Below are 143825 nucleotides of genomic sequence, written 5' to 3' on the forward strand. Positions count from 1 at the left end.
AAAATATTCTTTTTAAAAAAGGTGTAAGTTCATTTATTCTGTATACAACTATGATGTTCAATGAGTCCGACTCGACTCGAACTTGCTCCATAAACTTGACTAAAAGTCAACTCGTTTATTAAACGAGTTGAGTTTGAGTTAAAAAAAAAATGAACTCTACAATCTAAACAAATCGAGGTAGAGTTAAGTGGGCTCGGCTCGAGTAAACTCATTTAAACTTGACAAAGAAAATATATAAACACATCTCATAATGTTATAAAAAAAAGCACATTGTTCAAATGGGTATGTCCATGTTCAAGTCTACATATTGCCTCTTCCTTTAAAAACATTAATTTTTTAATGAAATACTTGGCTCGGCTCAAGCTTAATTGAGCCGAGTTCGAGTTTTAAGAACTCAAGCCGAGTCGAGCTGGAGCTGGCTCAACTCGGCTCGAACTCACTCATGAACAACCCTATGTATACAAGATCACATGGGACCTATTCTGTGTTGAATTTATCTTAATCAGATTCTTTGTTATCGAATTTCAAATTAGGATTCTGGTTTGGACTTTATCTTTTAAAACGAAATTCAGCTTTCTCAAGCATAAGATTGGACATTTATATGTAATTGTATCGGTTTTTCATGCGATCCAATTCTAATATCGGACTTAAATTTGTATTGAGTCATGAACATGCATGCCAAATCCGAATACGATTAGTAATCTGACATGAATTTCTTTACTACATCTGCTTGAAGGAGGTTTGGGCTATAGGTGAAGAGGTTTCATGAGAGATTAATTACCAGACTCCATTTAAGTATATTTCCTAATTACTGTAAGGCTAAACTTAGATTTAGTTCATGTTTTTTTAGTTATGAATTATATATATATATATATATATATATATATATATATATATATATATATATATATATATATATATATATATATATATATATATATATATATATATATATATATATATATATATATATGGTGATTTGGTTTTCAAGAGTCACTCAACCATCTAACCAGAACTGTTTCACTATGCTCTGGCCTTATCTGACCTTATTTACCTAAATGAAAAAAATGTCAAGCTATTAAAACATAGTTGAACATTGTTTTGAATCAATAGTATACTCAGATTTGGAAAGGGTGGGTCTTTGATCATAGTGATCTTACCTTCCGGTGAGGGGTTTTCCACCGTCTCGCAGAAAGCCTAAGCCTCCACCCAGCCGCTCATCCCATAAAGTACAAGACTTGCTTCCAGTGCCTTGAAGTGCCACTCCAGCCACTCTTTGACTTTTGTGTTAGTAGCCTTCTTTTTTTCTTTTTGCAATACAGAGAGTTGATACCCTGAAGATTTAAAACGGATACTAATACCTAGGAGACCCCACCTTATCTACCGTGCCTACCCTCTCGGGGATTTGATCATCTTAGTTCAAGCGGATTCCAAGCTGCACATGATCATTTTGGATGAAGAATTTTGATTTGTAACAACGAAAAATGTGTTGCTCTGTTTGCAAGGACATAAGGTAGAAACAGAGTTGATAGCGTGGTGCTTTGTTATAATATTCTCTTATGTTTTGTTATTGTGGAGAGGATTAACAATTAATCCAGCCATTGCTCCAAAAAAATTCAAACAGAAACATTAAATCTCTATCCAATAAAATAACATCAACTGTTTGCCAAGTGAACGCCCCTGAATCATGCCCGAACTAATTTCCTCGTAAAAATCTTTTCTTTTCTTTCCATTTCAAACTCAAAGCTTCCCTGCAACTTGGTTTTTCTTTAGACATGAACAACCAAGGCCGGATAGATTCAGCAGTCGTTACGCCATCCTTCAAGTTCTATAATCTGTACGAGGGCGGAGTCAGAAAATTTTCATGAGAAGGGCCAAATTAAGTTTTTAAATTTTGAGATGGGTCAAAATATCATTTTTCAAAATATTGATATAATATAAGTGAATTTTTTAAAATTTACATGTAATTTTTTTTTGATGGATCTGCCCTTGATCTGCACTAGCATTAACCATGCATAAATATGTGAACTATATCATATGGCGGGTACGGATATTAGTATTATGGTACAACGATTTTAGAAAATCAGGGTATGAGGTAAGAGTGTATGTGTCACTATATATATATATATATATATATATATATATATATATATATATATATATATATATAAAATGATTTAGAAAAAAATTCTCAAAATTAAATAAAAATAAGGAATCTAAGCATAAGGAAAATACAAAAAAGGGAAAACCAAAATTAAAGCAAAAAAATATAATCATACCCACATAACCATTTTGTACTTGGGTAGATGGCACCTGCCCATGTAACAGAGCCCCAATTTTCACCGGAGAACCTTATTAATCACCATCTCCAATTTGTCATGACAGCATCCCCACATAATCTACTTGGAAAACCACAATACACCGGACTTCAATTTACATGTCCTACGGTGACTTGGACATCATGGCATTCAATATATGACGGTGAAATGCTATAATCACATGGTGGAATGCCGTAATAAACAACATGTTTTGTATATGTCCTTTTGCTCGTCAAAATATTTCTTCTGGTGGGCTCAATAAAGTTTTTAAATATTTTTTATTAATTTATATATATATATATATAATATTTTATTGTGATAAAATATATTTATATTTTATATTTTATTAAAAATATTTTTTTTTAATTTAATAGGACAAGACCTGAGCCGTGCTCGGGCTCCAGTTTTAATGGTCGGAATGAGCCTGGGCCCAAGTTTTGGATGTCAGGCCGGCTGCATAGCCCAACTTAGACATAAGGCTGCCCCATGAACTTGCTGCATTCCTCGGCCTAACAGCCAAGAATATCATGCATGCTCTAATACAGGATGTGAACTCTTTTAACTTCCCACCACTTTCACTCACCAGGAAACATAATACTTTCCAGCCAGAAGTGGAGCCAAAAGTTTTTTCATGAGGCGGACCAAATTAAAGTTTTCAAATTTTGACTAAGGCCGAAATATTATTTTTTAAAATTTTTATATAAAACAATTGAAATTTTTCAAATTTACATATAAATTTTTTTTTTTTTAGGTGATGCCAGAGCACATGCAGGCACCTTGGCTGCGCCCCTGTTAAGAGGCTATATAATGATATTTCCTTTAACTCGTCGTCATCTTTTCAAAAAGATAAAGGACCATGCGTTCTTTCTCAATGGATGTGAAGAGCATCAACTATTTCTTTACTTGAATAATCTTTCCCACACTCTCTGGCATGAATTTTGATGTAAGATGCCTCCAATTTTCTTCCAAAATAGGAGGCAATCCCGGATATGTCAAAGGTTAGTTTTGAGGAGTGTAACATAGTTGGTCGATTTAAGAGATGCGCAGGAGATGTGTCCTCAGCTTGATTCTCCTGAATACTATTCTTTTAGACTACAAAATGTAGTATGCGAAAGTTGTTTCTCTGGAGCCCACCCCTGACGCCTATCATCATACATATGATCTTAGACATCTAGTAAATGTTTCATGCATAGTTTGGTTAATGACAAAAGTACCTTTCATTCACACAAAAAACAAAAAAAAAAGACAAGATAAAAATGTAAATAAAAAAAAAAGAAATGACTACAAAAAACATGTTATTTTTTTTAAATTACAAAAACATCTCCCTTCTTTTACTGCTTTAACAATACATAAAAAACGATGCATGCAACCTTTACTAGACGTTTCCACCCTACTCAAAAAGCACTCATCTGCTGCATGAATTTATATACAAAATTTAAAAAATTAATATTTCGTTCCCTGTCAAAATTATTGGCTCTTGAAAAAAAATTCCAAGGTCCGCCCCTTTCTATACGTTGGGAAGAGATATTTTTTCAAAGGCTAAAAATTTAAAAGTTTAATAAAAATTAATATTTTATTAAACATAATGATCGTCTTTGGAGGAAATTTAAGCATGCCACTTCAAGATTTAAATTTGAATAAGAGATTTAAATTCACAACCAAATCCGAGCCACAATATGATATGTTAAAAAAACTCAACTTCCGAAATGTATGGATATTGAATATAGAAAATTTTAACTGATCATATTAATGCTTGTCGTCCAATTGAATATTTATTTAAAACCTAATCCGAGTTAGAAGCGAACCAGATGTCATTTGATGTCATTTCCTAAGCATGAACCTGATCAGATTTATTAACCAGATGTTAATTATTTCTCATGTTGGATATTTTCTTAGCAATTCGGTTGGATATCAAATCCGAATATGACCTTAGACATGTCTAGACAGCTGCAAACACGACCCATCCATTTTCAATTGAGACCGGTTATGTTGTGGTGTCCTTAAGTTAGACTAGGCACATCGGTACCTGGAATTTGGAAGTATCAGAAAATACATTTAATGTTTCTATATTGTAAAAAATGCACCTTAGTTTCTTCATGGTTAAAGAAAATCATATGGAATTTTCTTCCGTCAAGTTTGTGGCTAATCGTGGTAGAAAAACATTTCCGGTCTTCGTGAAAGAGAAAAAAAAGTGATAAGCTTCATAATTTTTATACTTTGATTATTGAAAGAGACTATGATCAAGGCAGAACTACAGAGTTATAAGGCTGCAAAAGTTGAAGGGATGAAGAAAATAAGAATCCACTAATCAGCACAAAAAATTAATCAAGAAACCTCAATGCACTTAATTTGGGTCCAAAATAACTAAATATTAGATTATTATGATAACAGGATCTGAACTAGAACAAGTTTGTAGCTGCCGACAATATATATGTGGATTGGATTTGGGTCGAACGACAAACCCAGCCAAACAAACCTGCCCTCTTCTTACAGCTTGAGGGTTCGCGGGCATCTGATGTTGGATGTAGCGTTGGTGTCCGCTCCACCAATTAAACTATGATATTGTCCCTGTTATAGGCTGACTTCTTCAGCTCGTGCGGCACGACAAGAACGTAATTGCCGTAAGCCTTCAAACCACCGAAAAAGAACGCAAAGAGCGTTTTTGGAAAGCAGTCCCAATTCATCATGTTTCATTCCTTAGAAAATACAACGGCCCCAAATCCAATTGACTGAATATATATATATATAACAAAATCATGTCATTTTCGAAAGGGACCGCCTGCAATTATCAATTGAACATGCTGTCAAACACTTTCTATTGCATTGCTTGATATCAGGGAATTAAAAATAATACAGATTTGGGAGTAGATTCCCAGAAAAAATGAAAAATTGGGTATGAACAAAACCCAAAACCTGACTAGAATCCAACTGAAGCTAGCGTAAGGCTGCGTTTGGTAGGTGATTATCAGGGGATCTGCGTTTGGCACTGATCTCGTGATGAAGTCAGATCCAAACACTGACCTGAACTGGGTTCGACCTTGCACCATCCCTACCTGCTTCCTTGTTACTTATCGTGTAAGCAAAATACAGGCTAATTTCCTGGCTTGCCGTGTGGGAGACTAGGAGTTGTGCTGATATTTGGAACATGGCTTAAAGTTATTGGTAGGGATGTCGATATATTCGATTTGAATCGGATATCCGATCGATCCGATCGATCCGATCCGAAAAAAATGAGTATGGATTAAAATTTAATATTTGATTAAGAGATCGGATCGGATTCGGATTTAATAAATATCATTCGATCGGATTCGGATTCGGAGTCAGATATACATGAATATCGGATACGGATTCAGATCGGATTCATTTTTAGACAAATATCCTCTATCTAATACTTATAAAATGGCAAAATCCGATTCAAAATTCGGATTCGGATATAAATATAAAAATCGGATTCAGATTGTAAAATCGGGAATTCGAATCTGAATCCGAATCCGAATATATGAATATCCGAAAAAGCGGATATGATTAAAGATGTATCCGATCCGAATCCGATCCGTTGACATCCCTAGTTATTGATTGGCCTTGTCTTTCAAAAACTAATCTCACCGTCAATATGAAGGCCGAAGCATTTGGCGACACACTAATCACTATATTCCCTCACAGCAAAAACGTAGATGGCAGCAACTCTGGCCGCGAGAGAGCTGAGAGAGGGAGATGATGGCAGCGTCAGTCATGGACAGAGAGATTAAGACAGCAAGAGAAAAATGGTCACCTCTGTTCGGGGTCAGCCATGGAAAGAAAGAAAGAGACTCAAAGAAGAACATATCAGCGATGGAGAATGGAGAGAAAGAGATTTAAGGAAAGAGACTTATAGTTGCAATGGATTTCTGACGTTAGTAGCAGCTCCAGCCTCTAGCAATCTCACAGGCGTGCAGCGATGGTTGAATTTCGCATGACCATTTTTATTTAATTTTAATTTTTTTAATTAAAGAAACTAAACAGATTTTGTCCTTGAAGCATACACCTTAAGCATTGAACGTGCCATAGATGGAGGCGTACACCTCTCTACCAAATGAGGCACACCCTTCAGGGATGCGTGTGCCTCACAACCATGCTTCAAGGCATTTTTTTTTTAAATGCTTTGAATCTTTTTTTTGTGTGAAGCATACACTTTTCACAACGATTGGTTATCCCACTCGAGAGCGGAGTCAGAAATTTTTCATGAGGCGGACAAATTAAAGTATATAAATTTTGACTGGGGCTAAAATATCATTTTCCAATACTTTTATATAGAACAAGCGATTTTTTTTTAAATTTACATGTAAATTTAAAAAAAAATTGAGGTGGGACCACGGTCCATGCAAGCCCTACCTTGGGGCCGCCCCTAATCCCACTACCCACTCAGGTTCTGAAGCAGTAATGCATGCCGGGGTCATATATATATTAATTTGAAGTGAAGTATTCAATTCAAATGGACGAGTTCTTGAATTTCCTCAACAACTTGTTCAATGTAAGTCATCATGCAACTCTTTTCTTTCTTTTGATTCTCCAAAAAAAAACTAGAACCTAATATTCCCACGTGAGGTATTTATAATTGAATTGCTTAAGAAAATCAGATAATTAAAAAAACATCTTATCAAGAAATCTGATTATATTCAGATTTAAGAAATGACATTCAATTGGATCCTGATTGTAATTTGGTTCTAAATAAGTATTTGAAAAAATTGTATTTGGTTGTAAATTCAGGTTTAAACAACTATTCTATATACAATATCCATATATTTTGGAAGTTAGTTTTTCAATAGCATCATTTTGCAGTTCGGGATCTGGTTTCATATTTAAAAGTTTGATTATGAATTTAAAAATAGGATAAAGTTCAGATTATGAACCTAAAGACTTTTGATCAAAACGGTTTTAAAATTTTTAATCATCTCGCAACATCTGACAATCTTTTGATTTTAAAGATCTACCAAATTGAGTTGAGTTGCTAAAGCTTATAGCATTAAGAATCATTGTGAAATGAGTAATGATTTTTTTTGAAAAATTCAACATGTTTATCGTTGATATCTTGATTAGAGAACATGCATTAAAACAAATATTTGAAATAGCAACCCATGTTTTTCAAAGGGGTAAAAGTTTAACGTCTCAAATTGCTACTTTTTTTAATTACAATTTGAACCTATTTTTTTGGGAATGTTTTTTTTTTAATTTAATTTGATTATCTTAGATGGGAAATTCCTGCCAATGAATTTTCCTTTTTATTACCTTGCCGAAGCTAACTGAGCTTGGCATATAGCGTGAATTGAGGGATCCGGTTGGGCCTCTCTTGATCCGAATGGGCCGGTGGACATGGCGTCTGAACTCAGATCCAGGAGCTCGTAAAGTGCCCGAACCGACCCATCCCGACTCTGCTCTTGCATGGTAATGGGCCACGTCATCAAAGTATCTGAAATGGATACGATTCTGGCGTCCTGATCCGATTTAATTTTCCATGGTTTGGAATGTTGAAATAGACAGTGCCCTTTCTCTAGTTTGCATATTTGGGTTCAATGAATTGGGAAGCTAGTAATTTATCCGTATGGATCTACTTGGATTTGGGTTGGATTTAGGACTAAAAAGCCATTTGAACCTGAATCGGATATGGTCCAACTAATTTAAAATCAAGTCTGGGCATCAGGCCGGCCCGGCCTGGCCCAGCTCGGCTCGACTCGGCTCGATAAGTAATCGGACTTGGGACAGCATGACACCCAAAACCTGGGCCCGGGTCCAGCCCGATAAGGAGTCAGGCTTAGGCCAGCCCGACACTTGAAACCCGGGCCCAGGCCCAGCTTGACACATAAAACCTAAGCCCAAGCCTGGTTCGGGACTGGTCTGATTAAATTAAAAAATATATATTTTTAATATAAAATACTATATATATATATGAAATTAATCATAATAAAATATTACAATTATATATACAAATCAATAAACTTTACATTAAAAGAATATTATCGGGCCAAACCTGTCTTATCGGGACCACTTGGGCCGGCCCGAAGCCCTTTTTTCCGGGCTCGAGCCCAAGCACGAGTCTGGCCGGGTACCGAACAACTACTACAAGGCAAAACTGAATACCTAATCTCATTATGATTATTAGTCAGATTTCGTTTTCTTGCTTAATTCATTAATTTGTCAAAATATATTCAAGTTATTGACCATTGTGAGGAGGCAAGGATGTAAATCACACTTGGAAGGGATGACAAAGAGTTGGGTTATCTGGATTCATTTAATTGTATTTGAAAAGAAAAATGAGATTGCATTAGCAACACTAGATTCAGATTTAGAATGAAGACTCTAATTAAATCCAAATGGAAGTCCCTGACCCGTCAAAAGTTCGAACCCAGACCGTAAGCAAATGTCAGATCTTATGCAGGATCCAGATCTGGCTTTAAATCAGGTCAGAATCCCAAGATCCTTCTTGTGTCTTCGTACCATCAAATAACTTCTCAGAGACTCTTCGGTTAAAGGAACAATGTGGTCTTAGAAGAGATGGTAAAGAAACATACTTTATCTTCTTGTCCTGGGAAAGCATGGTGTGATAATGCCCAATCATTAGTTAATGAATTTAAAAAATTTATTAGAAATTAGACTAAGTTTTTGCCTCAAGGAACATAGGATAGGAGGGCATTTAAAAAAACATATCTCTAGTTCGATTCTCATGGTGGGATGCCTCCACATCTTACCATGGTGGAGTATGATGCATAGGTTGAAGGGTATACCATTGCGATCGCTGATGTCTATGATGCTCAGGACCTTGAAGGTATGGAAACACAGAGGAAAACAAGTGGAAGGATGCTTTGGGCCTTTTTTCCATGTCATGGGTTGTTAAACTCTTGCTCACCAAAAATTAGACTATGTTTCTTACCAACTTCACTTACCGCTCTAAGGGGCTCACTCCCGGCTGGACTAAGATACAACACATGACTCTACAAAGGGGTTACAAGTGGATAAAGATCTGTGGATACATCGAGGGGAGAGGCAGTGTTAGGGGTGGGCATCGGGCCGGGTCGGCCCGTCGGGCCCGAAACCCGGGCCCAACCCAGCCTGATGGGGGAAAGCGGCGAGCGAGATGGGGAGCGGAGAGGGAGAGGGAGACGGGAAGGGACTCAGGGAGAGGGAGAGCCGGAGCGGAGAGGGGGAGAGGGAGACGGGGAGTGGAGAGGGAGACGGAGAGGGGGAGGGGGAGCGGAGTGAGAGCGGGAGCGGAGACGAGAAGGAGGGGGAGTGGGAGATGGACTCACGGAGGGCGGGAGTCGGGCCGCCGCTGGGCCGGCCTATCGGGCCCGGGCCCGGCCCGATGCCCAAGCTTAGGCGGTGCAGTTTGGGTCAACAAAAATGTGTTAGTTTTTATAAGGGCTTTTTGGCAATAAGAACATTTTGTAACAGTTTCATTTTGGGGCAGATTCATATTCTCTTGGCCAAACAAACTCATATTGTAACATATGTTCAAGAACATGTATATGAAATCAGCTGAACAAAGTAACACAATTTCTTCTATCTTGGTGTAAGATATAAGGAACTGTTGGCGATCCAAGCTAACTTGGGCGATTTCCGAGACACTGGTGAGTTTGCCAACTATGATCCCAACTGTTAAAAATCAAACGCGAAACATAACGGACAGAACAGACACATGTTCTGTGGGAATCAAAAGTCGGATAGAACTGATACTGCATTCCCTTCCTTAAAAACTGTCAAACAGTGAACAGAGAACTGGTGTGTGCATTTTTTCTGGAGTACAGAACGTCCTATTCGTTTTGTCCCATGAATTACGAAAAAAAAAATCTTTTACCGAGTGATTGGTAACATGAACACTATGTTCTTGAAGGACGTAATGTTTCATTGATCAGTCTCAATCTTTGTAGCATATGTCTTACGTTGCAAAGAATGAAGTGTTCTTGTTAAGTCAATGAGTCGAGCTAACTCGAGCTTGATTCGAACTCACTCGATGAACTTGACTCGAACTCGACAACCTAAACGAGTCGAGCTTGAGTTAAGGGGGCTCGGTTCGGTTAAGCTCAACAAAGAAAATATATATAATACGTCCCATAAAATTATCAAAAAATGTAGATTGTTCAGATGGGTATGCACTAGCATATGGGAGGTTCTATGTTCAAATTTATATGCTGCCTTTTTGTTTTAAAAAATAATTTTTTTAACACAATGTTTGGCTGGGTGGGCTCAAACCAATCTTTTGGCTTGAGCTTAATCGAGCCGAGTTCAATTTTTCGACACTCAAGCCGAGTCGAGCTGGAGCTAATAAAATCGAACTTGGGCTGGCTCAACTCGTGTCGAACTGGCTCATGTACAGCCCTAGCCCCACATCCCTTCTGCTGCTTATAACTTTTAAAATTTTTAATTTAGCCAATACAAATTTATATCTTGGCCCTTACAAAAAATTTTTGCAAATATAGTCGCCTCCCAACAAAAAAAAAAAATCGTAGCTCTGCCTGGCTTAGGTGTAATTTGTATTCATTTTAATTAATTTAAGTCTGAGTAGTTAAACACTCCTTTTAAGTTACATTCGTTGGATTAGTTAGTAACGCACTTGAGTTCGCATGATACTCGTTTCTAAATTAAACCCTGCATGTACCAAATTCAGCTTAATTTGGATTCTCCACAACGAAATCTAATTCGAATTCAGATTGACAACTTACTTTTTTTAAATTATATTCAGATCTGAGTAGCACAAAAGCTTACATTTATATCCAATCGGGTCACATTTTTATAAGGTCATACTTATATTTAGATTTGGTTATGAACATATATATATATATATATATATATAGTTAAAATTAGACACAACTACTAATCAAATAACATTTTTAGATCTAGATAAAAAATTTTCAATTCGAATAAATAATTAAATATATTTGATCTACCTACATCCCTAATATATGTCTTATCAATATTGTAAGAGTGTTTTCTAAGAAAAGAACAAGATACAACAAAAGTAAGGTTTTTTTTAGTATAACGTTGATAGTATCATGAGGGGACTGAGACGTGTGACTATTCATCAGATTTGAATAGTTTACAGAAAATTCATTAAATCGGACCTAGTTGGTCAAGAGTCGCATTTTGCGCTACAAAAGTTTCGCCAGATCCAAATAAATACCAGATCCAGATCTGATTACTTAAAAGAACTAACTTTTACATACTACATCTGCTATGTAGTTACTAGATTGTCTGAAATTATTTATCCAATCTTGAGTTAGGAATTGAGTTTTTTTTTTTTTTTGGGTATCTCAATCGGATCTGGATCCAGTTAGTAAAGTGAAGTTCCCCAGTTGATATACTCAAAGTTGTTCGGTTCGGGTAACCAACAAAAGTCCGACCCATTTGATCATGGTGTGTAAAAGCAAATAATGAAAGTGTTAAGGACAAAACCGGAACTCCACCCAACCAGTGATTCCTTGATTTCCTGGTTTTCGGAGGTCTTGGAAATTCCTGTCCTTCTCGTCTTGACTTCTTCAAATTCCTTTCTTCTCGACTCTTCACAGGCTACAGCCTTCTCTCTCTCTCTCTCTCTCTCTCTCTCTCTCTCTCTCTATCTGAGGACTTTTCTTGATTGCGGATTCATACAGGTTAGAAAATATCACGATTCTCACGGATTTCCTCATGTTTTTAGTTTGTTCGTTTGTTTGGCAATCCCTCCCCATTATTTTTCTCCTTTTGCAAGAAATTTAGTCGCTGAATTGGTAGATTTTTTGGGTGCTTAGTAATGTTAAATGATGAATCTACTAAATAAGCGTATTTTGTCTCTTGGTTTAGTTGTTGAATCAACGTGTAGATTTGCGACTAGATGATTTTCTCTGTTTCTCTGTTTTGATGGATTTGGTTTGAAAATTAATGGAAGGTTTTGGTTTTTTAAAGTTTCCGATGACGGGTTTTGATAGTTTGGTGTTGGCAAAATTTGTGTTTTCGCGATGAATTCTACATGCGAGAAAACTCCAATGGCGGTGGTGATGATCTGTGTCGCACATCTTTGGATAATTCATAATTGTTATTGGATTTAGTTACTTGCTGGATTGTTCTACTCATTAGCTGATGGAAGTGTCCTACATCTCTGGTTTTGTGATAAACAGTTTTATATTTCTTCACCTATTTTTAGTTTTTGTTATTAATCATGTTGATTTATTATGGTTTTGATTTAATTCTGATGTACTATCAATTGCACACAGCTTATCTTTTCTACTTGTTGTTTTTCTTGAAGACTACGAGGTGAATTTTGAGACATTGGTTTAATCAGGACCGTACTTGCCTGCAGTCATCGACTATTCACTGTGATTCTTCAGGGTTGGATTTAATGGACATCTCTCCATCTCCACCGGAGTTCGACTACTTATTTAAATTACTGCTTATTGGAGATTCAGGTGTTGGGAAAAGCAGTCTCTTGTTGAGTTTCACTTCAGATACATTTGAAGACCTTTCACCAACAATAGGTAAAGCATCAAATGTTGCTGAAGAGCCTTTTGTATTACTGCTCCCCAATTAGTTATTCATCTATTGGTGCAATTTGTTCCTCCAAACCAGTATAGAGATGGATCATCAAACAGAGCAACTATCTTTTGATGTCGTGAAGTTGCTTTCGTTTATCGTAGGTCATGCATTATGATTGTACAGTTTCTTTTGAGGAAAATGTGTAATCTCTTAAAAGAAGTCACAAATCAATTACTTTTAAGTCTTAATAAACAAAACATCAACTTTTCATGCAGTATCCAGAGTGTCTTTTCTGGTAAACTGCCATTCATAAACATGTTTTCAGGTTTGATTTAATTTAAATAAAGGTGACAACATCGGAAACTGCTTGATCTGTTGAGGGTTGCAGGCAAGGGAGTGTGGATATGGATCCACTTCTCATGCTTATCCTCCAAATTTTCCAAGTTGCGTATTTCTTTATTTCTATTCCTAGAACTGCTGGATAAGCTATCCTGTAAAATGCTATTTTCTTAATGATCAGCTAAGAAAGTTTATCAGTTGCAATTTCAACAGAACCTAGGAACAACTGGAATCCATTCATCTTTCGGAAAGCATTAATTTCAGAAAAAATAGTAGTCTTTCTCTTATTCCCAAAATGTCAATTTATCCTTCTCGCTTTATGATGGAGAGTGGTGCATCTCCAGGTGTTGACTTTAAGGTGAAGATGGTGACTGTTGGTGGGAAAAGGTTGAAGCTTGCAATCTGGGATACAGGTATGTTTTTGATGCATATGATATATAGTTGATGAATGGAACTTGATTTATGATATTAACTTTAGGGGAAGCCTCACATAGCTATATACCTGTGTTACAGCAAGAAAAGAGATCTTATTCACTTTGCCAAGAAATTGATTGCTTTCGTATGTTATTGCTAGACTATCTTGATTAGTATCATTCTTTTCATATTTGCAGTTTTTGTACTATATAGAGATGAAAAGTGTCACCAAATGTATAGTTTTCTGTGTCTTTGTGGAACTTTGTGATATATGGGAAACTTGAAATGTGCTAATTCCATAAAGAATATTTTGTGCTGTTTTGTTGCAGCTGGACAGGAAAGGTTCAGAACATTAACCAGTTCATACTATAGAGGAGCACAAGGCATAATTATGGGTATGTTGCGTCTTTGTGCTGCCTTGTCATTTTCAAATGTTATATGTGCTTCATAAATATGTGATGTTGAGTTTCACTAGGAAGATACTTGCTGTATTTTCATGTAAATGTTGATTGCTTCAGCTGGAAGGGGATTTCTATGGATGTAGATGCATGGTCATGGTGGTTTCAGAGGGTGATGAGAAGCTGTCAAGACACTCCATTGGATGGAGGAGGAATACCAAAAGTTCATGAAACTCCATAAGAAAATTAAGAACTTAATACATCTAATTATAGAGGATATCACTATAACTTCTAACTAATCTTTCTGCTTCTAGATATTGGGTTCTCTCTTGTGATATAATTTCTAGTAAGAAAAATCAATTTTGAAAATGGATTCTACCATTAGATGCCTGATATAGAATGAATGAGTTCAGAGATGATGTTAGAAATCGAGGTGTTTAAACCAGTGTTATGTTTAGGATATTTGGCAGCTGTTGCTTTGAGCATCAACATGATGATTTTGCAACTTTTATTGAAATGCTTACTCTTATAATTTCAATGCTCCTGTATCAACATCCTTGTGTGGAAACTGGTAATTGCTTATTGCAGAAACTTTTTCAGTAGATTCAGTTCTTCTTGTATAAGGTTGTTTTTCTTAATGTGTATTCTTTATTGACTTGTGACTAGTGTTTCCTTTATATTTTTTTCAGTTTATGATGTGACAAGGCGTGAAACATTTACAAACCTTTCCGAAATATGGGCTAAAGAAATTGATCTATATTCTACTAATCAAGACTGCATCAAAATGCTTGTTGGAAATAAAGTTGACAAGGTAATTTATGGTACCAAGTGCAGCATATATTCTTTGTAATAAAAGGTTCTTTTGTTGCCATGCTTCTGAGGTTTCAAATTTTTCCATGTTTCTTATAGAGCTGATCACTGACTAGACTTTTCCAGATGTTATCTTTTTTGTGACATATAGACTGTGATTGCATACATGTTATATATTTTCTCCAGTAGACTGGCATTGGGTGAATGTGTTGTAACTGATCTAAATTTCAGTTAGACTCTCATACCGTTTAGCACACCGTAGCTATTGCACGCCGATACTATAAATAATCTGATTGTGAAAGTGAAAACTTGAGAAAATTGTTCTACTATGTAAAATTAAATTTAATTGTAAAATGAAGTATAGTTCTGTTCAATCTAATCTGGTTATTTACGATATATGCTTGAGGTTCTTTGTCCATTTCTTCCTCATGTATTTTATGCACGTGCTTTTATTACGATAATCCCTTGAAGGTGCTGGAAACAACATTCTAGTTTCAGAGGTATTCAATAATTTACCAAGGAACAGAAGAATACTTGTTCCTGTTGGCTGCTCCTATAGTTAGAGTTGGCTGCATCTTTTCCCTGAAGACACTTGTATCCATCCTGCTTACTTTATGTCGTGGAAAAAGATGAAAGTTGGAAGTCTGATATACTTAGTTGGACTTCAAAGATGCGTTTAGCATTGCTAAATAGAAAAACATGGATCCATATTAGGTACGATTTCTTTTTCCTTTTTTCCCTTTCAAATTTGTTCATGGATTTGTTCTGAAACCTGTCAAACTCATCAAGTTCACCTATCTTACTTGTTCATTTCTAAGTATAGTATGGACATGCTAATTTACAAAAATTTGAAATACAGTATCCTGTGCGTAGCATGAAACATTAAATGTGTTTGTGTGCACATGCAGACATAGTGGTTTTCATGGTTGTGTTGCCTTTTGCTTGGATAGGACGGTAAACCTTAGTGTGATTTTATAGAATGTTATTCATGAGGTTTTACATTTGGAAGTCATTTTTAAACTATTGAAACTAGAAAATTCCTCATGGACGGTCTGCTGATCTTGGAAATTTCTTGTTTGCCAGGAAAGTGAAAGGGTTGTAACTAAGAAGGAAGGAATTGAGTTTGCAAGGGAAGCTGGATGCCTTTTCCTTGAATGTAGTGCAAAAACACGAGTTAACGTTGAGCAATGCTTTGAGGAGCTTGTTCTAAAGGTGGGAAGTGCTTTCCTTTTGACTTCTGTTTCTGCTTTTGCTTTTCTTTCTGAACTGAACAACGGTCTGTGGTTTGGTCTATAATTTGTTGACCTAAATTAGTTACCATACCCACATACACACATAGGCAGATTCATACATGCACAACTAGTAAATCAGAAGTAATTGAAAGGAAAAAAAAGCATGGATAAACAGCATTTCTTTAAGATAAATGTACTTTTTACTTATTAATCCATGAGGGAGTTTCCTTCACATTCAGCAGTGATAAAATTATCTGAAATGAGCCTGTAATTGTTCATTCAGATATTGGACACCCCAAGCCTCTTAGCAGAAGGTTCATCAGGTGTAAAGCGGAATATTTTCAAGCAGAAACCCCAACCTGAGGCTGCCACAAGCGGCTGCTGCTGAGATGTACTGTCCACCTGCTTCCAGTTGATTTGTTTGTTGATGTTGGTGATGCGGATGTCAGGTCTTCCCTCTCATATTTGTTGCTGAAACAGTAAATTTAAAATTCTTCAGTTGTTCTCCCTTTAATCACTGTTTCTTCAGAATGCATCTGTTCAATGCTGTATACGGTTTAGAATGCCTCTCTCTCTCTCATGCGTAAGTTGAATCTTCACTCAGGCCGATCAAGCAGCCATTGGGCAACCTTGTGCCAAGAACCACAATGCTTTTTTTCTCCTTTGTTCTTTCAAATGGTAGAAAGGACTTTCCAGGGCATATAAAAGAAAGATTGTGAAAGAACCAGCTACTAAGCAAGCATTGTGAAAAATCGATCTTATTATGAACAATCCCACTGTGAAAATGTCCTGTAATATTATACTTTGTTTTCAATTTTTTTCTTGAACCATATCAAAGAGATGTCTAAAGGCTAGTGTAGGTTGAAATGCAGTAAAAGCAGAGAAAGCTGCTTATGTCAGAATTATTTACAGTAAGACGTAATATTTTCAAGATGATGCTTTCGAAAGTATTGTGTTATCCTCGCCTGTGTGTGTGCGTAGGTTGCACACATAATAGTCCTTCCGAAAACCCTTTAATACACACACATACACACACAAAGTGAGGGCTTTTGAACAGATAACTTAGTAGAGATGTTGTCTACATGCTCTTGAACATGTAAATGGAATTTTACAACTCTGAGAATTCATACAATGGTTTTGAAAATCTGATGAAAGCTTATACATACATTTTGGAAAGTATCATTTTTTTTTTTGAGTCGCCGAGCCTACTGCAAAATTGACTGACAGTTTTGGCAATGCACATTGCATCATCGAGCCTACCACCTCTTTCATTGATCGTACTGGCTAGGCATTTTTCAGCCAAAGATGAGCATGCGTCGAAAAAGACAATGGCTGAAAAAGTATAAGCCTCTCCAGTAACGCCGAACAGAAGTATAAACCTCTCCAGCAACGTCGAAAAAGACAATGGCTGAAAAAGGAACTGACCCGTCTGTTCTTAATGAAGTTAGATCCTCATGAAGAGGGTATTCACAGCTTGGTGAAACTTTGGTTAGAATGATTGCCATTGGAAGGAGTGATCTCCTAACAGCTTGAAAACCAAATTGGACTAAATTCATGATGAACTAAGTTTACATCCTAGAACTAAACTTCGGAAGATTTACTTCAAAAGCCATTAAAGTTGAGCTAAATGCATTATGAAGAACTTTGATCAAGCTTTAGATAGTCATCCTGTCATGCAAAACTTGGTTTTTGGTCTTCATGAGTGCAGAAGGGCCAATCGAAAAGAACATGCAGCCGGCATGCATGGCAGTTCAGGCGACCTGTTTCCGTCCACAAAGACGAAATCCCTTCGAGAAGAACATAAAGTATCTCGACAATAACATGGGAGGTTTTTCTGATTTCTAGCTATAGATCAGCAGCATGTAGCAAATGAAGATCATCCATTGGCTACTTCAGTCATCTGACAAAATCCCTTAAGGTAGTGTTTGATTCAGATCGGTGGTCAGATCCCTAAAATCTCAAGTTCATGAATTTGAGATCGAACCCTCCCCCATCAAATCTTAAATTCATGGTTTTTAACAAGTACCATGGGTTTGAAATCCATGCTACTGAGATCGACATCTACAAACACACCTTTTAATGCAACCTCGGATCTAAGATATGAAGCATCAAACACAACCTTAAAGACTACATGCTTCTACAACTCAGATATGTTGTGTGCAGCGCACCTATTTCTGAATTGTGGAGCCCTAAACCGCAAGGGGACTGTGCTGACTGCATCAGCAATCTCTTTTATATATCTAAACAACACACACACACACACACACACATATATATATATATATATATATAACCTCCCGTGGACGTATCTCACGAGTGGTCGATCGACGACCGTCTGGTTAAACTATTAATCGGATGGTCGAGATGTAGTACATAATACGACCGCATGAAGGGGGATTGGGATTCTGACAGCAGCCTTGAGTTTATCATTTGACTAAGGATTGCATACTTGAAGGCATTTGGCGAGAAGAACAATGTGTTCCTGCAATATATTTTCTTTAAACGTGTTTTAAGAATCCTATGTTCAATGTTCAACTGTTGGATCCGAAGGCAACAGTTTATAGACTGCTTACGAGGGCATCGGTAATAGGAACATTAATATAGTGTTTTAAGAATCTGTCACAAAGATTGAGATATAGATTTATATAATATTAGTTTAATCTTTGTGACCAATTCATGAAACATTGTATTGGTGTTATTACTGTAAAATACACCGCCTAACGTTCAACGGTAAGCTACCAATAATGCATTGATGTTCATGTTGCTTTGGAAATATCACAATTATATCATGCTTCCTAACAAAATGCAACATATCAATCGAAACATCACACTCTTCAAAACATCATACATGTTTGAAACTAATATCACTCTACAATCACATTATGATGACCTCCAATTTAGTTTTTCCCTTACACAACTATTAGTTTTCTTTTCTTGTAATAGTTAAGTTTGCATGCATGATTTTGTATATGCTTAAATATTTCCTAGACAAAAACAACTTCCAAAAAATTCCGTGAAATATTATCAGCGAAAGTTAGGATCTTGATCTTAACCATGCGCTAAACCATGTTCTAGGGTTTTAGAAACCATGGGAAACAAATTACCAAAGCATTTATTTGAATGAAACAAGCAAGACCAACCATGCATTTGCTGTTAGCCATTAAATTTAGTTTTGGATTTTACCTGCATGTGTCAGTAAAGCTTCGACTTCCTCCAAACACCTTGTGGGCAGAAGAAAAAGTTGCTACCACAAGAGTGACCATGTTCTTCAACAAAATCACAGCCACGACCACGACCAGGACCTATTTGTGATAAGCATTTCATTAATGACCATGGTAATTGGTGGATCCAGTTGGCAAAATTTCCGGAGCATAATTTCTTGAAAAGGGCACCAAAATACAAGTCTAGGTTTTTTATTTTTCCGGTAAGAATAGTATCCTTCCGACCATTAATGCTGAAAACCAGTTAGGTCTTTAACCAGTACGCAGTTTATTTAACTGGTCAGACATCAAGCTAAACCCTAATGCCCAAAACAGTAACTTACTTATAATTAGGGGTGAACAACTAGTCGAGCTACTCGAAGTCGACTCATTAAAGCTCGGCTCGTGAATGAGTTCGAGCCGAGTCATTTGCTTAACGAGTCGAGCTCGAGTTCATGAGTTGAGTTGTCCAAGTAATCGAGTTGAGTTTGAGCTCAATAAGTAACTGCCAAGTCAAGTTCAAACCTTAGTTGAGTTTGTCGAGCCTTGATCAAGTGGATATATTCAAACGAGTTTACGAATTTGTCGAGCCTTAATCGACTTGAGCTCAAACTCAACGCGTAAAGATGAATATCAATTCTACTCAAACAAGTTTGCCGAGCCTTAACCGAGTTGAACTCATGTTCAACACGTAACGATGAATATCAATTCTATTCAAACAAGTTTGTCGAGCTTTAATCAAGTCGAACTCGAGCTCAACACGTAACTATCGAGTCAAGCTGCTTCCATCGAGCTATTCTTGATCTCGAACTAAGTCAAGCTCAAGGTTTCATTAGCCGAGCCAAGCTCAAGTTGACTAAACTCGGGCTTGACTCGGCTTGTGTTCACCTCTACCTATAATTTTGTTTCACGTTTGTTCTCACATTAAGGGTCCGTTTGAATGCACGTAACTTTCTAATCAAGCTGAAACTGTAGTTCAAATTTAGTGAAAAGTTGCAGCAAGAAAAATGCAGAACTTTAGTGCCCGGATTTTTTGACGCCAGTATAGAACTTTAGTACCAGAATTAATGTTCCACCTGTTTAAATGGAACTTACTGTTTAAATGTAACAAAAGTTCTATGAATTCAAACAAATGACATAAATGAATTGTGAAACAAAAGTTTCACTGAAAAAGGTACCAGGTATTAAATACCCAATAGTTTTAATCTCGGGTATTTACTTCTCTGTATTCAAACGGCCCCTGAGAAAACTTTTGAGCTGAAGGCATTCTGGTCAAAAACTAACAATATCTGAAAAACTAAGCATTTTTGGAGAGAGGTACATGATCAAGAAGCGACAATATTGTAATTTTCAATTTGTTTGAGGGCTAAAGTAAACCTTCCATTTCCACCAACCTGGTATATATATATATATATATGAGAGAGAGAGAAAAAAAAGAAAAAAGAAAAATGCTTAATCTTAAAACATTTGAATCTGGCCTTTTCTGCCACCAATGTACCTTTTTTTTTCAGAACTTAAAGAAAAATCAATTAAATGTCTAATAATGCAGATTCTTTTTCCCTTCTCAGAAATTGGCAAAAATCTAAAGATCCCCCATACTAGAAGGGGGGGAAATGTTTTCTTTCTTAAAATGCAACATATCTAGGCCTCACGCCACCATTTTCTATATATTTCCTTCAACACAAAAATCAGAGTTAATATTGATAATTCTTGATAATTCATAAAAGAAAAGATTAGATATCTGAGGAAAAAGATTACCTCCAAGAGCTGAAAAATCCCACAAGCCGCTAGTTGCACATGGTTCCCTAGCACAAAACCCTAATTAAGCAAACACCAAATCTAGCGGCACTATAATCTTTATGTTGCACGCGCGCAGGCAACATACACACACACACATAAGAAAACACCAAATTTGAGGGCACCGTTTTCTTCATATTGCATGCACGTGCACAACACAAGCATACACATGAAGGCAAATGTAACACAAAATTCGAAGGCAGCATTTTCTTTGTATACCTTGCATGCACGCAGGCAATACACACACACACACAAACAAAGGCATATATGTATATATACATAAGGGAACACCACCATTTTCCTTATGTTGCATACATGTAGTGAACACACACAGAGACTCATATATATTGAGAAAAGGCCAATGTTGACGGAATCAAATCATTTACGTTGCATGCACACAGGCAACACACACACACACACACACACACAGAGGCAGAGGAACATATATCAGAAACGGCCAGGTTTCATGGCGGGTATAAGAAAAAACTTGGCTATAGAACTTGAAGAGAGATCCGTAGATAGGATCATCTGGAGGTGGCAGAGAAGAGAACCATGAAGGGCGAGCAGGCTGTGGTCATTGTGGGTGCTGGACCAGCGGGGCTGGCAGTCTCTGCCTGCCTGACCAGGCTCTCCATTTCCAACCTCATCCTAGAGAGAGAAACCTGCTCCGTCTCCCTCTGGAGGAACCGCGCCTACGACAGGCTCTGCCTGCACCTGGGCAAGATCTTCTGCCAGCTCCCCCACATGCCATATCCCGAGCCCACGCCCACCTTCCCCTCCAAGGCCCAGTTCATATCCTACGTCGACGACTACATGGCCCGGTTCGGGCTGCAGCCCAGCTACGGCCGCTGGGTCCGACGGGCTGCGTATGACGCGACCGCCGGAACTTGGCGCCTGGAGGTGAGCAACAACCAGTCCGGGGAGGCCGAGGAGTACACTGCAAGGTTCCTCGTTGTCGCCACCGGGGAGAACGGGGAGGGGTTCGTGCCGGAGATTGGCGGGCTGGATGGGTTTCCGGGTGATGTGCTGCATTCTAGCGAGTATAAGTCCGGCGGGGCTTACTGGGGTAGAGAGGTTTTGGTTGTGGGCTGTGGGAATTCCGGCATGGAGATTGCCTTCGACCTCTGTGAGCATGGGGCCCGGACGTCCGTCGTCGTCCGGAATCCGGTAAAACATCCGGCCGTCTGCCGTGTTTTTTTTTTTTTTCTTTTTTTTCCTTCTCTTCCTTCGTTTTTTCCATTTCATGCAGTGCTTACCTTTGGTCATGCACCACGTTCATGATTTTCTACCATTTTCATGGCTTCCCTCGCCCTTTCTTTCTCATTTCGCCTGTTTTGCGTGTGCGCATGCTACTCTAGCAACGCATTTTCACTACTTTTCTTGTTTTTCATAAAACAAGCAAAAGTTTTTGTCACTATGACACCCGTCATGTCTTCCATGATGTCTTATGTTCAAACGGTTTTCCATTCTCTCTCACCCTTATATATATATATATATATATATATATATATATATATATATATATATATATATATATATATATATATATAATTTTTATCCGAGAGAGAGAGAGAGAGAGAGAGAGATTTCTTTCACATGATTCATGATTGTGATGCAAATTACATATGATCCCTTCCTACCTCAGTTCGGAGCCTTTCTTCCTTTGAACTTATATTTTTTATTGTTTTTAGGTTCATAAGATTAAATTAATTTACCTTTTTGTGAAAAGATAATAGAAACTCAAACATTTGAAATTTGTATCATTTTAAAATTTTAATTTCCAAGCTTCCTAGCATTTTCAATTTTTCATATATATCTATATATATATATATATATATATATATATATATATATATATATATATATATATATATATATATATATATATATATATATATATATATATATATATATATATATATATATATATATATATATATATATATATATATATATATATATATATATACAGGATAATGCAGATTATATATGTTAATTCCTTCCCGCATCAATTATGAACTTTTCTTCGTTTTAACTTCTGTTTTTAAGTTCTTTACGTTCCTTAAACAATGTAATAATAATTTGGAATTCATAGTTTTATAAAAGAAAAATCAACACAATACTCAAGATTTCACAAAATTCTATTATTTTATATATTCAATTTTTTTCTGAGTTTCCAAACATCTTTCCGAGTTTTTTTTTATAAAGCAAACTTCCAAATTAAATCAATATTCTCAAAAAACTTTGGCTGAAAAAAAAACGTGGTCTCAGTCGAATTTGTGACAAAGGTTTCAACATTGTAAAAGTCTCAAAAATACTTTTTTTTTTTTTTTGAAAAATCTCTAAAACCCCATCCACCCCCATCTGTTTTTTTTACTATGCATACCTGGTGCGTCCACCACTTTGATGCACACAACTCACTCTCTCATGGTAAGAGTTTTCTACCTCTAAAATTTATTTTCAATTTGGTTTCTCATATACTCTTACTTTTTTGCAGGTTCATGTCCTCACAAAGGAGATCGTGTACATGGGCATGCAGCTCCTCAACTGCCTTCCAGTCTCATCCGTCGATCCCTTGGCTATTGCTCTTGGCAAGAACATGTTTGGGAACTTGGAGAAGTATGGGATCTCTGAGCCCCAAGAGGGACCCTTCTTCCTCAAGGCCGCCACCGGTCGGTCGCCGGTACTCGACGTCGGCACCATTGACAAGATCAAATCCGGAGAGATCAAGGTCTTCTTTCTTGCCCCTCACCTTAAAATATCTTATACAAGTTCAGAAAATCCAACCCAGATAAGTACAATAGAAGGTGTTTGATAAGAAGAACATTATGTTTTTGGAACACATGCTTCAGGTGCATTGTGTGTTCTTGTTTCATAAATGTTAGATAGATCTAAGCATGCCATATAATGTTTCGAGACATATTTTGTAATAAAATGGCATGGCCATAAGAAGTAATACTCATAAAAAATCAAGGGACTCTGCTCTGTAATGTAAAATGTTTAGATTTGGGTCCAGACCAACCAGTGGTATGATACAGGGACGGAGCCAAAGCAGGGTCTGCATGGGCCCTAACCTCATCTTAAAAGAAAAATTACATGTAACTTTTAGAAAATTTCACTAGTTCTATATAAAAAATTCGAAAAATGATATATCGGCCCTAGTCAAAATTTTAAAACTTTAATTTGGCCCTTCTCATGAAAAATTTCTGGATTTGTGAAGCTATACTTATGTTTGGGCCTAGTTCCACAAAAGTCCCTCGAATTTAAGGCGTGCATGAACACAAGCAGTGAAAAATTTTTCATGTCACAGGTGCGGCATAGTATCAAACACATAAGAGGCGACAATGTGGAGTTTGAAGATGGAAAAGTTCACCAGTTTGACGCAATAGTGTTTGCAACTGGATACAAGAGCACTGTCAGGACATGGCTCCAGGTACCTTACAATCTCATTACTCCAGTGCAAGATGTCTGATAATGGATATTGATTGCGATCCAAAGCTAGCTTGGCTCTGTCCTAGGTCCAAATAGTCAAGGAGTTCAATAGGGATGCCAACATATCCAATTTGGATTGGATATCCAACCAACCATTCCGAGAAAACCGATATGAAAAAAGATTGAATATTGATTAAGAAATTGGATTGGATTTGGATATACATAAATATCCAATGGATTGAGGTTCAGATTCATTGTAATTTAGAATTAAATCAATATCTTATATTAATGCTCTTACATTTTGAAAATCAGCCAATTTTGGTTCAAAATTTAGATTCAGATTCAGATGTCAATATAAAAATTGGATTCGAACCAGATTCTTACGAAATCAGATTTTGGACTCCGATTCAAATAATATTTTTTTTTCGTTCATTTTAGAATCTGAATATGTAAATACCTGGAAAAGAAAAGATAAAGTTAATGGTATAACTGATTCAAACCTGATCCGCTGATATCCATACAGCTCAAACCTAGCACTGGTATATGAACAGACTAACCAGCTAGGGCAGGTCCAAACTAATCCACCTCAAGATTGAATTCAGTCCGAGTCGTTTATGTAAGCTACTAAATGGATGAATCCAGTCCGGCTAGTTTATGAAGCTACTAATGGATCCAGCAGTGTAACGACTAGATTTGATCCAATTGACCCAGACTAAAACATATGCAGTTGCATGAACTACTGTAGTTGGTGGCTCCGGTGTTCACGGTTCTGATTCGGGTTGGATTTGGCCAGCTTTACTAATTCATTTCGGACCTCAATTTCGAAAACTGAAATCTGATCTGACTAGCATAAGATCCAACATCTATATTTATATAGGAGACAGATCCAGAGATGGGTATATATGAAGCAATGTATGGATCCGATCACTGATCGGATTCAAATTTTTCCCAGATCCTACAAAAAGATTCGGAGTCAAGTCAGTAAACCATTGATACCCTGCCCTTAGGATGAATGGATCTTACCGTGAATTTGGATCACACAAATCAAATCAAGCCCATTTGTAACCCTAACTAACTATATATAATCCCTCATAGATTTAGAATACGACTATAAACACTTTGGACTTGGTTTTGGTCGAATTGTCGCCCACTTCAAGCCCCTCTCCCTTTTCCCTGTCCTTGAGGTTCAAGGCTACTTCAGGACATAAACGAGTAGCACTCACAAAAATCGAACTAATGACGGTACTTTCACTAGCCTACCAATCCAACCAGCTACACTACGCGCACTTGTAGCACATACTGCAAGTTGGTCTTTCAATTTTTCATCCAATTATCCTACTAATGACGTTCGGATTCGGGTTTGGTAAGAGGTCAAGCAAGCGCCAGAGCCGTCTGCATCCGAGATCCAGATAATATGGGATATAGAGACATTGATAAAATTGTCTTGTTTCTTGTGGTGTGGCATGCAGGAGGGTGATGGATTATTCAACAAAGACGGATTTCCTGAAGCCGGGTATCCTGATCACTGGAAGGGAAAGAACGGGCTCTACTGTGCTGGCTTCTCAAGGAGAGGGCTCTTCGGCATATCAGAGGATGCTCGGAAGATTGCCGATGATATAAGCAATCATCTGTTGAATAGGCATAAATAATAGCATTACATCATATCTAAAGTCATATATACTGTTAAACTGGTTCCCTTGTTATGATTGGCAATGTCATATAATATGCGAGCCCATAGTAAGCAGAGTAACGTATGTGTGTGTGTGTGCGGGCACATACAATTCGAGCTAGTCATATAAATTGACCAAAGGTGTGGATGGTAAATGTTTATCGTCTGTCAGGTGAGATTGAATGAATTAATTTTTTTAAGATGAGCAAGAGATTAACAACCCATTGCCGGAAAAAGATGCTCAAAGGTTCCTCCATTTCTCCTATTAATTTTTTTAATATGAGCAAGATATTAACAACCCATTGACGGAAAAAGATTTTCAAAGGTTCCTCCGTTTCTCCTACCTCCAAGATCCTGAAAAAAAGTGAGAGAGAGAAAAATTATTGGTGTTTTGAATTTATAGCATGCTCAAAGCCTCAAACTGCTTATCTTTTTTTTTATATATATATATGTTTTACTCATCAGATGAAGTGTAGTTCGGACATAATATAAATTCAAACATTCATATTTATTCCATCAAATCTGGTGTGAAAAATTATCAACACATTTCTTTATATATATATATATATATATATAGATGGCCGACTGTGTGTGTATAGTAGTTGACGTTTACAGAACTCAGCGATGGAAAAGAAGGGCATATATGACGACACTCGATTGAACCTTTTCATCAGATTCATGAGGTTAGACAACAGGTTCCCATTAGCTAGCAATTAAGAGCTCATTTTATTTGTGCAGCAGCAGTACTTGGATGGCACCATGAGGCTTGTTAAGAGCCATATTTATACGATTATTTGACAAGATAAGGCAACGCTGACATAGTAAATCATTTTTATTAGAAAAAAAAAAACAGGAGAACAAGGCATTAAAGTCAAACATTGTCAAAATGACATTCTTCTTATATAGTTTCCTGTGCCGTGTACCACATGTGAATGGATTATTGTTCGTGATCCAGTAAAAAAAAACAAAAAATTGAAACATATTATTGTTCATGTTCAAATCCAAATATGAATTTGAATCCGAAAGATCCAAATTTGAGTTTAAAAACATATTTTTTTAATTTAATCGAGCCGGGTCTGGATTTCAGGTGTCAAATCGATGCCTAGGCTTAGTATAACCTAGCTGGTTGGTTTAAAATTTTAAACTACAAATAGTTAATGTGCGGCACTTTAGTTGACCGTATATGCCCCAGAGCAGAAGGAAAGAGAAAAGATTTTCAAGTCTTTGAAGTATCTTGCCCACAACAATTCTCAGTGCCAACTTAATTAATAAAATATGTGGTTCATTCTCAGTGCCAACTTAATTAATAAAATATGTGGTTCATTTTTGTCACAATTTTTACATAATATATTTTATTTCTTATGGTGAGCTTTTCTTTTCAAATTTCTCAACTGCTAACAAAGAAGTAAACTTAGGCAGGCTGGAACATTCTTCTAGACTTTATTGGGTGGATGGTAGCATAGAAAATTCTTATTTGGTGGGGGCCTTGTTTAGGGATGTGAAGATGATAGATAGACCCGTTACCAGATCCAACTACTAATTGGATAGTGACTGATAGAAGACGGGTTCGGACTAGGGCTTAGAGACAAACTTAAAATTCCATCATACATTTGACAAATCACCTCATATTTACATTCACAAATCTAATTGATTTTTTTATTCCGGACCATAAATCTTAAAAAGTAAGTGGTTTCGAGAATTATAAATCTGATTATACAAAATAGTTGGTGCCGATTATATATATATATATATATAGCCTTTGAGAATCACCAACATTGTTTAATCGATTAAAAGAAAACATTGACAAAAATGTGATGAATATTTTTGACATAGTTCGCACATTTAGTCATGAACAATTATGAGGCCAAGTATTAAACGCGCGCCTTTTGTCTTCTAGCTTTAAGTTTAGTAAAGGATTTTTTTGTTTGGAGGATCATTTTCTGGTAAAAATTCAAAAATAATACTCATGTTTCCGACTTTTGGCAAGAAGCCTCACTTTTGTCTATGACCGAAAAAGAATGGTTTCATGTTAAATCATCTTATGAAGAAAAGATGTGAAGCTTTGGATACTTTCACTTATTTTTTCAACTTGAAAACTGGGTAGGAAAAGAAATGCTTCAATGTGGTTTAACCCAAATTTGGCCTGTATTCTACAAAAACTGCCAACAGCAAGCCCTTATTTGGCAGTTGTGTGAAAGATGAAGCATCTATAAGAAAATGAAAAAAAAAAAGTGGAAATGGAGTCAAATGCAAACAAAGGAAGCCCTTTGATCCCTTTTTCAAATAATTCTCAACCTGAGCCGCTTTCAGTAATTCGTATTCAAAGGGAAGTTTATTGAGAAAATAGTGATGTGTTAGTTGGATTTAATAGAGGAGACCTTTCTCAAACCGTGTGCTTGACTTCGCAATAATGGGAACTACACCTTTGGACTGGTTCAAAATTCTGCGTTAGTCGGACCCACGTTTTCTGGATCTGGATCCTGGGTCTCTCATGGCCACATATGCGTGGTGGATTCAAGATCAAGAACATATTTGTCAAATCCAGCTCATTTAGACTTAACACACAGTTGATTTCCAATTTGGGTGCTATAATTTGAAATTATGCTCCAATCCGATACGGTAAACCAGATCCAACCTGATTTGAGCCAGATCCAGAGCCTTGTGGTGTATCCCTATAAAGATATCGAATTTGGTAGGGACGAAAAATCAATACAGATACAATTACGAGTTATTCGAAAGCAGAGACGCTTTGAGAATGTCTTATGAATATGCTTCAAATTTGAAATAGATTCATGAGACATTAGTTTGCGATTCAAAAGACAATGCCAAACAAACTCTTGAGAATCCAATTGTTTATCAGATCCGATTATATTAATTTGGGTCAATTGTATATGGGACCCAAACACAATCCATCAACATCTTTTTAGAGAGATAGAAGGAGAGAGAGAGTGTGTGTGTGAGAGATTTGAAGAAGGTTCAGAAGAGCTACATTCTCTTCCTAAAAATCTGCAACTCAATGATTGATGTGCTGTAAGGTTAATGGCACAAACTTTGAAGCCTTCTTTCTTTCTCTCTCAAGATCCAAACAGAACTGAATTTGATTTAATACTGCAAAAAAGAAGAAGCTATGTATATTTGGTGCATCCCCAAAATGAAAAAAAAGACAATATATTCATCAAACATGGAACTGCTCTAATTGAACAGCACTGTCCTTGAGAGGAACATACTCCCCAAGATACACCTCCAAGTGATCAGACAGGCAGGACTTGTCAATGTTCTCATGGTGGTAGGACTTGCAGACAAAGTAGACCACCGTCTGGATCACCAGCCCCAACAAGATCCACATGCAGAGAACCACCACCAGGGCGAGCCCGGACGCCACCGCCGCGCCCACCCCGCCGCTCCACTCCCGGCGAACGACCAGCTTCCCGAACAGAAACTGGATTCCGGCGTACAACAACGAAAGCTGGATGAACACGGCGACGGCGACGGCCAGCTTCCCCTTGATCAGGTCCTTGCTCTTCTCCATCGCCGACAGGCCGTACCGGTCCTCGAGCACCGAGATGACGCTCGCCAAGTGCCAAATTACGCTTATGTAGACGAGGCCGACGAAGAACAGTATTGTCACCATGATCATCACTATCAAGCTCGCTATCCCATATCCGAGGATGATGAATATCATCACGATTATCAGTATGGATATGAAATTGTACCCCAGAATAATGGCAAACATCCACAGAAACGTCACCATAAGTCGCTTCCAGACCTTGGGTACGACTGACATGATCCTCCTGTAAGTCATGTCCTTGCCGGAATATATGCAGGCGATTGCGTACACGACGGCAGATGTCGATAGGAGAGAGAAGATGAGCACCATGACCAGGTAGGCGGCCTTGAAGAGGAGGAAGGTGGTCCATTCAGAGGAGAGGTTCTTGAGGATCTGGTCGTGGGCGGCGCCGGCGGCGGGTTGGTCGTCGAGGGCCTCCTCGTTGCGGTCGATCTTGGCGAATATGGCGTCGGAGATCTGGACGTGGGCGAGGAAGATGAAGGAGAGGGGGAGGACGAGGGTGAGGGCGATCTTGGTGAAGAGCTTCCTCCGTAAATTGATGATCTTGAAGGCTTCATGGTAGATGCCAAAGAAACCCAAGAATTGGAGTTCCTCTGGTTCTCTGTCCATCTCCACCACCAGAGTCTCTCTCTCAACTCTCAAGTCTCCCTTTCGAAGGAGATGGAGATGACTTTCCTTCTTGTTGATTTTCTATCTCCCGGGAAAGGATGCGGTATGATATAGGAAGCGTATTGAAAATGAGGTACGAGAGTAGCCACGGTTGTCCACTGATTAACAAAACTGCCATCGAGATCGGAACTACTTTGAGGTTAACGATGAAGACAATTACCGGGCAAAAAAATTTATTGCAAAAATTTCAAAGAAAATTTCAGTACCATTAATTCTTTAAATTTTGAGCAGCAAGAGTCTTTGTTTCTCTAAGTTTTAGTTTTATTTTTTATTTTTTTTAGCAAAGGAAAGTAGTGGGGAGTTCGGATCTTTTGATAGAGGCCACTAGAGTCACTGCATTAGGTATGATGTGGGTGTTTCACTTAATTTTTAAGTAATCACAGAGTCATTTTTTATTTTTATTTTTTTTTTCCCTAGAATTTGCGAGTTTACATGAATGTCACAAAAACGTGTATAAGTATTCTATGCTGAGGAATTTCTCATATACATGTAGAGAATAAAATGGAAAAATCTCCGTAAATTTTTTAAAAATTTAAAACACTTAATATATCTTGAAAATTATAAAAAATACGAAAAAACGCAAAAAAAACGTGTATAATATGCATATAATAAGCGTTTTTTTCACTTTTTTTTATTTTTTGGCATTTTTTTTAAAAAGGCACATTTTGTAGACTGACTATGTTTTTGCGCATTATTCAAGACGACGAGTTTTTTATGACAGTGACCCATACTAAATGCATGGGTCCTAAATCATCTGGTTTTGACCCGAACCATGGTGAAGAACCAATAATAAATGGTTGGGGACAGAATGAGATGAGTAAGATTTATGGGTCGCAATTTTGGATAAATAAGCTAGTAAGAAACGGGATGTCTCTTCTCAGTGAACTTAATATGGTGAAGATGCAGATTTGACAACCTTTTAGTTAAGAAGAGTTTAGAGCAATGTGGATATGGATTTGTATCAGATTGAGCTTTAACCAATGCATTCTATTTTGGTTTAGCAGATTTTTCCTCTTACCATATGCTGGGTTGGAGCAAATTCGATGTCCTAATTTGAAACCGTACTGGGTTTATAATCAATCGGATCAGGTGCGGTGGCCTCCGAGATCCTAAAGTGGGAATCTATGTCCGTTCTCAAATCAGATCCAAAATTTATATCCAATTTGAAACATTTAGGCCCTAAACTCAGATTCGTTTCGAGTCTTTTGTTGGATTTACTTGTGGAATCTCATCGGATCCACATAACACATTCGTTTCGAGAGAGAAAGGGAACGATGAAAACAGGTCGGATTCAGATTAGGGCAAATTTTATTGGATTGGACCTAACCAGTTTTTATGGAATTGGGTTTAGATTCAAACTCCCATCCAGACTTCAATTTTCAAAATTGAATTCAGATGTGATCCGCATAAGATCCAAAAAGTCACAAATAATCAGGTTGGATCTTTATCGGATCCCGGCCGAATGTTGGACTCGGATCTAGATTTCACTGTGAAAACGCGTACATATCCAAATCCGAATATAATTAGCAAATACGATTTACCTCATGCTAAAAATCCAGACCCATGAGGGAGGGAGAGAGAGAGAGACATTGACCATCTCTGTAATATGAAGAGAAACTCAGGGCACTTGCATTGAGGGAAGCTTCCATGGTGGTCTATAACTATAAGACGTCGCCGTGTGAGCTGGGTTGCCCAACTCAGTCAAAGTCAACGAGCCTCGGCTTGGAGACTACGGAAAGCGGCCGGACTCTCTCTCCTAACCGCAATTACCGAAGCGTACTGAAGACAAATAGAAAAGGCCAGATATGTCCTCGTGTCTGGTAAAAAGGAAACTGCGTTTTTATGTCACCAGCTTCCAATATTGAACTTCTTATCTTCCTTCCACTGATGCCCCATTCGGTTGCAACATCGAAAGCCTTTCTTCGTTCTTAAGCGATGTCCCTATCTTATGATGACGGGGGTAAAATTGTCAAGTCAATTACGTCGTGTTTGTAACGCTCGATTTCAGTAACTGCGACACTTTATCAAAAGACAAAGTGTCGCAGATTTCACCTTCTCTGTTTCGCTTGTTGAGCTCAATGATGCGTAGTGTAATTGGGCGGGTAGGTTGGCACACTTTGGTCAGGTCTTCGGTTCAATTCTCAAAAGCATTCCATTTTAGGTTGAAGGGTGCCATTGAAAAATAAGTGGACCGGACTTGAGTGTACACCTAATAATCATGGTATGATTTGTGGTTTATCATATTTTGTGGCTTGTGAAAACAATTTTTGTGTCTGTGGAGAAATGAATTCAATTTTATTTTGGATCTTGGATTTAAATGTCAAGTATTTTGCATAAACGAGAATGAGATATGGTAAGTTTGGATTTAAATCAGATTCTTTTGTCATAGATCCATTCAGGAATCGGGTCTTCTCTATAGGCGTAGGTTTATCGAGGATTCATAATGATCAAAATCCATTGATAATCCAGATCAATTTGTAACCTTCATCCATCAGGCATATAGCAAATCACCCAAGTGCTCAACTTTTTGTGAGATAAATACCCAAAGAGCATCTATTAACCAAAAAAAAAAATTTTTTTTTTCACATAAAACCATATGATTTTTTGGATATTGTTTAAATTTAGAAGCAGAACAACATATTGAATCTAAAACAGTGAAGGCATTTGATAGCCTTGGATTTGAAATCCGTGAACGTGATGTGACATGGTTTTTGCTTTGTTGATATAGCAAAAAGTTCACAACAAAATCCATGATTCATCAAACTAAGGATCTTAGATCTGAACCCATATCTACGCTGAACATCCTTACTTTACTTATCTACATGAGGGAAATGTTGGATTTAAGATTGGAGCGGGGAAGGTCCAATTTTAAATTTATGATTATCAAATCTCAAATTCAAATCTATCAAATACTCCTTTAGTAATTATGCGCGCTATTTTTTTCTAGAACTAACTAATAGATCTGAGCCTAGATGCAGTTAGATGCACTTTGTCTATATATAGAGCATAGCTACTTCTTAGTTCTGGAAGGCTTAATTTATGAGCAATTTGGCACCAGTAATGATATGTTAGTGTTCCTTGCATTTGCCCTAAATATGAAAGCAGATTGATGAAATGTTGCAGCACAATGTTTCATGAATCTATTCAAAGAACATTTTATTCATATTTTATGAATTTACCTCAATTTTTGAAGTAAATTCATAATAATGAAGTAGTTTGTCATTAAATTTTGAGGCGGCCCCCTGCCTCCGGCCCTGCAGTCTCCTGGCTGTTGTCCCACTGTTCTCACCTAATTCGAGTAGCCGTCTTCCAGGAAAACACCTGCGTGGTCTTCGACTTGGAATCTCGACACCGAAGCTCTAATTATCAAGGCAGAGTTCCTTCTCCTCCTGTTCTGTTTCTCGCATTTCTGATGAGGCGCTCCCTGACTTGGAGCAATCAGGAATCACGATTTTTTTTTTTTTTTTTTTTTCTTTTTGTTCCCACGGATACAAATCTTCCCAATCAATCAAGAATAATATATCATTTATTTTGTTCTGGTGTACATAATAATCTGGATTGATTCATATATTACTCTTTTTTCTATCAAACAAATCAAAATGAAATTTGCCGGCTACTTGTTTCATGGTCTGGAGACGGAAATACTCACATTAATTGCAGCACGGATTCCAGCATTGAATAAATCGCCTCCATTCGTTTCCTTTGCCATCAACAGGTGGCAGTCTATCTGTGTGTGAGTTGCATTAGAGACCTGTTATCACTTCTTACTGTCAAACATTTTTCTTTCTTCCCGACAGAGTAAAGAATGAGGTTTTATTACCTTAAGGCTGATTCCAGTCGTTGTTTTGATTCTCACCATGCCACTTCCGAAAGCAACTAGTGGCTTTTTGCTGCAACTGGCACCATGCAGCATACCACCTTCGGCTTTCAGTATTGCTGGAGGCAGGTAGGCTGAACATGTTAGGTACAGTTTTCTAGCTTAGAGGATAATAATGAATAGCATGCAAAAAATTTCATGAACCTTCAAATAAGAGCACTAAAAGCGCCTATAATAGCCTTCAGTAATGGTATTTGCAGTAGCACCAATCAGTTTTACTTTGCTTACTCTTCCACAGTTTTGGAATGTTTGCCTTATAATTTTTTGTGTCCCTGAAAAGATGGAAGGCATACAGCATATGGATGAAGATTCTGAGAGGAAAATTTCAGGTGTGGCAAATTGGTAAATTGCTAGCGAGTGCTACAACTGGTATTAGTGGCTGTTTCATATAGGCATGTTCTGTGTTATAAGATTTTATAAAAGATACATGGTTTCCTTCTTTTTGTTCTGGTGATATCTACCTAAAGCAAAATAGTTTGATGAAGTAATTTGGTTCAAATCCTTTTTTTGAGTTCTTTTTGTATTAAAAAGTGCATCCCTTGTTGCTTTGTACAGGCAAAACATGATAGTAGTTCTTCAAATATGAATCACTATTATGCTAATGCCTAGGCGAGCCGAGGTAAAAGTGGCAACTTTTTTTTTTTAGTACACAACAGTAACAGTACATATAATTACACAATAGTAACATAACCATTCTAAACTATACATATAACAGGTATTTCACAATACTACGTATTATATAACAGGCTAACAGTATATACATACAATAAGTTGATGCAATACTATATAACAGGTATAACAGACTGTACATAATAGTATATACATAACATGTATTGCAATACATATAGCAGGAATAACAAATTGTATTCAATGCATAGAACAGGTATAATAGCAGGTATTATATATAACAAAACAGACTAACAGTACATAACAGGTATAACAGAAGGTACAGATATTACAATGCATGTAACATGTATAACAGCCTGTTAACCAAACAGGCTAACAGTACATAATGGTATATACATACAAGTTTATAACACTTATAACAAATTGTATTCAATGCATAGAACAGGTATAATAGCAGGTATTATATATAACAAAACAGACTAACAGTACATAACAGGTATAACAGAAGGTACAGATATTACAATACATGTAACACGTATAACAGCATGTTAACCAAACAGGCTAACAGTACATAATAGTATATACATATAAGTTTATAACACTTATAACAAATTAACAATACATATAACTTTATCATACAAGTACGTAACATAACCATACTAATATATACATATAACATGTTTGAGGTATCATAATAATATATAACAGACTAAGTTACTAACAGCATATAACAGCATAATCAACATAACAATACATAAATCTAGTCAATACAAAATAAAATACATAACAATATGTACTCAATTAAGAAACTTTAATTGGAAGGGGAGGTGACTTTTCACTTTCCCATGGACTAAGCGTGTTGGCACCTAGGTGAGCCTAGGCACCAGTTTAGGCACCAATACATATCCTGTCGCCTAAGTGGTGGACTTATGCGATGGGTGTGGACTCACATTTAGTCCATGCCTAGGCGAGTCTTTAACAACATAGCTATTATGTAGGCAAAGTCCTACTGGCATGTGGAATTCAGTAGGCCTCATCACCTACCCGTATCGTTTATCCTTTTCTTGTGTACCATAGTTGAGCAGATCTCAACTTTTGATGGGCAGTCCTAGTTTGAGTATAGAAAATCACTTCTTTCTCTGTAAGTGCAAACATAGAATCACATTAACTGTTCAAAAGATCACATCTCTGAAAGTTGTCTTGCAAATATAGCTTGTACTGGCATTGATTTTGGTTAGGCGACCCTGATGGACCTTGAACTACAGACTGGAACCTACCAGCTTTTCAAGCTGCATGGCAGGGTTGTTCAAACACTAACGCTGCTTTTGTCATATCAAAACTAGGTTTTCTGTGAGCAGGAGCGTCTAGCAGTGGTGTTCTGTCCATTGCGTGGGATTGAAGTGGAAATGAAGGTGTTTGTTGCAGGTAATCCCCCTTTTCACTTCAATACCCCTTTTCTGTGCTAGTGAGGGATGTCGTTCCACAACTGATTTCTATCCCCCTGTCTCAACTCGGTAGCATGATGTTGCTGCTGGGTCTAATGCCTCCATATGGTATTAATTTTTTTTGCTTTATATTGTCATGTCTTGTCTGTTTTATGCATTTCAGTGCCTTTTATGAGAAGCCTTTGCTATGGTTCCATGATGATGAGCATCGACTGTGGCTTAAGGAAGAATACCCAATTTTCCGGCCCACCATTTTATACAACACCACTAGCTGGTCCTCAAAATTTAGTTGAATGAAAGGAGACATTTGCCGAATCTGTAATTAATATTAGTAATGTGTGTAATAGTTGAATTAGTGGGCAGTTTACTTAGTTATGTATATGCTCAAATACTAAACCCAGTTGCCTTCCACTTGGATGGCTGCCAAATGAGTGCCCGTAGAGGTATAGAGAAACTGATGATGATTATGCATTAAGTCATGCTTTTAAAAAATGAAAGTAATTACAGAAGATAATAATCTGTAGTGTTGAAACTGGTGGCTTGCACTTGTTGCCAAATCTGGAGTTAACTCCTTCTGATGCTCTATGTTCTTTGTACTTTCCAGTATGTGTTTTTTGTGTTTTCTGATACATTTACGGCTTGCTTATGTTCCTGAGCATGAATCCGTGTCTTGGCCTTCTTCTACTGGATGGAGGATAAAATGATTCTTAGGTGGTATTTAAATCAGCAACTTATGTGGTCACATTTACTGGGGGAGAAATAGGTTCTTCTGTACTCCTAATACTAGAAAGCATGGGAAACTTATTTTGTTAGTTATATCAAGCCTCAAAACCTAACTTACATTTCAGCCATTCTTTACAAAGAAAAAAGATTAAATGACCTTCAGCTTTGTGGAGATGATAGCATGGTTTGCTTCTTCAGTATGTTCTTTGACTAGTTCAAAATGAACTAGTGCAACAGAAACTTTCATGTTGCAACCAATGTTGTAAAACCCAAGAAGAAATCTGTATTGGTGGAGTGTAAAAAAAATTGCCTGTTAAAAATTTTAATATAAAAAAAATCACAAAAATAAAACCAATAAATAAGCACAAAAATAGAAACAAATAGGAAAAAAATTCTCTATAGAAAACATGAATTGAATAAATGTAACAGAATAACAAGTATATGCTGCCTACAACATGCACACATTCATTAGAAATAATAAAAAAACTACTTAAATTAGTCTCCTTACTTAAATGAGTAGAAAAAATAAATAGCTTTTGTTTGTGCGTAAGTTACTCCTTACTTATTGGGCCGTAAAACATGACATTCTTAATTTTGAAGGGCGGACATAGACTATTATTGGGAAACCCTGAAAGATCCATTTCTTTGCATGATGTCTACCCTAATTTTTATTTTTGTTTAAATGTGTGAGAATGGATTTCATGATGAATAAGAAATTTAAAAACACAAAAGGATTTGTTTTTTGGGCCACCGTTTTGTAGAGGTTTATATATATATCTCTCTCTCTCTATATATATATATATATATATATATATATATATATATATATATATATATATATATATATATATATATATATATATATATATATATATATATATATTTTTTTTTTTTTTTTTTTTTTTTGAGGGGGGGGGGGGGGTGCTGGGTGGGGGAATGGTGGTGTTATAGCCTAAATTACACTTCATATGGTGCACTTACCCTTAAAACTAGTTTTAGACGTGGACTTCATCGTTTTTCTTCACAATTATGTTACTTAGGATTTAGGAATGATGCATCGTACTATATAGTATGTTAAGTAGAACTGTGGTCTCGACTATCACACTTGAGGCATCCATTCTGCACCCAACTGCACTTATAATGTTGCTTTCTGTGCCTTGAATGTGCTCTGTAATTACTCTCTCTTTCTCCTTCCTTTGTTTTCCCAGTCTGTGTCTTTTGTAGTACAGTTTGTTTATCTCAGGGACAATCTCTTATCATCATTTGAGGGTATTTTGATTTTAAAGCAGGTGAAGGTATGTACATACAACCTACATGCAACAACATATTTGCCATGTTCCAGTGGCTGTCCCCTTTTGAATTGCATGTAGCGAATGCTATGCATTCTGTTAGCAATTTGAAATCCTGTTTCAGCGTACTGGAATTACTTGAGATTTTCTTAAGTTGAATTTGACGTATGAAAATAAATTTGGTTTTGTAGGTACTATATTTAAGTTTTAATGAGTTCAAGGGTCTTGCATTTGAGCCTCTTGAAAATTGCAAATTTCTGCAGGTACTTTCGCATAATTCAAGGTGAATTAAACATCTTTCAATCGCATGTTTTGATAGATATTCTAATATGGTGCCTTTCCAAGTATTCCAGAATTATACATCAATCTAAGGGTTAAATGATCAACAATTAACTAAGATGGAGAAGCTGAAATTAAGCCTTTCATCTGATAAGATCTACCTAGAGATTAAAGTGAGTTTCTCTTGCTTGCTCGTTGGAGTAAATTATTATTGTGTTATTGTGTTCTAAGGTTCCTATCTTATCTTTTTGACAGGATTTGCAGGTTGAGTGCCATATTCTGGATTTGATTAGACCCTGTTATCATTCTTTGGAAAATGTATGTTCACATTGTTGCATTTTGTTAATTAAGTTGATCAAATAACTTATAAGTTATAACCAGTTCGTTCCTCAGATTTACTTAGCCTATTGGGCTTCGACTTGGAGTGTCAGTTATGTAGTTTGAGAATGAAATACTTGTTTTTTTTTTGTTCATGGATAAAGTGGGTGTACGAATCAAGCTGAGCAGCTTGTGGGTCTGCTTGTTCTAGATCGTAAAATGATCTCATCATGCTGAATATGGATTATATGTGCTTAGTGTGTCTCAATGCATCAGCCAGTCATTAATAGTTTCTGAATATGTTACATCTGGACTTCATTCGAAGAAACTTCTTGTAGTTTTTTTTGGTAATTAAATGCTTGGCTTGAAGAGAGGATTCAAATTGTTAATGTTGCCCGTGGAGGTGTAATTGTTTATGTCTGGACTTTACACATGCCTTATTCTAAATGTGGAACAGGTTCACGGTAAAATCATTGCATATGCATTCTTGTAGCTGGTTTTCTTCATTGATATATTAGTCTCTTTCATTAATCTCAAGTCCTTCCTCGCCACGCAATTCTTTTGCAACTAATCTCAACGAGTTAGATTGGAAGATTCAAGAAGAAAGTTTAATTTCCTAATAATAAGTTACTTATGATCTTTTCTCATTTGCTGGTATATAATTGTTTGTTTAGGCTTCATAATTGATCACAAATGATTCATGTGAACCTTCGGTGTTGCTGGGATTAGGCAATGGGTGATAGACTGGTGTTGCATGAAAATGTAGTAGTGACTCCACATCTGGGAGCAAGCACTGATGATGCTCAGGTGTTTAGATTCTAAAATAGGTTTTTTTTTTTATTTATCCAATAAGTTTATATTTTGTGCTCAAGTCATTTGAACATACAATTTTCAGGAAAAAGTATCCATTGAAGTAGCAGAAGCTGTTATTGGGCCATTGGAAGGAGAACTCTTTTCCACCATTGTAAATGCTCCAATGGTTCTTCCTGACTCCCTGAGGTTCGTCTTTCACATGCCACCCTGATGCAAACTTTGAAATTGAGCAAGCATCTCAATAACTATCTACGAATCCATTTTCAACAGTAATTATGCATAATGGAAGCATCCAAATGCAGATATGACCTCTGAAAACTGACCAAATCCAAATGTATACATTGCAGTTCATTGTCGGCAACAAATACATCAACTACAAAAAGCCATTTTCTGCACACCATTTCATCAAATACAGATCGACCACAAGACCATATAGTAAGGAGGAAAGGACACCTCTTGATGTTTCCACTTTATACCAGCTAGTATATCCTTTAAATCATCGCAGACCCTCCATTCGAGACCACTCAGATTCAAATTGGCATGATGCATAGTAGAATTTCTTTGTTTTGTATGTTCCAAAAAAGTACAAGCATAAACACCGCCGATTGTAACCCATTTATTTGAAAAACCATTTGAACCACATGAGACAACTTCTTGAATAGGGCTTCTTATTTGGTGTTAAAAAGTTTTGCCACAAATCTCCATATACACTTAACCTAAGCCCATGTAATAAAAATATGATTTATATTTTTTTCCTCATATAGGCCCAAATAACACATGCTTAGAAGGATGATTCCAAATTTTTGGAGTCTTTCATGAGTAAAAAATTTACATTTTGAAGCAAAATTATAACACCAGTTCACTTTAGGAATAGAGCTTTTTGCCAAATAATAATCTTATTGTAAAGAGCTAGGCTAGGGTAGGAGCATTGTCACATATATTGTGTACGAGTATTATACGACGAGGAATTTCTTGAGTATAGTACAACAAAGTTGCATATATCGGGAATGTCTCGAGAAAATCTTAGCAAATTTTTAAAAAATCTAAAACATTTAATAAATCCTGAAAATTATAAAAAATAAAAATTAACAAAAAAAGAAAAAATGAGAAAAATGCATACAATATGTGTTTTTTTTTCACTTTTTCATTTTCTGGTGTTTTTTAAAGATGCCTCTAATTGCTGTTTTATACTACTGATTTATTTCTCCGGTATTCTACGTGTTTTCTTTAATAATACATGTTTTATGTGACAATGGGCAGAAGGAGGGGGGTTGACCTGAGCCATGGCCCCTCCCCCCCCCCCCATATTTTCAAGAAAAAAATTGATACTTACATTTTTGAAAATTTTTAATTTGGCCTATGTAAAAATTTTGAACAATATTGTTTGACCCTTGTATAATTTTTGCAAATACAATTCAGCCATCCTAAAGAATATTGCTGGCTTCGCCCCTGGATCTAGGGTCTTCTGTTTTTCATTTCATATCCATTTCATCTCAAGTTAATGAACAATCAGTAAGAGAAGAAGAATGTAGACTGACATAGAAGGGATGTCAACGGATCGGATTCGGATCGGATACATCTTCAATTATATCCGTTTTTTCGGATATTCATATATTCGGATTCGGATTCGAATTCGAATTCGGACAAAGGAAAGTCATATCCGAATCCGAAATCCGATTTTACAATCCGAATCCGATCCGAATCCGATTTTTATACTTATATCCGAATCCGAATCTGAATTTTGAACCGAATTTTGCCATTTTTCAAGTATTAGATAGAGGATATTTGTCTAAAACTGAATCCAATCCGAATCCGTATCCGAATCCGAATCCGATCGGATGTCATTTATTAAATCCGAATCCGATCCGATTTCTTAATCGGATATTAAATTTTTATCCATATCCGTTTTTTTCGGATCGGATCGGTCGGATATCCGATTCAAATCGGATATATTGACATCTTAGAAGATATATCTCTAGCAAGAAACTCTTGCTTGTGGGTAAGAACTGCCTCAACTGTAGCTTGCAAGTGACTCTGTAATTTCATAAGATCATCTTGCTTGAGTAGCTGTTCTAGAATCCCCTATCCCCAATCCTCATACCAAATTTTCACCTTCTTACCGTTACCCAAACACCGCTATTTTTCCATATTCATGAGAAATGAACTTTACTTTACAATGTTCACAAGCTCCTATTCAAGTGTCTGACCAAAAGAGACCACGATGAGTTGGACATTCTACAATGAAAATTTAACTAGACCGTCAGGGCTTTATTGTAGTTGGTGATGCCAAGAAGGCCAAGACCACCTTCTTGTATCGGAGCAAGCAGACTTCCAACTAAGTGACATTTCCTACTATGATCAGAATCCCAAATAAGAAAGCCCAAAGTGCAGCAAAGACCATCTCACTTTGTAATAAACTTTTGAAATATCTAATTTGAGGACAAAAAATTGTTCTACATACCTTATCCAAGCTGTTGTGCTTCAAGAGCAAGGTGCATGGATGGAATCTATTGGGGAGATCAAATGCCATTGTTCTGGGCCAACAATTGTGCTAAAACAATCTCCATTCTCTCAATCGTCAACTTAACAACTAGTTTATAGATCACATTGCATAATGATATAGGTCAAGCTTTTATATGCATAATGACAAGGAATTAAAAATCAATATCATATGTGTTCCATAGAAATTTCTCACCATTAGAGCCACATTGTTTGCATCTCAAAATTTCTTTTGGTTCACCAATGAAAATTTGTCTTGCAAAGTGGAAAAGGGTCCACCAGCCATCAGTATGAGGCTTAGTTTTTCTCGCGCATTGCTCATTCTTGGTGCATTTCCACATTCATTCAAGCATGATCCTCAATTTAAATGCAGTATGGTGCATGGTTGAGATTTTAAAGTGTTTTAGAAATTTTAAATGTTATAAAGCAAAAAAAGATGTAAGAGTCAATCCTTATAATAAGAAAATTGTTCGTAAGGCACTGGAGAAAAGAGTTCTATAATTTTTTTTTTATAAAATGGAAGGAGATATGTTTTAAAAGAAATAATCTTAATTAGTAAATCATTTGATTTGGAAAAATCATTTAAAGTAAAAAAATTAAGTCAATTTTTGAAAGAAGAATTTTGATAAAATTTTATAAAAATGGTTCAATGCAATGATCATTTCTAAAAAATTAATAGCAATCTTTTGAAACACAAGTTAATCTCAAGGTTTAAGCCCAACTCAGTTACCACATTATTACGTCTCTTATCTTGTTTTGCTTAGGTTTCTTAAAATCTTGTTTTGCTTAGGTTTCTTAAAGGAGTGGTTGTGGGTATCCATGAATCCTATAAATGCAAAGTGAATATGAATATGCATGTTAAATGAAAAGAAAAAGAATTCTCAATGCTTGAAAAGAAAATTAGATAAGTCATCATACCACAACATAGATATGAACAAAGAGTGTAGAGAGAGGAGAGGGGAGAAGAGTGTGGACAAGAACCGGTCCACTTGACATCATAATAGCATCCCTAATATTCAGATCAACACTACTCCTAGAGATGTCAATGGATCAGATTCAGATCGGATATCCATCCGAATCACTTGTAAAAATTCGAATATAGTAAACAATTTAACATCCGATTGAGAAGATCGGATTGAATTCAGATTTAAGAAATAACATCCAATCGGATACAGTTTTATATAAATATCCGATCGGATACTAACTATCTTAACAAGTATATCCAAACCCAAACTATAACCTGATATCCGAATCCGAACCGTGAAATTATATCCGAATCCGAACCTCGAAAAATGATATCTGAAGCAAAAAGTCTAGCCAAACACACTAACTTAACATCATGACAAAAGGAGAACATGAATATTATATGCATGTAATCTAAGTAAGAGCTAATGATTTTCATTGAGTTGCATATAATAATATCCACCATTCAACTTAAAGTATTTAAAACTATATCATATAAAATTAATGAATTAATAATTAATAATACTTGTAATTAAACGTTTTTGTGTAAACAAGCATACTGTTATAGTTAAGATATCAACTAAGCATGATATCTTAAATAATATATTTATTTTAATTAGAAATAATAAAGAAAACTTCAAATTTTCAATCAAGAAATTTTAACAAAATGGGTATTTTTAAAAATATGAAAATTAATCACAAATAAATATATTTAATATGAAAAAACTGTTGAACTCATAAAAAGTTTTATTTATCAAATTATCAATTAATTATTTAATCAATCAAGTAATTATTTTGTATAATCATACAATTTGTCCAAAAGTCTTAGGTGTTTGATATATGACACATAATTCACAAATTTAAAAACAAAAACCTTTAACTAGTAAAACACAACAAATTGTTTGATTTAATAAATTATCTGATATATGATTTGATTAAAAAATCTATACTTTGTAATCATACAATTTGTCCAAAAGTCTTAAGTGTTTGATATATGACACATAATTCACAAATTTAAAAACAAAAACCTTTAACTAGTAAAACACAACAAATTGTTTGATTTAATAAAATATCTTATATATGATTTGATTAAAAAACCTATGCTTTGGCTTTTTTTTTTTTTAAAAAAAACACTGCTAATTAACATCTTTGGAGGCTTGGATTATCTCGCTAGCCAGCCAGTCTTCAGTGGAACAAATGACAAGTTATTTTTAGATGCTTAATGTATTCTTGGACTAGATTATATCATTGACTCATTGGGGCATATGGTTTTCAATTTCGGTTATGGGATGTTTTTCTCAAATACATGATGCTTTGTTAGGCAACATGTGTAGCTATTGTAGAGACAATGTCTTAGGTTTTGCATAGTGGGCCCTTTCTTGAGTTGTGAGAAACAAGAAGTGGTGGAATTTGTTTAGCAATTTAAAAGTTAATTTTGGATGTCAAATTTGAAAGTCTTTAGATCAGAATGGATTTTTTAAATATAAAATTTGAATTCGGATTGAAATCAGATATTGAAATAAAAAGTCGGATTCAGATTATAAAATGAAAATAATTGAGTTTTACTATAGACAAATAAAGATGAAACATATGAATATGTCTCTGCAATTAAGAACTACCTTTGTAATATTTATGATCAATATAAAACTACTCATACATATAGAAGATGCTCTCTATTGGTATTGGTTATATTATTGATGTTGAGAAGAATAGTGATGCATCTATCTTTACTTCTTTAATTGATTTTTTTCTTTTAAAAAGAAGCCTAAAACAAGTGCAATAAATGACTTTTCTGAATAATTATCACAAAATCAACACACAAAATCAATTTAGAGTTGTATTTAGAAAAGTCTATTTATCCAAAAAAACAATTCAATTGACATTTTGACATGGTGGAAGGTCAATGCACCTAAATACCTTGTGCTATTTAGTTATTTCTATATCAACTGTTGTATCATAGTCAACATTTAGTACAGATGGACATATTCTTGATTTATAAAAAAGTAGATTAGGTATAATGACCGTGGAGACTTTGATTTGTGCACAAGATTGGTTGCGAGATCAGACTTAAGGTAATTTACTTATTATTAAAGCTTTTAAGTATATTTTTGTGCTACTTATTTTATTTTTTTGTTAGATGATTCCGATTTGCCTACACCTTTGCTTGAAGAGGAAACACCAATAGCATCTGCATACATTGAACTAAATTATAAATTATGCATTGAAGTATATATCCAAATAAAAAGATCATATCCATTGTGCCAAATGGAGGCACTTTAAGAAAAATGGTGCAAACTTGTACTATATGGTAAAATGTTCTTTTTTATTGAAGTTGTCAAGAATGACTCGTCTAGTTTCTTATTGCATCGACGAACAACAACCAAGTACAATTTTTAAAAATTTAAATTTGCACGCTCTAGAAAATGGTTTGATGATGTAGTGTGTGTGTGTGTGTGTGTATATATATATATATATATATCACACACTTGGTCTCTCTCTCTCTTATTAAGCTTGACAATTATCACCAATCAAGTTTGAGCTAGTGGGATGTTAACATTGGGTTTGATAGTTCATTTGGTGTTTATGATATATTTGTCATCCATAAGTCGGATTTGGATCAGATTTACATATGGCTTAAAGGTCATAAATTGGATTCAGATGGATTTGGATATAACTTAAAGATCGGATTCATATATAACTTAAAAGTTGGATTCGAATCAGATTCATATATAACTTAAACTTCAGATCGGATTCAATGATAACTTAAAAATTAGATTCAGATTAGATTCAGATGTGGATTTTAAAGTCGGATTCAGATAAGACATAAATTTTTATTTGTCCAAATTCGAATCCAAGTCCAAATCAAACTATATGGTTATCCAAAAAATCAGATATGGTAAAAGGAATATATGATCCGAATCCGATCTGTTGACATCCTTAGGCAGAAGCGATGCGACGGAGGCTGCAAAAATGGGCTATGCCTCATCCATTCTTATCAGTGCCTGGTACCCGGCCCGTCCTGACCTGTTAATAGTCCGGTGGGGTAGCAGGCCGGCAGGGCCCAAGCGCAGGTAGTTACAGGCACAAAATTACCGAGCCGCGTTGGCATGGCCCGATGCCCAAGCCTAATCGAGCATTCAGTTAGTGTTTCTCTTTTTATATGAAAAAACAAGAATGTGGGCACCTAGGTGGATGGCTGGTCTTTATGCAATATATATATATATATATATATATATATATATATATATATATATATATATATATAAAAGCTAATAATACATGACAAAAGTGCTTTATAACTTTTTTCTCTTTATTGTTCTCTCAACCACCCACATGAAAATGATCAATTTCTATTCTGTTGGAGGCCGCAACCAGTTTTTTGGAACTAGTTTTTTCTGCAATCTAAACTTATAAACATGATTTTAAGAGTGATTTGGTAAGAAAAACACACACACACAGATATATATATATATATATATATATATATATATATATATATAAAGTTAATTGTATTTTGAGTTATAATAATGTTTTTAATAATCCAAAAATGAATGCTCTTATAACATCAAAATTTGAATATTGTAGAAAAGAACAATTTTTCAAGACAATAACTTGAACCAAAACATGATTTATATAAATTTGGGTTTAATTATAAACATATTAGGCTGTTCACATTTTATCTAAAATATTTTTTAATATAAATTTAAGAGGTATGGTTTTTATCCCTTAGCCAAGCGGTATGGTGTGTGTGAGTGTGCATTAATGACATTAAGGGTGGGGATAAAGGTTTCAGACTTATAATTTTGATCTCAACTATTAACTTCTAAAATACTCTTAAGATAATATCAAAACGGCTAGATTGTTAAAAAAATGTGCTGAACATTGCATTTGGACATAAATAATTGTCCGCTTGGTTCAAACCATCATTTTCTGGTAATGTTGTACGTCTCTCTCTCTCTGTCTCGTATATTACTTTATGCGAATCTTAACATTATGATAAAGGTTAAGATAAGGCTGTTGGATTCAGTATGTATTTTTGCAACCGAGTCCAATATGCACTTCATGCGAAAAAAATTTGGATTGCAGATCATATATGTAAATTATGTTTACATAATAAAATCAGTAAAATAAAAGATTAACAAGCAATCTGACAATTCAGAAAGGGGGAACTCTAGGGGATGTAGAAGGCTTGGCTTTGAGGACCTTTCTACTAGATTTATTTAGGAGCAAGTAAAGTAAGAAATTGAATTTCTTTTTTAACACAACCTATAAAAAATTGTACCATCTAATATTTTTCTCATGTATTTTAGTATTATAAACATGTTTCACTAGATTGAAGAGAAAACAGATCACGCCACGACTGATGGGAATTAAAGTTCACATGAATGAAGAAAACATATTGAATTGGAGAGAGGAAAGAAGCAGCAATATGAACATAGCTAGTCTGAACGAGAAGAAAAATACTATGTATGGAATTGATGAAACCGCGTGAAAGGACTGAAGCCAACGAATAATAACTGACCGAATTGAGGGCCGAATTTCTTCACCCGACAAGGGTGTGTGAAGATTGGCTCTATGTCTTTTTCACAATAAAGTATACTCTCTACCACTCCCAAGACGATAATGTGGTGGTGGTGGTAATAAAAAACGGACCCACCTGCTCAGCTTGATTTTTATGAGAAGAGGACCGATGGGAGGTAGGAATCTACAAGTCAACAGTAGTTGTCAGCAGCCTGGTCTATAGGCATAGTTTTTTGCCTTTTTTTTCCGCATCCATTTGAAAATTGCTTCTCTTCCTCTGCTCTTCAATCTACCTCAGAAACTGAGAGTGGGGTTGGAGGAGATGGAGGTAGTAATAGACGCTCTTGCGCAAACAGCCATTTCCAATCTGTGGGGTGCTGTAACCAACTTGTTGAACGAGACCAAAGACTACATCTTGAATGCCAAAGGCGATCTGGAGAAGCTCCAAACGAAGCTGGCAAACTTCCAAAAGGACATCAAAGCTGAAGAACGTGACAGAGTTCCAGCAAGAGGGATCAGGTACGAAAGCTGTCTTGGACCACTGCATTCACTTCTTTTTACGAAGATGCTTCTTTTCACTTCCAACTTGGTAACAAAATCAACAAAATCAATGAAAGGCTTGATGAAATAAAGAAAGATTGAGACATGGTGTATAGGCTCAAAACAACACCAACAGGGGGTGGAGAGAACCCTGTTCATGGTGAACATGACAACCTCAGAGAGACAACCCATCACATGGGTGTACAACCATCCACGGGTAGGGGGGATGATAAAAAGGAGATAGTGAAAAGGCTCTTGTCAAATGACTCTACAGAAAGTAGTAAGACACAAAGGGGTGGTGTTTCTATTATTTCTATTGTAGGAAAAGGAGGAATCGGCAAAACAACTCTTGCAAAAATGGTCTTTAAAGAAACAGAAGAATATTTTGGGAAACGTAGATGGTGGGTTTGTGTTTCGGAAAGACCAAACCGTAAGGATTTGTTACGGAAAATATTGAAGGAAGTGCGCAAGAAATATAAAGAAGACGTTGATAGTTCCTTGAGTGAGTTGTGCACACAATTACGGAACAAGCTCTCAAAGAAAAAAATTTTGTTGGTCCTAGATGATGTGTGGGAAACGAAATGGTGGGAGGAAGAGGTAGAGGGAACATTGATGACGGGTGTAATGGGGAGCAATATTTTGATTACCAGTAGAAACAAAAATGTATCAGATGAGTTGCATGCTTCTTATATGCATGAATTACGAGAATTTAATTTTCAGCAAAGTTGGGACCTGTTTCTGAACGTGGCATTAAGAGAAGGCCAAACAGAACAAGATTTGGTGATGCATAATATCAAAGAAGTTGGAGTGAGCATAGTCAAGAAGTGTGGTGGGTTGCCACTTGTGATTAAGACAGTAGGGTCCATGATGCTTACGAAGCAAATGAGTAGGGAGGACTGGAAGTCCGTCGATGATAGTAAGATATGGGAATGGAAGAGGCCTGCAGCCTCATCATCGACGTCTGAAATAGGCGGCGATATTCTTCCTGGTCTCATACTAAGCTACGATGACTTGCCATATTATTTGAAGAGTTGTTTTGTGTATTGCTGCATTTATCCAAAGGATTATGAGATTGAAAGGGAGAGATTGATCATGCAATGGGTGGCACACGGATTGATTGAGGAAAAGAAACACATAGATGTGGAAGCGACAGCAAACCAGTACATTCAAGATTTGATAAGGCGGTGTTTGATTGAAGAAAATAATCATCGTTTTCATGGCTCCCAACTTAAATTGCATGACATTTTGCATGACCTTGCCTCATACATAGGTGGAGAGGAATATAGCCATGCCTCTATTTCTCAACGCACACGCCATATGTCATTACTTGCTATAGACGATGTAGAAGAGGCCATGCATAATGCCACAGCCACAACACATAAGCTGCGTACGTTGTTGATTAAGTCATTGCCTTCCGAGCACTTGACCAATTTCAAGTGGCTGAGGGTGTTGTCATTGAGGGGATGTGAAATGGATGAGTTGCCAAATTGCATTCAATGCCTTGCACTTGTAAAATATCTTGATCTAAGCAAGTCTAAAGTGAGACGGTTGCCCAGTTCAATCGGCAGACTCTGTAACTTGTAAACATTGGATTTAAGTCATGGTGCCATTCAAGAGTTGCCCAAGGAAATGGGCGAACTGTGCAACTTGAGGTATCTTGGGCTGAAAGATACAAAGGAATTAAAATTTGTAGCTGAAGGTCTGGAGATGCTTACTGATTTACGGACCTTGCATAGGTTTATGGTATGCGATGACAAAGGGAAGACAAGAGGCTGCAATATTAATGAACTAAAAGACTTGAAGAAACTAAAGGGAGAATTGTCAATTGAAGGTCTGCGTGGGGGAATGGTGAAAGTGATCGATCCAAAGAAAGTGGAGCTTAATTTGAAGCATGAGCTAATTGGGGTGAAATTTATTTTCGAGGAGCAAGGGGATGACAAAGTGGATAGCGCTTCTGAAGAGAGGGGTTTGCTGGAGACTTTGGAACCTCCACATGGCATAGAGAGGTTGGTAATTGGTGGTTATAAAGGAGACACTAGGCCTGAGTGGTATTTGGACACCAATTACGAGGAGCTGCGCCTAGAACGTTGTCCATCATGGGCAGCAGTGATAGGAATTAAATCATTGAAAAAATTGGAGGTCAGCAACTGCCCAACATTGGGTGCATTGCCGAGCATGCCCTTGTTGAAGTCCTTGATGATTTCGCACTGTCATGGGCTCAACACGATTGGTGACTCGTTCGCTGTGAACTATTGTGGTAGGCTGAAAACTCTCGCTAGAATGCCTGCATTGGAGTCATTGTACATTAGGGACTGTGATGGGCTCAACACGATTGGTGACATGCCGGCTGTAAAGACGTTGATTCTGATTGATTTGCCCAACTGGGAACCAACATTTACTTCTATGCCATGCTTAAGAAAGGGGATATTTGAAAAATGTCCAAAGATGGAGACATAAGGCTTGAGTGATGAGTTGGCAGGGCTCCAAAGCTGTCATTGTTCATTTGCCCAAGTGCAAGATTGGGATGGAAATTGCTTGAGCAGCTGCCTAACCTCATTCAGTTGTGGTTGGATTCAAAATCAACAGTACTAGTGCCATCGCCATTGCCATCACAGGTATCCACAGTTCTACCCTCCCTTACAGAAGACCCTCCCTTAAACTTCTGTATTTGAGAGACAACACGAATGTTGAGGAGGTCAAATGGGGAAGGGTGCCTCAGTGGGTGTGGGGTCTCTCCCAATTGGAGATATTGCGCCTATACTCTTTCTCTGAGGACATCAGCTTGGGAGGCCACTAGCAATGCCTCCCCAAACTGAGATACCTATGGCTTGAAGACTTCCCCAATCTGAAGTCTGTGGTGGAGGTGAATAATAATATTACTGCCCAACAACAACCAAATGGAACAACATGTTCCTCGGATGCACAGCAACAACAGATCGCCTGCCTCTCCAACCTTCAAAGGTTGTGGATTCGCTCATGTCCAGCACTCCATCTGCCGCAGGAGTTAAGGGACCGTCTTGGGAAAAGATTACACATATATTAATTATTTTGGTTAAATAAGTGTGTTTCCATTTCGTTACGTCTCTTCTTTCTCTCTCCCTCTTGTTTGATTTGGGTCCAGTAAAGTAAATTGAACTAAACTGGTGAGTTTTGTAATTGAAAACATATGTGAATACCAGCAGCTAACATAACATGTATAGATGATAAATGTGGTGCTGTTTGGCTCAAATAGAACCGTCGGCTTTGAATCGGTACAACAGATACTATTAAATTACCTTTTTCCTTTAAGAAGCTTTTAAAAAACCATTTTTAAATATTATTTTGTTTTACATCCATTAATTGATGCACAAAGGCCCCGATTAATTAGCCGACGATAAAATCCCAAGCTGGCCATTATTTGAGCGACCTTCAAAGTTTGGTTTTCTCATATAATAATATAAATAATTGCTTCTTTTTTTTACTTCAAAATAATTTTTTTGCAGTTTTATCTTTTTTTTTTCATGATTTTTGTTTTAACGTTTAAAACATAAGCTAAACTACTTATATTCATTTCTGTCATTACTATAAGATTATTTTTATTATTTTATCAAGTTATTTTTTATGTTTTCTTGCTAATTTTTTTATTTATTTTACTTTTTCATAACTTGTAAGGTTTTCACTTTTTTAAAAAAATGCCAAATTTTTTTAAATTTTCAACTTCACCCAAAAATACTCAAAACGACCTCACCGTTTAATACCGATTAAGATATTTATGACCATCATTGAAGTGAGATTCTCTGATCTGTCATTTCATTTGAGTTTTGTAAATTATTTTTGTGAGGAAAGGTATTCACCATTTTGGGTTAGGGCCTTAGGATTTATATTAATTCAGGATACCATGTACTGCACTATTAAGGAGTTGTTAGCCGATCAGAAAACCTATGCTCATATGTATAACATATAAAATATATATTTAACCTATCTCCACACACACACATCTTTGTATATATTTACTTATTTGGCAATACTCAACCGAGAAATCTCTAAATAAGAAAATCATTTTTCTTTATTGTCTTGAACAACCAATACTTTTGCTATACTAGGAGTTGACCTCCTCTTCATGCAAATGAAACATTAGTTAGCATCTTAACTGAATATCTTTCTCTGATTGTTCTGTCTCTAGAATTTAAAGAGATCTATTTCGTTTATGGTACGAAACAAATATTTTTCCGTTTATGAAACACTCACAAAGTGTTTGATTTGCCAAACAACCTCTAAAGAATACGACTGATTTGAATCCGATCAGTTGGCATCCCAACTTATTAAAATTAAAGTTATAGAAACATAATTCTACCTTCCAATTCTAGTTTCCATTTGATAGTATGGAATTTTGATTTTTAGAATTGAAAAATTATGTGTTTGATAAAGAAAAGTTAAATATTTTATCGCATTACAAGAAACCCTAATATCAAGTCCAGGCACCTCGCTAATGGGATCTGGATTTTCTCACCAGATCCAATTACTTTGGATCAAATTAAATTGCATCTGAAGCATTGACATCCCAGATCTTGAAATCTTGGAGGTTCAAGATCAAGCTTTTGGATCTCCACATTGGCCGTAGGATTGTCTACATATATATATATATATATATATGCACCGATTACATCACAAACTTTGTAATTGATACATCTCCAATATGTTGATGTCAAGTCAGAACTGAGACTGAGGCCCTCAAGCCTTGCTATTTTTATTAGAGATCCACTCATTTAGAGGGTGCTTGGTAACAGGAATGCTATTGAAACCCACTGTTCCATTTATCCTTTTTTTTTGTTTGTTTTTACAACACATTAATTTCGGGAACAGTATGGTCCAAAGAAAGAAGCAATCCTATTACCAAACATAAAATGTTTATCAACATAAAAGGATTTGCTAACATAAAAAGATTTCCTATAACCACAGATAAAACTTTGTAGGATAATACCGGGTCCAACTAATTAACTCGGATCCGATCTGTTTGTGCATGGGCCCATGCTTGGACGTGGGTCCAACAAAATGCTCGACATATTGCATTTTTGCCATTTTCTGGGAGATTAATTTTTTTTAGTCTGCCTAAATTTTTTTTTAATGTACTTTGTGGTTGAGGGGCCAAAATGCTTCTGTAAATTATTCGTGGACATAAGGAAATAGTTTCGAAATTAATGTCATCTCAGATTCTCAAAAAATCTCTGGGGAGATAATTTTAATAATGCATAAACTATATATTTAAATAATATATAACCATTAACTTGTCCAGCAACATTTTCTTAAAAAAAAACACATATCACGTATAGTTGACTTGTAAATGGCAACAAATCAACCTAAACTTTGTTTAATTAATTAATTTATTTAAAAGAGAGGAAATAGTTTCGTTGTATATTGTAATTTACAATATGTTCTTTGTCCAAATGAGTACGCGTTCCAGAAGTTTCCTATATATTCATGTGAATTGTTGAAATTCCTTATATAAGGAAAAAAGAAAATATATGTAGTTAGAAACAAATTTTAAAATTAAGGTAAAAGAAAAGAAGATGGAAGTTTTAAAAAGGCCAAACCTATTTAACGTGACCGTATTTAAAAGCTACAAGCCGTCAATTCCTTCACCTCATGACCACTAAATCAGACCACCTATCAAAGAAAATGGATGGCTGAGATGAAACCGATACTTGGTTCAGCCCACCTTCGCCCTTTTTTGTTGCACATAAAAAAAACCATTGGGTTTGCAAATAGGTGCAAGTCCATGGGTCAGGTTTTGGGCTGAATACGTGTCTCTTCCGTTCTTAACTTAATCGGATCTAATTTACCTAATTTTGTTTGGGTTCAAGCTTGATTTTAATTGAAGTTTACTCCCAGCTTAAGTTTCTAAATTTTACTTTTAATCAAGTTTTGTAACACCCCAAAAGTTGTATATTTAAAATTTGGATTTGGATTCTGATGCAAGAATAAAACAATACAACAGTCATTAGATTTAGTAGCGCAGAAAATTTAACAGTTTCTTCAGTTGTGTTCAAATATCAATTCAAATCCAAATATGTGAACGTCCCATGAATTAGTTAGGGTTAGAACACCTCCAGCTCAAATTTAATTGTTGGTATCCCAAAATTTGAATTAATTTCCAAATCTACCCGTTTGGGGCCCTAATTACAAACAGAAGCTTTTGAACCAATCTCGAACGCTATATGCATTCAGTCATTGATTGCTTCGGACTACGAGCAATTGACTCATTAAAGACAAGCCCAAAAAGCATTATGTTTCGCTTGATTTAGAAAAAGTAATCACCAAATATAATTGATTTAATTATTAATGTCTTCTTCATTAACATATGCATTTGAGAGGTTATAGTTGGGACAAGTAGAACCGTCCTGACCACACCTTGAATAAATAAGGGATGGGAATTGGGGTGAAGCCGGCAATTTATGGATAATAGTAAATTTTTAACAATTCATTTCTCTCGCTCTCTTTCTCTCTCTAACACGTTGAAAGAAAAACATCTGAACCGAAATTCACTACCCTCTCTGGCCACTGACGTAGAGAAGCCATTGTTCTACTCTTCACTTCATTAAACCTAATATCCAGATATATTTGAATTTTGGAAAATAAATAACATTGTACCAAATCTTAGAATGTTAATGAAGTGTTTGTTTCACAAAATTTGATAGATGAAGGCTATAGAATTAAACCAAAAAAATCTGACATAATTACCAATTAATTATGTGAATATTGGAAAATAACGATACCATAGCCTTAAGGGGCATAGCGTAGCTGGTCGGGCTAGAGGCTTGCAGGTCTCTATTTTGATTCCCATGGGTGTTATGTTTCTATGTCTTAAGGCGGTAGGGCGCGACATCCAAGTTGAAGGGTGTCCCGTTCTCACTGACACCAACGCAGCTCAGGACCCCGGAGGCAGGGGGAATGGGGGGGGGGGGCCTTCGGGCGTCGCTTCTGGCGGTGGGATTGACACTCTCGCTCACTCGAAAACTTTTGGCATCGCTTGTTTTATAAGGAAGCAGGTCACAAATACCAAAACACATAATGATCAATTGTAAAATCAAAATTCAAGACTATCAAACACAAAGGGTAACTAGAATTGGAAATTTCATTCCAATTCTAGTTGGAGGTGGACTTTCTTTTCCAGAATTTTAGTTCTAATATCAAAATTCAAGGTCCTCAAATGCCCCCTAAGGTTAGTCCTCTAAGGATTTCCAAAAAGTGTTTATGGCATCATTGAAGGTGGTTGGGAAGAGGTGGCGATTCAGTTCTTTCTAAGCAGGGCCAAATTGTTGAAAAATTCTTCCATGCACACTTGATAAGGGTGCATTCTAAGAGGTCGTTTGATGGCCATGGAATGCGTGGAACAGAACATATGCATTCCGTTTACATGATTTTCAAATCAAACACTGCATCAACGGATCAGATTCAAATTGGATATACGGTCAGTTATATCTACTTTTTTAGATAATCATATATTCGGATTCAAATGGGAATAAAGAAAAGTCATATCCGAATAAATCTAATTTGATCGTCTAATTGACAACAAACCACAGCAAATCTTAATTTTGAATCTAAGTGTTTGAACTTCTAATAAATCGAATATGATAATACTGTAAATTTGGTTTGAATTTGATGCAACAGAGTGTCTTTTGTCTCAAATCAGAAAGCCCAAAGTGCAGGAAAGACCATCTCACTTTGCCATAAGCTTTTGAAATATCTAATTTGAGGAGAAAAAATTGTTCTATATGCCCTTATCCAAGCTGTTGTCGCTTCAAGAGCAAGGTGCTTGGATGAAATATATTGGGGAGATAAGATGCCATTGTTCTCGGCCAATAATTGTGCTAAAACAATCTTCATTCTCTCAGCCGTGAACTTAGCAACTACCTCACAAGCTTGTTTGTGATGAAGAAATTTCTCACCACTCGAGCCGCATTGTTTGCATCCCAAAATTTCTTTTGGTTCACCAATGAGAACTTGCTTTGCAAAGTGGAAAAGGGTCTATTGGCCGTCAGTGTGAGACCTAGTTTTTCTGGTGCTTTGTTCATTCTTGGTGCATTTTCACATTCATTTAAGTATTATCCACCATCTAAAAAGAAAATTAGATAAGTCATTCATACCACAACATACATATAAAATAAAAAATGAGTATGCTATCAAGCCAAGTATAGTTTGATAACCATCATGTGTACTGCACTGTAATATTGGCCTTCGTGAAGTCAAGAGATTTTAGGTCAAGCAAAATTGGAGTTTATATATATATATATATATATATATATATATATATATAGAGAGAGAGAGAGAGAGAGAGAGAGAGAGGGAGAGAGAAGTCTAAAGGGGAAGAGAAAGGAGAGCGGAGAAGAGGGTGGACAAGAGCGGGTCCATTTGACCTCATAATGGCACCTCTAATGTGAAGATCAACACTGATCCTAAATACCTTCAGAATAACACCCTCTAAAAATCAAACTGAAGCCGTTGCTATAGCACGCCACCTAATCCGAACGTTGCTCTACACATCACTTGGTAAACCGGAGTGGGGGGGTAGGGAGAGAAAGAAAGAGAAATCAAAGAGAAAAAAAATAAAAGAAAAAGAGAGAGATAGAAAGAGAAATCGAAGAGAGAACAATTTCATAGGAGGGAAAGAAAGAGAAATCAAAGAGAAAATTATTAAAAGGAAAAAGAGAGAGATAGAAAGAGAAATCGAAGAGAGAACAGTTTCATAGGAGAGAAAGAAAGAGAAATCAAAGAGAAAACAATAAAAGAAAAAAGAGAGAGATAGAAAGAGAAATCTAAGAGAGAACAATTTCATCAGGACATAACTATTATTTCAAAAAACTCCATATGTACATTGGAATGCCTTTGACTGATAAAAAGTTTCTCATCAGTTTCACTTTCACTTTGTTGTGTTTGTGAATCTCAGTAGTTATAAGGTGATCCGATTTAGATCTGACTCGTCACATGTTGTTCAATTTGATTCTGAATTGTCAGATTTCTATTCGAACACAGAAAGTAGATAACTATGCAGAAACTTTAACATGTTATTGGAAAATCAAATATTTATCGGACTAAAAGAAACCCAAATATCAAGTGTACGTACTTGCTAATGGGATTTGGATTTTCTTACCAGATCCAATTACTTAGGATCCAATTAAATTGCATGTCAACCATTGACATCCCAGATCTTGAAATATCGGAGGTTCAACATCAAGTCTGTGGATCTCCACATTGACCTTAGGATTGTCTACAAAGAAAAAAAAAAAAAAAGTGTGGATTATGTCACAAAATGTGTAGTTGATACATCACAAGTCAGAACTCAGACCCCTGCCCTCAAGCCTTGCTTTTTATTGGAGATCCACTTATTGAGAGGGTTTTTTTTTTTTTTTTTTTTTGCACAAGCAAGTAAATAGAAAAATTAATTAAAAATGTTTAAAAGTCATTAACAGTACATATGCAGTGAAAATAGGTAATTGTTTATTCTTAATAATGTATACAACACGTTTAATTTTACAATAATATAATTATACAATTTTATGACGTTATCTGCATTTAATTATTAGTAAAAATGCAATAGAATCAAATTAAAAATTAAACATTATCATCTTTAATTCAGAGGGGAAGGGGCGTCCAGTTTTTTTGACTTGGCTATACTGTACTAATGACACAAGCAACGTATCTTGTTTTTCTTCTCATTAGCTCAAAGCACCCTATTCTTTAAGGACAACGAATCTCTTCTCGAGTAAAAGAAGAACATCAAAGTATCTAGCAAATCTTTAGTAAAGAAGAACTTTATTTTTTTTTTTAGTATGAAGAATCTTTATTTAGGGGTAGAGCTAAGGATGTCGATGGATCCAATATCCGACTTAATTTGGCATGCAAAGAAAAAAAATTGACATCCGATTAAGAAATTGGATGTATTTGGATTTAAAAAATGCAACTATATCAGATTTGGATTTGAATTTATATGCAAATGTAAAGAACTTTTAAAACTTTCAAAATTTATATGTAAATGTAAAAAATTAAGTTTAATATATATATATATATATATATATATATATATATATATATATATATATATAATTTGAAAATTTTTATTTTGTTCCCTGCTAAAATTTTGAAACTATAGTTTGACCCCTACAACAAAAAAATTTCTGGCTTTGCCCCTGCTTTCACATATGAAAATATAGTATGCATTTCATTGTATAATTAAAAGTTGGATTCAGACTTGGATCATGTTAAAATGAAAATCAGATATCGGACCGGATCTGGACTGTAAATTTTAAAATTGGATTCACATTTATTTTTTCTTTCATTGATATTCAAATCTAAATACGTGAACCTCTGATAATCGAATAGGGTAATGCCATACATTCAGTTCGAATCTGATCTGATGGGGTATCTTTCTTTTGCCGGCCATACGCCACGCAAGGTCGGGGAGAGAATGGGACTGCCTTTTAGAAAGATACAAAAGACAGCACATCTTCCCTTCCGTTTGTCGCGTTGACGATTTGTCCTTGTGAAGAGAGATTTTGTCTGAGATCAAGAAAGAGCAGTAGTTGTGAGGAGCTTCAGCCTGCTCATCCGGTAAGAGAAAGTATTTCTTCTTCTTGCTTCTCTTACCTTGTTTCATTAATCGATTGCCATTCTCCCCGTCTCTTGATTAGTCTAATTCCAAATTCATATTTTTGGAGGCCAATTGATAAACAAATTGATCCAAACCTTGTGTCTGTAAACATCATTTTTTTTCATCAAAATTAATAAATTTAATAACCATATGATTAAAGCAAATCGATTAATCATATCTCATTAGTTTATCTTACAAGAACATTTATTTACTTAATGTATAGAAAGAAAACAGAGGGCTTCAAAAGTCAGCTATTTATAGTATATCAGTATCCATTGAGCTAAAAATAGTTTTATGTTTCAGAAAAATTGAATTATATTAACGCATGATATTGAGATCATGCAGTGGCCAGGTCCGATATTTCTTGCTAAGGGGCAGTAATACTTCACTTGAAACTTCTAACAGGCAACCAATTAGGGATGTCAATGGATCTAATACTTCACTTGGAACTGGAATTTGACATTCCAATTCTAATGTGGGAAGGACATTTTTCATTAATTTATTAAAACATAAGCAAGACATTTTTCCAATTAGTAAATTTGTCCCCATAGCAATTTAGTGTCTCATTTATAGAAAATATATGTTAAAGTAATTTTCATGAAATAAAAATTATTTTGTCAATTTATTGTTCTTTTAGAAAATGTAAGTGCATTTTATACTCTTCAAAATATTAGTCACAATATACAAAGAACTTAAAGTAAACTCATCATTTTCTCTCTCACTATATGTACGCACTATAAATTTAGCTACTATATCTAACATTTTTATTCTTTTTTCATTTGTCAAATCAAGTTAAACTATTCAAGAACATTACCTAAAGCTTTTCAATATCAACAATATTGGGATACGTTTCTATTTTTCGTTTTTCTTATAAATTACATTTTCCCACATGTTTAATAATCTAAATGGCCCTTCTAAGAATTTTCAAACTATTAGAACATTGATTAGGAAATATGTGTTTCTCTTCAATTGCTGTGGGAACAAATTTATTAACTGAAAAATGTCATTCTCATATCTTAATAAATACTGAATAAGTGAGCATGAACATTTTGCCCTTTTTAAGGGGTAGTTTGGCTGCAGGGACACATTGTGAATGTTCCATGAATCTGCCCAAAAAAATGAAAAAAGGTTCACTGAACAATATTTCTCCTGTCCAATGAACATTCTATTATGATGGGCAGTGAATGATTTCGTTTCATAAACTAATTGGATATGTTCATTAATCCATTTGCATCCTACCTCGCTATATAGTTGTAAAGGAGGCCCTGAGAAACCAGCAAGAAATCTTAGCATGCATGTCCACTGGAATCTGGTATCCATCGGATCCAGTTACCGAACTGTACCAAATCTGAATTGGATTACCAATAAGATTTGTTTTGCTTATTCTTCTTTTGGAGTTTTTTTTTTTTAAGAACTCTCTTCTGTTTTCGACATCTCATTCTAACAGGAAAATTTGGGTTCCAAAGAACACAGTGTTCCTATTATCAAACACACTGTGTTCTTGTTGCTATTCCTTCTTGTACACTTCCAGGCCTAAAAGTTAGAACACTTAAGGCTGTACCATAGAATTTGTTCTTATTGATGTGCAGCTTTGTGATTAAGTGGAAAAGTTTAAGTTGTTTGCTCACTTAACTTAAAACACTAAAAAGAATATCTCGGTTCTACAGGACAATCATACCCCACTTTGTATCGCAAGAAAAACCAATCTTCCTTTTGACTTGAACTGTAGTAATTTTACAGTTGTACTCTTTCTTGTTTTTCCACTCCTCTTGAAAATTTCTGTTCCTCTTGCTCTTGCATCTACTGAAAAAGCAGGGAAGATGGCAATAGTAATCGACGCACTTGCAGAAAAAGCTATTTCTAGTCTATTGGACGCTGTAACCAGTTTGTTGAGAGAAGAGGTGGACCTCATCTTGAATGCCAAAGATGAACTCAAGAAGCTCCAGAGGAAGCTGGAACACTTGGAGGTGTCCCTTAAGGATGTAGATCACAAGCCCTTTTTCAGCAGCGAGCGCGACAGGTATCTGGAGGGAGAGTTGAAGGACGTTTTTTACGATGCTCAGGACATCATCGAAAAATACCAAACCGAAATTAAGCTCAGCAAAAGGGAGAACGATTCTTTAACTTCATGGAACAAGGTAAGAAAGCCCTGGATCACTCTATCCTCTTGCTTTAAGGAACATGTGCGTGCTTCCTACAAATTTTCTAATGAAACTAAGAAAATCAATGAAAGGCTTGATGCAATAAAAAAAGATTGGGAAATGGTGGATCTACTCAAAACAACACTCAATAGAAGGTTTGAGGACCCTGTTCATGGTGAACATGACAACTCCCGAGAGACAACCCATCACATGGGTGCACAACCACCCACAGGCAGGAAGGATGATAAAAGGGAGATAGTGAAGAGGCTCTTGTCTGACGAATCTGCACATAGTAGTATGACTAAGAAGGGAAGTGTTTCCATTATCTCTATTGTAGGAAAGGGTGGCATCGGCAAAACGACTCTTGCAAAAATGGTTTTTAGTGAAATCGAACAACAGCTTGGGGAACGTAGGTGGTGGGTTTGTGTTTCAGAAAGGCCAAACCGTAAGGATTTATTGCAGAAAATACTAAAGGAAGTGCACAAGAAATCCAAAGAAGACATTAACGGCTCCTTGAGTGAGTTGTGCACACAATTACGGAACGAGGTCTCAAAGGAAAAATTTTTGTTGGTCCTAGATGATGTGTGGGAACTAAACTGGTGGGAAGAAGAGGTAGGGGGAACATTGATGGGGGGTGCAATGGGGAGCAAAATTTTGATTACCAGTAGAAAGAAAGATGTATCAAGGGGATGGGTGCTTATTATATGCATCCATTACCAGAACTTAGTTTCCACCAAAGTTGGGAGTTGTTTATAAAAGAGGCATTAGGAGAAGGTCAAGCCGAACGGAATTTGGAGATCCATAATGTAAGAGATGTTGGAGAGAGCATAGTCGAGAAGTGTGGTGGGTTGCCGCTTGTGATTAAGACGGTAGGGTCCATGATGCGTACCAAGCAAATAAGTAGGGAGGACTGGCAGTTCGTTGAGGATTGTAAGATATGGGAATGGAAGATGCCTGCAGCCTCAACGTCGTCGTCTGAAATAGGGGGCCATATTCTTCCTGGTCTCATACTAAGCTACGATGACTTGCCATATTATTTGAAGAGTTGTTTTGTGTATTGCTGCATTTTTCCAAAGGATTATGAGATTGAAAGGGAGAGACTGATCATACAATGGGTGCACGGATTGATTGAGGAAAAGGAAGGCAGAGATGTGGAAGCGACAGCAAGCCAATGCATTAAAGATTTGATAAAACGATGCTTGATTGAAGAAATTGATTTAAAGAAAATCAAATTGCATGACATTTTGCATTACCTTGCCTCATATATCGGTGGAAGGGAATATAGCCATGCGTCTACTTCTCAACACACACGCCATATGTCGTTACTTGCTGCAGACAATGTAAAAGAGACCATGCATAATGCCACAGCCACAACACATAAGTTGCGCACGTTGTTGGGTGCATCCTCGTGCCACATGACCAATTTCAATTGGTTGAGGGTGCTGTCATTGAGGGGATATAGGATGTATGAGTTGCCAAATTCCATTCAATGCCTTGCACTTCTAAAATATCTCCATCTAAGCTGGTCTAAGGTGAGAAGATTGCCCAGTTCAATCAGCAGACTCTATAACTTGCAAACATTAGATTTAAGTTATAGTAGAATTGAAGAGTTGCCCAAGGAAATAGGCGAACTGTGCAACCTGAGGTATCTTGGGCTGGAAGTTACACAGGAATTGAAATTTATAGCAGAAGGCTTGAGGAAGCTTACCAATTTACGGACCTTGCATAGGTTCGTGGTATGCGATGACAAAAGGGGCACAAAGGGATGCAATATTAGGGAACTAAAAGACTTGAACAAACTGAAGGGAGAATTGTCAATAGAAGGTTTGGGAGGGAGTAGAAAAGCAATTGATCATGTAGGAAATGCTCAATTGCTAAAGGAGAAGCATGGCATAATCAGTTTGCTATTAAACTTTGGGTTTGCGACATGTAATGACAAACAGAGCAGTGCTTCTGAACAGAGTGGTGTGCTGGAGGCATTGGAACCTCCACTTGGGCTGGAGTGCTTGAAGATAAGTGATTACAAAGGAAAGATTCCAGCTTGGCATTTGAAGACTGAGTATTATACCATGCTACATTCACTAAAGCTGGACAGTTGCTATTTATGGGAAAAACTAATATGCATTACTTCATTGAAAGCAGTATATGTCAACAATTGCCCAGCACTATGTGAAATAGCTAGCATGCCTGCCTTGGAGTCGCTGGAGGTGAAAGATTGCAGCAGCCTAGAGCAATTACCTCGTCACATGCCGTCTCTCAAGTCGTTGAAGGTGGACGATTTGCCCAACTGGGAGGGTTGGCCAGCAGGTGGATCAGGGGAAACAACACTTACTTCTATGCCTTGCTTAAGAGAGGCAGATTTTGCGAATTGTCCAAAGATGCAGACACAAGGCTTGATTTATGCGCTATCGCAACTGGCAGGGCATGAGGGTCAAGCGACTCAGCTCCAAAAGCTGTCAGTGCAGAATTGCCCAAGTGCAAGATTGGGATGGAAGTTGCTTGAGCAACTGCCTAACCTCATTGAGTTGGAGTTGGATTCAAAATCAGCAGTACTAGTGCCATCGCCATTGCCATCACAGGTATCCACATTTCTACCTTCCCTCAAGACTCTGGAATTGAGAGACAACACGAATGTTGATGAGGAGGTCAAATGGGGAAGGTTGCCTCAGTGGGTGTGGGGTCTCTCTCAACTGGAGTACTTGAGCCTAGATTCTTTCTCTGAGGAGATCAGCTTGGGAGGCCACTGGCAATGCCTCCCCAAACTGAGAAGGCTATGGCTTCATGACTTCCCCAATCTGAAGTCTGTGGTGGAGGTGAATAATAATATTACTGCCCAACAACAACAAAATGGAACAACATGTCCCTCCGATGCACAGCAACAACAGATCGCCTGCCTCTCCAACCTTCAATCGTTGTGGATTGTTAATTGTCCAGCACTCGATCTGCCGCAGGAGTTAAGGGACCGTCTTGGAGGAAGAATGATAAAAGTTCTCTAAAATGTTTTAGTGTTTAAAATTGATGACGATCTGAAACTATTTTTTTTGGTTAAATATGTATCTTTTTTCATTTTGTCGGCTATTTTCTTTCTCTCCCTTGTTTGATTTAGGTCTTGTAAATATTTTATGTTATGTTTTTTATCTCCAAAAGTAAAGATCCCATGTATGGAAGTGCAAATTAAAATTAACATTCAATGAAGGTAACTCCCATGACACTAAAGTGTACACGTCACATGCCCCTCACAACCAAGGCTGCCATGTTATATATATATATATATATATTAAAATGATCGACAATGTTCCGGCTATTCAGATTCCGAATTCTTTTGGATTTGTATCAACGAGTCAGGACTGTCCAAGAAGTGTTTGTTTCACAAATTAGATAAATGAAGGCTAAAGAAGTAGATCAAAAAAAAAAACTGAAAAAAATACCAATTATGTGAATATTGGTACATAAACGACACCATATATGAATGATGCAAGCGTGCTTTTTGGTCAAATAGAAGGCAATGTACTTTGGCCTGAATCGGTACAGATACTAAAATTACCTTTTTCCTTTAAGAACATTTTAAAAAACAATTTTGAATGTTATTTTGTTTTATATACATCAATGGACGCATGCAGGCTCCGATTATATTTTTGTTTTTCATCTTTCGGCCATTAATATGCATCAAATGACATGCACAAGTTTAAAACACATACACGCAATCTCAAAAATGGGTTTATATTCTTAACTCTTGAGAAGATGCACTAGCTGTATACATTCCTTCACTATCATTTATAGCTCATGCACTTTTTAGTTTGTGGGGATATATGGAAGTATTAAAATTTTCAATGTGTAAGGTTCTAAGAAATCACACCAACTATGTCCATTTCAAGCTTTTTGGCATCACTTGTTTTACAAGGAAGCAGGCCCTGCCTGCTCGGCCATTCTTGAATTATAGACTCATTCTTGAAGGGACTAAAAGTTTTTCTTCTCTCTTTAGGGCACATGCCATGATGATTTTAATACACTAATTCCAAAATTTTAATTCTTGTTTCATCAAACACATAATTTTCAATTCTAAAATCAAAATTTCAGACTATCAAACACGTAGGAAAACCAAAATTCAAGGTCGTCAAATGCCCCCATTAAGGTTAGTCCTCTAAGGCTTTCCAAGAAGTGTTTATGGCATCATTGAAGGAGGTTCCACCAAATGGGGTAGTTGGCCAAGTAGTTCCCTCTAAGCAGGCCAAATAATTAAAAAATTGGCTTCTTTCAAGCACACTTCACAAGGTTTCACACTAGGAGATAGTTTGATGGCCATGGAATGTGCTTAACAAAACACACACATTCCATTTAAATGATTTTCAAATCATGTGCTGCCCACGCGGATCAGATTTCGATCAGATATATTCTTAATCATATCCACTTTTTCAAATATTCGCATATTTAAATTCAAATACAAATTTAAAAAAATCATATCTCAGTCTGAAATTCAAGTTTACAATCCAAATTTGATCCAAATCCGGTTTTTATATTTATATTCAAATCCGAATCAGAATTTTCATCCAAATTTTATCAATTTTTAGCATTAGACAAGATATCTGTCAAAAAATAAATCTGATCGAATATTTATATATATCCAAATTCAAATATGAACGGATGACATTTCTTAAATCCGAATTCAATCTTCTGATATTTTTTTACATTGAATTTTTTCAAATCGATTTGGTTGAACATTTGATTCAGATCGGATATATTGACAACCCACTGCCGGACATGGTGTTCTGGGTGAATGGCTGGACAGGAGTATAAATTACTCCCTTGTTCGTCTCCTGCCCTGCAGTGAACTCTACTTGAGCCCTCTTCTCTGTCTCTCCTTATCCTCCGCCTCTAATTCTCTCGTCCTTTTCTCTTGTTCGCTCTATCTTGCGCCCTTGCCTATGTCTCTCTGTTGCTCATTGTCACCCTCCATTCCAGCTACCGCTCTTCAAGCAGAAGTTTCATCCATCTCTATCGTCACCAGGGGCGGTGCCAGGATTTTCCTTAAGGGCGGGCAGACAGTCCAACCTCTTGATCTGGATATGGCCAAATTGAATTCAATTCTAAAAAATACATTGCGCGCACTTAAAAAAATTATAATTTTTAATGTAAATTTTTTTTTTTCATTCGCCAGGGTGGGGCCATGGCCTTTTCCAGGTGAACAATTTAATATTTATCGGATTACAAGGAACGCTAATATCAAGTCTAGGTAGGTCGCTAATGGGATCTGGATTTTGTCACCAGATCCAATTACTTAGGATCAAATTAAGTTGCATGTGAACCATTGATATCCCAAATCTTGAAATCTTGGCGGTTCAAGATCAAGCTTTGGATCTCCACACTGGCCTTAAGATTGTCTACAGTATATATATATATATATATATATATATATATATATATATATATATATATATATATATATATATATATATATATATATATATATATATGGATTACATTACAAACTTTGTAATTGATACATCTCCAACATGTAGATCTGAAGTCAGAACTCAGGCTCGTGCCCCCAAAAGCATTGCTTTTAATGGGAGATCCACTTATTTAGAGGGTGCTTAGTAACAGGAATGCTATTGAAACCCACTGTTCCATGGATCCTTTCTTTTTGTTTGTTTTTACAACACATTAATTTGGGGAACACTATGTTCCAAAGAACGAAGCAATCCTATTACCAAACACGAAGTGTTTATCAACATAAAAGGATTTGCTCAACAATCACTTTTGCTCAACGTATAAAAAGATTTCCTATAACCACATAAAATTTTGTAAGATAATATCGGGTCTAACTAATTAACTCGGATCCGAATCAGTTTGTTCATTGCCCCATGTGACTTTTTCCAATGCGTCACCTCTTTGGACGTGGGTCCCATCTCTATGGAAGTCAATGAGGCCGTTCTTTTACATCCAACCGCTTTTCTCTCCCTCCCTTTCGCCGTTACTCACGGATTCCATATACTCCAAGTTTTGCCCGTCAAACTATTGGCATATTGCATTTTTGCCACTTTTTCTCTGATTAATTTTTTTAGTCTACCCAAAAACTTTTTAATGTACTTTACGGTTGACTGACGAAAATGCTTCTGCAAGTAAATTAATGGCAGTACAAGAAAAACTCAGGGAAGATAATTTTAATAATGCATAAATTATATATTTAATAATATATAACCATTAACTTGTCCAACAACATTTAAAAAAAAAAACACATACTAGTATAGTTGACTTTTAAATGCTACCAAAGCAACCTAAAATTTGTTTAATTAATTTATTTGTTTAAAGAAAAGAAAATAGCTTCCTTATATATTATATTTTACAATATGTTCTTTGTCCAAATGAGTACGCGAGAAGTTCCCTATATATATTCATTCCTGTGAGTTGTTGAAATTTCTTATAAAGGAAAAAAGAAAATATCATTTCTTGGTTCACGTGAGTTGTTCAAATCCAAATATGTGAACATCCCATGAATTAAATAGGGTAAGAATACATCCAGATCAAATTTAATTGTTGGTATACCAAAATTTGACTCGACCAATTATTTTCTAAATCTATCCGTTTGGAGCCCTAATTATAATGGGCAGTGGTGATATCATTTTTATAAACATGAGCTTTTGACACAATCCGAACGCTATGTGCAGTCAGTCATTAATTGCTTCGGACTCTCATTAAAGCCAAGTCCAAAGAGCATTATGTTTCAATTGATTTAGAAAACGTAATCACCAAGCATAATTGATGTAATTATATACGTCTTCATTAATCCATGCATTTGAGAGGTTACAGTTCGGACGCGTGCACCCGTCCTGACCACACCTTGAATAAATAAGAGATGGGTATAGGGGTGAAGCTAGAAACTTATGATTAAGGGTCATTAATATTAAATTTTAAATTTTTGACAAAAATAAAAACTAATTAATGAAAAACAAACTGCCTAAGATGTCAACATACAAATGACTTTTTCTTTTTGCCGACACGTTCCTTCCGCTTTCTCATGGGTACCATGAAATTAATTTCATAAATAAGTGGTTGTTAATTTAATGAATCCGTCTCAATCATGAATATGATATAAATAAAAGAAATTCATAAAATATAACAAACTATTTATCTTTGTCAAGCGACCCCGTTAACCATTGTATCAAATAAATTTGATTTTTTTCAGATAAGGCAAAGTATAGTGGCAGATCCGCTGCATGACAAAGGTGTAATTTTTTAAAAACATAGGGGTGGTTAACAACCTTGAGTCAAAAATAGCAAGTTTCGCAATTTTAACAAAAAGAAAATTCATTTCTCTCTCTCTCTCTCTCTCTCTCTAACACGTTGAAAACTTGAAAGGAAAACATCTGAACCGAAAATTCACTGCCCTCTCTCCCTCTCTAGGCACGGACATGGAGAAGCCGTTGTTCTATGGCGGTCTGAGGAGCCAGAGATCATCATGGGCGGTGCCTCTTCTGGTTCTAACTTTCCTGGCGGTTTTGTGGACGCACATGAAGGGGATATCCCGTTCCCGACGTGGGAATCCGGCGGTTTGCCGGATGGTGGCCGGGAGAGGACGTGCGCCGGATTCTTCGACCGGAGTTGGGGAGAAGGAAGGCAGGGGAGAAGGATCGAGGTGGTGTCCGTATCCGATTTCGGAGGGGTGGGAGATGGAAAGACGTCGAACACGGAGGCGTTTCGGAAGGCCATCGAGTACCTGAGGCCGTTCGGAGAGAAGGGCGGGTCGCAGTTGAACGTCCCGAGAGGGAGGTGGCTCACCGGATCTTTCAATCTCACCAGCAACTTCACTCTCTTTTTGGAGGAGGGTGCAACCATCTTGGGCTCTCAGGTAGATATAGATAGCTATAATCAGAGAGAGGGAGAGAGAGATTTCCTCTTCTCTGTTGACTATTTTGCTTTGATTTGCATTCTTGTTGTGTTGGTTTCTTGGTGTTGATGAATTCGTATTTTTGTTTCTCTATGGCGAGAGATTGAATTCGATCCTTATCTCTCTCTTTCTCTTTCTCAAATTTACTCGTTTTCAGGTTTTGCTGAGTATACGCGCCTCTAGATCATTTAATTTATTTAAAGTCTTGTTAATCGGTTATAGTCTATATTTCAGAAAGTTATCTCATTTTTCTCTATCATCTTTGGACTTTTCGACCAACAGAGAGAGAGAGAGAGAGAGAGAGAGAGAGAGAGAGAGAGAGATGCATGTCTTGCTCATCGTTTGCATGTTGACATATTGATGGTGTGAACAGAGATCGGGTGTCTCACTTCTTCTTCTTCTTCTTCTGTATCATTGGCTTCACGGTAAAAGTATACGCCGCAGCTAGTTAAAATCTAGAAGGCAGAGGTTAACAACTACCAATGGTTCCATTGCTCATCGGAATCGTTGTTAACCATTTTTTATGTTGCTGGTGGAACAGGAAGTGGGGGAATGGCCGATCGTGAAGCCGCTGCCTTCGTATGGGCGCGGCAGAGAGAGGTTGGGAGGAAGGCACATCAGCCTCATTCATGGTGCTAGTCTTATAAATGTAGTTATCACTGGTACCACTCTCTCTCTCTCCCTCCTCCTCTCTCTCGATTTATGCATGAAAGCCAGGTTGGGATATTGCGAACCAGTTCTGTTCTAGCCTAATTTGATAGCTTGAACGTGATCACAAGATTGAAAACGTATAATCAACTCTTTTATTTGTATATTTTGGTTAAAAAGAGAAACACTTTCTTGAGCTCAATCTTTATTCTCCATTACTAATGGAGAACAAGCTTTGAAATGGTCTCAGCCATTGATAGCTCTGTTACATTGGCTAGTTTTTGTGAAAACATTGATATTGATTTCTTGAGAACCCATAAGACTCGAACTTTTTGTGAAAACATTGATATTGATTTATTGAGAACCCATAAGACTCGAACATGGTTCACAAATCCACTCAAAAGATTTCCAGGGACCTTTGCAGTTTTCCTAAACTCAGTCTGCTAATAAACGAACACTTTAATAAAAAAAACTCTGAGCTTATATAAATTTGTAATGCGTAGAAATATGCATATATCTGGCAGGTTGGAAGAATCTTGGTTTGCTTACCAACAAAAACTTGGGAGCCATTTTTTTTCTCTTCCCCTTTGAAAGAGACTTCTGTTTGAAACTTCTCTGTGGCCCAAACCAAAGCGTGGAAAGTTTGCCTCTAACATATGGTTGCTTCTTTAGTACTCCATGCGTTTCAGTTGGGGACCCATACAGAGGTTGGAAGATGTCGCTTCAAAGTAATTAGCGCTTGATTTTTTGCGCCTAGAGGTGTTGTGGATATATATATATATATATATATATATTTCTGACTGCGTGATTGCAGGGGAGAATGGAACAATTGATGGTCAGGGATTAATGTGGTGGGACCTGTGGTACAACAGGACGTTGGAGCACACAAGGGGACACCTCATAGAGTTCATCAACTCTCACAACATACTCATCTCCAACATTACTCTTCTCAACTCTCCATTTTGGACTGTCCACCCTGTTTATTGCAGGTATACCTCTCTCTCTCTCTCTCTCTCTCTTTATATATATATATATGTCTGTTTTTATTGCAGGTATACCTTTCTCTCTCTCATAGGGTTTCTGTTTTTTGCAGCAATGTGGTTGTCAAAGGTGTAACTATTCTGGCTCCACTTCACTCCCCAAACACAGATGGTATAGACCCAGGTGTGATACATGGCATTCTTTGTTTTCTCCCTTTTTTTTAGCAAATGTTGCAGCTCGAATCAGCCTTGAATTGGAACCGGTGACAACCTGATTCGATTATGTGGTCACTTAGAGAGTGCCACCTGCCACTCTTTTTAACTATTTTTCAAAATATTTAGCACTTTCTTAGTTTTTGAAACAATTTTCTTTTCTTTTTTTTTTTACAAATTGAATTTTATGTTCTCGACCGATTCGCAACAGATGCAGTTGAATCAGCAAATCAGCAATCCTACTCGGAATTTGAATCCGATCGGTAATCAGATCTAAATTGGATCACTAATTGGTTATGTCCATTAATCCATTAATGACAAAGCCTCTTGGACATTCGAATGGATCCACATTGACCCAGCTCAATCCAAACCTAGGTTCTCGGACATGTGAAATTCATATCTAAGCGCTAAAGTGTGGGTGACTCCAGCGCGGGTGTAGGTCTAACATCTGACTATTTGCTCTTTTTCGTTGAACCATTGTTATTTTTTAAACGTACATTTCACTGACACCTTTTATTGTTCATTTTTATGTCAAAGATTCAAGCACTCATGTGTGCATAGAAGACTGTTACATTGAGAGTGGAGATGACCTGGTGGCTGTGAAGAGTGGCTGGGACCAGTATGGCATGGCCATGGCCCGGCCGAGCACCGACATTGTGGTCCGGCGGGTATCCGGCACAACGCCGACATGCTCCGGTGTTGGTATAGGAAGTGAAATGTCAGGCGGCATCTCGCAAGTGCAGGTAGAGGATATGCATGTCTGGAATTCAGCGGCCGGCATCCGGCTGAAGACTGACAAGGGTAGGGGAGGATACATTGCAAATGTGACCTTCACAAACATAACAATGGAGAATGTGAAGGTGCCCATAAGGTTCAGCAGTGGCTCTAATGACCACCCAGATGAGGGGTGGGACCCCAAGGCACTGCCTACAGTGAGAGGGATTGTGATAAAGAATGTTAAGGGCTCTGGTGTGGGGAGGGCGCCACTCCTGGAGGGGCTTGAGGGGGCCATCTTTGAAGATATATGCATAGCTAATGTCAGTCTCCAAGGCATGGCACCAGGCAAGATGTCATGGCAATGTGATTTTGTTACTGGCTGGTCCAGTGATGTTCTACCAGCGCCATGCCCAAAACTTCAATCAAACAGCTCTTTACCCTGGTGCACGCGTATCGTTCAAGGAGCGACAGATCTCTGGGATACGTGAAACATCAACGATGAGATTTTTACGTTGTCATTTGAATGTTTATCACTCAATCGACTAACAGCAATGCACAGGCCATAAAGCAGAGTAGAGAGGTTCACACCTTTCAAGATTCTGAGGCTCTCACGGCTACCAATTTGCAGACACTGAAGTTCTTTTTGAGTCATTTCTCTGGGAATTCACAGATATGCATTCATCAGCAATGGGTTCAGTCGTCGGATGATGAAAAAAGAACTCAAGTGCTCTTAGTATGGGGCTTGGCATGTTCATGCCCATGCTAGTATATTATGTTTAGTTCATGCGAGGCTTGTTTTGTGTGACTGCTGTAAAGGGGGAGAACCAAATCAGTTGTTTCAAGCTCTAAGAGCCCCAGATCTTGTACTATAGAAACCAAGGAAGGGATCGGTTTCACAATTTTGGCAAACTTAGATGAGGAATGGTCCCCCTTCTTTCTTTTTTTTTGAGTAATGAATTTGGCTGTTGATTTGTCCTGTAATGTAGCATACCCTCCAGCACGAGTTGGGTATATCGCTTATTTGCAAATGCCATGAAATGAATGGAGTACGAAGAGTTGAAACAGTCTTTGACACATTAAGATTAGTTAGCATGAGTTTCAAATCTCTCTCTCTCTCTCTCTCTCTCTCTCTCCCATGTCCAAATTGAAGTAGATATTTGCAGCAGCATGCTTTCAGAATCAAGAAGAAGCCCAGGGTTTCTGGATCCTTCTGATGCTAGACTTCTGAACTCGATGATCTTCACTTAACATCCTAAAAATGCTGGGAGTTTATGAACTTGGACATTTGGCAAGTAGAGCACCACGGCGAGCTAATTTATATGGATATGGATAAATGGTACCCACGAAAAGGTATTCTGCAGTACTCATTTTGCAAGAAAAACTGGCCAAATAAATTATGTAATACAGCAAAAGCCATTCACAAGAGTAGAAAATACAGAGCGACCATGGAAGATGGCAATCTTCTTCACCATTTCCAGAAGACATTCGAACCACACTTGTACTTGTCTTTGCCTTCACATTCCAATTCTATGTCATCGCTCAAGAACTTGACTTTCTGCAAATACAAAGAGAAACGACTTGTGTTAGCAGTTAGTGACTGCACAAGTGAGCACGAACCACTTAATTAGAGTTTCATGAGCTCAAAGTTTGAAGACCAACCCCTTTCTTCGCCAAGTCCTGGCATCCAGTGAAGTTCTCCGGGAACTTGCATGTTCCGAATTCGACTGTGTATGCGCGCGCAAAGTTAGCGTTGCTGGTTGCCAGACGCTTCTTATCATTCAGTTCCTACAAGTTCACAGTAGATCAGTTCCAGCTATTCCGGACTAAACATTCCCTAATATTAAACAAAATACTTCAACTTCTTTTGGAGAGGCTTGTCTGCGGATATAACATAATGGGTATTTGGCATTAGTTGCAGAAACTATTTTACTTTCTAAGATCTAAGAGATGCTCAATTTGCAGAATTGTTGTCTGCTGAGGGTCATGTCGTCAAACAACCATGCTGGCCAGCTCTTGAACAGAGAACTGCAATATTTTGAGGAAAACAAGCTCATGTAAATAAGCTCATGTGGATAACCTACGCTTTACTCAGCTTAACTTCAAGTAAAAATTAACACTTCGAAATCCAAAGTGCTGCCAGTGGCTTCAAATGAAAACGATGCCAGAGAATTCAATGATAAATAAATGGGCACTTTTCAAATGACCAGTGAATTACAGTAACCGATTATAGGTGAGTGCGATGAAAATAAGACGCAATGAAAAAACTATGATAAATAGATGGATGATTCTACACCTCAACAAAGAAGGGATAATGGCATTAATGAGAATAAATGTTAGCACATAGAATTGCCAATCACAGGGTAGAGTAACGGAATCTCTCTCTCTCTCTCTCGATCAGGGCAGATTATTTTACCTTGTTGGTCTTGCTCTTCTCAAGGTAGTCCTCGATGACGCCAGCGTTAGCAGATGAGGAGGAGACGGCAGCAGTGGTGAAGAGTGCTGCGGCCAGGCAGAGCATGGCAGCCCTCCTGCCCTGCTTCTCACCCTCCTCGCTCTGGACCTTTCCCTGCTGTGCCCTGATGCATGGAGAGATCTGCTTGGCGCCAGCTGCAACAGGCTGCATGGAGACGACCTTCCAGTTGGCAGCGTCCGATGGGCTGCTGCCCGCGAGGGCATAGCTGCACGCCAGCACGCTGGAGTTCATGGCTGCCATGGCTGCTGCTGCTGCGGGGCTTGATTTCTGTGTGTGTACGCGTGCTGCACACACGTGCTGTGTAGTGAAATATGAAACAGGAGCAGAGGGAAAGAGCCCGTAGTTTTGATGAGAAATAGGGGGAGAAGGGGAGAGTGCGTTGATGATGATAAGGTGTGTGGTGGCATGTGGATAAGGCGTGATTTCCTCACTCCTTGTAGTGGCTAGAAATTGGCTAGGGATTCTCTTGGTTGGCCCACCGCAGATTTTGGAAGGTAAGGATCACAGTTATGTTGGTAGATGGTTCAGATTGATATCATCTAAATGAGTGTCACACAAATCTATTTTTGAATCGAAACAATCAATCCCAATGGATTTGGTTATGGATTGGTAAAACTACTAAATTATTCAGTTTTGAAGACAATAAATGAAAATAATTAATTAATTTAGAATAGGAAAGCTTTTGAAAATATTTAAATCAGCCAGTGAATAGGTTTGCCACCAATTAGATTGGAATTGGCCAATTCGGGAAGCCCGATTGATTTTGGTGCAGCCAAAATGTGATGATCTGCATCCTTTAATATGGGAAGATATCATAGAGAGCAGGGCTTGATTACTACTAATATGGGAAGATTAAGATCGACGGGGATGCAGTTATAGTCGAACTCAATGAAGCACCATATTTAGTTTTATAAACTCTTTTTAGATTTATGCATCCTCGCAACTTTTGCAATTCCCCGAGGAAACATGGGGTGATTTAGCTTAAAGAACTCAAAAACAGATGTACTAGTATCTCCATGTGAGATACCCACTCTAGGTGAGTGGAAATAGTGCCTACTGCCTAGGTGAGAGCCGAAACCCTCCCCCACTTCTCCCTCGTAGTAGGTGAGAGCAAAGCCCTCCCCCACTTCTCCCTCGAGTATGAGGCTGAAGTGTACCATTATTTGGTTCCACCCTAGACAAGTACATCTATGTGAGATACCCAAAGTTTGGGTAAGCAGCAGGAGTACCCACTACCCACACGAGTGGCTCCTTTTCTCCCTCCACCGTAGAGGGGCTGTGTCAGGGCCTAGTATAGAGACATCATACCGTTCCATGGTATTCTTGGCCTAAGAGTGTAACACTCACAAAAATCAAACTAACAATGCAGGATTTCATTAGAGCCAGTCTGACCAACTATGCTATGCCATTTGGGCCGATGTGAGATATGTCCGTTGGATGCATTGGCATGTGATCTTTGTAGGGGAAAGCAATGTTGCACTTAGTACTCATCTATACAACGGTTGGTAGCTAGGGCCCTATTGAAAATCCTATTTCAAAAACTGCCGAAAAGATTATAAGAAAACAGAGAGTATTCAGTTATCACCGAACTAACAGTAATATCTTACAATACAGATGACAACTGCGATCAAGCATATATTCATGTCCAAAATATTAAATCCCCTCATCAATTGCTTTAAGTTCTTTCCCAGCATAAATACCTATGAGGACGGGAGACACACACAGATACACGCATGCAATAGCACATGAATTCTAGGGGATGGACTCGGTTGAAAACATTAGTTTATTGACTTTATTTATGTCTGAACACTTTGAAATATAACACAAATATATACAGAGATATTAGTGTACAGATAAAAATGGTTTCTTGTCGGCCATAATAATATTATATCATGATGGGCCAAAGTAAGGTTACAAGTTACAACGGTTTGTATGCTTCAGTATAATGTAAGTCTCAATCTATATACCAGATGCAGAGAATCTTATTTCCAGGAGTGGCTTGGCTGGAAAAAACGTGTAGTTTATATTGCCAACCATGAAACTACCTAATTGTGCCACAACGAATGGATGAAACTTTACATACGCCACCTGATGTGGTGAATGGCACATCCTTGTAATATGCCACAAGATCTTCTCCTGTTCTTAGGTCGACTTGCACTGTCTCCCAGATCTTCTTCTTTGGGTTCAGTACATCATCTGGGTCGCCTGTGAACCCAGGGAATGTCACCCTCTCACCAAGACAAGCAGCCTCTGGTGGATCTACCAACTCGACCTGTAAAACAAGATCGTCATTTCATTAGCATCTTCAAGGGAAGATCAACGAAAGTGAACAGGATACCAAAAGCAGAGAGAGAGAGAGAGGTTTTTGTTTTCTCTCATCAAACTTATCCTTACTGTGGAATGATCATCACTGGAGGCTGCAAGAACCATGGCATGTGACTTGATGCCCCTCATCGTTGCAGGCTTCAGGTTGCAAAGAACGCAAACTTTGCGATTCTACATATTGATGCAACAAAAAGCTTTCAGAGCTTCATGATTTCAAATGCACCACAAGGATTCTAAAATCTAACAAATAGAGACTTGTTGCTAATGTATCACTAGTTACACAAGCAGCCAACTAAGTTAATGAAAGGATTGGACTTCAAAGGCTTGAAACTTATCCAACTTTAGTCAAAGTTCTGACTTGTCTCCTATGTGCATCCATCAATGCAGATGTTTCGACATAACCACCAATGCATTCTGTTAATTCAGCACATTCTTGACTTCTTTTTTATTCACTATTAGTCAAAATCTGCATTATACACAAATCTACAGCAAAAAAGGGAAAAAAAAAAAAACCAAGTGGCAGGTTGGGATACGGTTCAGGGATTTTGGTTGCTATCATGCTATGGTTGCACCAAACCTCAACCAAATCACACTCCGAATATGTTTAGATTATCTGGATCCAGATCAGTTAGATTCCTAATCAGTGGAACTAAAAGAAACCATGCCATGTCAGCTAAATTATGATGTTGACTCAAAATAATGAAAAGATTCATGCCATTGAGTCATACTAGTTAGTGTAAGCAACACTCTGGCACAAGTCCATAAAGAGTAAGTAGCACCTGCATATCCTTCAGAGGGATGTACTTGACAAGGCCGCTAACAACAGTTCGGGGAGATGCTTCGCCTACATCTATCTCCTCAACATACAATGAATCAGCATCTGGATGCTTCTGAACCTTAGTGATAAGACCAACACGGATATCAAGTTGTGTAATAGAAACATCAGGTTCTTTGGCTTTTACTTTTGATGCAGGCTTTGTTGATTTCTTATTGATAGCTGACTCCTCTGCTCAAACAAATCAATAAGAAAATAAAGAATAAACACACCAACCAAACTACAGTAAAGTGGCCTCCTGACAAATTAGTTATATGGCAAACTGAAAGGAGCAAAAGAAAATGGGAAACCACAATTGGCATCCTTAGCACCAATAAAGGCTCTAACATAACAGAAAACAAAGTAAATCAGAAGAGCCAGTGATAAATGTCCATAGAAGACCATTACCTGAAATAGTTGTTTCCTGCAGCAGTTTAGCAGCTTTCTGTGCTTCAGATTCTGCTTTTGCAATCCTATCAGCCTGACTTCCAGCAAACTTCTGCCTGTATTTATCTACTTCCTCATCTTTCTGAATGGAGAATTCACTTTTTAGGGCTTATAATTGCAGCTCCTTGATAAGTAGCAAAACAAAAACTCACAACCATTTCATGAAAATGAAATGGGAAGCATATTACAAAAATTCAGAGAACGCAAGACACATTACCATTTCAACAAATAATGGCTCTGGTTGCCCTATCTTGTGGCCAGCAGGAAGAATGTCCCAAGGCTGCCTAGCCCTGCCTATATCTCCTTTCTCATCACAAAATGACAGTGCCTCAAAAGGTAAATTGAGTTGTTGTAGTACCTAGACATGTCAATAACAGAGGAAAAAAGGTTGAACTGAGCAAAAAAAGAACCAATCAGAAACCAAACTATCTAATAGCAGTATCAGGTAAGAAATGTAAGAAATTAACATCCCAAAACCTAAACAACTTCCAGCATTACCTTAAAGCTGAAGGAGGGCATGAAAGGTTCTAACAGAGATGCCAATAAATGGACCACTCCAACTGATGTCTTCATTATAATAGAACAGGAAGCATTGTCCTCCTTATGTAGCTTCCAAAATTGACTCTCCTATATCATGCATAAAGTAACAGGAAAAGTATCAAGTAGAGAACCTCAAAAAACATAACATTAGATACCATGGTGTTTATAAAAGATAGGCATCTTACTTGCAGGTACACATTCCCTTCTCCAGAAATTGCCATTGCTATTTTCAGCCCTTGTTTCAGTTTAACCTAACCCAAAAAACATGAGAATGAAATTCCCAAGCCTTAAGAATAGGAACAAGATTCCCACCAAGCCAAAAGGAAATTAAAGAAAAAGAAAAAAATTAGCACTCCAGTATCACCTTCTCCATAGCTTCCACATACTGTTCAACTAAGTTACCAACAGTATCTCCAAATCTTTTTGTCAGAATATGTGAGTCTGCATCAGGTGCATCTGGAACTATGGATCCATATCCTTCTCCTGCATTAAAGCCATATGTTTGCCTTTCACTTTTTCAATTTATAGATTAATTTTAGTTTTTTATAAGCTTTGGATGAGGGTTTATAAATTTTATGGATGCATTTTGAATGTTGAACAAGGCTAGTAGCAACGATGCACACACACACACACAGAGAGAAAGAGAGAGAGAGAGAGAGAGAGAGAGAGGAACATTGTGTTGGCATATTCAAATTATGATCACCTTTGCTCTTTGAAATTCTATAGGTGATTCCATCCCTATATCACTATATGTGTGGGTTTGTGACTAATCTTGTGTTATTTAAGGATATCCCAGCATATGCCAATGAACTGCAAAACGTGCGGCTAATAGCATGAGTCAATCTAATAATGAAGTGATAAAAATGCTCAGAGCATGTCATTTTCAGCACCATCCTAACACAAGAAACATGATATTGAGGCAATGAACTTCGGAAGTGTAAGTGTGACACATGAACATAATATTGGTCCTGCTCCCTTTGCCTCAGGAAATACTCTTTCCAAACAAGGAACTAGGAAGCATGTTTCATACCTATATCTGAAAGTTGCTAAAAACCAAAGGTACCAGAGAAGCTTGGCTCTTCTTTTTTCTCTTTTTCCTTTTTCTTTTTTTTCCCCTGCTGACAAGGAACTCTTCAAAAGCTCAGAGCACTTATGAAGCTTGCTGGGGGTTAGGGCCCCAAGAGTCTGAGCTAATAACTAAATCAACTGTTCATACATTTGGCAGGATGTTGAACTTATTTTACTTGGATGCAACATCTTCATGGTTTCACTGAATATATATATTATGGTGCTAAATGATTGAGTTGGCTAGAACTGACCTCAAAGAATAAAAAAAAAAAAAAAACCACTGGGTCATATTTCGCATGCTGTTTTCCTATTTTCATGAAGTCAACTCAAAGATGAAATTTTAGATATTTTAAACTTTATAATACTCATTTCGAGGTTGAATCCTCTGGGATGTTAAGATACAATTAGGCCTCTGAAGTGTCTCTCTATTCATGTCCTCTCTCCCCACCCCCAACACACAAACACACATTGCTTGCATGTGCAAAAACACAACCATATGTATACATGCCTTCAAATTTCATATATATATATATATATATATATATATCCCATGCATACATAAATGTTATGCACAAACACATGTAAGTTCATCAGGCATACATATATATATATATCTCCCATGCATACATAAATGTTATGCACAAACACATGTAAGTTCATCAGGCATACAATGATTGGCAACCCTGTGTTGATTCACAGCAAATATGACCCAAACTCAAAATCCTGCTGCAGATTATGAATGATACTGGAACCAAACATGATCTAACACATTTTGTCCCCACCGAGGTCATCATTCTGTCTAAACTCACATGAAATAGTTTTATCCTAACCGACCAAACAGAGCCTTCACAGTGAAGTGCACAGAAGCTAGCTGGAGAAATCTACATGGTTAGGGCCAATAACTGTCATTGACTGAAGGCCACTAGGCTACTAACAGAACTTGTACCAACCTGAAGGTTTGGCAATGAAGCTCAAGACTCGATGAATGAAGTTTCCCAAATTCTTCAAAAGCTCGCTGTTCTGTTTCGCCTGCAAATCTTTCCATGTAAACAGGGTATCTGACACCTAGCAGATGCAATATTAGTATGTTAGTCTATATGAACAAAGTTATGAAATCATGATTTTAGGAACAGCGAAAGTAACAGTGAAACTTCTTTTAGTATTGAATACCTCAGGCCGATTAGTTAGCAAGTAATAGCGCCATACTTCAACAGGAATATTTGTACTTTTTGCATCATTTCCAAAAACACCCATACCCTTACTTTTGGAAAATTTCCCTGCAGAAAGTTTTGATGAAAATAACAAATAGGTCAACCAGCAGAATGCGAGACATAAAATTTACAATCTCTCTCTTTCGGATAATTGAGTTTCCTACTCAGTAACTAATGTAACTAAACATCCGCCAAAATTGGAAAGAAACTAAGGTAACTAAACAAAGTAGAAAACAGACAAGTCAATATTGAAGTGACGCGCAGATAAAAAACTCATGCTCCCATCCATTCCTAGGAGACAGACCCACCAAGAACTTGAAGGATCTGATATGAATTCAGTAGGCCAGCCTTCACAAAGGGCTGTAGGAGTTCTAGCAATAACTTGTAGGTAAGTCCTAATACATGAATGACCTATTGATATACATACTCAACTGTCGTGTAGATAATTAAGAGCCAAATGTTACATTTTAGGCACTGAAGTTTGCAATGACTGCAAATTATAAGACTTAGATAGTAAACCTGCTTCATAATTCAAATACTCTGTTACACTGATTGTCTTCATCAATGTCCAGCGCTCTCCAGTCCCTAGAAGTGTTGAAGGAAACATGACCTGAAACACATATATTTAAAGGAAATTGCAGAAATAAGTCCACACATACAAGAAAAATGGTATGCAAACCCTGACAACCTTCACAAGTTAACTTCGATAAACCTATAGTTGGGTCACTTAGCATACCTATTTCTGCATAAGATCCTAAGTCACACAAGTGCAGGCTGTGGGTGCAGATGTTGGCATGGGTGTGCCTTTTTTAAAAAAAATGGCAATTCCATGTGACTTGAATGGATCAGACACTACAACCAACATATGTACAACTGTGTCATATATGGGTACAATCATAGACAAAACAATGAATAACTGCATGCTTGCTTCTTGTGCACAACTGCATGCTTGCTTCTTGTGTACAACTGCATGCTTGCTTCTTGTGCACATTCAGAATGAATAATCTAAAGCACCAACAGCATAAACTGTTTTATCTTGACATTTGACAAGTGCCGGATCCTTATAATCATATGCATCAAGATTCAAATAGTAAGCTTGGATCTATTCATCTATATAATCAATGAGAAAGCCACTAAAACACACACACATACAAACAAAGGTGATAAATACAGGGGAAACAAAAGCAAACAAGTTCATAAAACAAAGTAGTTGAACATAAGTTGGGGACTGTAGTTTTGCAGTGTGTCAAAAGTTGGACAATGAGCATTTCTCAGTAATGCACGGTTGCCCAATTTATTGATCCTGCCTTAGGAGAAAGCTGCTAAGATAAATACAAAAGAAGATCCAGTGCAAGGAAATAATTTTGGAGAAGTCTTAACATAAGCTCCAATTCACAAAATTTATAAAGCAACTAAATTCTACTTTGGTTCTTTCCTTGGCTTGCTTCAGCAGATTTCCACATCTGTGGCGGCAGATCTGGAATTATTTCAATGGCCACCAATGATGCTTCGTAGCCCAGAAATGCTTATAATCAGCCAATAGATTATTTCATTAGCCAGTGTCCAAGTATGATGTGGGTCTGCTAGCCTAGTTTTCATCACTTACAAAATGATGATGATGCTTGCTGCTAAAAGTGACATCTGGGAGCCACTCTGCAACAGATTTTTGAAGGCAGAAGTGAAACCTTGAAAAAGTTACCACAAGACCATGAACACTTGACTTAAAATACAATGTTTCAAATGATGTCAAACATTTTTCAGTTTTCACTTAAGGAAACATGTAAGGCACTTACAGGAAAATAAAAATGGATATGAGCAACAGAAAGAAAAGCATAAACCTAACTGCAACATCCTGTAGTGGACATAATTTTCTTCAATTAAAAATATCATCACACTTTATCAAATTCTCATCAAAACAATTTTGTTCAATGAACTCACTGTGTGAAAAGGCACATTGTCTTTGCCCATGAACTGAAACAACTCCACGTTTTCAGGATTCTTCCACCACTTCTCCCATTCTGAAGCATAGCATGCTGTTATTGATATATATCCAATAGGAGCATCGAACCACACATAGAATACCTGAACAGTAAGTTGTGTGAGTCCAAAAGAAAAGTGCTGAACCTTCCAATGGTGCACAAGAATGCAAATTACTTGATTAAGACTCTTTTCAAACCAAAAAAAAAAAACAAAAACGATTAACCTTTACTCATGCATAAACATGAACATGAAACATGCACGTGCACATTCTCACTCTCTCTCTCTCTCTCACACACACACACACATTTGGTTGTTTGTAGGAGGTAAACAAACTCCATGTGCATGCACAACTCAACACACAGACACATATTCAATAGCTAGCACCAAGAGAAGAGTCACACAAATAATCTCATTACCTTATCCTTAAACTTTTCAAGGGGTACAGGTACTCCCCATTTCAAATCCCTGGTTATACATCGAGGTCTCAGACCTTCCTTCAACCAGGCATAAGTGGCCTGAATTGCATTTTGGCTCCAAGATCCAGCAACTGACATATTATCGATATATTCTTCCAATTTGTCCTTGAGCAATGGGAGTTCTAAAAACAAATGTTTGGTGTCGCGAATGTGGGGTGAAGTCCTGCAGACCTACAGAGAAAGTATTCCACATGCAAAATTCAAAAATATAAGTTTCCAAACACTAAGAGCAATCATATCAAGAATCATTAATTGTCTAGATAGCAGACATGGATTTAACGTTCAAAAATGAGCAGACAAGCATATCCCTATAATATATACCTTGCACCTTGGGTCTATAAGCTCAGTTGGATTTAACAGTTTTCCACATTTTTCACATTGATCACCCCTGGCATCGCCATAATCACATCCAGGAGTAGGGCATGTGCCCTCAACAAGTCTATCTGCTAAAAAGCGATTGCATGTGTCACAATATAGCTGCAGCAATTGAAGAAAAAAAGTCAAAATCAATTTTTTAAACAAATGAAAAGAAACCGCATACAACATAAAGATTCATTGTTTTCCCAAAGCTGGAAAAACATAGTCATTGCCCTACAGTCATTACAATAAGAAGATACAAGTTGAGATGACCTACACACCTGTTGCATTGTGTTTTCAGAAAGCCAGTTGTTTTCCAATAGCTTATGGAATATTGCCTGGCAAATATCAGTTTGTTTAGGACTGGAAGTACGTCCAAACTCATCAAACTTAATGTCAAACCATTCATAGATTTCCTTGTGGATTGCATGATACCTACATCAATGAACCAAAACTGCTAAACATAAAGAATGACCACAAGTAACAAAAACAAATAGAGATACTTGAGTCGCACATAAATTTTGTGGTTCATTTATTAAGGGCAACAATACATAAACCTACAAGAAAAGATACGGGTGTTGCTGTTTAGGAAAAAAAAAATTCAAGGAAATCCTCACGAGTCAAACTGCAGTTGACTGATGCAAGATGAATATTGTTCACAATTAATATAAGGTTATAAACTAATCTGATCATATGCTAGAAAAGCTAGTAACCTACCAGTCACCGCAAAGTGCTTAACAGCACCAGCGGGGCCACAGTGTCACAAACTCTTCGTAGTTGTACCTTCACTTACATAAAGCCTTTCGTATCTTCACAACCCACTGCCAACGTACCCAGACAAGTAGAATAACGTACTTGCAGTTAAAAACAACACGCAATTTTCATCCTTAGATTACAAGTCAAGCTTGACCACTGGGCAGCATGCTATTGATCTTTGAACGCCTGTGGGAGGGACAATTTGGATCAACATGATAGTCAATTTTAAAAGTTCAAAGAGTACCATAAACAAATGTCTCTTGACTTGAATTTTTTTTTTTTATATCTTCTCAAGTGTTCGCCAAATTTTGCAGGAAAGCATACCTAGTAATTCAAATAAACCATCAGAAAATGGATATTATTCACAAGAAACAAGCATTCGCCCTTTATTGCAATCATTATGCATCAATTAGCTGTAAAATAATTGCTAAAACACCCATTCATTAACATGAAAAGAAGTTAAAAACGTACAGAACCGAATCTACATGGTTCGTTCTATCTACAGGCATCACTGCTCCATTTCTAGACTGCTCACTACACGTTTCAATTACAAAAAAGCAACAAATAACATATGTTCAGCAAGTACTAATCAATATAATTAACCCAAATTCAAAACCAAGGACAGCAAGTAAAACAACCCAACGGAATTCAGGAAACAAGCTATTTAAAGAACCACGGAAGGAGCAGTCCCTGAAATTGAGCGAAGCAGAAGCACTCACTTGTCACAAATCTCTTTTGGGGAGCAACCCTCCTCCATCGCCTTCGTCTCGGTGGCCGTCCCGTACTCATCCGTCCCGCAAATGTAAATAGTGTTGTAACCGCGAAGACGACAGTATCTCGCGAAGACATCCGCGCTCAGGACGCCTTATCAGATTCAAACCAGAAAAGGCCAGTAAGAAAAAGGACCAAAAACCAATTCTCCGCCAAAAAAATTTGAAGAAATATCATAATTGAAAGAGAGAGAAAGAGAGAGAGAGAGAGTTCACATCCAATGATGTTCCCGAGATGGGGGACGTTGTTGACGTAAGGGAGGGCGCTGGTGATGAGCACGTTCCTCCGGCCGACCACCGGAATCTTGGGCTTCCGGTTCCGGCCACCAAATTCTTCTCCCATCTTCCTCTCGCTCAAATTCAGCCACAGGGCACCAAAGAATTTCACTCAGGATGCCTTCAAACTTCGCCGGAACGAAAAATAAAGAACGACCAACATCCGTAGAAAGATTTATGGCGGCGCTTCCTCAAGAATTCACACAAAATGAAAAGCAAAAGAGAACAAGAAAAGTTAGAAACAGAGCGCAGCTCCACTGACCTCCAAATTCCAACTGCCCCAGGGAAATTCATTCAAGTGAATCCGATTCTAATCCTCTCACGAATCAGAAGACAGAGAGAGAACAGTGGTGGTTCCCACACGAACGCTGGGCTTCTATTGCGCGGCGCTGCCGGGAAAGAGAACAAAGGTGAACGTTGAAAACGGCAAACCGTTTTGTTCCCTAAAATACCCTCGTTGTGGACGTTAAACTACGAAAACAGGTCCACGGGTCGGTGCAAACAGGTCTGGTATCCGAATTTGAGCAGATAGAACTAGCAGCCCTGGAACTGAATCCGGATTCATACTTGATCCAACACAACAAGGTCAGTTCCGGTTCCAATTTTAAGATATAACGGCCAGGGTATTTTCGCCATTTCAAAACCAACACCTACTCCCATGTTCGAGCCGAACATATAAACGGCTCAACTGAACTCCCTTTCACCTTTATATTGCATATGTCTGGCCTGACACGGTCTGCTTGAACTCTTTAAGTCTATGAAGCCAATGAGCTGATTGGGACTGGCTACAGGGAGGAAGCTGAGCCTAGACCGAACCCACCTTGTGAACGGTCAAGCTTCGCCAAACCTGGCTGGACTGTTCAAACCCCATGCAGAATTTGGGCCCGCGCTGACCCGACATGATCTAGTTGTCCAGCCTTTAGTTGTCAAGTGACCAGAAATTCTTTAGATGGAACTGAGATTCTTAAAGTAGCAGCGGCTTCTGTATGGTGGATGATGAGTGGGATCTCACACATTTTTTAGAGCATATCAAGATGCAACTAAACCAAGTGGATTACAACTTCACCATTACGCCATAACTTTGCACAACTTTTGGCATGAATAAAGCTCCAATATAGCGAGAGTTCTTTTTTTTATCTTTTCTCTTTACATGTAGATCATTTTTGGAATAAGTTAGGTAGTTGCCAATAGATGAAGAGAGAAAGAATAAGCAAGAAAACAAATTCTGAATAAGAGAAGTGCTCATTGATTTGATTTGATTCGATTTGATTTCTGATTTTTACAACAACGATGAGACCTATCATTTGCACTGAGAACGATTATAGTCTTAAACCAACTGTGGGGAATGTAACAACTCATGTTTAAATAGCATTATGCCTAAGCTTATGAAAAACCTTGAGGGTTCGCATGAGAAAACCCGACTAAAAGCCAGCATGAGATCCAAACTAGTAAACAGAGACCAATTCTATTCTAGAGTATAATTAGATTCACAAGTTAGGTACCTTTCGAAAATGTAACAGTCATGGGGGAAAAAGTGTCCACCTAGACATACATTCTTCAGAAACTGATTGGCAAGCATTACATAAAGAATACATTACTTGATTCTCCAGGCAAGTTAAAAATAGAAGTTGGCTTATGGACCATATTGCCAACAAAATTATGTCCATTTTGATATGATCTAGTTAACCCTTCCGGAAAGTTTTCGCAAGAATACTCCCGAAAATTCATTCAAACAGGAATCCATATGTTAGAGGTTGGGGTGGGGTGCCAATGGAATAGACACGGATCCGTAATGAATATATAGTTGGACCAACACAATTGAAAATTTAATATGCCGCAACACAAGGTAAGTTAGAATCATACATGTGGTATGGACATAGCTTAACTGGTTGAGCTGGTGGTGTGGGAAGAACAAGTCACCAATTTGATTTCATGGGTGCTATGTTTCTGTGTTCAAAAAAAATATATTGTCCCTTTATCAAACACCGATGCAGCTATAGATCGCAGGCACAAGGAAGAAGGGGAAATGATTCGGTTCTTTTTGAGCGGAAGGTTGTAGTCCTCTTGTTCAACTGGAACTTGGAATCGTACTTCAAATCCCATGAAACAGTTACATTCATGCACCCTTGCACTGCAGTAAAGTAAGAAATATTTTGCAGAAAGCTTCTTTTCTCTCAAAGAAGGTCGCCTCAAGAAGCCGATAGACGATAAACAACAAAAGAACTAATTTAAGGTTGCATTTCCCGCCGAACATCACGCCTAACACTCTTGCTAGCGGGAGCTGCACGTGTGTGCTGAAATGTGTGTGACGAATGGTTCACAATACTCACTTTATGACTAGGGTAGAAGTAGGATATCCAACGCCATATAGCTCATAAATTGTGAAGTTTAACCTGAATGGAGATCCTTCATATTCAGATTGAATTCCGCACGTGGCCTGCAGAGACAGCATGCAGAAAATCCCTTCGATCTGGGTTAGGCTGTAGAACACTGATCCAGGTCATATCGGGGCAAAAAATTCACCAATCTTCCATATTTCTTGTATAAAAGCACGGGGAAGCTACAAGAAAAGCTATAAACAGACTTTGATAGCAAAACCAATAACCGATTTTGATATCAAACTGCCAGAACAAAGCCTGAGACATGTTGAAATTTATGATCCAAGTCAGAGATGAAAGCATTGTTGACCTCTGCTGCAGTAGCCACATCTAAACGGAGTGGACATAAATCAGCCAGATTTACACTCATCATCAATTGCCTAGATGGCTAGAACCGACATATAACCAAGAAGATGATTCCAAGCATGTTCGGATCAGCAAATGATGCAGATATCTAAGCATCAACTCAATGAACACAAACGATTATCAAAATTTTGATAGCAAATTGTATATTGATATAACCTGAATTTTTATCTTAATAACAAAATTTGCATTAAGATTATGAAAACTTAAGTTAGTGATTGGTGTGTGGATGCATTACTAATAGTTTCTGAGGACCACACCACCAGACATGATTAGGGGAGTCACCATCTTCAGTGCCCAATTCTAGCACTACTCTTAATCTTAGAATAACGTGATTCTAGCTCGAACCAAGACTCCAGCTCAATCAGCTGATTGAATTCTTCAAAGGTAGCCAAGCTGTTAAGATGGTCTCTGGTTGTTCCTTTCTCCTTCAATGCTTTAAGGACATCAATCATTGCACGAGCTGATGCATAAAGTGTTGTGAGTGGGTGAACAATGAGATGAAAACCCATTTCTTTCAGCTCCTGTGGTGTATGTAATGGGGTAACCCCCCCTTCTAACATGTTGCAGACTCTGTAACCCTTAGTATGACGCCCTATTTCCTTAAGCTCATTAATGTCCCTTGGTGCTTCAACAAAGCATGCATCGGCTCCTGCCTGTGTGCCACAGAAATTGCTGTAAATGCATAATATTACTTTCCCATGGACAAGCAGAAAATGATTACCAATCACTTGGAAAATTCAGCAACAAAGCCACATATGATCAATAATACCTGGATGCAGATAATAGAATCTGAAGTTCCCATTTGCTTACTCCTGACCCTCAACAAACACGATATTTATGGCTAAATGAAAATCAATGGGCTAGATAGAAAAATAAACAACTATTCCATCATAAACTACTGCAAAAAGAACTGCTTCAACTCTTCTGAGGCAGGACAACTTTCTTTTCTCTGTTGCGAAATGAAATTCCACAACATTGAACCCATGAAAAGTTGTAATCTGAGGATCAGAGCAGTAGAGCTATATTGATGATTTCATTGTACACAACATTCACAAGTTCAGCTGAGTACAGATAGGTGAATTTATATGAACATAACAGATATATTAGTCATGCTTCAGGGAGTGTGAGAAAGCTCGAGACTCACTTCTCCATTTGGAGTCCTGTTGAAAATCATTTGGCATGAGCGGACACTCGACAACACTTGGCAATAACAGGTGCCATTTGAAAGACGCCAGTATATCACTATATTTCAGTTTAAATGTGCAGGAAAAGGACTCGCTTTTTGGCTTGATTAAGAAAACTAATGACATGATGTCTTCTGGAAGAGAAAATATCACTGAAAACAATTTAGATGGGTAAACAGAAGCCTGTTTTTCACCGAAGAATTCTAAGAGTGATATTTCTGAGTAACAGAAGCCTACATGCACCCAGGCAGTCCAAAAGCAATGCTTCTCAATGAATCAATGCACAAGTAGAAGGATGAAGCCTGATCTAGGGACTTGCTGAAGGTGGATGAACATAATCAGGAAGACAGACACATATACACACAGAAGCAAATAGTGGGTTTATAGCTTTTCATGCATGGGCAGATCTTAGGTTGGTATGTACGGCACGCCAAGAAATATTAATTGCAAAGGCACACAAAAGATTGCAGATAACCCCATGACCATGTTTATTTTGATTGGCTTTATTTTTTCAAAACAAGATGAGCCTGTGTCTGGAAAAGAAAAGAGTATGCAGATGTCGGTCCATCCAAATTATCCAAATAGAAGTTCATATAGGTGAGGAGGCACATGCCTCACTTAACTTTTCGAAAACTCATGCATACGTTGTTCAAATGCTTACATATTAGTGCTACCTTCAGGCTTCAATTAAAACTTATATATTAGTGCTCCTCTGACCAAAATGTCTGGGTCCACCGCTGCTTAATGAATAACTTATGAAACCAAAAAAAAAAGAACAAGATTCAACAACTACAATTTTCCTGTTGGATATCCATGGCCAAGAATTTGGCAGTTAAACAGTAGTTGTTTAACATGACGTACCTCCATGTACAGGTTAGCACGTGCTATTGCTTCAGACAATCCATTTTTCGCTGATGTCGCCCGAGCATCTGTCCTAGCCACAAGGAAGAAATCAGCATTCCCAATGGCATCCCTAGCGGAAGCTATCTTCACAGCATGCTCCTCAGCAGGTATAACCTTGAAAACAGATGGAAGAAAACAAGTATAAACTATAAACTATGTTTTTCTTCCAATATATGTAAAATTATAAGCTCATTTGAATGAATGTGCAAGATAAAAGCCATGTTCTTATGCATGTGCAAGAATGTGTTTGTACGCGAGCATGCACAAAAATGGAAAGCAGGCACATGCCAGTGCAAGAACGTGCAGCATAAATGAATCCGAAGAGGAAGACATATAAATGCATGCACAGATAACGAAGATTCAGGAGTTCTCAGCACAAATACCTGTTTGCCACGCATGTGACCTTCCCAGTCGCACATACAATGAAAAAGGGCAAAAAAGAAACATCGTGAGACTATTGTTATAAACTTGAACAGCGTGGGTTTTCTTTCAGAATAAGCTAATCTTCTCTTTTTCTGATCGCCTGGTAAGCAATGTGGAGATAGGAATGAGAAAAGATAAACTGAAAAGGGAAGAAAAGTTATTACCACACTTCTTTGGCCATGCTTGATCCTGAAATAGAGTCAATCGTCAATTAGTCAGTCAAAACTAAGATACCTTTGCATTGTAAAAGTTGTCAGATATAGATGCTACCATAACAAATTCAAATCAAACAAAACCACAATGCAGAAGTTCATAAAAGAGCACCTCAAGAAAGCATCCAGCAGCACCTGCTGCAATCAAGTCCTGAACGGTCCTTTGCACGTTGAGAGCATTACCTCCACCAGTATCTTCATTGATAACAAGGGTAGGAAGCAAAACAATTACATCTCTTCCAAAGTTTCTGGAAAATGATTATAAAATGGGCATGCCCAGAAACTATCCAGCAGACAATCATGAGTGCCAGACTGCCAGCTTTATTTGATAAATTCGATCTATAAATGCAAGAAGCATTATACATTTATCATTGAATGCATTATGAAATAAGTTGATTGGACATAACAACCTAATTTCCTGATCACAAAATTTCCAAAGTTTCGAGACATTTCGGAACAGTGAGACTGATGCTCCTAGAAAACCCATTACATGGCAAAATAAGGTGATGGAAAACATGTCCGTCCTTATATCTGCTGGGCTTCACCCGATCAAGGGCACAAGACGAATTAACAACATTTTCCAGAAAGATTATCAAATTTGTAACTGGTGATTCCATATATCGATCAAGAAACCGAACATGCATCATTACTCACAGAACTTAGGAACGGCAATTTAGCTTAAAGGGGAATTTTCATATGAAAGAAAGAGACTTTTGAAACTTAGCAAGTGATCTCAGACAGGTAAGGATGCATATTTTAATCAGATATGCATATGGATCACCTCAAGGATTCAAACTACAACTTATTTTATGCAAGCAAAGTCAGATACAGACAACAGAAAAGGGTATCCCTCGAAGAACAAAAAGGGAACATAAAACATCCAAAACATGGAATCAGGTCCATGACATATTAAATAATTGCCATTGCTTCTGACAGAAACAGAGAAAGATAGAGAGAAGAGAGAGACAGAGAAAGAGAGACACAGACAGAAAGAGAGAGAGAAAGAGAGAGAGAGAGAGAGAGAGAGAGAGTCTACCGGCATCAGCGATAATTGGGATATTTGGGGCAGAGGCGCAGATGAACCGTGCTTTCTCCGCCATCTCGGGCGGCCTGAAAGAGGGCAGCAACACAATGTATACTCGCAAAACAAAAATAAAAAGTACAAGGAAGGACCATCTCGGATATAGCTCAAACATAGCAAAACCAAGAAGAAGAAGGGGAGTGAAAGATTTACGTAAGGAGGCCGAAGTCGGGCTTGCCAAGGAGCGAGGCGGAAAGAGCGTAGCCGGAGATGAATCCGGCCGAGAAGCCGGATTTCTGGACAATGGCTGCAGAGAGGGCGTCGTAGCAACCGGGCATAAGCACGATTCCTTCCTCCTCGATCAACCTCTGAATCCTCGTCTGTTTCTTCCCTGGTGTAGCCACTGAACTCATGGATGCGGGCCTCCTAGTCGCCGTTCTCCTGTTTCCGGCAGCCGGCAGCCCAATAGCGGAGTTCATCGACAGGATTCCGGCCATCTCTCGCTCTCCTTCTCTCTAGCCTCCACCTCTGTGTCCAGGACGAAGTGAGCGGGAGAGCTTTAGCCATAGACAGTATCAGGTGGCTGCAACTTGGGACCCACTTTTACTGTGTTTTTGGAGCGGGTCCATATCCATAATCCATATTTTTACTTTTTTAATTAAAAATGAATGTACAAAATAAAATTTCATATATTGATGTGAACGCAGCGGATTTAATTAATTCAATTACCTGTCCGATTTCAAATCCTTTTAGTCAGGTTATTAAAAAATTATGAATATGATTATCATCAAATCCGAAGTCAGTCTGCAAGTGTCATTACAAAGTTCAAATTTGAGTTTGATATCCAACCGGGATCCGATAAATTTCTGACTTCGTTATATATAATCCTTGAATCTTAAGCTAGTTGGATCTGTACTCAATTTCAGATATGTGACACGAATCCGACTCTCAACTTCAAAGAGATGGAGCAAAACCTGATTATATAACGTCCCACTAAACTGAATTCAGTAATAACTGGATCCAAGTTACGACCCCAATCCAAACCTGTTTAAAAGAATATGGTTTACTAGATTGCATGCATTTTACTTTTATTTATAATGGATGGAATATATTGACCTCGCAGGATACACCTTCGGGGAGCGTTTGATATATCTAGAATTATGAAATTTTGGAAATCAAAATGTTCATTTTTTAAAAATTAGGATTACTAAACAAACGGGGTATTTTGTTTCTGGAATTAGGAAAGCGAAACCTACAGTTTTGATTTCATTCCAATTTGAGGAGAAATTATATTCTTGGAATTTTTTCATTCCTGAATCAAAATTCCAAACGAATCAAACGCCCCCCTTATTCAAGAGACTAGCTTACTTCGGGGCCTGGGGACACATGTACATCCTTCGATTCGAGTGTCGTGCTTATTATTTACAACAACATATTAAAGCATCTGAGCATAACAATAACTATGTGATTCAAACTTCGAACCACTTGAATGTGAATTGTCTTTTTGTTCCTGTTGCGCAGCTTCTTTTATAATACGATGAATAAAATAGATTGAAAAAATAAAAATGTAGGAAGAGACATGAAATGAAGTTGGATGCATTCATTAAGTGTGGGCACCAAGTCCGGGTATCCGACGGGTACCTGGTACCCAACCAGATGGGCCCAATTTAGTCTGATTATTTTTAAATTTTTTTATTATTTTTAGTTAATAATAATATATATTTTTTATTAAAAATATGTATTATATTTAAAAAATTCATTTTATATTTAAAAAATATTTTTTTTTAATTTTCATCTGGCTGGACCGAGCCGGGGCCTTATCGGGCCGACCTGGCCCTGCCCAATGCTCACGTCCAGTATTCATCAGCGTTATAAAAAAATCATTTCGTGGTTCAAATGAAGCTGTTGAATCGGTTAATTGGCTGATTTACTAATCCAGCTAAACATGGGTTGTCAATTGAAAAAAAAAAACCTTTTTGAAAAAAGAATTATATAAAAATTATATAAAACAATACATTTTCTAAAATTGTTTAAAACTTAGTGCAAAAATGACACATGACACTCTTCAATTAGCCACCAAATTGAATCAAATTGGTTTGGTTTATCTGGTGATCAGATGGAATTACTGGCTCTCACTCTCTAGGGATGTAAATTAGATCCACCGTTTTCACCTTTTCTGATCTCGGACTAGAATTTCTGAAATCGATTCTAGATCCAAAAAAGGTAGGATCTGAACTTTGTGTATTATTAGATCGGATCTGTATTGGGTCTCAGCTTCTGATATACCGAGTCTGATTAAGATTTAGATCCATTCTCTTTATCGGATCTGACTAGACTAATCTGGTTTTAGTTAATCATCAGACCTTACCAATGCATGGGCATCTCTCTCCCTCTCTCTTATCAAGTGATGGTCCATGTCCTTAGTTTGATTCCTGTAAGAAAAGGAAATAAGATGAAATAAAAACTTTTTTGGATAAAAAAGAAAGGAAATAAAAGGAACTCTAAAACAATTATTAATTTAGATATAGCTTAATTTTTATTTTGTTTATTTTTAAAATGAATTTTAAATATTTTATCACCTTAACTTTCCAAACCATCTCATATAAGTAATAAAACATGGTTACTTCATTAAATATTTTAACATATAATTTATTTTAAAGTATTTAGATTGTGAGAGTTCCGAAAACACATACGAGTGTTAACCTATCCAAGGTCATGCACATCTACGGTTTTTTATATGGAACACGGACTATGTAACATAGATTTAAAATCCAAGATGCTCAGATCCTACTTTTTTAGTGCAGCTTTGGATTCAGATTTAAGACTATCAAACAGTAGCTTATATTCAGATTAACGGAAGTAATCGGCTGAATTATATGCAAAGGCGGAGATAGGATTTTCTTTAGGGGCGAGCCAAATGGGACTGGGTTTTGTGGGTTGAATTTGAGTAGGGCCAAACTTAACCATTAGAGTTGCAATTGGGTCAGATTTCCTGGAAAGGTTTTATCTACACAAAGATTCAATGCCAACTGAGTGTCTGATATAGGTGGCCGTTGTGTGATCAGTGGCAGAGCCACATGCTAAAGTTGCCCACACCAGCCTCACAAATTACTTTGAAATTATGTTAATATTTTGATATATTTGAATATGTATATATATAATTGCCCTACAAAAAATTAAAGATATTATTTACAAAGTTACTTTGAGATTATGTTAATGTTTTGATATATTTAAATATGTATATATATAATTGCCCTACAAAAAATTAAAGATAATAAATAAATATCTTCACGAAAAAATTCTGGCTCTGTGACCGGCATCTTTGCTGCACAAAAGTAGCCAAAATCTGCTTCCTTTGTCAGCGGCAGGCCTGAAGACTGTCTGGAGGTTCGGCCTTTTGTATCATATCTGATCTGAATCCATTTCTTGATTTCTGCGGCTGGCTGATCTATGCATGGACACCGTAACTTAGTCATGTGCCTGTGTCGACTTGCCCACATGGCGACACTGGTACTCGGACACATGAGGACATTTTTTTTTTATTTGGCCTGGGACAAAGACGATCTGAAATGCATTAAACCCTTTTGTCTTTTTACAAAATGCATGAATTTTTTGTGGGATTATATATGAATATAAGTTGGTAAACACCAGACATTGATTTTTTTGTTCAAAAACTATTTTAAATGAAATATAAACATGTTAATATATTTATAAAAGCTATTTTGATTAGAATATGTTTTTATTCAAGTTGTTTTAATGAAAAATGTCAAGTTTTTTATTATCATGCCATGGGAGCCGTTCATTCTTTTTATTATAAAAACACCATTAAAATCTAACAAACGATCAACTTAGTATATGTTTTGCATCAACCCATTCTTAAAATCAAATCAATAAGATTAGATTGCAAAAAAAAAAAAACTTAAAAATCAAATTCAAATGAACTGGTTTTTATCCTTGATCTAAGTGTCCAGTATATATATATATATAGCTGCATTTGCTAAAATTGTTACATCTATCCATATTGCTGTACTTGTACTTGAACTTATGCCCATGCTCATGTGACTTAGATCCAAAACATGTCCTGTGAAAGAGAAAACTCTTTTGATCCATTGGGATCCTTGCACCTTTTTCTTAGGAAAAAGTTTACCATGGCAAGATCAAGACATCATCCATGGACATCGAATATTCTGCTCATCAAAGGCATGCCCCTATAGAACAGATCCTGTTCAAGTGAGGTCGTCAAAAGCATGCTCCTTGGTCTCCGATCTTGCAACACATTCAATTGAGAAGTACATAATGCCTTTACTGGTAGCTTGGAACATTATGTTTTTTCTTAATTGAGACGTCTCCTTCTAGAAACTATACATGACATTTATTATGGATACAATGAAGCCATCTTTCTTTTCTGATAGATGCCATCTAACTTGTAGTCTAACCATATAAAAATCAAAATTATAAGAATTAAGTGACAAGCAAAAGCAGAAGCAGGGAAGCAAATTTATGGAAAATATTACATTAGCACAGTTGATAGGATCAAGGAAATTTGGGTGAGTGGGAAGTTATCCCATTGCCCAAACGAAAGGCGAAGCTTCCCTCTTTTCCCTTGCCCTGCAGGTGGGGTAGCCGCATGCTTCAACTTACATGTAGAACCCACCCCCTTTTTTATTCATGAGCATAGGCCCGCCCTGCAGGTTGAACCGAGCACACATAGCCATACACGCACCCTCAGCCCGCTCATTTGAGATATACTCCTTGGGGCAGGATAGAGGAAATTAACAATGGCAGGCAAGAAAGGAAATTTCTAGGAAAGGAACTCTATCCGAAGCCATGATTGGGTGGTAAGCAAAAAGCAAAAATCACCTCTTCCTTTCTTCCTTCCCCCTGCTCCTAAGGTTTAGGGCTGTTTCAAAATTTGCATGGTCCTACAGTATACCCTTCAACTTGAGTGTCGCACATGTGTCATTGCTTGTAGTTCAGAGAAATAGTACCCCATGGGAATCGAACTAAGCACACATCGCTTATATGTCCTTTTATGCTGACCAACTATAGTACATGAACTGTTTGAAGGCATGATTGATTTTCCTCCAACAGTAAGGCTCACTTGTGAATGATCAAGTTCGATAATCCGACAACATGTTTAAATTTAGTGTGAACTTTTGAGTTTCTTGTTTGACTCTCGGTCATCATGTGGTTGTTTCCTGGCATCTATCTGTATTTTGCAGCCTAAGTGAGGAGTACCATCAGTCAGCCACATTGAAGTTCATGCGTCTTCAAAGTAGTGCTAATTATGAAGAATTTGGTGCTTTACAATGAGCTTTCCATCCTCTGTAAACCATCCACTGCAATACGCTAAAGTTGATATCCAATGTTGGAGTGGAAAAGTTCTTCCTCCATTATTGCCGCCCCAGAAAGATTATAAAGACATCACATTTCTTGCGTAAAATAAGCACTGCCAACCAGTTTGAGAAGAATTCCTACCTAACTTTGTCATTTTCCCTTTGGATATATAACATAAGCAAGAGTAGACCACTATAAGTTATCATGCATTGCTCTCATGTACATTGCCTGAATCTTGTGAAGGATTATTTATTGGTTGCATTATGGCTATGTACTTTTTCAACCATTTATTTTTCAGTTTTCAAACAGATCCCCCAAATATGTGGAGGATAGTCCATTTGGATTCAGATATGGCCTTTTTTGTTCATATTCAAATCGGAGTTCAAATCTGAATATGTGGATATTCAAAAAAAACTTTAAGGGTATATTTGATTCTAATTTGATCTGTTGACATTCTACTTCTTGGCAATAAAACTATTTTTGGATCTTATACATCCAAATGTTTTCCATCCAGATCTGCCATTTGCTTCGATGTTCTCAATCTGAGAAATTTTAGATTCAAATTGGGATGGATGAACTCATCTCTCTCTCTGTCTCTGTCTCTGTCTCTGTCTTTCTCTCTCTCTCTCTCTCTCTCTCTCTGCTTGTGTGTGCACGCACGCTGAACACCATTCAGATAACAATCACTTTTCTTAGGCAAAATAAAGATGAGGAGATAACAAGAAGTAACTTTACAAAGGGAATCATAACAAATACACCATTTGAAGTATGACATACATCATTTATTCTCACATTAAACCGCAAACATGCAGCACCTAGCAACTGAATGTAGTGATAAGGCACCAACTTGATCCTCATATTGACAACTGCTGAGCATTGGTAACTTAACAAATAACGACTGAAAACATCACCAAAATCTAACATGATCAAAGGTATGCTCAGTGGGTGTGCAGATTTTCAGAGAGCCCCACTGCTAGCCTTCAGCTCATTCCGGGCTTCAAGTGCATTCTTGTACTCTGCGTAGTGAGCTTCGCGGGCAAAGTAAGACTCCAGGTTGATCAACTGATTGAACTCTGCAAAGCTGGCCAACATGTCAAGATGGTCTTTGCTGGATCCCGACTCCTTCATCTTCGTCAACATGTTTGTCAAGGCACGAGCCGCAGTATACAGTGTTGTGGTCGAATGCAAGATGATATGGAAACCCATCTCTTTAAGCTCTTCCTGTGTGTGCAGAGGAGTAACACCTCCTTCTATCATGTTCACGACCCTGTAACCATTTGTCTGTCGAGCAATTTCTCTGAGTTCATTGTCACTTCTTGGTGCATCAACGAAGCAGGCATCTGCTCCAGCCTGTTATGTCAACCATAAGGAAATGCCTCTGTCAAGACTTCAAGAACAATGGAGAAAAGCATGGAGAAAATGAAGTGCCAGAAACTGCAACTTTGGTACTACCCAGTGCAGGTAAAGTAAGGCTAAATTGGCTGTTGTCCTTCAGCCTTTAACATTCGCCATTGATCATGAATTACCTCCATGTACAGGTTGGCCCTTGATATGGCCTCTGACAATCCGTATTTCTCTGATATAGCCCTGGCATCAGTCCGCGCAATAAGGAAGAAATCAGAGTCCCCAATGGCGTCCCTTGCTGCGGCGATCTTTGCGGCGTGTTCCTCCGCGGGTATAACCTTCAAAAAATGAACAAATCAGAGTCTGACATATTGAATTGATACTATAGTGTCATGCCAAGCTCATTTCAGAACAATGCATGAGAAGATCTATGGTTGCAGCATAGAGGAAGTTCGTAGCTAACTAACCTGCTTTCCACGCATGTGGCCTTCCCAGTTCGCACACAATTTGAAAGAAAGAACCATTAGATACTCATAATCGCAAGTTTTAAACCAAAAAATAACTTGCTGTAGAATGAATAATTTGGAGAATCAATATGACATGCCATGGGGAAGATGCTTTCTTACCACACTTCTTTGGCCAAGCTTGATCCTGAAACAGTAGCAAAAATTCACAATCAGTGAGCCAATCTCTGTGTGAATCACTAGTCAATTTTAGCACAGAAAATGCCGAATCTGTGAAAAGTACCTCGAGGAAGCAGCCAGCGGCACCTGCTGCAATCAGGTCTTGGACAGTCCTTTGCACATTGAGGGAGTTTCCACCACCAGTATCTGTCAGGAGGGTATCCAGAAAAAAGGTTACATAAAGTGGATCAATTTCTCGTCATAATACACAATAATGCAAAGTATATGAGATATCAGTACGCTATTTCAAGTATCATGACTGAATTTAATATATACCATAATAGAATAATCTAAGAAATTAGTACACTTTTGTCCTGACAGTTGCATACCTGCTACAAATGGGTTCAATTAGGCTATGAGACAGACTTAGATCGAATTCACATACAAGTTACATGGACCCCAGTTCAGATATGAGGGAACATGGACTGATCTTCAAACAGATCTTATCTGGATCAGAATTAGCTTAGCAACGGTTACCGGATTTCACCGGGATCAGCAAAAATGGTGGTATATTTTTACTGAGTTCCTTATCTGTCAATGTTTGTAGTTATTCGTCCAACTTTATGAAAACCTCAACCAGATGCGACAAAAGATGACCCAGATCCCTTTCATAATTCAGGAAAAAACAGAAGACGACAATGATTCGAACAGCATATGAAAGGGGAGAATGGGCAAACATCTGTCACCAGGCACAGACTACTGCGACCACCTTAGGGATTGAGGCTGCAGTCTTACCTTTCACCTTCGCTATACTCTTTGTTGGAACTTGAAGAGAAACTAGGATGAAGATCCCAAAGTTACTGCTAATCTCAGAAGATTTTGTCAACACAATTACTCAAAAAACTGTAGACCATTCCCAGTGGAGCCCAATTGACACTACACACAGATCAATTGAGGATCATTGCTGGTTCACTTTCTAGAGACCTAAAGACTGCCTCTACCAAATCAGATCCACCTGTCTTAACATCTGGAACTCGGATCTGATCGTGCAGCGTGAACCCGGTCGTAACAGGGACTGTCAAAATTAATCCAACCTTCTCCCATGGATGGAAATTTATCTCAGGTCCATAGATCCATATGAATCGACCCACAGAAGCTGGTCTGCAGACAACACATCCTGGTATTTTGGCGTGTACTCCAGAAGACATGGAACCCACTATGTTCCACACTCTGTTCAGATTTAGTGCAATAACCATCACTAAAGGTCACATTCTTATTCGATATGTCCTACTGTTGTGGGTAGCGATGTCATCTTTCTATCCTGGTCATAGAGTTCTCCCCACTATGCTGGGATTTCTATGCAGCTGGGCTCTCCTGAAAGCTAAGAACATGCCGACTACTTTATGCAGCTCTGCTGCATCACACTTACAGGTGAACTAGCAAAACCCTTTTCGACCATATCCCTGTCACGTTTTTCAGGTACGGTTCAGTACTTGGTTGCTAAAGACAGTTCACTGCTGCATAAAGAATATGCTACAACTCTTTCCCACACTAATTTACTCAGCTTCTGCAGCAGTATCAAAACAAAAAGTTAACAGTCAATCAAGTAGACCACAAATAATATTTTGAGATCCACTCACTACCAAGTTTTGTGGTGTTTTCTTTTTTCTATTCTCTCTTTTTCTCCCTTTCTGTTCCATTTCCAAAAAATGCATCAAGGGGAGTGCTTCTCCTGCTTCTTTGGGGTTAGGTGACCAAATTGAAGGCAATAGAGCTGTTACTTCTGCCACCAACCAGTCAAGCTGTTAAAAAAGAATTGACTAAGAGGAGAGAGGTGAAAGTACTGTAGCATTACACCTCTACACAAAGTATTACTTTCTTCCTTTTAACCGATGAATTTCCCTGTTTAAGGTGGAAAACTGTTGGTGGAAACTGTGAACTCAAATGGGTACAACCGAATTCTTACACAGGCAATAAGATTTAACTTTCCTGTGGTAAACTTTCACCTCAGTAAAATCCAGTATGAGATTCGGGTAAAAATTTTTCACCTTGTCCTTTTTCCTCTCTTTATAAATGATCAAGGGCAAAGGCGTTAAGGCCGACAGTGATACTTAGATGAGTTCGGACCCACCTGGTCCTGACGTGGAACAACGGAGACGCTAAATTGGAGGTTCGGTACGGGCATGGCTGGAGTACGACGCAGGGGCTTGACCCTTGGACGCACCAGAGTGATGACCTGCCTCTCTAAGTTCCAAGCAAGTTTATCTTCAACAGCATCAATTATTCACTTGGAGTAAATGAAGGGCAGCATGCATTATCAAATATGTGCACCATGAACTCAAGGTGCTATTAGGAAGAGAGGGGAGGGGGGAAGAGATAATCATGGTGAAAAGAGTAGCCATATATACCGGCGTCGGCGATGAATGGAATGTCGGGAGCTGAGGCGCAAATGGTCCGGGCGGCGGCTGCCATCTCCGGCGGCCTGAAACAGGTCAGTAACACCAGTGTTTCAAATGAGGCAACCAGGCGAGAAAAAGAGAGCGTCCGACGAGTTAATTTGCAGGTACAGAGAGGGAGATGACACATGTACAAAGGAGGGGGACTGGAAAATTTACGTCATGAGGCCGATGTCCGGCTTGCCGAGACGAGCGGCGGACACGGAGTAGCCGGAGATGAAGCCGGCGCTGAAGCCGGTCTTCTGGACGATGGAGGCGGAGAGCGCGTCGTAGCAACCGGGGAGGAGAACGACGCCCTCGTCGTCGATGATCCGCTGGATTCTGGTGATCCTTTCCGCCGAAGAGTCGGGGGATGAGCTCGAGGAGAAGCTCCGCCCGGCGTTGCCGGCGGCCGGAGAGAGCCACCTCGTAAGCAGTCCGGCCGGGCAGCTGCCGGCCTTCGAGCGCAGGGCAGCAGTCCTCGACAGGATTCCGGCCATCTCTCCTACTACACTCTCTCTCTCTTTCTCCCTCGCTCTCCCTTTCTCTCTTCAGGCGGTGTGGCCAGTGCAGCAGATTGCATCTCCTTTTATAGAAGAGCTCCGGGCCCCGCTGCATCTACCAGCGATGGCTGGACCCCGGCGGTGGGACCCACCACGTGAAGGTGCTTCATAATTTGTGAATATTTCCACCGCGGGGAGTTAGTCGCCTGGAACGAGGGCACCACGTCCTACCCGTACCCCTGCCTGGTGGATCCAGGAGAATCATGGATCCACGACCCGGACCCTGTAGAACCAAAAGCAAACATATATCGGACAAAAAAAAGCCTCCAACTCAGATCCGGATTCATAATAACCGCTCAGTTTGGTGAACCGGGAGACCAGCCGAGTTAAAACCAGTCATGGTGGTCATGTCATGTCCTGAATCAGCCTTTAATGAGGTCCAAGTTCAGTCGCCTTTTTATTTTATTTTATATAGCACCATGAGTATTGCAACCATCCAATGCTTTTCTTCTCTCTCTAAAATTTCACAAAAGGTGCGAATTTTGCTTCGAATTTCAGAAACTTGCCGGCGACTTTCTGAAATTAGAGGAAGGAATTTTGAAGGTTGAATTTCGTGAGCTCAGGAAGACGGACGACATTCAACTATGGACCACGTTGTGCAACATCATCCGCTGGACTTCAGCCGTCCATCGAGTGTGTCCAAGCTGTCGACATCGCCGGCGGGGTAATCTGAGCCACCTATACGCTGCCGGCCGGCCGCCGTCCACGTGTGAAAAAGCGATGGGTCCTTCTTCTCGAATACGAAACTAAAAGTGCTTGGTGTGGCCGCACATCAACGGTCAAATGAGATGGCTGGATGGTTAGGTTCCACTTTTATAATCCACAAGTCTAACGTTTGAACCTTCTACCGAAGAGCCGTACACTCAAACAAAATCATCCCATAGCTGGTTCTTTTTCTTCATGACTTTTTTTTTTTTGGTGGGTAGCGTTAGATTTGAATTCTAAGATTATAGATTTAGTGGCAAAATTTTGATGCCTATCAAGAATTTTCACTGACAAGAAAGATAAATGACCAAGAAATGCACCAAACTTTGTATGTTTCATTTTTATTTCAATGAAAATAATTTTTTGAATGATGTTGAATATGTCTCCACATTATTAAATCGAGACGAAACACTTTAAAATGTCGCTATCTACTCAAAGCTGGAGAACTTCACAAGCATCACATATTATAATTTTCATCATCTATATTTATATATATATATTCTTTGCATATAAGCAACCGGTTTAGCGAGTGACACCGCTAGAAATTTGTGGCTAGAAGGCAGTAATATGTAACAACCCAATTTTTATGTGACTTGATGTGCGCTAATGTATAATCAACTAAATAATGCGAGGAAACATATATACAAAATAAACTAAATTATGTGGGTTCAAGTGGGCAGCTGCCCACACAAGCCCTAACACTGTAAGATGTATTCAAGTCTAATGTCAAATGATATATTAATATCGTTTGGAACGCCACCAAATCTCTCAAAAACTAAATATATTCCGAACATATATCTAGAAAGTGCCAATATAAAACTTTCATCTTTTTCAATATTTTTTTAGAGTCATTGTAGCCAGAATTTTTTAGCTGAGGGACGCACCGTAAGTCGCTGACCCGAGTATGGTGTAGACTTCGCATGTGACTAAAGCCAGGTCTAAGTTAACCCCGCTATTAATATTAAGTAGTAGCCGCAAAGTTAAATATTCCCTTGGTCATATTATACATGGATGAAATATGTCATGGTCAATTCTCAACACGCAATTGGAATATTAATACACTCGATGTCACAACTCATGGACAGCTCATTTTTTTTTGAAATTTCTCTAGCGAAACACCAAAAAGGAAAATTTTCAAAAATATTCGCGGGGTTTTGGAATATTAAGCAAAAAGGTGGAGCTGCGAGAAAATTTCATTTCTTATATTATATTTTTAGATCCACCCATCAAGGACCGGTACGGCCGTAAATATGAAAAATCATAAAAAAAAAAGTCATCCAATAATTGAGCAAAGAGAAAGCCGCCTCTTTTTCTTAAGGAAAAAATTAAGAAAAGTTAATTCAATAAGTCCAGTGGCCTCAACGGCCGGACGTGATCCAATCAATTGGATCACATGGGCCTTTTGATCGTACCCCCTTGTCCTGCACTTTGTCTCGTGGACCTCATCTTCGGTCGGTGATCCAATCACTTGGTTCTCAAGATTTAATCCAAATCAAGTCTCGTTTCTTCAATGCCCTGATCCACTTGGTTGGATGTGCTTGGACTCAGTTGGTCCCAGTGCGGACCCACTAGGTCCAATAATAAAAGCATATGCGCCAAAGACCTGTCGCGCCGAGGTCCAAACCACGTTATTTCTTGATCGCGAAGCTCGCGTGATCGGACATGTGGGTCGAACTGATCTGGACCTGTTGATGCCCATAGTTTTAGATATTGGATCTGGATTGGGTCCAGTTTGCGACCTAATTTGGATTAGCAAGTTGGTACTGAAGATCCATAAATGGCGCAGCCCGCCCCCGGTTTCAATTGCGTAGTAAATTGCACCATTTTTTATTTTAAAATAAGAATAATGGTAATAATATTATTATTTAAAGAAATTTGAACCCCACCAATAAAATGATGAAGGCACTTTCTTTGCCTTTATCATTCAATGCAAATTGATCGATAAAATTGAATTAATTGGCACGTTTGTCGGGACATACCGATCTAACATCTTCCAACTAATGACAATAAAAATTTTGTTATCATTATTAATTTTATTATAATATCAATAGAATAGCTGTGCTAATGAGCAGCTAAAGCACGGATTCATATTGTAAATTTAAAAGTCGGATTCAGATGTGATATAGTTTTTGCTTTGTTCGCATTCAAATTCAAATTCGAATGCAAATATATGAACATCCGATAAATCAGATATAGTAAAAAGGTACATCTTATTGAATATGGTAATGAGCAGTTTCTAATTTTTTGGTCAAATATATAATGATAGATAACTAATTAGGTTTATACGGCGGGTTTTGCTAATTTCCCGGTGTACATATTCAATTCTAATCAAACTTCTAATGTATTTAATTGTTTTGAGTTGGAATATTTGCATCCTTAGACAAAATTCCAAGGTTTTGGAACAAAAGAGAGTGCCTTATGCAATTATTTCTTCCCCGAAGATGACGACATAAGTTCAAGTACTAATAATGGTTGCTTAGCTCACAAACTATTCACAAAATCATGACCTTGTACATGATAGACAAGAATTTAGAAGAACCAGATCAAGTAAAGATTGATATTATGAGAGGCAAGATTAACTTCCACAACAAAGTGAAACTTGACCAAGTTTGGGAATTTCAAGACTTGCACCAATTTGGCATTAGAATAAGATCTGATCAAGTTCATGATCTCATGGCAACAGGAAATATCAAATCATGTTCTTGTCAATTTTCTTTTCATATGTCATCATGAAAATGCCTTCCAACAAAACTACATGCTTGACATCTATATGAGTCTGCAATCAAGCATAATTTTTAGGTACACCTGGTGCACCTAATTAGTTTTATCATTACTTTAAACCAATCTCATTACCTCGGACTTGTCCTTCCAAGATGCTAAAGATTGTCGCGATTAGTATTAAATTATGCTGAACTGGCCAGTTCGGACTTGTTCGATGATCAGCTCAAAACTCGATCTAATTCGCTAACCAACGTATGGTTGCGACGTGTCACACACTTTCATTTTTTTATAAAAATACTTAATATTTTTCATTTTAAATTATCATATATATATGAAAATTAATATAATGAAGTTTTTGGTCAAATCAAATCGTTGGATCGGTCAATTTAGGCCGATTCGATTCAATTTTTTATTTTTTTGACGCCATTGGTCGCATTAAAAATGTCAATATTTGGTGCTTGACATGTGAGAAGCTCTTGCTCTTTCTCTCAAGGCACTCTAGTCATCAATCATCATGATGTTTCCTTCTTCATATTTCAGTAATAATCCCAGCACTGGGTCCCAATTTTTTTTGTTGTAAATGTTATTCACTTTTCTCATCATGTGATCTTGGAATAAGGTGGCTGATGTCTTCATATAGATGAAATTGTTGGTCACAAAATATTTGTGGATCTTGTTGTTGATAAGGAGCTTGAATTGTTATGTATCACATCATACAAAAAGCCAAATCTGTGTGTACCTCTTAAGAGTCACGAAAAAAATATGAACATTTTTTTACCTCTATTCTCGCCAAGGTTTGACTTAAGACCGGGCCGATAATTTTTTCTTTACTTATTGTCCCGATGACTAAGCATGCATGTGCATGTGTGTGTGTTTTGTATGTTGTAAGCGAATAAGCACAACTAACGATGCGGGGAGTTTGGTAGCACGTGTCTTGACATGTGCCTGTATGTGGTGCACATACTTCTGAGTGTGTGGTGCACATCTTCTCAGTGCTCAATAATGTTTAGAAAATGAGAAATTCCATCTAGGGGTGTCATTTTGATGTTATTCCAAAAGAAACCTCCATGTTCATAAATTTATGGATACGTGCCTAAATTTCATTGGGATCTTTTGGGACAACATGAGAAGTTCTGACCTCTTAATTTTTTTGGAAAAGAAAAATTCCCATAAATCCAATTGACCAAAAAAACTGTGCTTATTTTTTAATTCTTTTTTTTTTTTTAATTCTGTTCATGTAAAAATTGTGAAAAATATTGTTTGGCTCCCATACAAATTTTCAAAGTACTATTCACTACTCCTTAAAAAGAAAAAATTCTGACTCCTCACTCAACCTGAATGTGGTTTCCTTGAATATTCACAAACTAAAAAAGAAGAGAACATAGAAGATAGGGAGGTTGTTTAGCGGTGATTAGCAAAATAATGTGGCGCATATCAGCAAAATTGAGAAATATATGGCTCACCTTACAGCATGGTTCTCAAATGAAAGAAAAAAAACTCATAATTGGGAAAGAAGATAACATCTATATACATCTTTTCTTTGTACTAATTTTGGCTGTACATTACCCAACTTGTGAGGAACAATTGAGTAATCCAAAAGGGAAAAGGAAAATTGAAGAGCCGAGACAAAAGAGATCAGGATAAAGATCTCCTCTTAGTTTTAATTTTCCAATTTTCACTAACTTATCCAGATAAGTGTCCTAACGTTTGGCCCCTGTGGTTGTACCACAAATAGACATTTTCAGAACAACCAGTGAAGAGAAAAAACAGGATTATCCAGGATTTCCGGGAAAACTCGTCTGCAGTGATTGGCGGCGAAAATTAGACAAGGGGCTCGGGGTGTGGGACTTAGTTGGCATACAGTACTAATAAATGCTCTTTAATGAAGAACCATGTGTTGCGTTCGTTGAAATTTGCAGGATCCTGAAATCTGTCCACAAATGTCAGAAACAGACAAATTCCCAGAAAAGTAAAATTCTCAATTATCCCACGTAAAAAGAACTGGCTTCAGAAAACACCAAAATGAAGAACGACATATAATCTGCTTACTCAACACGTGTAAGTTTTCTACTGGAGAAAAAAAAAAGTAAACTTTTATCCTTGTCCGGACAACTTTCTAAATCTGAAGATTAAGTGCAGTAACTTTCTTGTTGGGCTGGTGCACCGACTAAGAAACATTCATTTTCAGAGAGAGAGAATGTGGGGGTACGGGATAAAGGATAAGTTGATAAGTCATGCTAGCTTATCACTCATTTTCTCTCTCTCACCTAGTGATTCGTATTCCAAAATTTACCTCGGTGGCATGCTATACTCACCTTCTTAGGTATCGTTTTTATGATATTGAAAAATGTGGAGCTAAAACTTAAGGGTGTCATTGTAGAGACTAAGTGAATTGGCTCGTGTGGTTCTTTCTTTCTCCCATCTCTTCCCGTCTCTCTCTCTCTCTCTCTCTCTCTCTTTCTATATATATATATATATATATATATATATATATATATATATATATACACACCCGACCACATAAAAGACAAAAACCGGATTTGCTAAAAATAATTGATAAAAGAATATGTATTAAGTTAGTCAGTCTTTTAATAACTAAAAAATGAACTATTCTTATACCATCAAAATTTTTCTATAATAGAAAAATCAAATTAAAGAAAACTTCAACTAAAACATGATTTATACTAAATTACTGTTTATGAATACGTCAAGACTGTTCAAGTTTTGTTTACAATATTTTTTAGCCCAAACTTAAGAAGTCTGGTTTGGTTTATATATATATATATATATATATATATATATATATATATAAGAAAATTAAATGGTGACTTTGGGTTTTTAGAGTCACCCAGCTATCAACCAAGTCCATTCGATCTATTATGATAAACACTTAAGAGAAAAACAAGAATAAAAAAGTGATGGACATTTTTGTCATTTAATATGAGTCCTTATCTTTTTCTTCATGTTTTTCTCTCAATCATTCATTTACATCAAATAAACGGCCTTCATTAGGTAGTTGGTTGACTCTAAACAATTAAAGTCACCATTTACTCACTTATAAAAACTGATAGGTGTTAGGCACTTACATGATAGATGAATATAAAAAACAATCTCAACCTTTGGCTTTTGCAAATAAGTGGTTGAGTAAAAAACAAAGAAAAAAAAGATGTGAACTAATGTTAAATGAAAAAAATGTCAACTTTTTTTTCTCATCGATAGTATCACAATTGGTGAAGACCAATGGTTGAAATTATTTCCTATCCTTATGACATTTAAGTGTCTCAAGTGAGATCTTCATCGACACTACCTTTCAATCTAATGTTGCACTACCTTTCAATCACGGCTGTCTGATGCAACGCAACACAACAGGTGGACATTCTTGAATGCATGGTCAAATGCATTCGATGAGTGTGTCGTGAGAGGTAAGTTTTGATGCATGTTGAAATTAATGGGCTTATTTTGGACAAACTAGGATTTTGATGTCGGAGAGAGCCAGAGAAAGGGTGGAGACAGGATAAGCTGACAAGTCATGCTGTGCCCTATCAGATCTACAGATACCCATTGAACCAACTGGAAGATGCTCACATTCTTTTGATGTGTGCATGTAGAAATGAGATTATTCTGGATAAACCAGGATTTTGTTACCACGGTTGGGCAGCACTTTGAATTGTCGAGTTCGAATTCTTTATCCCTGTGTACTGTAGGGCAGCACAAGAAGTCATGTGAGAGTAAATAGTTTTTTCCTCGCAGTAGCTGTTGGAGATGCAAGTAGAAGGTGCACGTGAAAGAGGACATGTGAACACATGGGGGAGACAGAGTTGGAGGGGCCACTGCTGACTAGAGAGAGAAAGAGAGAGAGAGAGAGAGAGAGAGAGGGCCATGGCTTGATCTGGCATAACCTTATAGGAGAAGAGGCTGACTAGAGAGAGAGAGCGAGAGAGAGAGAGATGACCTGGCATAACCCTAGAACAATTATGGAGGTTGTTTGAAACATAATGCATTTATTCTTTCCACTTTAAAATGATTATATATATATATATATATATATATATATATATATATATATATATATATATATATATATATATATATATATATATATATATATATATATATATATATATATATATATATATATATATATATATATATATATATATATAGCTTCCTCTGTGCCCATCACCCTAAGGTTCACAAAGCTTGCGTCAGGACCTATTACGGTTCAAAGGATGAAAGAACTGGGTCGTCAAAACGACCAAGCGATTTGAACCTCAGATCTTCTTAAAGTGGATATTAATTACTAAATGTTTTATTGGTAAAGGTACTTGTTTTGAAAAATTAAATACCCAAGTGTGATTTGCATGTGAATGCACTTAAATGTCAAGTTTCTTTGATATTGAAAACTACTTTCCCACAAAGTAAAAGAATCAAAGCCTATGATTTTAAAATCCCATAAATTTTTGTTTACACATTTTAAAATAATTTCTTATAAAGTATTCACAATGAGAAATAGAGGCAACAGCTTCATGACACCAGAGCCAAGATCTATCATTTTATCAATATCCATGGGCAGGTGTTGGTAACATGTGGCGATTGCTTGCACATGGACCCACAAAAAGTACATATTTAATATTGACGTGTAAAAGCAATTTTTCTCATTTACATGTTGGTGCCCCTTAAAAATTTTAAATTTATTATTAATACCCCTCAACCAAAAATTTCTGGCTCTACCCCTGATCCTTTGGACTTGAGCCCCGACCAAAGTTGTGCTTAATGAAAGATGATCAGGTTAACAATGTGAGGTGAAAAAACTCACTTTCTGCAGCCATTGATCGTCGAATCAACGGCATTCAGAGTATCTTGATCGGTGCGGCAACAAATGATCGAATTGGTGCTGGATTGCCTGGACAAGACCTCAGAGACATGGATAGCTTACAAACAAAAGATAATGTAGTGGACCAATTTCAACATGGGTCAAATCATAGTGAATTTTTGCTTTGGATATGTCCCAATCATGATAATGCTTGACATTTCACAGGTAGGAAATCTTGGTTGGCTTTGGTCTCCGCCCTCACAAGTGAAAGTCATGTTTAAGTTAGAAGCTGCAGCAGAGCTCGAAATTTTTGACTAAGGAGCACTAACACCTTAAATTATAGCTTTTAAGTAGAACCAATATATAAATAAGTATGATGTTCGTATATAAATAAACAATATAGATTGTTCTATCTAAGCAGTTGCCCTCACAAGCTCACATGTGCCTCTGCTACTGGTTCCAAGGCATAAATTTTTCACACTTAAACAAATTGGATGGGCTGAAAGTCGAACCCAGATCGAGCTTGGCGCAAATAGAAAACTGAACTTTGAAAAGTAAATCTGAACCACTTGTATCCGTAGTTCAAGAGCTATTGAACCACAATGAAGAAGATAAGCCAACTAAAGAGACTAATAGCTAACCATCTCAAAGGTGGAGAATGGTAGCTTTGAGGTTTTGTTCACATACTAACAATATCAAATCCTCATATTTTTATATAGTAGCGACATGGTTATATATGTTCACTCTACATCCCTACATAAAAGACTCTCTAATCAAAAGCTGTCAAACACATCTGAAAACGTCATTTAGCAGTAGAGACATTCTATGAGTATCTCCTGAATATTGGATCGATCCATAAAACATTAGTTCTAGTGTTTTATGAATCTGCTAAATATTTGAGACACATTTATAAGACGTTCATCAAGTGCCTTTGCTGCCAAGCAACCCCTAAAGAGATGTTAGGTAATAGTAACTATATGTTACTGTTTAATGCATCTATGTAAAAAGGAAGGCAGAATCATAAAATTATTTTTAAAATGTTCAATGAATCTAACCAAATTTTAAGGTAGATGCATGAGATAGTAACATAATGTTACTAGTCCCAAACAGTCCCTTAGAGTAGCTTCTGACATCAGCATTTGACGATAAGATCGTTGATAGTTCCCTTGCTTGCCAAGATTGTCCTTTGACGATAAGATTGTTGTAGTTCCCTTGCTTGCCAAGATTGTCCCGACAATACAACAATGCTTAAACCCTCGTAGCCTTTTAGGGTAAGACCCAACGCAGCAAATATGTACAAATGCCACTATTTGCTTGCTCGACAGCTCCACCAGCACTTGTGTTTATGATGTAAACGTGACATTTGATTCAGCCTCAACCGTCGCACAGACAAAAATTTCTAGTTAAGGGGCACTATTACTTTGAATTTCAAACCTTAAGAGGCACTCATATGTTAAAAAGTAAAACTTTAAAAAAGTATCTATGTGTAAATAAAACAAATTCCATAAGCTGGTGTGAGCAATTGCGACAAAAGCAACAGCATGGTTCTCAGACTGTCCTCAAGGGGTTTGGGACACCTGGTGGTCCTTGTGGCTGGTAGGGGGCTAGTCATAGGTTCGAATCTCAGCATTGCGCCTATTGCCTTGTGCAAGCCCACACATGCCGAAGACCGTGGGGGGCAAAGGAATAGACTTGGAGGTTCTACGCTCTAGCATGGCCCATGTGCAACACAAACACGAGACCCAAGAATGTTGATTCCGCCACCCGTATTTGCCCTAAAACTTATCATATACATGTTTGTCAGTGCTTGCTCTAAGTATCCGACCGGACCCAATTCGTTCAAGAATGACCTTGACTTTAGACATTTTGTCTCCATTTTGGGTTCCTAAGCCCCTTAAAATATGCAATTGATTTCCTATCCTCACTCCTATCATATCATATGCATGCTAGCTATAAAATATCACTATATTGTTGGCATTAATGGACATCATTTAGTGGTTTCTCTCTCTCTCTCTCTTAAAAATGATATCTTGCCATGCCAACCAATCTTTTAAAAATCCCTAAGAAGATTGAAACAACCACCCAACCTCTCATTCATAGGGTATAGGGCTTGTTTTGGTGCCTCGAACTGCCGCCATCGGGCTACTTCAACTTGCACATCAGTGACCATCATTTATAGCACATAGAGTTGGCACTTCGATGGATCAGAATGGAAACTGGTTGCTGCCTAACCATTCTTGGTTAGGTTGTACCAACCCCTTTGGGGATTACCTCTGTGCTTTCCTTCCAATGAAAGTTGCTGGCAAATAGGCTTCCATCCTTCATTGGGAAGGAAAGTATATAAATATAGAATGAAAAGGCAAAAAAAAAAAAGAGGCTATGGCTTAGCATCACATGTACAAAAGATAAACTTCCCTTAACAAGTATGAACCACATTTAATGAACATGAACAGAGAAATGTAAAAAAGAATTAAAAAAGGTTGAACATGTCAAAATCTCTCTTCCCTCTTTCTCTCTTATATAATAATAATAATAATAATAATAATAATAATAATAATAATAATAATTGAGTGATGACTTTGGCTTTTAGAGTCACCCAAAAGTGATGAATATTTTTGTTATCTAATATTAATTTACATATTTTTCTCTTTGTTTTTTTGACTGTAGATAATCCGAGAAAAAAAAATTGCTGGTTTCATTTTTTATATTACCTTTTGTATTGAGGCCGTGTTAGTGAATTTCGTAACATGCATGGACTTGCTTATTAGGAAGAGATTTTGTTGCCTTATATCCTGTTTCAACGGATCTACATTTAACAAAGAATAGAAAACGTAATGAGTCAATTTACTACTGTCATAGGTACAGTGCTACCTATCAAGACGCTTTTAAAATTTTTATAAAATTGAAATTACATATTGTTTTTTCGTGAACTATAGCTTTGAACATGTACGACATCTCTTTGTGACCAAGCAAAATAGAATTGCCATGAAAAGAATTCTAGCTTACGTATACACCACGTGATTATGATAAGTGGACCAAGATTCCAGCAAGTTCATGTCCATGATTGATGTGACAGGCAATTTATATTGGTCACATATATATTTAATTTTATTTTTTTTAAGGGCATATATGTATATAAATTTGTGCATGTGCGCATCTGTGCATGCATCCACAATGTATATTTAACTTAATTTATATATATATATATATATATATATATATATATATATATATATATATATATATATATATATATATATATATATATATACGTATGTGTTTGCACGTGCGTGTGTACATAGGATTATTGGATTCCTCTTGATTAAAGGAATCACACGAAACGAGGCCATCCGCTGAAAAGCATAAAGCAGCCTTCCGAGGAGGAGATTCACCTTTTATTTATATGTATATATATGTATATATATTTCGGAATCTGTCGAGTTCTGATCTGACCTCTAATGCATTTTACTGTCCGAGAATGAACTTTTTCACAACTTTACTTGTATACCTCAAATCAAAGTGCAAGTCCAAGTCATGTGGCCTGAATTCTGGCCACACACCCACACATCCTAGCAAGATGCACTTGAATCTGGGCAATAATGGGTTGGGCCCATGACACGGACCTTAACGTCCCCCCGGCGCGGCTTGTGTCAGCAGTTGCCCACACAGCTCCATAAAATTTAATTATTTATACATCAGTTGTCTTCAACCATTTGCTTATTCAATTGTTTTCTTGGTGTCTCGGTTTAACATATTTTAAATTAGTTCTCCTTAACTAAAAATTTCTAGTTTCGCCACTGTTAATACCTAACCTAATAAATTTTATTATCCTGTTGGAGCTGTGAAAATGTCCGCATTGAGAGATTATGGGAATCTAAATGGACCCGTTTGAGGCCGAACGGTGAGTTGGATACCGAATCCGAGGACCACAACTGCATAGTGTGGATTCAACCACTAAACTTATATCTAGTTTTTCAGGATTGTCACAAATTATTTATTTATGTTACTTGTTTATTTTGAAAGGTAAGTTGGGGTTCAAAGACCTTCCTAAATTGTGTTTTGGATATTTTGATTTTGAAACTTGCTATCTCTCAACATACATAGGTTTTATAGATATTTTATGTTGATTATTCTTGTATTCTTGTGCTAATAAAAAAATATACAATGTTAAGAATTGCTAATCATAAAAAAATGTAAGGGGCAATCACTTACACAAAAATATTGCAAGTTTTTCTGTGATGGATAAAAATATATATTCCAAAAAAGTGCAGCTTTCTAGATAAATCAGCAATAAACCAACATACTTATGCCATGTCAATGTTTTTGTTCATTGATACCACGGGAAAAAAGGAGAAACGTTTTAATGTTTTTGCAAGGTCTTGATCATCTTTTACAATTCAAAGAAAGGTATTTAGAGATCATCTAAACCTTGCATGGACCATAATTTTAAAAATTGTACCTATAAGTTTTAAATTTTTTAGTTTAACCTATGTAAAAAATTTGAAAAGTTATATTATGGTCCCTGTCAAAAATTTCAAACTATAGTTCAGCCCCTACAATGAAAAATTCCTACCTTCACCCTTAGAAGTAGATCAATGAGGATAATATATAATAGTTGCTATTTTCTTTAATTTTAGCCTAAATTTACCACAAGATAAGACTTACATTTAAAATTTAATTTCAAGTTACAATAAGGGGCCATTTGGCATGTTCTTAAGTGTTCCATCAATCTGCCTCAAATATTATTCTGCTTTAATATTTGAGGATAAATTCATACAACATCACACAATGTTCCACGTGCCAAACAACCATTAAAGGTCATGTCTAACACTTAAATTACGTGATAGGAACAATTTGTCTACAAACATGTGCTGCATATAGCAAAACAATGTGGCCAACCATATAGAAAATTAGGTATTTTGGGTCCTTTTCTTCCTAGTTGGATCTTGTGGTCTTGTATAACATTGTCCATTTTAAAAAAAAGGACCTTCTGCACTGTATTCACTTCGCATTTTTTTTATATAAGAGTTGGTTCAAGTAACATCACCAGGCATGTGGCCCTAGTACTTATGCAGTTTAAAATATCATTTTTTTTTTTGTGTATTTCAGAGTTCATGTAAGAGCATGTTTATCTTCCAGCTAATTGCCCATATAAAATAATGCATATTTTTGTGACCCTATGTTCTTTTGAACTGGAAAATTTTTTTCTGACCACCCACCTGAAGTGGTAGTTTATATCTTGAGCAACATGCTTACCAATTTATTTGTAAGAACTTGGTATCGTGCCCTCATTCGACATGTGCATGTGTGTATGTATGTGTGTGTACCAACGGCCGAGCCAAAAAGTTGTGGTTGTGAGACATTAATATAAGAAGACTTAAATTGGAGGGTTGCCCATACGCTGCAGCAGAACTACCATGTGACTGGTGTGAGCCACTGCCCATGCCAGCCAGTGAAAGCTTTTATTGTAATGGAGTTTGACCCAGGTCCAGCCATGTGTCATGTTCACACCAGAACCGGGTCAGTGCCCCGTAGGCGTCCATCTCCCTAAGCCAAAGTACTCTTGATGCCCGTTGGCCAAAAGTTTCTGGCTCCACCATAATAAACTAAATTATATTGATGAACCAACATGTGGATAAAATGTGCTATGTGGGTTCATGTGGGCAACTGCCCGCACAAGCCCATGCGTAGCTCCGCTGGCATGTACGCATAATTTCTTATAAGTGGGGACAAGCCTTTATGAGAGTTGATCAAGACTGTTTGCATCTAACCACTTAATTGCTCCCTAATCATTGGGGGTATCAATGGATCTGATTCAAGTCAGATATATTATTAATGGTATCCTCTTTTTGGGATATTCACATAATGATATTCAAATATAAACGAAAACAGTCATATTTGAATCTGAAATCTGATTTTACAATTAGGATCCATTCTAAATCCGATTTTTATATTCATATCCTAATCCGAATCTAAATCCAACCGTATTTTTAAAATATAAGAGTGTTGGATATAGAATATTTATTTAAACATAAATCCAACTGAATTCAAGATCCGATCAAACATTTATGTATATATGAATCCGAACTGATATCTTAATCAAATGTTTTTTTTTTCCTAGATCTTATTTTCTCGAGATGGTTTGGTCGCATACCTAATGCAAATCAGATATGTTGGCACTCCTACCATTGGCCTCTAGTTCCTTCAATTTGGGGCGCATCTGATTGGGGAAATTATCGTCTTCCATGAAATGCCAACATTCTCACAACATGGCGGAGCCCAATGCCCTTTATCAAGCGGTAGATCTTGTAGTAGCAGAGCCACATATAATTAAGATAGGGAGGGCACATGCCCCCTACCTAGCTTGCCTAACAATTGCTACATACATATTGCAGAAGGGATGTGTTCCCGTTGACTTCAATTTCTAGCTCCTCCACTGACTTTACATATCTCTGTTGAGCACCATTTAAGTGTTCAAACTCAACCAGCCTGTACCAAACACTTTGTTTTAGGTGCATGCTTCTCTTGAGATTGAGACACATTAGAACTCATTAAAAAAGTTAAAATTTCCAAGATGTCAATCTAACAAGTACAATTAGTGCTGGATTTCTTTTATAAAGGATTTGGTTGGGAAGTTTTCTCTTTGAAAAGCTTTTTTTTTCTTCTGGGAGAAGCTTCACTTATGCCAAGCATGATTGACTTCCTTCAAGAACTTCATCATTCCAACTGTGACCAAATAATTTTGATGTGACGCTATAGGATGTGGGCCTCAGCATTCATTATTTGTCTCAACATATGAGTTCAATTTTTTTTTCCATGCAATCAAGCTGGGGAATTACCCGAATTTTTTTAGCGTCGAAGAAATATACAAAGAATAAAAGAATAATAAACAAATCAACAACCTGCAAAACTATAGGGACCAAAACTACAAGAAGGCATTAGAGGTCGTTTGACAATAGGAACAGTAAGATTGGCGGAAATCATGGAATGATGTAATACAAAGTTTCATGAACCAGCCTCAATTATTGGGGCATATACATTAAACAATATCTTGTAATATGTTACTGTTTCATGAATATGACCCTAAAAATTGAGCTAAATTCATGGAACACCTTCAAAAGTATTCGACAAACCTGCCTCAATTTTTAGGGTAGATTCATGAAATAGTCATAAATTGTTATATTTACCAAACAAAATCTATCCAGGAGCAGCTCAGTCACTTGTCGAGATAAGGTTTCATTACAAATGCATAACCCATTGTGAAAAATGTTGGGGAAGGAAACCAAATGTATCTATGAAGCACTCTCCTAATCAGAATTTCCATTGGGTATTGTTTGATCTAACATTAACCTCCACATCTGTGCACATTATAACTTAATTACATACTTAAAAGGGCAAATTATTTTCTTACTCAAGTGTGAATTCATGAATTATGCTTCTTGGTTTGGGAAGATGATTGCTAAACTCTTTCTTCTTAAAAGGATCTACACCCTCTTTGTGGTACAAGTCCTGAAAAAGCCACACTTAGGCCGAGAAACTTAGCGGCTCGCTCATTGACATATGACTCTGAAGCTAGTACCTTTGCCTTCAGGGCCTATGCGTGTTCCAGCTTGCGCAGGGGGTTGATGCTCACAGGACTTGAACTAGTGATTGGCCTTCTTCATGCTGCTGGCCTAGCCAGCAACGTCAAACTCCTTGGGGAACAAGCACCCCTTTTGAAACTTCAATTGGGTGATGAAGATTAACATGGTTTCTTTCAATCCTTCAACAATCACCATTATATTAGACGATGTTCAAATTATTTTCAATTGGTTTCTCCTGAATTTACCACTTCTATATGAAATTTATCTTATATAATATATCAAAGCTTTTAACTGAGGCACATAATGTCGTTTTCATATGTATACTTAAAAGTATTTTGGCAAGTTGGCAGGCAGCCGGTGACCTCTAGATTGTACTTCACCGCTGGTTAGGTTGGGTGGCCCAACGAAGGATAGGGTTCAGTCATATGGATGGTCTAAACAGTCCAGGTAGAGATTTTCAATTTTTTTGTACATTTAAGAATTATATTTCTTTACTGAAAGAAGATAATCACTTATATAATTGTGGGCAACAAAAAATAATATGTATTTTCAAGAAAAAAAAAAGGTGGTGTTTTGGATCTAAGATCATGGTCAAGATCCGAAACATGTTTGAACCCATATGGTTAAAGTTGATAAAACCAACTAAAAGTTGAGATTTAGAATGTTGGATTGAGATAAAGGACATCACAAGAGGTAGCTGGGGGCACATGATTTTGTTAGGTTACTGTTCAATTATGAAATACATTATCTCCTTCTATTTCACATGTCTTGACTGTGCTCTCTCATAATTCATTTTTTGTACTCCCTTGGTACCTGCATTTAATTTTTTGTACCTCTCCCTGGCACCTCCATGTTGTGGAAGCTTTATGTGATAATAATTCTTCATATATTACCAAAAGAAAGTAGCTTTTGCTAAATCAACCAAACCAAGGGCACCACATTGTCTGAAATGAGAGCTCAAGCCTCATTTTTCCCCATTCCTATAGTTCAAGGCTGCATCGGTACCTGGTGCATAATATCTATACAATCAAATTGATGATCGAGGACTTTACCTTACACCAGCCCGACTAATTACGCTGCATCCCTTGAGGCAAATAGGTGACTAGTTGGCGTTATTCAATATTTTCAAGTTGTTGGATTAATCTAACTAGGTAGTTAATTAGATTCCAAATATTTTCAAGAAACATATAAATAAAAAAAATCATGATTATTTTGTTTGATGTGTACGTCAGATCTTGTCAATAAAAAATATAAGGTCATTGATCTTTAATCCTTATTATAGAGTCTGATTACATGTCGAAAGCAAATGTAACTTTTGTTTTCATATTTAAATATGTAATATCCATTTTGATTGTGACATCTATGAAATGCAGTGTAATATCATGTTGGATGACTCATTATGTGGCAAATAAGGTGGACAACATCTCTCTCTCCCTGTGTCCACAGGCACATGCGCGCACATGGAGAAATAAAGATTGATCCAATTTACTTTGACTGTTCTCAAGGTGCTGCATGTTAATTTTTTTTTGTCTTTTATCAATTCAAATTAGTAGTTGCTGTCAACCTTAATTTTCAGGAATGTAACATTGGACTTGAGGCTTTATGCCCCTTCACTCAAATTGATCAAACAGCTCATAACCAATTAGCGTACTTACTAAATTCAATATATATATATATATATATGTGTGTGTGTGTGTGTGTATGTGGATCATATGTTATCATACCAAACAGATAGTGTAAGTACCGGAACAGAACTTTTTTAATTGACAAATTCCTTTGTGTGTGTGTGAGAGAGAGAGAAAGAGAGAGAGCCTTATTCTTTATTTTTCCTTGTTACAAATATATAAAGCTTACAGGTCAGGAAAATCACCCACAGGTTTGGCGCACACAGATAGAAGGAAAGAAGAGAGAGAGAGAGAGAGAGAGAGAGAGAGAGAGAGAGAGAGAGAGAGAGATGAACAATCAATCGCAGCATGAAAACAAAAGCAACAATGTCAACTCTACTTCAGTTTTAAAAAGTTGATTTTACATGCGACATTTTATGAACTTTAAAAATGCTTGAGTGGTTGATAGTTTTGTATAGTTTTATCCTCAATTCTCATAGAAAAAGTTGAGTGCATCTAAAAGAGACAAATATGATTGATTGAGAGATAGATTATCTGATTCGGATCGGATATTTGATCGAATCATTCCAAAAAAATCATATATTATATATATATATATCAAGAAATTAGATCAGATTAAGGTTTAGGAAATGACATTCAAGTAGATTCATACTCAGATTTGTAACTGGATTGGGATTTGTGCAATTGATTTTAGATTCAATTCAGATATAACATTTTTTTGTCTGTCTTTGGATTTGAATTCGACTGTGAATATCGAAAAGGCGGACACGGACATAATTAAAAGGTAAATTCAATTCGAATATGATTCATTGACATCCTTGGAGAGATCATAGAGAAGTTATGGTTCAATCATGACACGGAAAGTGGACGACCAGTTATTCAATTATTAGCAAAAGATAAGTGTGAATGCCCCAAATAATTTTCTTCATCTTATTGCACAATACATGCCATGAGGCACATGAGGCAATAATTCTTTGGTGTTTTGTGATAAATGTATCTCTCAACCTTGTTTGATTCAAAGATCCCCACTCTCCTTGGGACCAACTTGTCAGGAGGCCCCTCAGCCACGTCCTCCTTTAATTATATAAGTACGGCCGGAGTCAATGTGATAAGGACAATTTTGTCTTGGATGAACCATCCACCATCCAAACACTATTTTTTTTTTCTGTGATCAATTATATAATAATTGCAAAAGGATTTTTACCATTTTAGCCTTTCCATAACACAGGTTGTCTATAGACAGCGTCTTTATCCATTGGGAGGAATATGCATCCCCACTTTGAGGGCACTTTTTCACTTTATTCTTTTTGTTTATTTCTTCGCAATCTTCATACTGGCTTGAAGAATAGCAAACACTATAGTTGTCTTCTTTCGGAAGTTGGTAAGGTTTAATAGGCATCTAGTTTTTATTTTAAATTTCCGTGACATAAACACTTTATGGTGCAAAAAGAAAAGAAAAATGTATCGATATGTACGTAAAAACATACTGGTTGCATCATTTTGATTTAAATTTCAAACATTAAGAAGCACTCGTATATAAAAAATTAAAAATTAATGAAATCGCTATATGTAAATAAAATAAATTTTGTGGGTCGGTATAAGCAAGAAAGCGGGATGTTTTTGAATTCAAGTCTCTCGCTCATTTAAAAACTTACCAATTGTTTTCTTTAACAACGATCTGAAAAAGGGCTTTATTTAGAAACTAAAAATAACAAATAAAACAATTACAGACAGTGTCACGTCCGTCTCTGTTTGACAACTGTCGCAAAAGCGACAATGAGAAGCCTGCAATAATTGCAGATCCTTTTCAAATTGCGGTAAAAAAAATTGGTTTCCGTGACGTTTTTACCCCGCCGGCCCCATTTAAAGAAAGCAATTCTATTTGGGTCCAATTATTTTTCTCTTAATGATAAAAGGGGATCTGTCGTTTTCAAATTTCTGAATCAGGATGTTTCCAGATGGTCGCTTTGATGGCGCAAGTGATACGTTATGGTCCCTAAGATGGGGCCATGTGTTATGGACCAGAAAATGGACAAAGTGGTCTTGTCGTTTAAATGGAAGTCCTTTTTCCTGTAAGGGCAAAAGTGGAACCTGAAAATTTTCTCCATAAAATTAACAAAATTCTCCCCATGTTAATTATCAGCACAATGTAGAAAGTCTCCTTGTTTTCACATAGTAAATTCCTATTCTACCCACAACAATTCAACTAAGTTGAAGATTTAATTTTTTTATAACCCAAAATTTTCTTCTAATTTTTCCTATATTTAAACGGTTACTTCTAAGCTTTTTCTAATCTCTCTCTCTCTTTCATATATCACATATGACAATCACAAGAGAAGCCAACCTAGAGGGTGACTTGGGTATTATTGCATTCCACCAATAATATTGGAATGTTATAATGAATTGGTAGTTGCACCTATCGATTATGACATTCCGTCATCTCAGGTTGAATGCCAAACCTTTACAACAATAAAAAAATTTTAAAATTTATTTATATTTTGAAGCAAATTCTATTCTTTTTGAAGATTCTATTTCATAATCAAAGGGGCCACGATGTGTCAAAATTCATAAGAGACAGACTAACGTGGACGCATTTATGGCCTCATATTTGCAAAAAAGAAAAAAAGGTCACAAAATTCATAAATGTAGTCGCATGATATTAGCATGTAAAGTGAATTTATGCGTGCGCATTAGCGTGTGTGTGTCTGTTTGCGCCCATTTTTTATAAGCAAGCTATGGATATGTAGGCAGACTCCTACAGTACTTTATTAACGAAATGCATTAATGCTGTGGACAGATATTAAAATAATAAGCTTCAAGTCAAGAGTTTTTTCATTTGATATATATATATATATATATATGAATTGAACTCATATTATATATAATGATATAAAACAATGATACTGCAGCTCCTGAATTTGTCATCATATACCTTATTTTGCGTGAAAATTTGTTTGATTAATGAAATGGTAACATAATGATGCTTAAATCTGTGCTAAAAAAAAATGGAATAGATTCACAAACTAATGTTTTATAAACATGACCGAATTTTTGGAACAGGTTAGTGGTGTCATTGGATTAGCACATGACCAGAAAGTGTCTCCAAGCTCTCTCTATCTAACTTTCTCACGTGTGCTATACAGTTGAGTTGTGAGATGGTTAAAATTTTAAAATTGGTCGGTAAAAGAGTTACATATCACCATGAGAGTTACTATAAACTGTCGCTACATCATCAAACATGACTAAACGTAATGTAATGACTATTTTTATATGTGTACCAGTTTGATGGTTAAAAGTAAAAAAAATTATTATCATAATTAGATATCAGTTTTACTATTTCTCACTCACACACACACCCACACACATGTGAGGTGGCTCATGAGTGGCCATCATGACTCGTTCATCCTCATCCTCATGCAACAACTGTGGGTCCCCTGTACAGCAAAGCCACGAAAAGCATATGCCTTTGCAAATTTTATCATATTTACTCAACTTGCTCACACTTTACTTTGAATACATATGCTACTTGTTGGTGTGTTCCAATAGTGTGTGCACACAAATTACACACACACACACATATATATATATATATATATAACATCATCACAAACAAAGGAATCCATATAAAAATCTTTCATTGATATTTTACAACATTGATAATTGAGAATAATAGAAAGAGAATATGTTGTGAATTAATACAAAATAACTAACATATCCGTTTTTTTTCCCTTCAAACTTCTAGGTAAACTAAATCAATAGCCAAAATTATTCACATAAAAGTTTGACACCTACCCAATCTTCTCTTTCTCTCTCTTTCACACACACATATATAAATCAGCACATATTAATAGTTTATATTTTAAAAATAAATAATTGTTACTTTTTACCCGCACATGGTTTACTGTGCTTTCTCGGTACATCAAAATAATGAGCTGGAAAAATAAATAAAACTAAAGCAGTGACCCATTCTATGACGATTTGATAGATTATGATGTGCATGCTAACAGTACAAGGTTTCAAAGCTAGGGTTGTAAAAAGGACGAGTTTGGCGTGGATTCCATAGTCGATTTAATCCAGATCTTCATAAGGATCCATACCCAGACTCAGATTTGGACCAGAATTTCCGAAAGTTTAGTGAATCCACACTGCAACAAGGGTAAGATCCGACTAACTGGTTTGAAGGTCTCGGGTTTGGATTCAGATCATTAGTTAAATCTAGTGTAAGCCAAAGAGCAATTGCTTCTTACGGGGGACCAAAATTTCCAGTATAAATTGATATTTGAACATGAGTTCTTTTTAGGTAGGTAGGCTTGGGCATCAGGCCGGCCAGGCTCGACAATGTTTTGGCATTGGTAAATACCCGGGACAATACGGGCCCGGGTACCAGGCTAGTCCAAGGTTGTTTGAGGCCCGGCCCGGCTGATTACCACAGACCTACGACAGAAGAGAGGCAACAGACGGATGGCATCACAACAGCGAATGACCGACAATGGCACACGCTTATCTTTCAGTTGGCAGAGAGTCAAAGTGATGAAACGAAAGTTACGAAACAACTTCCGCGACCTAACAGGCCAACCAGACATCATACGGGCCAGATTTGGTACGTGAGCCCAGCCCGTTATTGCGTACGGCCAGGCTGGGCCCTACACATTACAACTTGGGTTGTTGGTGAGCATGCTCTGGCCAGGTACCGGGCACCGTCGCGGCCTGGCCCGATGCTCAGGCCTACTTTTAGGGAGCCAAACCCCCACTAATCATTCTCCAAACATGAGTACCTTCATTCGATTTTTATTTGTGAGACAGAGAGAGAGACATAGAGAGATAGAGAGAGGAGGACGAGGAGGAGAGAAAAGTTTTCGGGATGGGAATTAAGGATTCAGGAGTCGAAGAATGCTTTTAGATAAATACCTTGGTAGGAATGAATGATTTCTTTCTAATTATGTAGTATCAATGTATTCATATATTCACATTCACTTAACATCACAAATTATCACATGCACATTTCTGAAAAAACTTAAGCAAGATGAGATTGAGCCCTAAGTAGGTAGTAGCTGATAGGTTATGATGATATCAAAATCATTGTACTGCAGAATTTTGGGCATGATCATGTTGTTGTGCTTGAAACTATCATCTCCTTGCCTTTCTTAGTGAGAGAAATATGAACTTTTTTCATCAAATACTATATCGCGAGAGATATGGATCTGCTTGGTGGCGATGTCATAGCATATGTATCCCTTTTTTGTAAATGACTAGCCCAAAAAAATGCATTTTTTTGGTCTGTGATTGAGTTCGTCTGCAGCTTTACTCTTAACATAGACAATGCATCCAAGAATTCTTATTTGGTCAACTTTAAATTTTCTTTTTATAAGGACTTCCAAAGGAGTTTTTCCAACAAGAATTCTTGTGGGTGTGTGGTTGATAGTATAACAAGCTCTGCATCACTCCAAAAATGTTTAGGAACATTCATTTCAAACAATAAAGACCTAGTCATTTATAGAAGGTGACCATTTTTCCATTCCACCACCCTATTTTGTTGGGGTGTATTGACAGAGGTGAATTGATGGTCCATCCCACTTTCTTTTTTAAATTATTCAAAAAATTGGTTTTTATATTCAGTACCATTGTGAGATTGAAGACATTTTGTACGGGTTTCAAATTGAGTTTCAACCATTTTGTAAAATTCTAAAAATTTTGCAAAAACTTTATCTATAGTTTTTAGTAAATAAATCATTAATAAATGTGAGATAATAACGAAAATTTGAGTATGAGTTCACTGAGACCGGTCCCCACACATCAGTATGCGCTAGATAAAAAAGAGACATAACATTATTTGAAGATTCATGAAACGAAAGTCTAAATATTTTAGCATACTTGAAAGTTTCACAAAAATGTGAGTCATAATTCAAATTTGGTAATAAAATATTCAAGGCATGACATGATAAGTGGCCAAGTCTCCCATGCCAAAGTTTCTCATCTCAGTTGATTTGGGCACTTAAGGCACATTCCTTAATTTTCAGCACATATAACTGGTTTTCTTGAGTTCCCTCATCAATCTTCCTTTTCGAGATAGTCCTGCAATACAACATTAGTGGGGGAGAAAATAGCTTGACAATTTAAATCTTTAACAATTTTTGAAGCGGATAACAAGTTAGTTGAGAGATTAGGTATATAAAGCACTTTAGATTTAACACCATTTCTAAGAAAATCTAACTCTCATTCTCCTTGAACATGCATAAAGGAGCTATTCGCAATACTGATAATTTTTTTTCTAGGGATAGAAAAATAATTGCTAAGGTTATGACAGTTCATAGAAATGATCACTTGCTTCAGAATCAACCTTGACATTTTTAGGCAATTCATTTATTTTTTCGAGTAGCTGAGGAAGATCCAAAGTATCCAAAACTTTGGCAGCAACTTTCGCTACAGTAGTGGTGCTTTCTTTTTCTCTTTTTTCTGGCCTCATGGTGGCTATTTTTCATGGATGAGCCAACACCTTTCCTTGGTATGACCTTCCTTTTTACAATGAGAACAAAATAGTCTTGGATGGTTTTTCCACTTGTTTTCACGGCTTTTATCAACTCCATAGAAGGCAACCTGTTTTTACTAGAGTTCTCTTTTAAAGGATCAAAATTTTGAAGTATTACTCTTTTTCTAGATTCATCTCTCATAAGAATAAAGCAAACGGTGCTAAGAGAAGGAAGTTCCAGGGACATTAAAATCAAGCTTTAGATGGGTTCATACTCTAGGCCAAGAGTACCAAGAAGTTCAAAAATTTTCTGTTGTTCACGCATTTTTTCTCTGGATCTAAGAGTAACAGACATATCAATAAGATAGTCAAGTTCGTCCCACATACCTTTGATGTCGTCTAGAAGATCGCCGAAATTTTGGTTTTGTTTCTTAAGATCCCGAATGCCTTGAGAGAGTTGATACATACGTGCAATGTCATTTTTTTCACTATAGAGTTCCTTCGCCTTTCTCCAAATAGTTGCTGCCGTTTAGAAGTACAGAAGTAATTTTGTTTGCAGGGCTTGGTTGCTCCTGCACAATGATTTTTTCCACCACTATACTGGTGGTTCCAAAGCTTGAGTCTTCTGTCGCGATGAAATGAGCAAGATCCAGCAGCCAAGAGATAAGTGAAATGTGCCAGGAATGAACGTCAATGCTCTGATACCATATTGAGAATGAGAGAAAGAAAGAAAACCAAGAAAAGAACATAGATTTTTACGTGGTTCGGTTCATAGACCTTCCACAATGAATGCTAGAGTAGCTACTCATTTGGTTTTTTTCTCTCTTTTTTTTTTCTTTATTTGCTTTTGCAAGTATTTAAGATATATGAAGAAAGCTAAAATCAATGCAAAAGATCGTTGGTAGACTTTACATACGAAGCTCAAAATTATTGTGAAAAGAATATCACCAACGTATATTGCAGCAATTCTTCAAACGTTCAAATGATTTCAATATGGCAAGAATGAGAATGAACTGTTGAGCATGCTGCGCTGGATGTAACGATCACTTTCAACACCCTCCTTGGCCCCGGCTGTGTGGGAGATGTCTAGATCATTTGGAGCAAAGCGTACTCTAAGAAGTTCCATTCTACTCTATCATAAGCTTTAGAGATGTCTAGTTCGTAAAGAATGGATTTATCTTCACTGGCCTCCAAGCTGTTCACTAATTCATGCACCAGAAGCACTTCATCTTGTATAACAAGAGTGGGTACGGATGCTCTTAGTCTTTGCTTCAATCCGGTCACCTTGATCAAGATGTATTTCATGTTGTTCACCATTATCTTTGTTATCACTTTATAGATCACAATGCATAATGAAATGGGTCTAAAATCTCAAATTTTCGTGCAGTCATTAACTGGGTTTTCTTCTTTGCTTTGCTTGGTAAAGTAGTCCCATTCGCGATGCATGTGTTTGTGAATTATTTTGACAACAGGCAATTGCGATTTCTCAAGCATTAAGCAGTTATAAATAAATACAACAGAATTTGAGTTGCTATTGGTAAGTTTTTCTATATAAGTATTTTGTTAAAGTATGAGTCTAGCGGTGTATTTAAGAAAACTCGAACATTTAAAAACTAGAAAAATGAAAAAAGTTTCCTCCTCATTTTAACGCTATGTGCACCAACTTCTTAGACCGGCGAGAAAGGCAATGCAGTTGGGCACCTAATTTCTTGCTTGCACGGCACCTAACATGGGGCCAGTGAAGAAAGGGGTTATTTTGTCATTTCAAGGAAAAAATTCATTTTTAGTTCTATTTCATAAAATAAGTTTTCCATTTTCCACTTTTGCCCCTACGAAGGGAGTCCTCCTTTTCGTGAAGTATGAAGGCATTTCTATGGTTTCAGCCACCTAACACACATTCCCATGTTAGGACCCGAACATATGATCTGTAGCAACGCCACATCCAACAAGGGATTCGTTCCTTCGTGTTACAAGAAATTGTTGCTTAGACATTCCATAAGAACAACTTTGGCTAGTCAATATTATGTTAAGAAAGAAAAAGACAGTTTTACCCCTCTTTCTCTCTCTATCTCTTCACAATAGAAAAAGTTAAAAAAGAAAAATACTTGTTAAAAATATCCAAGCAACACCAAGTATGCGTGTTGTGCATTTGCATTGCATACACCAGGTAACTACCAAATTCTCATATATATACCAGACTTGACAGGAATCTTCTACAACATCGATTCTAAAGAGTTAGATGAAAGATATTCAATTGTAAATATAAGTTGCTTTTCAAAAGTCCAAAATGCGGCTCGAGGAAGACAAAATGTTTCATTTAAGGAAACCCCATTTATTTCCATCTTTTTGTATCTCTCCTCGTTTGAATGGTTTCTTGGATTCTTGTGTTTTGCATTTTTGAACAAACAACTCGATTTGATTTCCTTGAAAAGGAAAACCCACATGATTTCACAGTAAACTTCATATGCAAATGCCCTGTTTTCCGATTTTGCAAAATATATGAATTGATGGTTCAGAGTGCATGCACCATGCACAAGCAAAGTTCTTTTCTCAGGGAATCTCAGGGAAAGTGATTGACAAGTCGCATTTGTCTTTGAGGAAAATGAGTTCATGGAACATGAATTGAGTAGATTGAACGGCTCATAAACCAGTGAATTAATATATTCCAAACCAGAGCAGCCAAAAGCCGACTTACTTGAATGTCTGTATGTATGTAACTTGAATAAAAAAAACGAACGGAAGGACAAAGCTTTCTAAATCGCGGCAGCATTTCAGGACGACTGATCGTCCTTTGCAAGAAAGATGTGAAGCTCCAGAGAATAGAGTTGTGAAAGTGATGTCGACGGATCTGATTTATGGTTTATGAGATACTCACATATTTCGATTTGAATATGAATGAATCAAAATTCAAAACCCAAAATCCGAACCAACTTAGATTTTTATTTTCATATTTGAATCCAAATTCTATTTCTAAACGCATATTCAAATCAAACTATATTACACTATGCTAAGAATAGATATTGGATATAGGGTATTTATTTGAAACTAAGTTCGATTACTTATTTGCTTAAGAGTGAAGGTATATCCGAAATATGATTGGATGGCCTTCCTTAAACTTGAATGTGCAAACTCTATTCTATATGATATCTATATTCAGATCCGATGTATTGACATCTCTAGTTATGAAAGCATGCAACTCCCATATTGCAATAACTTCTAATAATATGAATTCAACTCTTTAATCCAAATAATATATATATATATATATAGTGTGTGTGTATGTATAATTTGGATTTTCTTGTGGCCTTGGTGTTGTCAAAGGTCCTTATCAGTTTCAATCTTTTTCAATCACTCAACTTGCACCAATAATTGTATGGACCGGACCAACTCAGTGTCTTCCATTCGTAGCGGGGAAAAACCCTAGGGCTGCTTCACATGGGGTTGTTGAATAAAGGTTCTAATGAATCCAAAACTTCGGTGCCACCTTTCAACTCTTGCCTCTCATTTGTGGGGCAGATCCTACCACATATATATCTATGAATAAGTACTTATAGATTCCAATGTGATAAGATGATTTGTTCGAACCACTTATCAAGTTTCCATGGTCCATTTTCTCAGCGTCGTATTAGACCTAAATTCTAGGGCTTCAATCTTGGCAGCTAAGTTCTTTCTGGTTCCTTCTTCAACTGCGCTGTTAGGTGCACGCAACCTATATACGCCGTCAGAGCAGGGGCAATGTTTTGGTAAGTCTTTAAAAAGAAATGCTTTTTTTAGTCTTTTTATTTTTTTTATTTTCATTTTTTGTTCTTTAAAAATTTTTCTTTTTCTTTAAATTGGAGATATTTTTGTCATTAACCATATTGGTACATGAAAATTTCTATGGCGCACATAACCAGGTTCGTTCTTCCTGAGGTGCTCGCTTGACCATGGGCGCGGGCTAGTGTTGAACAGGTGAACCTTTTCTTTTGTTTGTACCTTGGCTGACCGGGGCCAGAATTCAGCATAAGCCCACGACTGGGTCGAGCTGCGTAGGCACAATTGATGGGTATGGCTGACGGAAACACCTCACCGTCAAAATAAAATTGGCAGAAGTGGGTAGATCTCAATGGAATTGGCGGTACAACAATACCACAGGGATGTCAATCGATAGAATTCGGAGCAGATATGCAACTAAACTGCATAAAAAAAAAGTCGAATAAAAAAAAAATTAATATTCAATTAAGAAATCTTATCAGATTCACCACCTAACAGCAAACTGAACTGAGTCAATTGCCGAGCTGCTCAATACCGGTCTGTTTCCGGCCACGGCGTACCGTTCTGGGGAATATTATCCCGAAAAAAAAAAATTATGCATTGACTAAAGTGCTTTGAAAAAGAAAGCTGGTGTTCATTCATGATAAAAGGACAGATGTAGTGGTTATCATTAATTCCACCCACTGAGAGCGGCCGGAAGTGCACCGGATGCGCCGGTCGTCCAGTCTAAAGAAAATCCAGTACAATAAAGAATGACAAAGGCTTCTTACCAGTTCTTAGTCATTTGCAAATCCTCAATTGCAAGAGAGATCTGTATATAGAGGAATGTATCAATCCGCCGGATGATAGAAATTGCCAATTACTAAATATAAAGAATCTACCACTAAAAAATAGTTGTCACGAAAGCATTAACAATGGTTTAATGGTTTATGGTGTAGCAGCAGTTCATAATGCTTTTAACAATATTTTATGATGCTTTATGACAAATTTCTATTTTTTTTGTCATATAGTGCATTTGAATGATTGGATGTATATAGATATTTATATAATTAAAATAGGCTGGCTGCTTAATGTTGCCTGATGACAAAATATTTAAATAGCCTTCAACAGAAGTATAAACAATAGTTTACAATATAGCATCGGGTGATAGTGTTTTTTATCAATTGTCTATAGTGTATGTTGCTATAATTTTAAAATATTTAATCAACTAGCAACATCCGATCCTGATCTTGATCTCTCTGTCTCTCCTTATCTGTTAGCTCAGATGGAGGAGGTCTGATGTTGCCGGAATCCGGCGAAAAACAAGAAAAGAAAAACATCAACAGTGCTTTTTCAGGGCAGCCATTCTTCAACCTAAAAATCAGATATTTTATATTTAAAATCATGATTTCTTGCAGTGATTAATTGCTAAACGTGCTCAGAATAGGAACCAAGTGTTTTAAGGGAGAAGAATCACATCGAGGTCGCTTGGGTGGGTACTATGTCAACTACCCTAAAACCGGGTCTTAATATCGGTTTGGATATGAGATTGGTAGCCATTCTGGATAGAAGATTTGAAAAGCTACTGTTTGGAGAGGATGATAAATATAAGTTCAATCACTGTCTTGTTTAGTAATTTGATTCCTTGGAAAATAAAGGAAAGAGGTCAATTCTCCGGCAGGGTCTAAATCAGAGACGGCACGGCACGTAAAAGTTTACCTTACCCAATTCCACAGGATTTCAGATACGTTAAAGAAAAATCCAAAAAGCCGCCGAAAGAGTAATATTTTTTTTTTCTCTTTCCTTTTTGAAATAATTTTATTTGAACAAACTTCTCTTTCTTGGTCTACGAAAATTTTAGATCAATATTGACAAAATGTCATAAAAAGACTTAATTTAGATTTTTTAGATCTATCTTGGTGGCATATCAACATTGACATTCTTAATTTATTTTTATTTTTATTTTTTTTTTGTTGGAGTTAGGCAGATCCGTACCAGTTTATACGCTAGAGAAAGGTTGAAAATTTTGTCACGAAGGATGAATAAGAGATCACAGACTATGATTGCTTGACGACTTATGTTCTTGGTGTGGACAAACTTCTAAAGTTTGATCATCATGTAAATAGTTAGGCGGTTGGTGAGAGTTTTCTTATGAATGTTATGCATTTAAACAACAAACAATGACAATACAATACTTTACTTGATGAGTATACAATGAGTCCATACAAGCCCCAAAGCAGTCATAAACCATATATTGATAAGAGAAAGGCAGAGAGCTTCAACCCTTCTTCAATTAAGAAATATTCAATTAAATCAAAATCGTGATCAGTAGATCAAATCCAAATCTGAGCCTCTTACATCCCTTTTTATGACAGTCAGTAGCCTATTTTGTTTAAGTTGCAACTATAGTTATCTGTTTTGTTTATAACACCACTTGAATCTGGATCTGTTTTAGACTTTGCTAACTGAACCCGATGAATGCCCAATCCTTTTCACGTACGTATGAGTAGCCTTGTTTAGTTTTTAAGCATTTTTCTATGTGAATCTGAGCTGGCTTTTGGATCGGTTCACCAATATCCAATTAATCAGATGCCGTACTACCTACTATAACCAGATCCAATACACACACACACACACACACATATATATATATATATATATATATATATATATATAGAGAGAGAGAGAGAGAGAGAGAGAGATGCGATGTTGAAAACTATTGCAAATGATGCGTTCCGTAGCTAAAAACCATGGCCAATACTAATTCATGACAGCTTAGATGTGATTAAACGCACATCATCTAATCATGCAATGGGCATTTCGCCGGACAGAAAGAGCAAAGGATTAAACCATGTATTTTCCCCCACTCCTCTTTTCTCTCTCTAATGAAACCAAGCCTATCTTCATCTCTCTTTTGATCTTGATCACTCTGTCTCTCCTTCTCTGTTAGCTCACATGGAGAAGGACGGATGTCGCCGGAATCCGGCCAAAAACACAACAAGAAAAGCCATGAACAGATTTTTTGCACGGCAGCCTTTCTTCAACCTAAAAAATCAGACATGTTAACTTTAAAATCAAGATTTCTTACAGTTATTTAATTGCTAGAGGTGCCTAAAATGGGAACCAAGTGTTTGACAGGAGAAGAATCACATCTAGGCGTGGATTTGATGGACCAACTTGACAGGGACATGGCCTTTATCTCTGCAGGTAACTTGTTAGAATGCAGACATATAATTAAGGCATCAGCATGCCCTTGTGGTGCTTATCTCACCATGTGAAACATGGCCCCTATTACTTCAGCCATATCCCAATCTTGACTGACCCACCTTGGCGCTCACATTCACAAGAACCTGGTTATATGAGGTTATATGCGTTATGCTAGTGCACAAATTTTCTTACATCAGTATGATTAATGACTAAAATGCTCTGAGTTCACACTGAAAAAGAAAACTTTTTGTAAATACAAAATTGAAAATGGAAAAAAGTAAAAAGAGCATGAATGACATTTTTTTAATAAATTACCAAAATATGTTCTCATCCTTTACTATGCACGGTGCACCCGAGCGCACGTAATTTCCTTTCCGCACAATGAGCCAAACTTGAACATGCTTGAAAAAACACAACCTGAGAACTTGCAATTTTATCTGAGTTGAATTTAAGTTGTAAGAACTTGACTCATTTGAACTCAGCTCGGTTTGACTAGAGAAAACCGCTTCAGCATAGTGAAATTAGTTAAGTGAGTGAACAAGTTAAACAAGAAGTGTCACAGGTCATGTGAATACATACAAGAGCCAGCCTGATCTGAACACCATGTATGCCAACGAGCTAACTGTTTCTGACCATGACCAGCTCACAGCAAACTGAACCAAGTCAATTGCTTAGCTGCTCGATACCAGTCTGTTTCCGGCCACGGCATACGTTTCTCTAGTGGGAGCCAGAAAAATTGGCTGGAAATGCCCATTTAAAAATAAACAAATTTTAAAGAGACTAGTGTGGGCAACTGCCCACAACAATCATCATATGGCTCCGCCACTGGCATTATCCAAAATATTCTCACAAAAAGAAAAAATTATGCATTGACTAGAGTGCTTTGAAAAGGAAATCTGCTACAATACTTGCTGAGTCTACTTGTTGTTCAACCAACCATCTTCTCCTCTTCATTTTCAACAGTACTGCATTGATGTGGGCAGCATGGCATTATGGAAGCTTGAGAACTTGAAACTCTTCATTGGTCAACACATAAACTTTTCAAACTTAATTAATCACTTTTGGGTCTCATAGAAATTAAGACCAGCAATCCACCAACCAAATGGTGTTCATTCATGATAAAAGGACAGATCTAGTGGTTATCATATATTCCGTTCAATGGGAACGGCTGGACGTGCACCGCATGAACCGGCCGTCCGGTCTAAAGCTGACAGTACAATAAAAAATGACAAAAGCCTTCTTACCAATTCTTATCATTTGCAATTCTCAATTACAAGACCTCTATAGAGATATGTACATATACAAAAGTTTGAATCCGCCATATATATATATATATATAAAGTGAGCCAGCACCAGTACACTATAATAAGATTTTTGTTTGGTGATGTGGGCAATTGCCCACACCAGCCTACAGGTAGCTCCGCCACTGGTTGTAGTGTAGGTAGTCGGGCTAGCGGTTGGTAAGAGTTGGATCATCAATTTTATTCTTATGGTTGTTATGTATCTAAACAGCAAACAATGACAATACAATCCTCTAATTGATAGGTATACTATGGGTTTACACAAACTTTAAAGCGGCCTTAAACCATATAAAGTGGCGGAGCAGAAAAATTTTATTAAATGGATACTAACTTTAGAAGGTTTGGTGCTTATGGGGCATTGACGTGAGTCTAGAGTGGACATTACATCCAACTACCTCGTAGTAAACTTTTTCAAGAACTTGTGTTGGTTGGCGTTGGCAATTACTTACACCAGCCTGCACCCAGCTCCGCTACTGACCATATTGACAAGGGAAAGGGGAAATGAGTTGTAGCATTTCTAGTAAAAAAATTATTACTTCATGACTAGGATCTTAATGGGTGGATAAGATCCCATTTCAATCCAAGACCACATCCATTTAGTAGGATCCGGTAAGAGAAACTGATTTGGATCCCAATCCGATTCATTAATTATCGAGTTCCAATAACCCGAATCTAAGGCTATTGGCGGGTCTCAACAACGGATCTGAGATCTGCAGCTTTTCATGGATTTAAGATCAGACACCACCCAACCCCACCCTGCAATCCGACCTTAAATCCATGGTTTTTTAACACATAGCATGAATTTTAAAAAGTGATCAAGGTTGTGTTTCTTTCAACAGGATCTGAGATCCTCAATGCTCCATGGATTTAAGATCAGAACTTAATCCATAATTTTTTAACATGCAGCATGAATTTTGAAAGCCAAGCTAATGAACTGAAGATCTCTGAAGACGTACTTTTTTATATAGCCTTAGGTTTAAGATCTGAGACTAAACGCAACCCACATGAAATAGGCCACTGAATGTGTCATGAAAAGGGAAGTAGGTGGTTCGGATTTGGATTTAATCTACTGATCACAATTTTCGAATTAATCAGATATTTCTTAATTGAATTCGTGCTTGGGCTCAGAACTGGAGTTGAATTTTTGAAGCCGAACCCGAATCTGTCAATGATAAGACAATAGATTCAGATCCGCTCTTGATCACATCGGTCATTGGAACTCTTTAATTAATGAATCGGATTAGGATCCAAATCAGTTTCTCTTACCGGATCCTACAAAATGGATGTGGTTTTGGATTGAAATAGGATCTTTTCCACCCATTAAGATCCTAGTCATGAAGTAATAATTTTTTTACTAGAAATGCTACAACTCATTTACGAAAAAGGTCCTGCGCCTTCATATCGTGCAGAACCAACAAAAGTGACCCCTAAACTACACTAACATGACCTCTCTCTTTCTCTCTCTAACTTCTATAAGTAAGAGGAAGGTACAGAGAGAGATGAAGAATTGAGGAGTCGATTGAGGTCGTCAAGGATGGACGAGGCAACTTCAGTCACTACCGGCACCGGCACCACCGCCACTACCAACTTAGAGGAGGCAAAGGCACGTCGCCGCGGCCACTGGAGGCCAGGAGAGGACGAAAAGCTCAGACAGCTCGTGGAGCAATACGGCCCTCAGAATTGGAATTCCATCGCAGAGAAACTCCAAGGTCGCTCAGGTACATGCTGTTGAACTTCTCTCTCTCTCTCTCTTGCAAAAGTTCTTGCAGAAGTTGGTATTCTTCATCTTCTTTTCTTCTTCCTTTATGAACTTCAATAACAAGTGTTGAAATCAGCAACATGATCAAGCACAGGATACCAATATTGAATTTTTCTCTTTTCTGGGGTTTGTTGTTGCTTGTAGATAAAAGCTGCAGGTTCAGGTGGTTTAATCATTTAGACCATAGGCTTAACAGGAGGCCCTTTTCAGAGGAGGAGGAAGACAATGCCCGCCTCTTTGGGAAGAGGAGGTATCACAACTTCATCCGCAGCAGCACTGGGGACATCACCATGAGCAACTTCCTAACCAAGCCTTCCACAGACGAAGAGGCTGCTGATCTGAGCAGCAATGGAGTGACAACCATGAATGAACTGAGTCGCTATGGGGAGAGCTCTGCTGGTCCGCAAAAAGTTCAGGGTTATCAACAGCCACAGTGAGGAACCAGAGGAGTCCTGCACCATGATTAAGAATGTTGGATTCATAGACTTTCTTGGTGTTGGGACTTAATTTTGCTTCTTTCCAAGAGTTGTAGTTCTTCTCTTTTTTGAAGCAATGCCAAGTCTTTCTCTATCTCTTGAGCTTTTTTAATCTTTTTTTTAGTCCCTTTTCCCAGCTTTTCTGTTCATAGTTCAATGGACAGCCTCTTTGTAGTTCTTGAACTGCTAGTGCTAAACAATTTTACTAATGATAATATAATTATTCCTGCATATTTCACTTTTTTTGCATATTTGCATGCATGGATTGTTATGTGATCGGGAGCAGAGAACCCTGAGAAAACCAAAATCCTGAATGAAAAATCATGGGATTTCTCCATGTAGGTAAATTTCGTAGACAAAAGGAAAGAAGTTGGAGACTGCTGTGGTCTGTCAACCATACATGCAAGTATTTAAGATTCTTTATTTGTTTCCGGTCCACAGGTTTACAAATACGTGTTTGTTTGACGTGGTTTCCAATCTAAAAATAGCAACACAATGACTAACACAATAAGAAAAAAATTGAAAACCCAACATCAATAAATTTCAATTTTCTTGGCCCACATTAACAATTGCAATTTAACATCGAAACTCAATTTCCATGAGAATTTTTTAAGATTGAAACATGATCTTAGTTTAGCAAGAGAAAGTGAAATCCACAGTTGTTCTTTACCTTAAATAAAGAGCAAATTAAAAAAATAGTCGGTTGTGGCCATCTAAACTAATATTACATTTTGACACTTTAACAATCGGCTGTACGTGTGTATTTTTCATCGCAACAAACACGTAAAGAACAATTGTTAATGTGGGCCAAGAAAGTAGAGGAGATTTAAAATCCATGCTTCTCAAATCTGTAGTTTTGCTAGAATTGTGCATCCCAAACTAGATGAGATCCTCAAATAGCGAGCGATCCAGGTGATCAAACAACCAAAGAACCTTTTCATTCACCGATCTCCAACTAGAATAGGCCATGGTAAATTTGCACCTCCAACAGTTGGCAAGTCCACAACACAATGACCAACCACAAAGAAACTATAAGATTAGTTTTCTCGTCACTTAAAGACCCTAATTACATTCTCTATGAATAACAAAATTACAATATCAAAGGTCAATATCAGTTCAATTCCGTTGGGCACTATGCTTTTGGGTCTTACGGGGTAGAGTGCGGTGACACCTTCACTATATCATAAAATATTATTGAGGCAACTTGGAGAACTGGGTCTATTCTCTTCATTGGATGTTTCAACAATGAAGATTCAATAGTGACATCAGTATAATTATTTAAGGTCGGGTAGATATTTATATATTTAAAAGAATTTAATTGCTATTCGTTGTCACAACTGGACTATTAGTTTATTTAGGTTTTTATAAGCATTCCATATGGGAGACTTGTTGGGATTGTCCTAACAATTGGTAGTCAAAGACATATAGGTCGCATAGATATTTACATATTTAAAAAAATTTAATTGATGTTCTTTGTCACAACTGGACTGTTAGTTTATTTAGATTTTTATAAGCATTCCAAGAACATCAAGGCCCTAGGGCGTTCTAGCGGGACTCCTTATTTTAAAAAAAATTAAACAAATTTATTTTGTAATATAAATTGAAAGGTATACAAAATACAAACGCGCCCCTTCTTAAAAATTTGGATTCAACTTCTCAAGTTCAGTTTGTGTGTAGGAATATTACTGCATCAGGTCTTATTGCACACTGATGATCAGCATAAAGTGACCGAAATGTCATTAAGAAATGCTACGTAATCCCACTTCGCCTAGGCCGTGTCACCCATCTATTTGGATCCCATACATGGATTCAACTAAGCACACGCTGTGGATCCAGGTCCAAAAATATCCACTTGTTTGCACCCCATTGCCATTATGAAGCGCCGGTCTTGTGGATAACAATTGGAGAGGAGATCCACCATTCAGACTCAAAGAAGTCTCATTTCTCATGATTTGGGTTTTCTTTACGCCCATTTTTTTCTTGTGTACTCGACCCGATTAGATCGAACCGCTAGAGGCTAGTTATTGGTCAACTTCGAGGGCATGTTACTTGTGTGCTCGACCACAGCAGGGTATCTCCTCTCCAAGCTACTAGTCGAAAAAAAGACAACGGTTAATTTTAAGTGGGCATTTGATAATTTCAGACATGAGATCCGTGAGATTATTGGCAATCTCAAATCCGTAGTTTTAAGGTCGGACCCAGTAACATCCAACATCAAACAGATCCTTGTGATACTAACAAAATTTGATGTTTGTTTATATTTTGGATCCCACATACAGTAACATCCAACATCAAACAGATCCTTGTGATACTAACAAAATTTGATGTTTGTTTATATTTTGGATCCCACATACAGTAACATCCAACATCAAACAGATCCTTGTGATACTAACAAAATTTGATGTTTGTTTATATTTTGGATCCCACATAAAAAAAAATCTTAAAAAAAGATAGAATCTGAGATCTTAGGCCATCAAACACTCCCGATCTTATAAATAAAATTTTCTATCCGTTTATTCTTTGTACCCTTGTTTAACATATTTAAAGAATAGAAAAACAACAACACAAGAAAATTGAGATGGAGGACTCTAATCTCTAGCATCTTTTGGGAGAAAGTTAGAAAGCACCGTATAAGCATTCATCAATTCAAATACCAACACGAGCGAAAAAATAGCATACAAAATATACGACTTATTTGTAGCCGAGTGGCACGAATATCATATAATGAATTAAATTACTCGACTTGGAGAATAAAACAAATCATGTGAGAGCCTAAGTCCCTTTGGTTCTCTACTTCCCAACTTCTTAGGATGCAAATATTCTCGCCAAACCACCCAATGCCACAGATCCAGTGGATCCAAAATTAAACATCATTCCCTACTCTTCATTTCGACTCGTCAAACTGATCCTTCCATTCTTGTAACCATCGGACGCACCCCATTCCAGTCGTTGTCATTGACAGGATCTTGATTCCCTCAATTAGAGAAGAGAAAACAAGACCTTTTCTGCCTTGGATCAGTAATTTATTATTATTATATATATATATAAATTAATAAAAAAAATTTAAAAAATCATCATCGAGCCCGAACCGGACTTATCGGGCCGGCCCGGGTTTCATTTTTCTGGGTCCGAGTCGGGCCCCGGGTACCCAGGCCGCCCCCGTGCCCAGACCTACCTCAAAGCAAGAAACAAATGAGTTTCCTTGAATGAGATCCTTTGCCTTATCTGAGCACTATTTCACTCTCGTGAAAATACAATTAGAGTTTCATTTTCTTCAACTTAACCTCTACCATCTGATCTTTTTAAAAACAATAGATTAAACAATAGCCCAAACAATACCCAAACTTGGACTACAAACTAAGATTCTGACGCAACAGAACATGAAAATCAGAGAGGCTTAGGCACCTTTAAGGAATTCAAAGTGCAGAGATGTGATATCTGGAGCTTAAAATGGAATTCACTGTTGGAATGGGTTGATTTGAAGATGTCAGTAGGAAGTTATATATAGTGCTCAGAATTTCACCATGTTAAAATTTTCAAGTTTCATAGTTACTGAATCTTAACATCTAAACAGACCGATCTAAATGTGGATTTGTGTGTTTTTTTTTCAATCATGGAGATTGTGTACCAATATGGTTAAAATTTTAAAGCAAACTTAAAAAAGGATGTCTTTTACTTTGCATCTGATCCTCATCTTCTGCACACCTGACCCACGATATGCAGGTTTTTTTTACTGTTTGAAAAGTGAGGCATTCTTGTATATATATAAGTGTATATCTACTTGGGAACTGGGGAAAACCTGAAAAAATAAATAAAAAATACCTGAAAATATAGATCTTCTTAAAGTAATTGTGCCGTAATAAATCGGAAATTGAATTGATGAACCAACCAGCATGTTGATTCAGTGAATCGGCTAATTCGAACTATGAATCAACCAAAAAATGTTATTATATTCATTTCACAAAGTCAATTAACAAATATATAGAATTTAAAAGTAAGACAAAGTCTTAACTTTAAGCATAATTTAAGAAATGGACAGTATGACATGTAACACTCATATGTAATTTGCTCACTAATGAATCGATTTGCGACAAATTTGATTAATTGAATTAAATGTGCTGCAAGGTTGATTCTGGCCAAGTTTTACAAAACTGAACATGGGAAGGTTGCAAATGGGTTGAACCTGGAAGGTTGCCATAAGATCCTTAGCTTCATAAACCATAGATGTTCGGGTGGATTTTTAGCCGCATCAGGAACGCTATACATATAGCATATACACATGCATAAACTATACATCTTTGACAGTCAAATAACACTTAGAGTGTAATAATTTCATCAATTCTGAGTTTGGATCCTTGGATCTGATGTGGCAAAAGATCTGCACTAAAATCCCTAATCCGTCAAACTAAAGGTCTTGGTTCAGATCTATGGTCAGCTATTAGAATCCTCATTTTACAATATGTTGGATTGGAAAACTGTTTAAACTAATACCAGAAGGGCCGGGTCAGAGGGTCTGATCTTAGATCCATCCATGGATATCAAATCTTAAGGATCTTAAATTAAGATAAATCAAAGCTAATCAAAGGCCAATGCTATCCTTGTCGTGAGATCCTCAGAGCGTGCAAGGGCACTTCTTTTCATCCCCTCAGAATTGGATGTAAACACAATTATATCTTTCTTGCGGACAAAATATTTTTGAGAGAAGTTAATTAGTATCACGTGAAGTATATTGAAGTCAGCCGGTTACCTGATCTGTGGCCAGATGGTTATTCTTTATATTGTGTAGCAAAAAGCTATCACAAAAGGTATATTCCATTGCCGAAAACTGTGACCAAGCAACTGGCTGACTATCACAAATACATATTTTGCAATGGTTTTTAGTGACACAAAGCAAAAATATAACCATTCAATTTCTGTGTGTGTTCGTGCATGTATCTCTCTCTCTCTCTCTGTCTCTCAATATATATATATATATAAGTTACCACATTTGGTGATCACGTTGGTGAAGAGGTAAAATTCAATTTATTTCCCTTGCTTGGTTAGAATTAAATGCATCAAATCTTTAATATGCATATGCATTTATATTGCTCTGCGCAAATTCTATGTACAAATTGCCTTGCAACAATCTTGTGGGACTACAAATGGGTCAGTTTAGGGTTTTTTCTTTTTGTGCCGTACCAAATTAAATTCCACTTTCCCCCATCCTAAATTCGATACAATTGCATCTTTACAACTTCGCAAAGAAGGCCAAAATATTGCCGCACTTCATTGAATATTCTCAACTAGATTGAGACATGTTGCAGATATCAGATTATGACCAATAACATGACGCACTAATAGCATGCATGCAAGGCCAGCAACATAGTTGTTATGCACACAAGTTTGATAAAAGGTAAGTTGGTCTCGGTGGGATTTTATTGAGCTTCCTTAGGTTAGTCTCCAAATAACCAAAAGAAGGTAATAACCATAAAAGCATCAGATTCTTCGCATTTAATTCAATGCTGCAAGTTAAAGCACTCATTTCTAGTTTAAAAGCGAAGGTTCGGGTGGGTTACTGCGTATATGGTCTCTCGAAGAAAGAAGACAACTTTAATTAATATTACATAGAGACTAATCCCTGTTATATTAATGATTTTTTTAATCTACCAAGTCAAATAAACATTCTCATCCTAAATGCTTGATCATCAAGCATTTCTGGTGCGTTGTGGATTCAAGTAAACTTCTGCAGAGTCATAAATAACAGTTGCAACTGCTCGGACTTGTAATGCAGGGTGGTGTGGCCAGCGGATCTTCTTGTACAAGCTTTACATGATCCTATGATGTTTCTCTTGGCTTTTTTTGGATATTTATTTTTTATTTGGAATATATATGGTCTGATGTAGAATTATCTCCCTATATACTCCATTGAGGATTTTTGTTTATTTAGAAACATTTTTTTTCCTTAGATGGATCATAATCAATTTAAATATATGACTGACATTGTTGTGGAAATGTTTATCAGAACATAGTTCATGAAAATAGAAGACAACTATGGCTCAACTAGAAAAATTCTCACCTTTAAATACATGAGAGATCCACAATCTATAAGCACTTCTACCAGTCCAGATTGAGAAAATCATGAGTTTATTTTTCTCTTTGAATTTCTATAGTTTTCCCATGTATTTGCTAGTTCCTTATATTGCTTAGTCGGTTGATTGTATTTGCATGGCCATATTCAAATTAGTATTAATCTATAAATATTTATTCTGTATTATTGTAGTAACACAATTCATGATTAACATAATCTAAACTGCCAAAACTTTGAAAAATCCTTTTAGTTATATTCAATTGGCAGTTGCTTATCATTTTCATGTAGTGAATTAAGTTTGTGATGCTATTTTGTTTGGACCGCATTAAAATTAAGCAAGTGCTGATGAATAGAACCTTGGGCCTTTTTTTTTTTTTACATTTATCAAATTTTAAATTTTATGGTGTCTTGGAACATGCAAAATGAGCCACAAATTATGACTGTTGTTAGCATTTCATGCCAAGATCTTTATTGATCACAAAGACCACAAATTAATCATTATATATATATATATATATATATATATATAGGTCCGGTTCAGTATATACCATGACACATTTCCTCTTTGTGTATTATAGACAAAATTTCACTTGGGTACCAACATATTGCAGTCTGCATCACGGAGGTACTCTACTTTTAGCTACTTCTTAATTCCTTAGATAAAGAGTCATAAAAATATTCATATGCATAGATTATCAGATCTCTTGATCTAATGCCAGTATGTTCATGTCAAGATGCGTAAATTTTTAATTGGTATACATAATAGTTAAGAGATACTAATCATTCATGTCTAATATTGACACCAGGCACACGCATAAATACTGCATGAACATGCGCGTGCACACACATAGGAGCAAGGGCAAATAATAACATCAAGATGGTAATCCTGACCTTACCAATGCAACTGCCCATTGTTTGCCATCTCCACAATCAATGCAAGTAACTGTGATGCCACAAGATATTGGCATTTTATTACATATGCAGCAGATGACAACTACCAGTTAACTATAAATGTAGGTGCTGAAAGCAACATCTAGCGAATGTTTCTTGCTCTTTTCAACAGAAAGTGTAGAGACAAATATAGGAAATGCCACCAGCTCCCAATGGCATCCTTCAATATCCTGTTCGTCCTCTTCAAATTTTGAATATAAAACAGTCATGTATATCATCTACAAGCACATATAGATGTGCATGTGCCTGTACATGCGTGTGTCTGAGTGCAAGCGTGAAGAATAGACTTGCTCAACGCCACTCCACAAAAATCGTGCAATTATACACTTTTTAATTTATGTTATGCATAAATATTCCCTAAGGCCATTCTGCTGCCTCCAGGTGGCACGCGATTGCTTGTGCAAAAGGGCAGAACTGACTTTTTGATTTACATGTGATGTGAGGGTGATAAGGGCCTCAACGAAATTCTAAAGAACATAGTTGCATGCTCAATTAGCTCTAGACCTAGCAATCTTCGGTTCTTGGTTCCTCAAACTTCAGCGTAGCACACATGTACTCTATGCTCCTTTATTCACACATTCTACTTATTGATTATAATTGCACAATTTTGGTGTTCAAGAATCACATAATTGATTGATGGATTTCTTATAGTTAGTATCACATATGTGGTAATTTTCATTTTAGGTGTCTTTCGATCGTAAACGATCTACAGG

At 37.1% G+C, this 143825-nt stretch overlaps 11 protein-coding genes across 20 annotated transcripts; 6 read left to right on the forward strand and 5 right to left on the reverse strand.

Annotated features, from left to right (window-relative positions):
- The first annotated feature begins 11791 nt into the window (after window positions 1–11791).
- Window positions 11792–16540, forward strand: LOC116247613 (ras-related protein RABC1). Of its 3 annotated transcripts, none has more exons than XM_031619815.2 (7): window positions 11792–11938; window positions 12568–12796; window positions 13478–13546; window positions 13877–13942; window positions 14635–14756; window positions 15839–15967; window positions 16271–16540. In XM_031619815.2, exons 2-7 carry the CDS (start codon window positions 12661–12663, stop codon window positions 16373–16375), a joined length of 627 nt encoding a protein of 208 aa, XP_031475675.1. In that variant the 5' UTR covers window positions 11792–11938; window positions 12568–12660; the 3' UTR covers window positions 16376–16540. The 3 variants fall into 3 exon arrangements, with proteins under 3 accessions (XP_031475675.1, XP_031475682.1, XP_049931889.1); XM_031619822.2 differs by having other exon boundaries at window positions 11793–11938; window positions 12622–12796; XM_050075932.1 differs by having other exon boundaries at window positions 11798–11938; window positions 12650–12796.
- Window positions 16541–21536: 4996 nt separating this feature from the next.
- Window positions 21537–26065, forward strand: LOC116260491 (probable indole-3-pyruvate monooxygenase YUCCA10). Its single transcript, XM_031638877.1, has 4 exons — window positions 21537–22151; window positions 23482–23715; window positions 24295–24417; window positions 25886–26065. Exons 1-4 carry the CDS (start codon window positions 21537–21539, stop codon window positions 26063–26065), a joined length of 1152 nt encoding a protein of 383 aa, XP_031494737.1.
- Window positions 26066–29173: 3108 nt separating this feature from the next.
- LOC116263452 (uncharacterized) lies at window positions 29174–30338 on the reverse strand. The gene has a single exon (XM_031643226.2). The coding sequence runs from the start codon at window positions 30260–30262 to the stop codon at window positions 29261–29263; it is 1002 nt and encodes a 333-aa protein (XP_031499086.1). The 5' UTR covers window positions 30263–30338; the 3' UTR covers window positions 29174–29260.
- A 3369-nt stretch (window positions 30339–33707) lies between these two features.
- LOC116252241 (D-3-phosphoglycerate dehydrogenase 2-like) lies at window positions 33708–40335 on the forward strand. 7 transcript variants are annotated; one of them, XM_050076709.1, is made up of 9 exons: window positions 33708–34268; window positions 34480–34528; window positions 36170–36251; window positions 38475–38546; window positions 38637–38735; window positions 38818–38880; window positions 39610–39687; window positions 39776–39879; window positions 40041–40335. In XM_050076709.1, exons 5-9 carry the CDS (start codon window positions 38682–38684, stop codon window positions 40174–40176), a joined length of 435 nt encoding a protein of 144 aa, XP_049932666.1. In that variant the 5' UTR covers window positions 33708–34268; window positions 34480–34528; window positions 36170–36251; window positions 38475–38546; window positions 38637–38681; the 3' UTR covers window positions 40177–40335. The 7 variants fall into 7 exon arrangements, 6 of the variants coding, with proteins under 6 accessions (XP_049932666.1, XP_049932684.1, XP_049932676.1 ...); XM_050076727.1 differs by lacking the exon at window positions 33708–34268 and adding an exon at window positions 38238–38289 and having other exon boundaries at window positions 34477–34568; XR_007572808.1 differs by lacking the exon at window positions 33708–34268 and having other exon boundaries at window positions 34477–34568; window positions 39555–39687.
- A 7537-nt stretch (window positions 40336–47872) lies between these two features.
- LOC116260577 (putative disease resistance protein RGA3) lies at window positions 47873–64119 on the forward strand. Its single transcript, XM_050079395.1, has 4 exons — window positions 47873–49798; window positions 49910–50653; window positions 60656–61498; window positions 62317–64119. Exons 1-4 carry the CDS (start codon window positions 48322–48324, stop codon window positions 63975–63977), a joined length of 4725 nt encoding a protein of 1574 aa, XP_049935352.1. The 5' UTR covers window positions 47873–48321; the 3' UTR covers window positions 63978–64119.
- Window positions 64120–68325: 4206 nt separating this feature from the next.
- LOC116253232 (probable polygalacturonase) lies at window positions 68326–72670 on the forward strand. Its single transcript, XM_031628000.2, has 5 exons — window positions 68326–68827; window positions 69408–69528; window positions 70329–70503; window positions 70608–70678; window positions 71245–72670. The coding sequence occupies exons 1-5, from the start codon at window positions 68438–68440 to the stop codon at window positions 71910–71912; spliced, it is 1425 nt and encodes a 474-aa protein (XP_031483860.1). The 5' UTR covers window positions 68326–68437; the 3' UTR covers window positions 71913–72670.
- Window positions 72671–72729: 59 nt separating this feature from the next.
- On the reverse strand, window positions 72730–74260 carry LOC116253241 (photosystem I reaction center subunit N, chloroplastic). The gene is made up of 3 exons (XM_031628010.2): window positions 73838–74260; window positions 73084–73209; window positions 72730–72979 (listed from the first exon to the last, which is right to left on the reverse strand). Exons 1-3 carry the CDS (start codon window positions 74135–74137, stop codon window positions 72890–72892), a joined length of 516 nt encoding a protein of 171 aa, XP_031483870.1. The 5' UTR covers window positions 74138–74260; the 3' UTR covers window positions 72730–72889.
- A 1406-nt stretch (window positions 74261–75666) lies between these two features.
- On the reverse strand, window positions 75667–85318 carry LOC116253214 (probable methionine--tRNA ligase). Of its 2 annotated transcripts, XM_031627983.2 has the most exons (18): window positions 85180–85318; window positions 84858–85045; window positions 84591–84735; window positions 83397–83550; window positions 83080–83235; window positions 82699–82929; window positions 82241–82384; window positions 80822–80912; window positions 80262–80368; window positions 80042–80156; window positions 78388–78506; window positions 78209–78274; window positions 77982–78110; window positions 77701–77841; window positions 77445–77565; window positions 77002–77228; window positions 76292–76393; window positions 75667–76169 (listed from the first exon to the last, which is right to left on the reverse strand). In XM_031627983.2, the coding sequence occupies exons 2-18, from the start codon at window positions 84982–84984 to the stop codon at window positions 75939–75941; spliced, it is 2406 nt and encodes an 801-aa protein (XP_031483843.1). In that variant the 5' UTR covers window positions 84985–85045; window positions 85180–85318; the 3' UTR covers window positions 75667–75938. The 2 variants fall into 2 exon arrangements, with proteins under 2 accessions (XP_031483843.1, XP_031483851.1); XM_031627991.2 differs by lacking the exon at window positions 85180–85318 and having other exon boundaries at window positions 84858–85173.
- Window positions 85319–87765: 2447 nt separating this feature from the next.
- Window positions 87766–91959, reverse strand: LOC116248531 (carboxyvinyl-carboxyphosphonate phosphorylmutase, chloroplastic-like). Its single transcript, XM_031621382.2, has 7 exons — window positions 91618–91959; window positions 91420–91493; window positions 90496–90578; window positions 90336–90360; window positions 90132–90151; window positions 89707–89862; window positions 87766–88314 (listed from the first exon to the last, which is right to left on the reverse strand). Exons 1-7 carry the CDS (start codon window positions 91899–91901, stop codon window positions 87949–87951), a joined length of 1008 nt encoding a protein of 335 aa, XP_031477242.1. The 5' UTR covers window positions 91902–91959; the 3' UTR covers window positions 87766–87948.
- Window positions 91960–97416: 5457 nt separating this feature from the next.
- LOC116262592 (carboxyvinyl-carboxyphosphonate phosphorylmutase, chloroplastic-like) lies at window positions 97417–101714 on the reverse strand. Its single transcript, XM_031642085.2, has 7 exons — window positions 101324–101714; window positions 101117–101190; window positions 98833–98915; window positions 98712–98736; window positions 98553–98572; window positions 98268–98423; window positions 97417–98091 (listed from the first exon to the last, which is right to left on the reverse strand). Exons 1-7 carry the CDS (start codon window positions 101641–101643, stop codon window positions 97699–97701), a joined length of 1071 nt encoding a protein of 356 aa, XP_031497945.1. The 5' UTR covers window positions 101644–101714; the 3' UTR covers window positions 97417–97698.
- A 33665-nt stretch (window positions 101715–135379) lies between these two features.
- On the forward strand, window positions 135380–136225 carry LOC116246213 (transcription factor MYB117-like). Its single transcript, XM_031617961.1, has 2 exons — window positions 135380–135577; window positions 135763–136225. Exons 1-2 carry the CDS (start codon window positions 135394–135396, stop codon window positions 136053–136055), a joined length of 477 nt encoding a protein of 158 aa, XP_031473821.1. The 5' UTR covers window positions 135380–135393; the 3' UTR covers window positions 136056–136225.
- Window positions 136226–143825: the final 7600 nt, after the last annotated feature.

This window comes from Nymphaea colorata, chromosome 1, assembly GCF_008831285.2.
Source record: "Nymphaea colorata isolate Beijing-Zhang1983 chromosome 1, ASM883128v2, whole genome shotgun sequence".
Lineage (NCBI taxonomy): Eukaryota > Viridiplantae > Streptophyta > Magnoliopsida > Nymphaeales > Nymphaeaceae > Nymphaea > Nymphaea colorata.

Bases quoted from the DNA above. Each gene is read 5' to 3' on its own strand.
- LOC116253214 (XM_031627983.2), bottom strand. From the start codon at position 84,984: ATGGGAGAAGAATTTGGTGGCCGGAACCGGAAGCCCAAGATTCCGGTG. The intron at 78,507-80,041 runs GTTGGTACAAGT...GCTTTAATGCAG, and splicing joins CTTCATTGCCAAACCTTCAG to GAGAAGGATATGGATCCATA. The intron at 77,842-77,981 runs GTAATGCTGGAA...TGACATGTCTAG, and splicing joins TGCCCTCCTTCAGCTTTAAG to GTACTACAACAACTCAATTT.
- LOC116253232 (XM_031628000.2), top strand. From the start codon at position 68,438: ATGGGCGGTGCCTCTTCTGGTTCTAACTTTCCTGGCGGTTTTGTGGAC. The intron at 68,828-69,407 runs GTAGATATAGAT...CTGGTGGAACAG, and splicing joins CAACCATCTTGGGCTCTCAG to GAAGTGGGGGAATGGCCGAT. The intron at 70,504-70,607 runs GTATACCTCTCT...TGTTTTTTGCAG, and splicing joins GTCCACCCTGTTTATTGCAG to CAATGTGGTTGTCAAAGGTG.
- LOC116248531 (XM_031621382.2), bottom strand. From the start codon at position 91,901: ATGGCCGGAATCCTGTCGATGAACTCCGCTATTGGGCTGCCGGCTGCC. The intron at 90,152-90,335 runs GTAATAACTTTT...GCGACTGGGAAG, and splicing joins AGCATGGCCAAAGAAGTGTG to GTCACATGCGTGGCAAACAG. The intron at 89,863-90,131 runs GTATTTGTGCTG...TCTGTTTTCAAG, and splicing joins GTCACATGCGTGGCAAACAG to GTTATACCTGCTGAGGAGCA.
- LOC116246213 (XM_031617961.1), top strand. From the start codon at position 135,394: ATGGACGAGGCAACTTCAGTCACTACCGGCACCGGCACCACCGCCACT. The intron at 135,578-135,762 runs GTACATGCTGTT...TGTTGCTTGTAG, and splicing joins GAAACTCCAAGGTCGCTCAG to ATAAAAGCTGCAGGTTCAGG.
- LOC116262592 (XM_031642085.2), bottom strand. From the start codon at position 101,643: ATGGCCGGAATCCTGTCGAGGACTGCTGCCCTGCGCTCGAAGGCCGGC. The intron at 98,737-98,832 runs GTACTTTTCACA...CTACTGTTTCAG, and splicing joins CCGCTGGCTGCTTCCTCGAG to GATCAAGCTTGGCCAAAGAA. The intron at 98,092-98,267 runs GTAATTCATGAT...TTGACATAACAG, and splicing joins GGGCCAACCTGTACATGGAG to GCTGGAGCAGATGCCTGCTT.
- LOC116247613 (XM_031619815.2), top strand. From the start codon at position 12,661: ATGGACATCTCTCCATCTCCACCGGAGTTCGACTACTTATTTAAATTA. The intron at 12,797-13,477 runs GTAAAGCATCAA...GTGCATCTCCAG, and splicing joins AGACCTTTCACCAACAATAG to GTGTTGACTTTAAGGTGAAG. The intron at 15,968-16,270 runs GTGGGAAGTGCT...TTGTTCATTCAG, and splicing joins TTGAGGAGCTTGTTCTAAAG to ATATTGGACACCCCAAGCCT.
- LOC116253241 (XM_031628010.2), bottom strand. From the start codon at position 74,137: ATGGCAGCCATGAACTCCAGCGTGCTGGCGTGCAGCTATGCCCTCGCG. The intron at 73,210-73,837 runs GTAAAATAATCT...GTGAACTTGTAG, and splicing joins AGAAGAGCAAGACCAACAAG to GAACTGAATGATAAGAAGCG. The intron at 72,980-73,083 runs GTTGGTCTTCAA...TTGTATTTGCAG, and splicing joins AGGACTTGGCGAAGAAAGGG to AAAGTCAAGTTCTTGAGCGA.
- LOC116260577 (XM_050079395.1), top strand. From the start codon at position 48,322: ATGGTGTATAGGCTCAAAACAACACCAACAGGGGGTGGAGAGAACCCT. The intron at 49,799-49,909 runs AAACATTGGATT...TAAAATTTGTAG, and splicing joins CGGCAGACTCTGTAACTTGT to CTGAAGGTCTGGAGATGCTT. The intron at 50,654-60,655 runs GTCCAAAGATGG...CTGAAAAAGCAG, and splicing joins AAAGGGGATATTTGAAAAAT to GGAAGATGGCAATAGTAATC.
- LOC116263452 (XM_031643226.2), bottom strand. From the start codon at position 30,262: ATGGACAGAGAACCAGAGGAACTCCAATTCTTGGGTTTCTTTGGCATC.
- LOC116252241 (XM_050076709.1), top strand. From the start codon at position 38,682: ATGGAGAAGCTGAAATTAAGCCTTTCATCTGATAAGATCTACCTAGAG. The intron at 38,736-38,817 runs GTGAGTTTCTCT...TCTTTTTGACAG, and splicing joins AGATCTACCTAGAGATTAAA to GATTTGCAGGTTGAGTGCCA. The intron at 38,881-39,609 runs GTATGTTCACAT...TGCTGGGATTAG, and splicing joins GTTATCATTCTTTGGAAAAT to GCAATGGGTGATAGACTGGT.
- LOC116260491 (XM_031638877.1), top strand. From the start codon at position 21,537: ATGAAGGGCGAGCAGGCTGTGGTCATTGTGGGTGCTGGACCAGCGGGG. The intron at 23,716-24,294 runs GTCTTCTTTCTT...TTCATGTCACAG, and splicing joins TCAAATCCGGAGAGATCAAG to GTGCGGCATAGTATCAAACA. The intron at 24,418-25,885 runs GTACCTTACAAT...TGTGGCATGCAG, and splicing joins CTGTCAGGACATGGCTCCAG to GAGGGTGATGGATTATTCAA.